This window comes from Panonychus citri, unplaced genomic scaffold (assembly GCF_014898815.1).
Source record: "Panonychus citri isolate SS breed McGregor unplaced genomic scaffold, ASM1489881v1 Contig00107, whole genome shotgun sequence".
Classification (NCBI taxonomy): Eukaryota; Metazoa; Arthropoda; class Arachnida; order Trombidiformes; family Tetranychidae; genus Panonychus; species Panonychus citri.
Genome location: NW_026515512.1, coordinates 38686 through 180334, shown reverse-complemented (window position 1 = coordinate 180334; position 141649 = coordinate 38686). Strand labels below are relative to the sequence as shown.

At 31.3% G+C, this 141649-nt stretch overlaps 22 protein-coding genes, 2 long non-coding RNA genes and 1 other non-coding gene across 29 annotated transcripts in view; 11 read left to right on the top strand and 14 right to left on the bottom strand.

Moving 5' to 3' along the window:
• The window catches only part of LOC128389272 (adenylate cyclase type 2-like), a 38420-nt gene extending 27570 nt beyond the window's left edge, over positions 1-10850 (top strand). For both annotated transcript variants that reach the window (XM_053348809.1, XM_053348808.1), the window contains 7 exons: positions 173-300; positions 1881-2039; positions 4325-4457; positions 6894-7070; positions 7312-7526; positions 8792-10121; positions 10191-10850. In XM_053348809.1, the coding sequence (XP_053204784.1) occupies positions 173-300; positions 1881-2039; positions 4325-4457; positions 6894-7070; positions 7312-7526; positions 8792-10121; positions 10191-10331 (2283 nt within the window). In that variant the 3' untranslated portion in view covers positions 10332-10850. The remainder of the gene's footprint in view (positions 1-172; positions 301-1880; positions 2040-4324; positions 4458-6893; positions 7071-7311; positions 7527-8791; positions 10122-10190) is intronic.
• Positions 10851-47680: 36830 nt separating this feature from the next.
• On the top strand, positions 47681-48373 carry LOC128389296 (uncharacterized). Its single transcript, XM_053348855.1, has 2 exons — positions 47681-47839; positions 47936-48373. The coding sequence occupies exons 1-2, from the start codon at positions 47681-47683 to the stop codon at positions 48248-48250; spliced, it is 474 nt and encodes a 157-aa protein (XP_053204830.1). The 3' UTR covers positions 48251-48373.
• On the bottom strand, positions 48265-55740 carry LOC128389291 (protein MON2 homolog). 3 transcript variants are annotated; one of them, XM_053348848.1, is made up of 13 exons: positions 55585-55737; positions 55225-55393; positions 55090-55153; positions 54087-54979; positions 53894-54018; positions 52454-53809; positions 52137-52184; positions 49977-51969; positions 49758-49886; positions 49574-49691; positions 49228-49482; positions 48766-49116; positions 48265-48679 (listed from the first exon to the last, which is right to left on the bottom strand). In XM_053348848.1, the coding sequence occupies exons 2-13, from the start codon at positions 55351-55353 to the stop codon at positions 48495-48497; spliced, it is 5646 nt and encodes a 1881-aa protein (XP_053204823.1). In that variant the 5' UTR covers positions 55354-55393; positions 55585-55737; the 3' UTR covers positions 48265-48494. The 3 variants fall into 3 exon arrangements, with proteins under 3 accessions (XP_053204823.1, XP_053204822.1, XP_053204824.1); XM_053348847.1 differs by having other exon boundaries at positions 55225-55740; XM_053348849.1 differs by lacking the exon at positions 52137-52184 and having other exon boundaries at positions 55225-55739.
• A 274-nt stretch (positions 55741-56014) lies between these two features.
• On the bottom strand, positions 56015-65014 carry LOC128389292 (disintegrin and metalloproteinase domain-containing protein 10-like). The gene is made up of 14 exons (XM_053348850.1): positions 64602-65014; positions 64191-64286; positions 62712-62812; positions 62110-62448; positions 60859-61584; positions 60526-60791; positions 60316-60444; positions 60067-60244; positions 59495-59654; positions 59268-59363; positions 58973-59054; positions 58563-58690; positions 56510-56759; positions 56015-56416 (listed from the first exon to the last, which is right to left on the bottom strand). The coding sequence occupies exons 1-14, from the start codon at positions 64706-64708 to the stop codon at positions 56123-56125; spliced, it is 2952 nt and encodes a 983-aa protein (XP_053204825.1). The 5' UTR covers positions 64709-65014; the 3' UTR covers positions 56015-56122.
• Positions 65015-65341: 327 nt separating this feature from the next.
• Positions 65342-67565, bottom strand: LOC128389287 (serine/threonine-protein kinase pakD-like). Its single transcript, XM_053348843.1, has 4 exons — positions 67342-67565; positions 66284-67261; positions 66046-66190; positions 65342-65922 (listed from the first exon to the last, which is right to left on the bottom strand). Exons 1-4 carry the CDS (start codon positions 67563-67565, stop codon positions 65656-65658), a joined length of 1614 nt encoding a protein of 537 aa, XP_053204818.1. The 3' UTR covers positions 65342-65655.
• A 98-nt stretch (positions 67566-67663) lies between these two features.
• LOC128389293 (BTB/POZ domain-containing protein 1-like) lies at positions 67664-71721 on the bottom strand. The gene is made up of 7 exons (XM_053348852.1): positions 71566-71721; positions 71055-71224; positions 70639-70830; positions 70073-70465; positions 69555-69896; positions 69082-69468; positions 67664-68898 (listed from the first exon to the last, which is right to left on the bottom strand). Coding segments are annotated over exons 1-7 (1644 nt in total). The 5' UTR covers positions 71567-71721; the 3' UTR covers positions 67664-68739.
• Positions 71722-71886: 165 nt separating this feature from the next.
• Positions 71887-73756, top strand: LOC128389294 (uncharacterized). Its single transcript, XM_053348853.1, is given in 2 exon segments — positions 71887-72642; positions 72644-73756. Coding segments are annotated over 2 exon segments (1071 nt in total). The 5' UTR covers positions 71887-72028; the 3' UTR covers positions 73101-73756.
• A 2741-nt stretch (positions 73757-76497) lies between these two features.
• LOC128389295 (arginine kinase-like) lies at positions 76498-80944 on the top strand. Its single transcript, XM_053348854.1, is given in 6 exon segments — positions 76498-76573; positions 76576-76665; positions 78366-78625; positions 79088-79236; positions 79331-79496; positions 79721-80944. Coding segments are annotated over 6 exon segments (1068 nt in total). The 3' UTR covers positions 80048-80944.
• Positions 76507-78369, bottom strand: LOC128389297 (uncharacterized). The gene is made up of 2 exons (XR_008325441.1): positions 77960-78369; positions 76507-77079 (listed from the first exon to the last, which is right to left on the bottom strand). It is a non-coding gene; the product is annotated as an uncharacterized LOC128389297 (long non-coding RNA).
• A 1012-nt stretch (positions 80945-81956) lies between the features above and the next one.
• LOC128389298 (probable cyclin-dependent serine/threonine-protein kinase DDB_G0292550) lies at positions 81957-87288 on the bottom strand. Its single transcript, XM_053348856.1, has 2 exons — positions 87058-87288; positions 81957-86962 (listed from the first exon to the last, which is right to left on the bottom strand). Exon 2 carries the CDS (start codon positions 85889-85891, stop codon positions 82232-82234), a length of 3660 nt encoding a protein of 1219 aa, XP_053204831.1. The 5' UTR covers positions 85892-86962; positions 87058-87288; the 3' UTR covers positions 81957-82231.
• Positions 87289-88459: 1171 nt separating this feature from the next.
• On the bottom strand, positions 88460-90863 carry LOC128389299 (triokinase/FMN cyclase-like). The gene is given in 2 exon segments (XM_053348857.1): positions 88460-89367; positions 89370-90863. Coding segments are annotated over 2 exon segments (1791 nt in total). The 5' UTR covers positions 90472-90863; the 3' UTR covers positions 88460-88678.
• A 139-nt stretch (positions 90864-91002) lies between these two features.
• Positions 91003-93744, bottom strand: LOC128389300 (pyruvate dehydrogenase [acetyl-transferring]-phosphatase 1, mitochondrial-like). The gene is given in 6 exon segments (XM_053348859.1): positions 91003-91991; positions 92097-92455; positions 92457-92749; positions 92838-93119; positions 93341-93469; positions 93605-93744. Coding segments are annotated over 4 exon segments (1710 nt in total). The 5' UTR covers positions 93081-93119; positions 93341-93469; positions 93605-93744; the 3' UTR covers positions 91003-91176.
• Positions 93745-93846: 102 nt separating this feature from the next.
• Positions 93847-95080, top strand: LOC128389306 (glycine cleavage system H protein-like). Its single transcript, XM_053348865.1, has 4 exons — positions 93847-94173; positions 94360-94503; positions 94636-94737; positions 94834-95080. The coding sequence occupies exons 1-4, from the start codon at positions 93999-94001 to the stop codon at positions 94974-94976; spliced, it is 564 nt and encodes a 187-aa protein (XP_053204840.1). The 5' UTR covers positions 93847-93998; the 3' UTR covers positions 94977-95080.
• On the bottom strand, positions 95008-96045 carry LOC128389308 (dynein light chain roadblock-type 1-like). The gene is made up of 3 exons (XM_053348866.1): positions 95886-96045; positions 95517-95772; positions 95008-95194 (listed from the first exon to the last, which is right to left on the bottom strand). Exons 1-3 carry the CDS (start codon positions 95889-95891, stop codon positions 95139-95141), a joined length of 318 nt encoding a protein of 105 aa, XP_053204841.1. The 5' UTR covers positions 95892-96045; the 3' UTR covers positions 95008-95138.
• Positions 96046-96390: 345 nt separating this feature from the next.
• On the top strand, positions 96391-98158 carry LOC128389303 (succinate--hydroxymethylglutarate CoA-transferase-like). The gene is given in 5 exon segments (XM_053348862.1): positions 96391-96755; positions 96910-97096; positions 97168-97431; positions 97434-97920; positions 97922-98158. Coding segments are annotated over 5 exon segments (1299 nt in total). The 5' UTR covers positions 96391-96467; the 3' UTR covers positions 97995-98158.
• LOC128389302 (integrin-linked protein kinase homolog pat-4-like) lies at positions 98034-99963 on the bottom strand. The gene is made up of 3 exons (XM_053348861.1): positions 99826-99963; positions 98748-99645; positions 98034-98673 (listed from the first exon to the last, which is right to left on the bottom strand). Exons 1-3 carry the CDS (start codon positions 99912-99914, stop codon positions 98293-98295), a joined length of 1368 nt encoding a protein of 455 aa, XP_053204836.1. The 5' UTR covers positions 99915-99963; the 3' UTR covers positions 98034-98292.
• Positions 99964-100430: 467 nt separating this feature from the next.
• LOC128389304 (cyclin-Q-like) lies at positions 100431-102054 on the bottom strand. Its single transcript, XM_053348863.1, has 2 exons — positions 101696-102054; positions 100431-101484 (listed from the first exon to the last, which is right to left on the bottom strand). The coding sequence occupies exon 2, from the start codon at positions 101439-101441 to the stop codon at positions 100590-100592; it is 852 nt and encodes a 283-aa protein (XP_053204838.1). The 5' UTR covers positions 101442-101484; positions 101696-102054; the 3' UTR covers positions 100431-100589.
• A 152-nt stretch (positions 102055-102206) lies between these two features.
• Positions 102207-104282, top strand: LOC128389301 (presenilin-1-like). Its single transcript, XM_053348860.1, has 2 exons — positions 102207-102433; positions 102628-104282. Exons 1-2 carry the CDS (start codon positions 102389-102391, stop codon positions 104035-104037), a joined length of 1455 nt encoding a protein of 484 aa, XP_053204835.1. The 5' UTR covers positions 102207-102388; the 3' UTR covers positions 104038-104282.
• LOC128389310 (uncharacterized) lies at positions 104027-104758 on the bottom strand. The gene is made up of 2 exons (XR_008325442.1): positions 104623-104758; positions 104027-104463 (listed from the first exon to the last, which is right to left on the bottom strand). It is a non-coding gene; the product is annotated as an uncharacterized LOC128389310 (long non-coding RNA).
• Positions 104759-105217: 459 nt separating this feature from the next.
• Positions 105218-106633, top strand: LOC128389305 (protein ILRUN-like). Its single transcript, XM_053348864.1, has 4 exons — positions 105218-105426; positions 105742-105908; positions 106041-106238; positions 106446-106633. Exons 1-4 carry the CDS (start codon positions 105251-105253, stop codon positions 106589-106591), a joined length of 687 nt encoding a protein of 228 aa, XP_053204839.1. The 5' UTR covers positions 105218-105250; the 3' UTR covers positions 106592-106633.
• Positions 106634-107137: 504 nt separating this feature from the next.
• Positions 107138-108481, top strand: LOC128389309 (dynein light chain roadblock-type 1-like). Its single transcript, XM_053348867.1, has 3 exons — positions 107138-107308; positions 107429-107684; positions 107988-108481. The coding sequence occupies exons 1-3, from the start codon at positions 107303-107305 to the stop codon at positions 108041-108043; spliced, it is 318 nt and encodes a 105-aa protein (XP_053204842.1). The 5' UTR covers positions 107138-107302; the 3' UTR covers positions 108044-108481.
• An 845-nt stretch (positions 108482-109326) lies between these two features.
• Positions 109327-109398, bottom strand: Trnae-uuc (transfer RNA glutamic acid (anticodon UUC)). The gene has a single exon. It is a non-coding gene; the product is annotated as a tRNA-Glu (tRNA).
• A 1361-nt stretch (positions 109399-110759) lies between these two features.
• LOC128389276 (rhoGEF domain-containing protein gxcI-like) lies at positions 110760-114435 on the top strand. Its single transcript, XM_053348834.1, is given in 4 exon segments — positions 110760-111571; positions 111573-112526; positions 112616-112760; positions 112903-114435. Coding segments are annotated over 4 exon segments (1725 nt in total). The 5' UTR covers positions 110760-111233; the 3' UTR covers positions 113191-114435.
• Positions 114436-114888: 453 nt separating this feature from the next.
• LOC128389285 (choline/ethanolamine kinase-like) lies at positions 114889-118327 on the top strand. The gene is made up of 4 exons (XM_053348841.1): positions 114889-116942; positions 117015-117270; positions 117329-118006; positions 118082-118327. Exons 1-4 carry the CDS (start codon positions 116773-116775, stop codon positions 118181-118183), a joined length of 1206 nt encoding a protein of 401 aa, XP_053204816.1. The 5' UTR covers positions 114889-116772; the 3' UTR covers positions 118184-118327.
• Positions 118328-120137: 1810 nt separating this feature from the next.
• On the bottom strand, positions 120138-122286 carry LOC128389282 (26S proteasome regulatory subunit 10B-like). 2 transcript variants are annotated; one of them, XR_008325440.1, is made up of 4 exons: positions 122050-122286; positions 121831-121950; positions 120663-121698; positions 120138-120443 (listed from the first exon to the last, which is right to left on the bottom strand). XR_008325440.1 is itself a non-coding variant. In XM_053348840.1 (3 exons), the coding sequence occupies exons 1-3, from the start codon at positions 122171-122173 to the stop codon at positions 120734-120736; spliced, it is 1209 nt and encodes a 402-aa protein (XP_053204815.1). In that variant the 5' UTR covers positions 122174-122285; the 3' UTR covers positions 120653-120733. The 2 variants fall into 2 exon arrangements, 1 of the variants encoding a protein (XP_053204815.1); XM_053348840.1 differs by lacking the exon at positions 120138-120443 and having other exon boundaries at positions 120653-121698; positions 122050-122285.
• Positions 122287-141649: the final 19363 nt, after the last annotated feature.

Here is a 141649-nt window from a genome sequence, read left to right as displayed (position 1 = left end):
AACAAATAATTCTGAGAGCTGAGGAAAAATGTTCAATTATTTAGCGATTCAATGTAATGATTATTGTAACGCTTTTTATTTCACTAATGAGTTTCATCATTTTTTAATGTTAATCACCTAATAATCATGTTTAATTATCATTCTTTCTTGTATCTTTACCTTTTTACAATAGGAATGTCAATGTATGAGAATTAAAATTCTTGGTGATTGTTATTATTGTGTCTCTGGTCTTCCGGTTTCACGTCCAAGTCATGCAATCAATTGTACCCAAATGGGACTCGAAATGATTGAAGCAATAAAGTAAGATTATCGATTTAATTTTGATAAACAATCTTATCAACATTTCTAATCAATTATCAATTCACTGGTCATGCTAAAAACAAAAGTCAATTTCTGACCAGATTCAAATAGCCTCAGGTAGTAGTGTTTTCAATATACGGTAAATCAATACCATCGACAAACAATCAGTTCAATTCAAACTTTACACTCAGAATAATCTAGTAGATCAGAAATAAAGAAAATCAATCAATTAATTGCTGTATAAATATTGAGAAAATCAGAAATTAATTCATAACAGATACGAAAAAGTTGATTAATTTTTGTTCTGATACTTTTATTCAATTGATTTTCAATAAAACAATAATATTAATTTTCAAATATTACTAATAGTTAACTAATTGCATATCATTAATCGTCTCATTTATAAGAATTGTTATATTCTAATCAACTATACAAACTTTTAATTGTATCTATTCAATATTAACAACTAATTATGGTAAATATTTGAATACTGGTGAAAGTTTATAACAAAATTTTCGCTAAGTTAAATGTTATTATTAATATTTAAATGGTAACAACAAGAATTTAGAACCTTTTGAAATTAAATCTTTGGAGTAATAATCATTAACTGTCGGTGATTATACAGCAATTAAATGGTCAACATAATGCAACAGGTGAATTGTACCTGAGAAATTTACTATTCCCAAAGAAAATTGACTGAAAAAGTTATACAATTATATCAAGAAGTAAAGAGAATGATAGATTTTTATTCATCACCTCCACTCTTTTCATCAAATAGTAACTCGAAACTTTGCATTTCGAGTTGTAGTTACCGTTAATAGATTAATTCATAATTAGGTCATTTATTATGAGGTCTCTTTTCATCTTGATTCCTTTGTTGCCAAAAAAAAGGATAAGGAGATTAACTTTCTTCAATATTATTGTATATGTGAATACCAAGAGTAAATTTCATATATAAACACCTTAATCTATCTCCTGTCATCAATCTTGATAGAAAACCTTTTTTCACCTCAGTTAAGATTACTCACAACTCTCAGAACTTTTGATGTTTATCATGAATACTATGAGTTACTTTTGGATTCATCTCATCATGAGAAACAGTTTTTCCTACAAAGGTAACAACAATCAAATCTAATAACTCAGCGGAGAATAAAAAAAAATGATAAACTATCATTGAGTTACCATGAATTCATATTTTCTGCATATCTTGCTATTTCTTGGTGATTCTTTCATCTTTCATTAGGAACTTTTTTTCCTCATTTCGTTTCAATACCTTATAGTTTTTCATTGATTCGTTTTACATCACTGGTAATGTACTTTTGAATTTTCGTTGTAGACTATTTCTTTTACATTCTGTTGATCTTATTGTTGAATTTTCCTTCTCTCTCTCTCTCGATAATATCAAAAATACTGATCCAGTTTCTTTTTGATTGCATTTTAACCACTTTCATTCATCTTATTTTGGTGATTTACTTTTATCAATCAAAATGATACAATTTGAATGTTTGACTTACAGACTATTATCATAATCCATTGTAAATGATTTTTTTTCTGCCTCTTTTTCATGATCATTTATTCAGATCTGTTCGTGAAGTGACCAAGGTAATGGTTGATATGAGAATAGGAATTCACTCAGGTAACGTTTTATGTGGTGTTATTGGTCTAATCAAATGGCAATATGATGTATGGTCAGATGATGTGACCCTGGCGATGCACATGGAGTCTGGAGGTGTCCCAGGGTAAGTTTATCAATTCCAAGAAATATTCAGTTCAAAATATTATCATCGATTTGTTCAAGAATAAAGTTTATTGATTATTAATAGAAATGGAGAAAAAATTTTCCACCAAAGCTCAAGTATATTTACATTATTAGCAATAAGTTATTAATGAATGCTATTGATTTAATTGTGTCTGAAATTTTGTCAGTTTTCTGATTGTCAAGATTAAAGTTAAATCTCAATCTCTAATTAGATTAAAACAAATTAGTTTAAACTTAAATGTAAGAATTTCTAGAATCCTTAATTATCTTAATTGATTGTAATCACTTTGATTTGTTTTACCTTTAGTCAACTGACTTTTAGGATAATGTGATTAGGATTTTAATTGTTACAACTATTTATTAGATAATCCAATCTACCTTCAACATCAAAAATGAATTTAATCACCTTAAATTAATCTGAATTTGATTATTAATCATTTACTGTTGTTTTGTTTGCTCCTTTGGTCAATTGAGATTGAATTGTTAATCTCATCGATAAAGTGAACAATTTAATGATTAGATAAAGATTTAAGGCTCAGGAAATTTAATCTCATTTTCAGTGAGTGTAAACTTTTTTTTTCATGAGATTATTTCATGATAATAGGTAATCGGGAAATCAGCAATCAAGGTCAATATCAATGGAAGAGGGGACAAAACTGTATAGCGATTTGTTAAGAAAATAACAGCGACGAGATTGTTTTATTAACGATTTCAAGTTATCTGCAATTAATTGAATGATATACTTGATGTTAATCACGATGTTTCTGGGTGAGTTTTATAGCTGATTAACTTTCAATTATTCTCATGGAGACAGAATTTACTTGCAGAATCTTTTCCATTAAAGATCATCTTCCTTTCAGTTACAGAGGCAAATTTCAAGGTTAGTTGGGTTGTTCAGTGTTGACACTCAATCTAACCTACAAAGTGGATTATATCTGTCGACTTGATAATCTACTAGAAAAGAAAAACTAACAATAGAATTTATTTATTAACTTTTATCCTTCCGTTTGTGTGAGATGATAGAAATTCTTAGACATTGAAATGAAAATTTAATCCAGAATTTAGGATTAAGAATGAAAAACAAAATCTCTTAGTAACTAATACACTTTACCTAGGAAAATGATATCAGATAAAATATTCCAAACATGAGTATCTCTCGTTTTATCCACTCTTTGGAAATTGTAACGGTAAAAAAGTACAACGAAAAAGTCCAAAAGCTCTTAGTTCGAGTTCATATGCTACATGTAATTATAGATGAAAAAACTGACCTCAAACATCAATCATGAGAAGGAAATTTAATTGAAACAATCATGATAACTTGGAGACTCTGAGTGTCACACTGACCTTCAATTATTTCATTTTCATGTCAGAATACTGAGTTTGAATTACCAGACAAGAGATTGTGATAACAAAACCAAATGATGACGATGAAGATGATGAGAATGGGATGAGGATGATGATAGTGATGATATAGATGGACAAAGCATTTGACAAAAGATTAAAGGTTGACTCAAGTAGCCACTAAACCATTGAAACCTGTGAAGATGAAAACATGAGTTGAGAAAAAAAGTCTTAAAATGAAACTGACCAACTGAATTCTATTGGATATTTTATATTCTATTGAACCATGAAATTGGATTTGCTTCTCATGATAAATATTACCGAGAAAGAAAGAAGCTAAAATAATGCACAAGTATAATATCATTTCATTATTATCTCTCATCTAATAATAATAATGAGTAGGAAAAAAGTTCTTAAAGCTCAATTTTCCGATTCCATGATAACTGATAGCCATTAAAAATCATCATCATCACAACTAATTTTATTATTTCAACTTTTCCTTATTATCGGATACAATATTTTCACAATAGTTTTAACCTCATGTTCTATTGGAATTATTAATAAACTTGAATCAGAATTTTCAATCGAGTTCAAGTTTTATTCTTTCATCTTTAAGTTATCATTAGATTCTGAAAGTTTCATTTAGTATCTTCTAAGTTTCAATAATCTCCTTTCAACTGTAAGATTCAATGTAAAGAAAACACTATTATAGTTGTTATTAGATTTTCATGATTATTTTTCAATCTGATTAGTAAACTGTTGCTTGAATTACATTCACTTAAATTAATAGCATTTCATTTGAATCAACTGATATCAATTTATAGCGGTTATTATGATAATTGCATGATGATATTATCTCAATAGGAAAAATTTAAATTCCAAATTTTCAATTCAACTATTTTCTTTTTCCTGATTTATCAAAAGACGAGTTCATGTTACCAAGGCAACTTTACAGTTACTCGAAGGTCGATACAAAACGGAACCCGGAAATGGTCATCTTCGAAGTACTTATTTGGCTCAGCATCAGATTGAAACTTTTCTAATTGTTCCTGAAAAGGTAAGTTAATTACAATTGATTTTTGCATTCGGTCAATTTTGTATATTGGACCATAAGTATGATTGATTCTTTCATGGTCATTAGTTTATCATGAATTTCCAGGTTTAACTTTTTTAATAGTTCTTCTTCCCAATATAACAAGACTCATCTAATTGTGCTTAGAATGACAATTAGATTTTTATGACAACAATTTACTTGTTGTTTAGTTTTCTAATTGTCTTGAGTATTTATTCAAATCAAGAGCCAGCAATTAGTTTGCCAACTTTTTCTCATAATAGGAACTACAAATGGTCAGTAAACTCGGTAAAACAATTAGCAGAATGATTTGAATGATTAACTAATTTCCAGAGTCGCAATTAAAATCTTAGAACCTGAAGAGATGAAAAATTGTCACCAAATCTTTTTTTACCCTAATAACCATTGAGAATCCCAATGAACAATCAACTAATGATGACAAATGAATCTATTGGTACCTTGACTTTTTCACTCGATCCAAGTGTAATATTGGTAAATGATACATGAACAATTAAATGTTGATTAGGTGGAAGTCATGTTCACTGAAATTTCAAGAAATAATTAATTGTAACAATTCATTTCAATTAGTTGTCGAGATAAATTATCATCATCATTACCATTCATTGATTACTATAATTATTATACAATAATCAAAAGAATTAATATTTGTAATAATTAGCTGATTTCTGTTAGTTTTAATTGGAAACCTTAATAATGAGAAGCAATTTCTTAATTGCAATTAGCTGAATTTTAACGACATTGATCTTTTACTTTCTTATATATAATATTTTCATTTCATTCTGATTGAGTAGTTGATAAATTTTCTTGTTTATCTTATGGTGATGAGAGACTATAATCATTCAGCTCTGATTAAATTGATACAATTTATTTTTGGTCAGTGTTTATAATCAGCTACTATTAGTTAATTGCTCTTTCAATCAAGTTAAGTAATCAAAGAATCAAGAGAGAGAGAGAGAAATAAAAAAAATCAATAGAAAATCAGTCAACTCTAAATCAGAATGCTCATCTATCTGTTGATTTCAGGGTAAACTGAACATAATGTTTTTGACTTTAACCATAATGTATATTGAATCTTCATGTTTTCCTTCAATCCAATGGTCAACTATTGGTCAGGTTGGGGTATCATTTTTACTGGACAAAAGAAGGATAAAAGTTTCAGCTGATTGCAGAGTAAAAATATTAAGTTTGCTTGATAAATTTCTCGATAAACTCAGGAAACTGTTGAATAGTAAATTGAACTTCCTTTTCTGTTTGCAATTAAGTTTAAGTAAAAGTTTTAAGAACAACTTGAACGAATTGTTGAGAAATCTTGAAATAATCATAGTATTATATTGTTCATTGTTCATTAGACTATTCAGTAATTCAATTGATAGTCTCAATAATCCTTATTCAGTGGGTGGGAATTCATGTAAGTCAAAAAGGTTATAACCATTAAATTGAATAGTCTACTAATATTATTGTTATTATATATCGTCTGTGGTAAAGGTAAACAGAATTCAGTGAATCAGGGTGGTTAATTAATGAATAGGAATCATGTTAGCACCGAGAATGGGAGATTAAGAATACTCTGGATTATTGAAAATAATTGGACCATAATTTGAGACTAAATGGTTAATGATATTAAGAGGATTTAATAGTAGATTCAATTCCAAGTGACCAACAGTTATCATATTAAAGTCAATGATTCAAAGACCATTAAAGTTATCGTCATGATGATAATTATATTATCATGGTGAATGAACGGAAAAAAAACTAATAAATGTGTAAATAAGTTGTAATAAATTGGCTCAAGATATGTTATCTTGGTATAACTAGTCAGCCAATTCTTACATGAACTTAACGATGATGATGATTTCCATCAGTAAATTTGATTCATTAAGTTTACTATCAACGTAGACATGGATTATTAAGGTTATTAAATATCATTCGATTATCAATTATTGTTTAATATAAGCCAAAGGGGATAAAGAAAATGTTTTAGTGAGCATAACATTGTAACAATCAAATTGAATTGCAATTTTATCACAATTAAGGATAGCAAACAAATATGAGAAACCAAACTCATTCAAACAATTTCCTTCTATTCATTCAATGTACCGTTAACTTTTACTCTTTAAATTCAATTCCTGTTTCCATGGTGAATGGAAGTTCCCATCATATGGAATGTCATCTTCATCATCATCATGACTCTGAATATTGTAAAAATCGTAAAGTGATCAACAATGAAATTCACACCTCGACATCTCTCTCTCTCTCTCTCTCTCTCTCATACCTATTAATATATTAATATTATTACAATGTGAATGAACGTGAACTTTTCATGATCAGTTCAGCATTTTTCTCATCTCATTTTTGAAATTTTCATTCTATTTTTTTATTTCCTTCTCTATATTTTTCAAGGATTCTCATGATTCAAATAGTCTTTCAGAGCATTACCATGATGGTCAATGTTTGAAAAGGAATCCAATGAATTCAAGTTTTGTAAAACGCAAAGGTAAATACATGGAATGCTGGGGAAGTGACAAACCCTTTTCAAATACTTCAGAGACAATATTAGCAAAGAATATAAGATTAACGGTAAGTGATAATACTACCAATGGATTAAAAATTTACCAATGATCCAAATCAATCAACAATAAATTCTAATTCAATGTAACATTATTTTTTTACTCTTCCTTCACTTAATCATCTGATTCCATTTCTTACAATTTAATTCATTTTAATTAACATCCTTATATACCTTGGGAATGTCAACTTACTCATCTAAATGACAAATAAACATGACCCAAAATCTTTTTCTCATCTTGATGACAACCAGAGTGTCGCTTTGATTGAAACTAATCTACTTCCTAATTCACATTTATGCTGTGATACCGATACCCATGAGATGAATTCAATTCTGTTAATATTTCGCAAGCGAACATTGGAACGAGAATATATTATTCATGATGATAGTCTATTCTGTTATCATGTTATCTGTTCGTCCATTTCATTTGCCTTTCTCATCGCTGTTCAATTGCTTCTCCTTCCAGAGTAAGTTTAACCAAAAAATCGTAACATTTTCCATGGTAAACAACCTCAATCCTCTCAATACACCAAAGAAAAACTTTCTCCAAAATGTCTCAGAGAAATTTTTACAACCTTCGATTGGAACATCTAACCAATAAATTAGATTAATTGATTCACCATAATAATCAGCATACTTATTTCCATGTTGAACCTAATAACCTTTCAATCAAACGTCATAATTAGTGATCAATACGAAATCGATTGATTTTCATCGTAAATATCATTTGAATCATGATTAATTTGAATCAATCAATCGTCTTAATTATCTTTCAATTTATTGTATAATATTTTCATCTAATACTATCAATACATTGTTCTGTTTTACACTTTGATATTAGTAACTTGAATTTTTCTCATTCTTTTTTTTTCTTATCGCTTATTTCAACTACATGATATTCAACTAGAATTCTGATCAGTTATCGATCATGCCTGAATCCATCAGCGGTGATGATATCTTTCATTTTGTATTCTTTTTGAATCTTTTTTCTTCATCTTTAACAACTGTCATAATGTCGTTTACAGGTTATTTTTGGGACCAGAATTTAGTCTAGTAAACAAAAGAGTTCTAGAATTTCCAAGTTCTGATCATGGAGCTTATCAAATTCACTATTACTCTTATGCGAATAGGTTTAAGGTTAACCACAGTTTCTCACTCATATCAAGTTCACCTGAATAACTTTCGCCAGGTGAATAATAAGATGGTAATCTATTTTAAGAAATTTTATTCATTTTTTCTCAAATAATTTCATGATTAATTCAAATTACTATTCAGATTATCTGTTGAAAAAGAAATACTATTTTTCGCCTAATGATCACATACTAATATTTGTGCTTCTCACCATTTATCAAACAACATCATTCACCTGAGCAGCTTAATAATTTTATCTGATAAGAATATCATAGAGAATGATGAATTTCATCACCATTATCATGAGGTAAAAATCAGATAAATAATCCAAAGGAAAGAGATTGAAAGTTCTGAGTAGCATGAAAAATGAATAAAATCCCGTTTCCCCTGTTAGATTTTCATCAACTATGATTAAGCTCTGATGTAATTTTGTGTAATTTTCATTCATGAAAATTATTTTTATCATGATGAATAAGCATAGATCATCGATATCATTGAATAGTCATGATAAGTTCCACTTTCATCGCGAATCAATCAATCAGATTTAATTTTTTTTTCTACAATTTTCTTTTTCTCTCTCTGTCTCAATTTTTCCTTCTAGTACCTGGATTTCATTTACATTACTTGGATCAACAAGCACCGTACTAATGACGATTGTTGCTTACAGTGTTTGGTCACACATTCATGGCGAATACAGTTCAATTCAACCCTCCCCTGTTTCTCATCATTCATCATCAGCATCTTCCTCATCAGCTGAAGATTCATCATCTCCCGTTGAATCGTTTATCGGTGTCCTTAATTCACCTCGTTGTATCAAGGTGACTCTCTCTGTGATTGGAATTATTTTTGTCGCAACTTGTAATATACTCTCAGTAACCTTTCTTACTTGTCCATCTTCCGGTTCATTATCTTCTCCACTACAATCACCAATACAATCATCTTCCTGGACCAATCAATCAAACGAAATTACCTCAATTCATATCGATTCTGATGATTATATTGAATCGCTATCAGAATGTCAGATTATGAGGAAACACTATTATCAAATATCACCTTTTCTCACTCTCTTGACAATTTCTATTTTAATTCATTTTAATTTCCTCCTTAAGCTGTTGATTATGCTTCTTTATCTTGCCGGTTTCATCACTTCTCTTGTCCTAACGGAAACGGAAAGTGTAACTCTTGACGCCAAATTATCAAGTGAAGTTCATTTTGTTGCTCTACTTTTTGTTATATCTTTACTTTTGGACGTTCTTGATCGTCAAGTTGAATATACATCACGAAGTGATTTCCTTTGGAGAGCAAAATTAAAAGTTGAACAAGAGGAGATAGAAACCATGGGAGGAATTAACAAATTACTTCTTGAGAATATACTTCCGGCTCATGTAGCTCATCATTTTCTCAACTATTCAATAGCTTCCAATGGTTCATCAATTAAAGAGCTTTATGCAGAAAAATATGACTCGGTGACAGTTATGTTTGCCTCCATTCCTAATTATATGGAGTTTTATGATGAAAATGATATAAATAAACAGGGATTAGAGTGTCTTAGGCTTCTCAATGAGATAATCTGTGATTTTGATAAAATGCTGTTGAAACCTAAATACAGTTGCATCGAGAAGATTAAAACAATTGGATCAACATACATGGCAGCTTCTGGTCTTCAACCTGGACAAGAGCATTCAAAGGGTCCAGCTAATCGCGAAGCTCACAATGTAACCATAATGGTTGAATTTTCGATAACTCTTATGGCAATTTTAGAACAGATTAACAAGGAATCATTTCAACGATTCAAGTTAAGAGTTGGAATAAACCATGGGCCGGTTATCGCTGGTGTTGTTGGCGCTCAAAAGCCTCAGTACGATATTTGGGGTAATACAGTTAATGTTGCTTCTAGAATGGATTCTTGTGGTGTAATTGGTAAAATTCAGGTAGGTTTCTAAAAGATTTTCAAACAATAAATGATCTTCTAATGCTTTGCACCGATATCTCGTCTACAGGTAACTGGTGAGACCGCTCGAGTCCTTCAGGAAAGTGGCTACGATGTTGAATGTCGTGGACAAATAAAAGTAAAAGGAAAAGGAAACCTAACCACGTATTTTGTTAAGATAACCAATCAACATAATAGATTGAATAATTGAATAAAGAAAATCTTGAAATCGAACCGAGTGGAATGTTAAGCAATAGATGTCACTCTATCCTGTTATTTCAATCAGATTTATGATTCACTATTAGATCAGCTGAACTCGAGTAACAGGAGATGGAGCCATCAGCAAATTAAGGACAAAATAAAATTCAACGATCGGAATATTCATATTGTTGGTTCCATTGTAACCTGAAAATCTGTAAAATACTAACAGCTAATAATATTGATTAATATTGATTTCGATGTAAATTTTATCGAGTTTTCGCTTTCTATAAGCCGTAATTTGAAATTCTAACTATGCTTCTTCATTGAGATGCTGATCATGGTTATGAAACATCACCAGGGTCACATTGAGAAAAGACATATAAAGTTTGCCGACTTTCTTTCAAAAATTGAACAATTTTTTCTCTCATTGCAAAAAAAAATCATTTCTTCTACCAGGAAGAGTTTCTCCTTGAAGCAAGAGCTTTTGTTATAATCACAAGAATAAAGTTCATTCCATTGTGTTGTATGTGTCATCTTTTAATATTAGAGTGTTGAAAATTTGGTAGAAAACTTAGTAAGAGAAACTCTATGTTAGTGTCTAACAACAGTTTTTGCGAAACAAGAAGGATAAAATTTTATGAATGTAACTCACGTTACAAATAGACAAGGGAAACGTTCATCCGTGCTTAATGAAAAAATTGGCAGTAATTTACCATAAGAAACTAGATATCAACAATGAATGAAATGTCAGCATCAATTTCTGTATCAGAAAAAGGCTTGAAAGACTTTTCTTTATATTAGAATAGCCATGAACTTGACATGATGGTGAAATACTAACCTAATAAGATTCACTATAATTTGGTCAAGTTTTCGATAGAAATTGGATTATTGAGACATGTAAATTAAATATTAACTCAAACCAATGGTCAATATCATGATGACCTCATATTACCTCTATAATCGAGATGTAATCAATATCAAAAACTGTTAGTGATCAAAGAAGGAAATTATTGAAAAAGAATATGTATCATGATAATCAAATCAGAACTTTGAATTGCAAAATTGTAATTTTTACGTAATCAACAAATAGTATCTTACTTACTGATATGAAACTTACTGAATTCTAAAACTACCAATGATAAATTCACTCAATATTTCTAATACATCGACTCATTGATTAAGAATTCAAGTCAAAAGTTAAGTAAACTTTTCCATATATTGCATACATGTTTAATTGTCTGAGCGAAGCGAAGACCTTACGTTCAAAAATCAGTTTTTTCTTAAACGATAGCGAGCGTAATTTTAGTCCGATTTTCACCAAATTTTCAGGATTGGGCCAAATCATGGTGCTAATCACCTGTATAGTTTTTGGTAGAGATTGGCCCACTCCCGAAAATTAGTAATTTCTCTTCACGCTAGATAGCGAAAGCATCTATCACCTTGGTAACGCGCTACCGCGAATTACAAATTTTTTCTTTCTTTTTTCTTTCTTCCCTTTCTTTTTTATTTCATTCTCTTTCTTTCAGTCTCTTTCTCTCAGTCTTTTTCTCGCAGTCTCTTTCTCTCAGTCTCTTTCTTTCAGTCTCTTTCTCTTCAGTCCTCTCTCAGTCCTCTCTCATCTCTCTCCAGTCCTCTCTTCAGTCCTCTTCTCATCTCTCTCTCAGTCTCTCTTCTCCAGTCCTCTTCATCTCTCTCCTCAGTCCTCTCCAGTCCTCTCTCAGTCCTCTTCCAGTCCTCTCCAGTCCCTTCTTCATCCTCTCTCAGTCCTCTTCAGTCTCTTTCTTTCATCTCTCTCCAGTCCTCTCTCTCTCAGTCCTCTTCCAGTCCTCTTCAGTCCTCTCTCAGTCCCTCTTCCAGTCCTCTCTCAGTCCTCTTCAGTCCTCTTCTTCCCTCTCCAGTCTCTTCTTCAGTCCTTCTTCATCCTCCTCCAGTCCTCTTCAGTCCTCTCCTTCCTCTTCCTCAGTCCTCTTCAGTCCTCTTCATCTCTCTCTCTCAGTCCTCTCCTCAGTCCTCTCTTCAGTCTCTTCTTCAGTCCTCTCAGTCCTCTTTCATTCTCTTCCTCAGTCTCTTCAGTCCTTCTTTCATTCCTCTTCCAGTCCTCTCTCAGTCTCTTCTTCAGTCCTTTCATTCTCTTCTCTCAGTCCTTTCTCTCAGTCCTTTCTCTCAGTCCTTCTTTCATTCTCTTCTCTCAGTCCTTTCTCAGTCTCTTTCATTCCTTCTCCTCAGTCTCTTCTCCTCAGTCCTTCTTCAGTCTCTTCTCCAGTCCTTTCTCTCAGTCTCTTCCAGTCTCTTCTCTCAGTCCTTCTTCAGTCCTCTTCATCCTCTCTCAGTCCTTCTTCATCTCTCTTCTCAGTCCTTTCTCTCAGTCCTCTTCAGTCCTCTCATCTCCTCTCTCCTGTCCTCCAGTCCTCTTCATCCTCTCATCCTCTCTCTCAGTCCTCTCTCAGTCCTCTTCATCTCTCCCAGTCCTCTCCCAGTCCTCCTCTCAGTCCTCTTCATCTCTCCCAGTCCTCTTCAGTCCTCTTCATCCTCTCTTCTCTCTTCCTCCTCAGTCCTCCAGTCCTCTCTCAGTCCTCTTCAGTCCCTCCTCAGTCCTTCTTCAGTCTCTTTCTCTCAGTCTCTTTCTTTCAGTCTCTTTCATTCTCTTTCTCCAGTCCCTTTCTTTCAGTCTCTTCTTTCATTCTCTTCTTCATCTCTTCTCCAGTCCTCTTTTCAGTCCTTCTTCATTCTCTTCAGTCTTTTTCTTGCTTTCTTCCCATCATATACGCGCTCAGACGTTACTGTTGCTGCAGTATGCCTAGTAAATGTAACTTTTGGGTTAATCATGAATTTTCATGTTTCTATCTGATATCATCAGCTTTTCTTTTGTATCATAACAAGAAATACTTTTTCTTTCATCGCATTCATGTTCCAGGTACTGTAAGATTACTCCCTCAAGAACATTTCACCTTAACCTTTTTCTATTCATTGGTCAGTTTCATTTCTTACTCCTTATTTCAAAAGCCCTGATCCCATGATCATCATGAAAGTTATTTCATTTCACATGAATTGAACAACATAGTTGATGATAAGAGATTTCATAAAATTGATGATCTATAATTGGGCTTAGTGTTTTCTCATGAGAGCATCAAATGTTGGTGATATCAAGAAGAAGAAGAGAGGGCAAAAATATAAAGAAAATGATGATGATGATGAGGATGTAGATTGAGAAGTGCAAACTGATGAACATACAAGTAGAGAGAAAAAAATATTCTCCTTTCCATCTAGAAAAAAATACTTATTCCAAGTCGGAGAAACGAGATGAAGATGATTGGGAAAAAAATGTCATTGAAAAAAAGGATAAACAGGCTACTCCTTATGTTGATAGAGTTGGACATTATTATACAATGGACGATGGTCATCATAATAATAATGGGCCAACTCTCATAGGACAAATGCAATGATGCTGACTATTGATGATATTGACATAATTAGATCCTAATTGTGATGATTTCTCCTCCAAATTCAAGTTATAATATCGATTAATAATCAACATAATTGATTCACCGTTTTATTCATGAAGTTTTTTTTTTCCTTTTATTTTCAATGAAAATTTTTTGTTCCAATTAATGGAAATACTTGTTGGCTTCAGGTTGTTTCGTTCAATTGAGTTCATATAATTCCAGGTACTGGTTCATACATGTAAATGTATATATAGAATTTGAAATTACCTTCTTTCAAATATTTATCTCAATCAGAACCATTTAAATAAATCCTTGGAAATCCAATTAATAGTTCCAACTAGAACTCTTTTTTATTGAGACTGATTTTTTTTCCCTTCATCATAATGTTATCCAATTTGATGTTTACAAGATTTAAAAGTTCAATCTCATCATCATTGTGATTATCATTAAATGAATAACTTCGTAATAGCCTGAAAATTGATAATTAATTCAATTAGGTTTATTAATTATCTTTATTGAAAGTTTAAACAGACTTGAAACTAATCAAGTTTTCATGATATTAAAAACATTATACAAACTTTTACATTCCATTAGAGGCGATGAAAATTTCCTGTTAAATTATTAGATTATGAATCAATTAGCTGTCTAGTTAGGATTACAAATCAATTTAAATACTAATCACTTAGGCTATAAATCAAAATTCTCTAATGGTTACGAACTTTTTTTTTCTTTAAATTGGAAAATTTTGTTACATTCAATGTATTGATCTTAAATTGAGCAGAAATCAAGTATTGATCAATAAAATATTGGGTGAGAAAGTTAATCTTGCTCAATATCGTAATGTTTATCTGAGTGTGGTTTGGATCGTAGGTTAACAATTGACTGTAAAATCAAACGTTAATGAGACATTGAACAGGAAGAGAAAATTTCTTTTCTTCAACAATGGAAAGTTTCAGATATTTTTTTGTAAACTCTTCAGGGAGAGATAAATTTCAAAGCCTTTGAAACTTGCAGTCTAAGTTCATGTTCATTTATCTGATTTTTTTTGCAATTACAATCTACTTTTCTGATTGTCTACTAATAGTCCCCATTAATCCAAAGTTTTGTGAAACTTTTCCTCTCTCTCTCTCTCCTCAAGAAAAACTTATTGACAATGAATCAGATTTTAGCGATGACCAGTTCAGTTCTTATGTGACAAATCAACAAACTCATCCCATTCATATTATAATAGATTATAGACTTCATTAGCTTCCTTATTACCTCAATCGGGGATGACGATGATCAGAAAGTCTTACCCATCTACTCACAATCTAATCCCCACTTTTGAATCAATTATCTTTTCTGAAGTAAAAGTTTAAGTAGCCCGTACAAAATTTGCTACTAATAATATTAATCGCTGATCGTTAATCTCAAGGATTAACAATCAAAATTAGGAATTGCGCCTTTGTGAACCAGCTTTTTGTGTATTAATTTTAGATCTCTTTAATCTCTCTCTCTCTCTCTCTCTCTCTCTCTTATTTTCCTTTTCCTCTCCGCCATTTTAAGTAGAAGAGTTGGCACCTTTAAGGTGCTCGCTTCTTTTCAGTTTGAGTTAATCCATTGGTGATTCGTTAATAATACATGTACGTTGTTAATAAAAATAATTAAATCTTGTCCTAGTGAATTAATCAAATAATAAATAATATCGTTTATAAGTGTTGAAATTAAAGAAATAAGTTCTGCTTTGATTCGTAGGAATCGGTGATTATTAGTGATACAATTCACTCTCTCTCTCTCTTTCTCTCTCTCTTGTAATAACAACTTTGACCAAGTACTAAACCAGTTTTAGTTCAGCCAAATCACCTTGTCTTCCTTTTTAATTTTTCCCCTCACTCTCTCTTCCTTTTTCCTTTTGATCCGCCATTTTGGCCAATCGAGTTGGCACCTTTACGAAGTTCGGTTTCTTTAAGTTCCCTTTTATCTAAGTGATTGTATCCCTTTTAACAAATATAAATTAAATCATCTTTTCAATTAATATGAATTTTAATAATGAAGTCGATATCTAAATTACCAACATTTAATTCGGCCTTTCTAAAGTAGTATGTTTAATTTGTTTCGATATTAAGTTTTATCCTATTGGTGTTACACTCTCTCTCTTTCTCTCTCTCTCTTATCTCAGAAACAAAGTTCGACGATAAAATGATAATCAAATTAACGCGTTCGAGAAGATTTATTATTTCAAAAACATTGAGATTTGGAACACCACTTATTTCATCATATTGTAGTGGTGTAGTTATTGTGAAGCTGGAAATAATTATTTGGTGGTCTCAAAAGGGACATCTCAAGATCTCTTAAGCAAGCTGTTGAAGAAGCAATGATCAACATTGGTCGTCTACGATCAGAGAGCTTTTGGCTCAGGAGTTACTGAAGACCCAAATCAACATCCATCAGTATGTTGGAGCTGTCAACAGCCTAGGCATAGAATAACAAATTTTCCTTATCGACGAAAACAACATCGTTATCAAGATCCGTCTCAAAGACGCCTTGAAAACAACTATTCCCAGAGAACAACAATGTAAGGGGAAAATAGGGACGATCTCTACTAACTTACCCAGGTTACCAAAACTATTATCATCAAAACCCATATTGCGGCTATCCCACCCCTTACTGACAGTATCGCAGTCATCCATCATTCCCATCTTATCAGCCTCAGTTGACCAGCCTTCTCCCATGAAGGCAGAGCAAGCCGATTAGTAACTTCATAAGCTAAACCCATTCCATAATTATCCAAGACGTATTATAACGATTAAACTACGAATCATTTGATCTGGATAGATAATCCGGAAAATGGACGTCTAATTTTTACAATGAATGAGCTGAATCGTTCATTATAATAACAGGGTAGTTTCAAACCATTTGTATCTGAGGACGCCGTCTAACTCCAGTATAAGCATCAGGACCACCAGGACCATAATCAGTGTCGGTTGGATCACCAGACTGATGGATGGACTTGAAGAGAGCTCCATTACGTTGTTATAGATGTTGACATGACCAACGTTTATCATGCAATTTATTTTTATCGAAACTTCCACTAAAATACGAAAACAAAAAAGAAACATTTAATAAAGCTACTAATCACTCTTCAAAAAATACTGTAAATCATGACTGCATGTCACTGACATGTCGTCATGACTGCAGAATTTCATTCGGACCTTTCAAGGGTAAATTTTTCTCCTTCTTTCTTTTTTTTGATACTTTGTTTTGATTCATTTTTTTTCTTTGATTTCTGCTCTTGGTGTATTGATGAGGTCGATCAACAAATGGCTCTCTCCTCAATCAATCACTGACTCGAATGAATATCTACGAGCAGTTATCACCATGAATCGGCTTTCACCTTGTGCTAAGGAGATAGCAGAGTTCTGTATGAACATGATTGTACTGGATGAAGATGCTGACAATAATAAGGCTAAGGATGAGGATGGAGACAAAGAGGATGAAGGAAGAAGACATGATAGAGGATGTAAATGATGATGATGACGATGATAATTTTCCTCATCCGGAAATTTCATTAAACAAGGCCGAACCCTAAGGATCTGTTATCTTTTTTGCATCCACAGTTGGAATTTATTTATAAAAAGTTTCGGGATAGTCCCAATCCTTTGATAAACCGATTACTCCCAATACTGGTAAACAATCCCGGGTTAGAGTTTTGGACGGAATTTTCCGTCTATAATGATTTCCGCAAATGTAAATTTTGTCTTTACAGCTTCCGACTGAAGGAAGTCAAGAGATGGAAAAACTTAATTTCTCACTTAGCGCATTGTCACGCTAAGAAGATCAAAAACTGTAACGGGATGATTCCTTCTCTCCAAAAGGTTTGGATTAATTTCCAATGATCAACAAATAAAATTTCGCTTTGAACTGGAATTTATCTGCTTTTGACTCTCTTTTCTTTTCTTGATGATGAAATTTGAAATCGATTTATTTTCACTTAATACAAACTTTGCTTTCTTCACAATTTCGATATACAAAAACATGTAAAACAAATTACAACTTTCTGTTCACTTGTATGAGGATAATCAAACAAAACCAATTTAAGACTATGTTTTCGATCACAATTCTAGACCAACCCAACTGGTTATTCAACCTGAGTTTTTATATCGAAAGTTTCTCTCTTTCTAGTTTCTCTGTCTACAATTTATGGTACTTTGACTTTTCTTCTTATTATCACCTTGATCTTTGTTTGTTTTTCTCGTAACAATTTCTTTATCATTAATAAAAACGACTTTGGACTAACTAATTAAGTGAACACCTAAATCAACATTAGATAATTTTCTCGATAACCTTTTAAATTGCGGATCATTACAATACTAACCAGTAGGACAATCAAAATCTGAGTCTGACTCACAAGCTGGAACCATGGATCAGTTAGAAGTTCTTATTAGAAGTTTCGAACCTAACCGCGATTAAGCTTATAAAAAACTTGGATGAATAATGAAAGTGTGATCGAATTAATTTAACAATTGAAAAACCAATTGTTTTAATCATAATTAATAATCAGCAATAAATTGCTGGTTGCTGATTGAGATAATGGAACGATGGCGAAAACATTCAGATCGAAACTCGAAAAGAATCTGAAAAGACCCATTGGTCAATTATTTATGTTCACTCATAACGAAATTACAAACAAAAAGTCCCTTAGACAATGTAATGTTAAACATCGACCAACATACATAATCGCTCTTCCTTTTGCCGCTCAGATTGTCTCAGGTCAATCGATTAAGGTCAATATTGTTGGTCCAAGTGAAATTCTTTAATTGATTGTTAATTTCTTGTATTTTCGAAGGGGGATATGTTTGAGATTTAATGACAACCCCTTGGTTTCCCTCTTTCTCCTCCCTTCTTCACCTTTGTTTATCATTGATGATCAATGTATAAACACGTTTATCTAATTGTTGTTAATTGTAGTCCATCAATATACTTAATTGTGACCTCTTCCTTTTCTTATCCACAAATCTCAACCACCTCAGTTATTATTTTTGATAATAAACCTTACCTGTTACTTTCGTAATAGTTGAATAAAAATATCACAATCTTACCTAAAAACAAAACAGTGGAAATCATTAATATTAATAACTAATTAATTATTTATTGAATATATTAAATATTTTAAATAAATATTGTGCGCAAAAACATGATCGGACTTTTCAAGTTGAGGGTTAGAGTTTTTTGACTAAGTTTGCTGGCGGATTTCACTAGGTTAAATACTCAAGGTAAGTTTTAGGTTAAGATTTTTGAGCTTTCATTTCTCTGGTCAAGGTATTGTAATGGTCAATTTCAAAAAGTTAATGACCTTGAATTGCTAAATTGTCCTAGATGTTTAGATCGAGATGAGATACACATTATACTTACCATGAAAAACAATTAGCGAATGTTATTTACATATAATCTCCCACATGATAGAATAACAGCAAAGTATACTGAATTTCTGGTCGATAAAATAATTTTCGGGTTAGACTATTTCTCTCAATTCGAATCACAATGGTAATTGATGAGGTGGAATTTAGTTCTATTCTGAGCTTTCTATTATTTGGTTGGCAGAGATGGTGAGGATGATTTCCAAGTGATTAATAATCTTCAGATCAATTGGAAAGGCGATTAAAGGTGAAAAGGTGATAAATATCCACATGAATGTTAATCCAAGTGTAAATTAACCAACTTAATCTCTCTGAATTAACTATTCATCTCTCTTGATATGACAAACAACTTAACCCACTTTTTTACCTCTTTCATATAAGAATCCAAATATTATTCTTCGCCTTTATACATTTCCATTCAATTTAGATTCAACATTCGAATTGAAACGAGTTTCTTAAAGACAATAGGAAAATTCCTGAATATTTATCATGATGATCTTGATTTCTTCTACTTTCATGAACAATAGTAATCAGAGAAAATAAAAGACAAGAATCAATGTTAACAAGATAAATACCTATGAACAGAAATTCATATCAAAATTTATTCATTCATAATGAAATTCAGGGAAAAAGTTCATTGTGAATACAAATCAATCAACATCAATCATGATGATCAAACCAATTTTCTTAACTCTACAATTTTCACAAGCTAATTCTTGTCAATTCCCTGAATGATATTTCAACAATTCAAATGATAACATAATCAGAAGCATCTTTACAACTGTTGGAACTTGAGGAAATTGTTCCAATAACAAAGTTATTAGGTTGATTCATTTGGTTCTGGCCGATTTTGTTTTTGAATAACTTTTTTATTTGACCTTCAAATGAGCTGAAATTTTGTCTATTACTAATAAAGACCTTGAGAATTCACTATACGAAACCCCCCTTCTGTAAGCTTTTGGACTTTGGTCATGTGACCTTCGCAATTCAGGCCATTAACACTAGTCAGGTGCCATGCAAAGAGTCACCCATGGCTAATCGATAGTAAGGGTCATTTTATCAGGTTTTTGTCTTCGGAATATCTTTCTAGGTTACCTCTAAATCCTAAAACTCAATTTTCCTGTTGATGATAAGTTAATTCGAGAGTGACCAACTTTCCCATTTTCTTCTTCATCTTGAGTTTATGGACTACAATCCTTTGTATTGAACTGTATAATGTCGCTTACATATTGGAAATTACAAGAAGCCTCCAATGTCTCGATTTATCGAAACAAAATCGAATTTCATCATCGAGTTCAGTTCTGGTAGCACTATCAGCAAATCTTCCTCTATGTCGAGATTCTACAGCAAGGTCACCTTGTTTGATTTACATCGTCCAATTTTTCACTGAGGATAGTGAAGCGGCTTTGTCTTCTAATATTTTCTTCAGTTGGTTATACTTAAAACCCTCTGATCAGTCCAAAAGACCCGAAAACTTACGAAAAACTTGTTGTTTTTGACGATTTTTTGAATTAATCAAAAGTTCTTCAGTATTTATTGTGAGAAAAACTTAAAATTTGCTACACTTAATGTCCATAACTTAAGCTTCAAAATGAACTTAAAATGGTTTTTCTACATCATCTTAAGCCGAAGTTATAAGGCGACAAAATCGGCCAGAACCAAATGAATCAACCTAATATGTCAATCAAAAGTACTAATACTTATGTAAACATCAAGTTCGAAACTTAAACTAAAAACACGAAAGTTTTTCAAGCCTCGAACTTACATAATCCAATAATAATCTTAAGTATTAATGTTACAGTACAAAATTAATCGTTCCAATTGAAATAAATGATCAACAGATTGATTCGTGTTAACAGAAAAACAGAACTTTGTAATTCTTTTTTTCTTCTTGAAAATTGATCATCAAGTATATTTTCGAAATAAAACAAACACTAAATCTAAAACTTTTCGACAAAAATTAATTAATAACCTTAAGTTCATTTGTTGATTCCCTTTTTCCATCATGTTAACATTAGAAATTGATCGTAGTTCTGGAAGTGAAGAGAAAAAAAAGTTAATACACTTAACACTCTGAATTGAAACCTCCTATTCATTTCTACTTTGCTACTCTTCATCATGAAGACTCCCCACTACCCACCATCATTCAGCTCTACCTGAATATCTTTAAGAAATTCAAACAAACAAAAACCATGAGAATTCATTTCATTCATTTTTCATCTTTTCTCAATACAAAAGTTTACTTAAAGTCTGTTTGTTATCTTTTGATTAACCCAACAACAAGAAGAAAAAGTAACATGTTCAATCTCATTATTATCGAAGTGAATTATTTTTTCATTCTAATCCCTTTTTCCAGGACATTTTCGGTTTTCGAAGTTTACTTTCTCTTCTGTTATTATATACGAAAAGTTCAGTGATATTTAAAGTTCTTGAAAGCTCTGAGAATTATTTTCTATCTCTTTCTCTTTCCATGTTTATGCTTTGATTTTTAATAGAATTGAAAAATATAATAGTAAATAGAAAAAGTATCGTAAAATTTACTCTGATTTATAAAGATTATTATTAAAGATATAATTCTCAATATTAAGTTATTATCATGATGAGAAAATGATTAACTATCTTCAATTTAATTACTTTCAATATCAAATTACATTCACTGAATATTAATTGAATCGAAACAGATTTTCAATTAGTTTTAAATCAAACTTTTCTTGGTAACAACAAGAGTAAATATTTAACCTTCTAAATTGTTGAATACTTTTTTTGGCTATTCGATGATCGCTATTGAACAGAATCGATAATCTCGATTGGTGACATTTTCGATTGATCTGTTAATCTTTAAAATCAGTCGATGACATTTTATGTATTGTAAATGTCGTAAATTTATCCCATCTAATACATGAAGATAATCATATTGCTCATCTTACCCTGGAAACTTGTTCAACAATAATTTGATAAGTTTTTTTTTGTCTCTATATTATAAGTATTATCTTGAATATTATCACGAAATTGATTCATACACCATAAGATTGATTAATAATAAAGAAAAGAAAATTGAACCTGAAACTTTACATGTAAATGAAGTCACAATTAATTTAAATACCTCAGGTTTCATGTTATCTTTCAATCGGGAATACAAACTAAGTTTTACTTGGGTGTAAACTTGATATTCAGTGTCAGAACTTTTTTCTGGTGTTACCTTTTACCCCAAAGGCAAATTGTTACACTTGATTAGCTTTTGGTGGTGTATCGAGAATATTAACGTTCCATGGAAGAGGGAGAGAGAGAAAAATCAACATTCTCATTGAAACTTTACCCCAATTCTGAAATTCCAATTCATCTCCATCCTCATCATTATCATTAGCCAGTAACTATTATGTAAGTTGAACATAATCAGAAAACCTTATCATTACTATCGTAATGATAACAGCCAATACCTTCAGGTTATAAGGTAAACTTTAACATATTTAATTGAAATTAATCGTAATGATAAATGTTAATAGAATATTTTTTTTCCACATAGACACAGTTAAGGCTCAATTAACTTTCAGAACTTTTTCCCACCACTCATCGAAATGTAGTAAATTACGTTAATATATATTAGATAAATTATCGGTCATCATTTACTGTTTATCTAACCAGTTAAATTCCAGGTAGACTGGAGATTATAATGATTCTTCATGCAGTTCGAACTGAATAAAATTCTGTATAAACTTCTTATTATGAATATTTTACTTTTTCCTTTTGACTTGCAATTGAAAGATTAATTAACTTGTTCAAAATCATTAGATTGATACTGTTGTATGGGGATATTCAATTTCCATGTTATTGTTTGGTATCAATTAACGAACCATTTCAACCTCATTAATTTACCACCCACACAATATAATAAGTTCTAGGCTCTATATAAGTATTATCATTCTAATAATGGGAGATCAAATTTGAGGAGTGATAATAAAAAGGTCAATTATTGACTATACTCAAAATATTGGATACGAAATTTGATATATTTGTGATTGAGTGTAACCTAAATATCATAATTATGATGATGATAATGAAATGCTAGAGAGTGAGAGAGAGAGAGAGAGAGAGAGAAAGGTAATCAATTAAATCTATGGTAAGATGATTGATGAATCTATTAGCTGATTGATTAAGCAAAAATCTAGTCACTATTTATATATTACAATTTACCTGGAATGATATTAATATATAATATTGATAATATGTTTGAGATAAATGATATTAAATGTCCAGTTAACATTTTTATATTGTTTCTTGATAGTCTTGACATTTATTTCATAATAATGATAATAATAAGATCAATTATAAATTAATCACATGATTGTAAGATGATCATTTATATATATATTATATTGATTAAAGTAATTACAACTTTTATATTCTGATAATTGTTACCATTGTCATGAACTTTTATCATGTTAAAGGAAATTGGCCTTTTCGATTTAGAAGAGAAACCAAAAAGGAAAATTGTTTATATCAATTATTTTATCGTATTTCTGATAATTAGGTTGTTCATCGTGATAAAGTTGTTGATTGTGATTTAATTTAATGATAACTGAATTCTTATCGTTGAAGCTTTGATTAGCTTCATGTGATTGAGAAAAAGGTAAATCTACATGTGACACTGATTGGAAAACTTTTGGGAACTGTTGAGAATATCATGTTATCAATGGAATTGTATTATTATATCAGTAGAGTATTAAATGGAAAGGAAAAGAATGAAATATTTTCATCAACCTGTGTGAACTCATAAATCGATTGGTTTTGAAAGGAGCCAGGAAAAAGGAGAAAGGTAAAAATTCAGGTAGACAGAGAGAAAAGAAAGAGAAGAAGATGATGACGATGAAGATGAAGATAAGAGGTAAATATAAGAGTGAATGGAAAAATGAAGACAGAAAATTGAGAGTGCAAAGGTAAACAGTACAAGGGGGTATTCGAATACGTGTCTATAGGTGGCTATGTGTATTCACAGTCTCCAGAGTTGATTTGACATGAACCATGGAAAAGTATATGTATGTGTATATGCCTTATACCAGGTTCATTTTTTTTCCTCTCATCTTCATCCTTTTTCATCTTCCTTTTTGCTCCATCATGATTATCATCATCCACATGATCATCAGGATGAGCAAAAACTAGTCACACTCTGGTTGAACATAACAGTATAGTTACAGATAACTAACTGTGTAAAACTCAAAACAAGAGTATTAGTTTATATTGAAAAGATAGTGAGAGTGAGAGAGAGAGAGAGTGTGTGTGTGTGTGTATGAGAGAGAGAGAAAGTAAAAGATAAAAGGTTTCTCTGTGTGTGTGTGTGTTGTTTTCATGATAATCATGAGGATGAGGATGGAAGAGATGATGATGGAGAGATGGAGATAAAAGTTGGAGTTAATATGATGAAAAGAAGAAAAATATTTCAAATAATCATAATGATAATAATACAATAATAATATGTCCCTGTAATCATGATAATAGAACAAATAATTTAGGTAAATATCATCACAGTTTTGATTATCTTTTTTTAATGTGTGTATCCACTTGCATATATTTAATATTTTAAATGTAACAATTTAATTCCAATTCAAGTTTCAACTCTGGTTCCAGTTTCATCTCTCATTCAACTTTATCTCATGGAAAAGAGTTTTCAATTTTTTTTCTTCTTCTTTTTCTCAGTTTCAACTTATATACTAAACTGCCCAGTGTCCACTCTTCAATTATTACATGTGCATTGTGTGTGAATATAATTTGTGAACAAAGAGAAGAGGAAGAAAAAAAGTTTTGGTGTAGCATCTTCATCACTTTATTGTGTTTTAATCTTCATCGTTTCTACTCTTCCGTCTTCATCTCGATACTCTAATCTACCTTTTAATAATTGTCATCGAATGGAAAACAATCAAATAGTTTTATCTTCATCTTTATCATCATTATCAGCAACAACAACAACAAAACCTTGTTGATCAATTGTTAACCTTAAATTGATGTCACATGTTTCCGTTTCCCTTAATGATTTATATGTTTCTCAATCATTGATGAGACAAACTTGATAATACATTTTCACTTTAAATATTACTGATTATCATCATTATCTAATCATCACCAAAGTTAATCACCAATATGATTAAACTTTCAAGGTTCTTCTACCTGTGTACCTTAAGATGTGCCTTATTTATTAATCAAATTGAAAAGGTAACTTGTAAAGGTATCGCCGTAATCGGTGCTTCCGGAGGTGGTAATGAAGGTAAGTCTTCATGATATTCAATGAAAAGTATTTCAGTAAAATGAATCAACTATATTGTTATGAGAAAATGAAAATCCATGTGTGTATATTGGTTAACCTGGAACAATTAACTTTCCTTGTGATGAAGTTATATTGTTGTTGATTGTTCTAAATTGAATAAGATGAGGCTAATTTGATCGTACTAGCAATTAGGAGGATGTATTGTTTGTATTAAATAGTAAGTCTATTAGTTTTAACTTGTTATCATTATTGTTACAATTTAATTCAAATTGGTTTTGTCAATTTAATGAAAATAATTTGATTAGAGATGATGATTGAAACCAAAAGGTAAAAACTATCATTGAGTTTGTATCATGTTATTGTCATGAAAATAAAGAGAGAGAAGTAAATTGTTTCAAGTCATCGTGAGTTCCATTCATATCATGACAATGATCAATTGTGATAGAAAACAAGTAAATCTATTAACAATTAACTTATTGTTCCAGTTATATTATGAAGAAATATTTGATGATGGATAAGTTGAGAGGAAGAATAAGAAAAAAAACTATGGATAATATGGTTAGAATATAAAAATAAACTAACTTACTGAACTTCACCATGAATTGCGGTGAAATTTTCTCATAATTTTCATCTCTCTAACGTTTCTATCCAATAATTTGATGTGAATTTACAAATAAAGGAAATTTTTTGAATATTGATTATGATTAGAATGATGTATGAGCAAGATTTTTGAAGATTCAGTTTCTACTCTTGTTGATTAAATATTTCTTTTTCAGAATCAACAGAATTTTCAGCATTAAGATAATGCAAAAATATTCGTAAGGGAAACAAATCAGCTACATGGTTCAATAATTTTTTCTGTGTTCATATTATATTGAATTATCGCCATTATTATTAATAGAAAGGCTCATTTGAGATTTGAGATTTTTTTTTCTATTCTTTCTACTTTTTTGATTCTTCAATTTTTTCACCTTTTTCTCCTTCATGAAAAATGAACTTTTTTCTCCTGTTTTACTTTATATTTAGATAAATCTCTCTCTCTCTCTCTCTCTCTCTCTCTCTCTCTCTCTCTCTCTCTCTCTCTTTCTTTCCCTAAATATACATAAATTCACATTGGAAATGATTGAATACAAAGTAAAGACAAAAGAGGTGAACAAAATTCCTGAATGTTGATGATTATCTGAATTTCTATCAGAATTTTTTTATCCAGTTCATTGTTCTTTCTCTTTTAATTTCAATGTTCGTTATTATAAATTTTCACCACAACAATCAAGTGTCATTTTGGTTAATGAATTTGTCTCCTTCTTTTAATCTTTTTGTCCTTTCTACTCCGATCGTTTTTGCCTAAATTTCTGGTCAATTTAATTAGTTGATTATTCATTCAGTCCACCTAAACTCTTTCACAACTTTGATTATCATATTCTGCTGGTTATATTCCCTTTATCATGTTTCCATCTTCTAAACTGAATGAATTCTCTGAACAATCTTGTTTATACCTTCAATTAACCACCTCGATTCTGAGTAAACACTTGATATAACCACTTGACTGTTTCTAGCTTTTTGTAATATATTCTGTCCACTGTCAATAAGGTTATATCATTTACTATTTGAAGTTGAGCTTAATTTATTACGATTTAAAAGCTAATCAACAATTCCAGTTCATTCGCGATCAATTAAATGAGATTCTGAACTTTACCATCAAAGTATAATAATAACAAAGGTAAGAAACAGTAATTCAATTCCTAAGTACATTGAGTCAACCCAAAAAAAAAAGTTCTGATCAGATTAACTTTTTTGTTTATCGCCATGAAATTTTGAAATTCTCACAAATCTAATATCATGCTGATTCAACTTAAAATTGTAATAGTAAAAAAAAACGTAGATATTATAACTCAAACTGGATTAAAGTGAAGATTAATTCATGTTGACTGAATGAACAACAATATCAACACCCATATGAAAACCTGAACTGTTCCCAGAACTTGAAATTTAAAATTCACCTACACCCAGTTAACCAACCTCCCTGTTTACTAACAAGATTAAATATCCTCCCACTGAGGTCTTGAATTATCATGTTATCATGTAACTTTTTTTTTCTTGTAGATATTGTTGATAATCAACCAAGTTGATACATAAACTTATCATATCTCCACCTCAAGTATTATTATTATTATTGAATTGTATTGATTGCATGGTTGTAATTTTAATTTATCCAAAGTAAACAATGGGTACGATAGTTGTCATGATATTTACATGGAGTAACAATAATATCAACAGTGTATAAATAAAAGAGAGATAAAAATCAGTGTTCAAATTATCTGATGATTATTGTTAATATCATCAACATGATGATATTTCCTGTAATTGTTTACATTTTTTTTTTCGCTTTCATAACAAATATTTGATTTAACTCGAGGATAATGATAAAAGTTTCAGTTTTGTGATGAGGAAGAGAAAAAAACAATTTTATTAAGATTGATTTTCCTATCTGATTATTATATCGTTTTCTGATTTGACAAAATTTCACCATCAATTATTATCATGGTTAACCAATCTCTCTGAAAAGTCATGATATATTTATTTTCACTATACAAAGTAATCGTTACAATTTAGTTCTACATGCAATTGAATAAGTGAATTGTTGATGATATAATAAAATGAGAGAGAGAGAAGGTAAAAAGTTTCAAGTGAATCGTTGATTATCTTGTACTATATCCAAAGGAAACAATTGATTGTTTTTTAATAATGCAATGGGATGAGTTCCTAAGCTCTTGATTAAGAAAATGCTATTACCATTTAAAGTACATGGGGAGATGGAAAGTTTAATGTTTGTATCAAGACTTTTAGCATGATGAAAGTTTCAAATGTTATTCTCAATGATAGAGAAATGAAAATAATACAAAATTAACAGGGTTACTCTGATCAAATTACATGTTCCATTCGGAATCTTCCAAGTTCTAAATCTTATTTTCTTAGTTAAATGTTACCATGTTAACCTTTTCTCTTGTTTTTTTTTTGAGTAGCACAAAAAAAATAAGATCTTGACTTTAACTGCAACACTTGATTAGATTGGAACAATTTCCTCTTCTATCATTATCATCATCTCGTATCATCTTTATTTTCATCATTTTTGCCTCAACCTTTGATTCTTGGCTTCAATTCCTGCTGAGCTGGAATTCATATTACACCTTAAACAGAGTAAATCGTCATCATGATCGTTAGAAAACATTATTCATCCATTTATCTATTATTTTTATGATAATTTCATCATGAAATTTCATTTCTCAACAGAATTAACTTTTCCTTTTCACCTTTAACATTATAAATTCATCGTATTTCCAACCAATCATACAGAGCATCAATTCAATTGAATACATATTCAATTTTAAGGTAAAAATTTCCATTCCCAAAGATGACAACCTTTCTGTCCACTCATGTCCACTTTAATAATCACCTAATCAATAATAAGTTACTTTATTTCATTCCCATGGTTCTAGTTTATCTGAGTTTTAATGAGTAGTCTGAATTTTTCATTGAAATGAATGAATTAATACCAAACAGGAAAAAAACAAGAAAGTTCATCGGATATTTAATAACTTGAATTAAACATTAATCTCATTTGAATAAGATTTCAACTTAATTAAACAAAACTGAGCCAAAAATTAATTGCGCTCTTTGTGTTGATCAACATAATACAAATGGGAATTAATTTTAATCATAAAAGTTGAGCTGTTATTTTTTCTCACTCTAATTCAATAACCGTGAATTTATTTGATATAAATAAAGAAATGCTGAGAAAAGTTCAGTGTCAAGTTAGTGAAAAGCTAAAGGTAGAGAAACTCAAAGCTGAATGAGCTTGAATATACACAGAACAAGTTTAATTACTTTACTTTAATTCAATGTGATTAGTTTGTTAATCAGTGAAGCTAATCTTGTTGATAAGAAAGGATGAAGAGGAAGAGGAAGATAAGTTCATCCTCTTATCGCTAACTTTTCGTCATCCTCATCCATCCAGTTTGACATTAAGTTATCACAAAGTTTTTTTTCTCTCTCTCAATTCTCTATAAAATGTTTACTAACCATTGAAATTAACGTACATTAAGATACAATCATTTGAGTTCTGTATCGTTACGATGATACAAAACATGATATTATCATGATGATGATGATGATTTTCATTAGATAAATAAGAATAAGATAAATGAATTTTATCTCAATCTTATCATCATTATTATCATGATATTAACAGGGAAATAAACACAAATCAGAGGGAAAAAAGATGAGAAAAAAATATATAAGATTATAGCATCCTCATCTTTAACCTTCTTCCTTGGTTTCATCATCATCATCAACAAAAACAAAGGAAAATTGCTGTAAATATATCAAGCTCATTGATTACTGTTTTCACTCAACATATGAAAGTAATCATTGAATGAGCTCAAAGGTTGAGTATTTCATCCTGCAACCGCCACCACCCTCATCCTCATCATCATTACCATTATCATGACTTTTCTTGAATCTCTCACCCTGTTCTCGGATCGTTAGTTGTACCATTTTTGTTTTATGTGAACTTTCTCTCTCTCTCTCTCTCTCTCTCTCTCTCTCTCTCGTTCTTTTCCCCTGAACATTAATAATATATGATATAAGATTTTCCTTAGATTCTCATTACATAAACCAATAGTTTTTTGATGAAAATATCATCACCCAGGATGCTTTACCTACTAGTATCATCATTTTGTTACCTGAAAATGATAGTTATGGTAATTTGATTAATATGTTGATAATATTATATTTTTAGATTACAATTTTTGTTTATCGTAAAGATATATTATAATAATGATATTCATTCATAAAGTTTTTCTTTCGCCTTTTTTTATTACAAGTGATTCAACATTAAACAACCATATGAGATTGGAATTTATTCTCAGCATTTGCATCATTTTGTCACCTCATTTCATGGGGAAATTATAAACCATTTTTGGTGATGAAATTCCTGAAAAATACTTCCTTGATAATCATTTATCTCATGATAAAAACTCTGAGCATTCAGTTGATCAGATTGAATATATTATCAATAATGTTGGAGTTTATCTTTGAATATCATTTGTTGCATTGTTTTTTTTTCCTTTACTTTCAATCAATAAGATTCATTATCATATATATAAGTAAATCAGTCACCAGAATTTTGAGATGGAAAAAAATACCAATATTTCATCTGAACTTAAGATGGATTTACAATCTCATGGATTCAATTGGCTCCATGAAATCCCCTTTTTCCACCATGCATATGTTCAATTCTGTAATACACTGTATTCATCATTCATCATCATCATTCCCTCTTTTTTGCATCCTCATGATAACATAAATTCTGATAAGGTTACTATTCAAAAGATATTATCAACACATGATATCAATAACAATGTATTCAGAATTTATCATGAATAAACAAATCTTATCATGATTGCTGTTGATTTGTTATCATTTTCGTATTGCTTATTATTATTAATATCACTGATGATGATGATGATGATGATAAGATATTAATATTATCATGAGCTCTTATCATTTGAGTATCTTTATCAATATTTGATAACATTATTCAGATTATGTTGAGGTAACAAATTAAGATTGAGGTAAAACCAGGTAATGGAAATTTATACAATCTAAATTAATGAGTAGTTCTGGTCATATACAACAGAGTATATAATGACCAGTGGCGATATTTTCGTTATATAATATCAACATGCTCTCATGGATATCATATTGATTCCACTTTTCATGGAAATATCATTGTTCTTGATTATTCAGATTCTTGTCTCATCTTTTACCATGATTTTCATTAATATGATCAATTTCAATCCCAATCAACAGAATTGACGCCCAATGGACTCATGAAAAGAGTCATATGAGTCATTTTGACGCCATGGTGATTCAAAGCTTTTTTGAATCGTTTTGAGTCAAAATTGATGTTTTTTGGATTCAAAATTGAACGAATTTTGAATCAGAAATAATTTAATATTTGATGTCAAAAGGACTCATTTACTTGCAAAATTTGAAAGAACACGAGAAAAAAATTCAAAGAAGATCAAGTATAAAAAATCGATTATGGAAAAGTTATTTTAATCAAGTTCAAAAAAGTCATTTTTTATATTTTAGAGTATTTATCTTAGAAATTATAACTATATGTTTTCGTCAAAACCGTAATTTGAATCATCATCTTCGTTTTCATCATTATCATCTTGGATTGGAGACCTTTGATCATCATCTTGGCTTGATAATTGATCGTTTTCATCATCTTGTATTCTTGATTTTCGATCAGAATTCATCGCACAAAGTACCTTGACAATTCGTGAACGAACTTTATAGTGCAATTGCTCAGAGAATCTTTCGATTTCTGTTTTTCTAAATATATGATCTAGTTTCATAGAGAGAAAATTTAAATTTAGTATCAAAATTAATGGATTTTACAATTCTCTATATATTTACTTACTAATGAACCCTTGCACTCTTCTCTGACCAAGATTATAATCAAATGATCCTATTAATCGAGATGCATATGGCTCTTTGAAACCCCAAATATAAGACAATGGATATTTTATTTCCGGTTTCTTTTTCTTTAAATCGATTAACCTTTCAATATCTTTTTTAGTCATTGTTTTTTTACCAAGAGTAACATCATTGAAATATGAATCCGGAAAGCAGAATCTAACCAACTGATAAGCGAAAGAACCAGGATCTCCAACGGTAGACTTTTTTAAAGCAAATTCGTATTGATCTAGATCAAATCGAATCAAACCTTCGACATAAATAGCATTCTGAAAATTTATAAAAAAATAACTTTTTGTTTCAATGTTCAAAGATTTAAGGTTAAAAAATATTAAATATTACCATTGAACTGATTCTGTAAGTTTCATCTTCCTCTGGAACAAAATTAGCAGCTTCAGACTCTTTCCTCTCATTTTCTTTCAGGTAGATATTTATACTTTTCAACGCTTTGATTATCATCAATATAGTCGAACCGGTTGTATCAAAATCAGAGAGAAGAGTTTTTCTTCTTTCTAATTCTCGAACACATTCGTTAAACTCCTTAAATTGAATTTCTGAATTAGGAATATCAACAGATCTTGTATCTGATGTATCGATGATCTTAGAAGCAATGATATTTGGACTGGTCGTGTTGTGTTTGTGAGAAGATTTTACTAAATCTTTTTGACGATTAGATTCATCCAATTGCTCATGACTTATTGGCTCTTGATTGTTTGTCTTGCTTGTTGGCTTTTTTGTTCCAGTTTTTTCTTTGATAATAGAATCAACAATAATATTTGCGGAGAAAATTTGTTCTAATGATTTTGGTCCAAGAACTCGCTTATCTGGTACATCATCTTCAATCGTTAAAGGTCTATGTTCAAGGTTAACCACAAAATCACCTAATTTAATAACTTTTTTACTGAAGAGCCAATCAGGATTATCTTTGATGTTTTTTCGGAAACACAATTTAACCTGTATGTATGTACCTGAAAAAAGAAAAAGGAAATTATTTTCGAATCTTGATATTGAATTTTACTTCTTACCTCCAGTGGCAATAATTTGACAAATTAGATCTTCTCCATTTAATTTTAGCTTGAAGTAGTTTCTTTTTTTATCCGTGAAGTCACTGAATGGTAAAGTAAATCCGAACCTTTCAAGCTGCGATTCCAAGATCTTAACAAGTACAGGTTGTTTATTTCCATATGGAAATAAACAAAAACATTCCCATTCTCGTTCATTTATCATAATAATAATGATAATAGATTCACATCATCTTATAATTGATTAATATCATAACCTCTCCATGGTGTTGATAATGTATAATATATATGATGGAATTGTTCATGGTCATGAAATGTATAATTCTCAGGTGAAATACTCACAAGAGTTGGGAGATGAAAAATTCGTTGAATCCAAATTCATCTCATAAGGATATGAAAATCTCTCTTCAGCTCTTTTGAGTTCTAATTGATGGAGATACTTTTCAATTCATCATTTTTCAAGCGAAAAAAAATCCAAAATCATGCAGCTATTTACTTTGATTTTCTTTCGACACCTCAAATATTCAAACTCGATTTACGAATAGAATTGGACATATTTTAGAAAAGTTTCAATATATACTAAACTTTTATCGAATAGCAGGAAAAGGATCATCTCTATAAATATTAATATATTTATGCTTTTGTAATGTTCTCAAGGTGAATAATATTTATAAAGAAAATGAAAGTTTAGTAGAAATGATAATGCTAAGGTCACTTTTTCATCATCCATCATCACCTTAATATCTTGGATTGATAATCATCTTTAGATTCACCCTGAATCTCAGTGAAAGTATATTTTGCATCAGTTTCTTTTCCTCGTTGTTGTTTTTTTTGTTGTTGTTTTTTGCTTCTATTTCGCCAATAATAACATGGTGTTCGTTGAAAATATCATCTCCTTTCTTTACACTTTCTTTTTTTTTCTACACTTCATTTTGTCATCTTCATCTCTTTTTCACTTCTTTTAGCTATTCACCTTCCCACTTTCACTCCCATTCCCAAGCTCTCCTTGTTTTCCTTTATTTTTTTTTCTTCAACTTTAACTTTCTCTTTCTGTATCTTCATCTTGGATTTTGATAAAATTGATTTTGACATTTTCTCTGGCAGAATCATACTCACCCTTAGCCCATCTTTAAATTACCTTTCAACATCACCCACCATTCATAGAAAAACCCGGAGTGGGAGTGAATTTCACTCAATGAAACTGTTTTCTTTTCAAAACTTTTTTTTTCTAAAAAAAACTTTTTTTTCGCTCCTCATCTATTCACTTTTCATGAGCTTTTCATTTCACTCAACTTTTTTATCTCTGACTTTTCCCTCTATTAATTTGATGCTCTCCTTTCCAGTGATACTATAATACTTGGCCATTTTTTATCATTTCTCACATATTCAGGCTTACAACTCATCAACAACTTCACTCACCGAAATCCAGGCAGTTACCAAACTATATTTTGAATTGTAGAATGGCAGTTAAAAAGTTTCAAGATCATCAGGTACTTTTGAACAAACTCGATGCATGAATGAGAAAATCACTCCGCATAATTAGTTTCCCTTTCCTCGTCTTCAAAAAGAGACCAAAACTCAAAAAAAAATTCATTTGTATCAACTATTAACGAGTAAATATCCTAAATTTACATAATTTTTCACTGAGAAAATGCAAATTCCATCGTTTATTAAATGTATCAATTCATTCATTACTTTAGAATCTAATAATTAGCATCTTTAATAATCATAGTAATTTAATTCTGGTGAATGAGTGTTTCTAATACAGGTACTAATAGTTTTATCAATAACATTTAATGCAACAATCAATTGATTTATGACCGTTACTCCAAACCAAGTTCCCAAAATACTTCCGACAAAAATGATATACTCAATGAAAGTTTGCTCTGGATAAGCGTTAAATATAAGGTCAGGTATTAATGGATCCAAAAGCAGAAAGACGAACTGAAAATTTGTATTTTCAACTGTTTCCTCGATAGTAAGTCGATAATCAATCGACCTACACACGTTGTAATGTGACCTGTGTAAACAATCAAGATAATTGCGTTTACTTAGTAACGTTTCATACTCAAATTTAAATTTTCCAGGATAACGGCCAAAGGGTTGAACCGAATAGCCATATAATTTGTTATTCGTTTGGTTGATAATTTTATCGTTGAAACATTTCTCCATGAAGACTTCTTGATCATAATTCTTACAGTGTGACTCAAATGGTGAGGGTAGCAAATGGGTAATCGTTTTAGTGAATTCGATTTTCGCAATGGTGGTCATTCCAGGCTTGAAATTAATAAAACTGTATCGAAGATATCGACTTTCTATTCCTTTACTATGATCACTAAATCGAATACCAAACGACCCGAATTTTGGACTTATAACAATTGAAGAAAAAGCGTTAACTTTCAGCAGAATTTCAATATACTTCACCGAGAGCGGTTTCGTTCCGTTTAAACATGAAATTCTGATAAAGATACTTCGAGAATTAAAATATCGATTAACATTACAATATTTCATTAGAAGATTTTCTTTTACTGTTGTAACATTTAAGAATCTAATGGATTGAATTGGGTTAAAGAAAAGTTTCTCAATGTCGTCAACGGTTAAATATTGTCCAATCAGGTTACTTATGATTCTCGAATCAGCAAAAGTGCTTGAGTTACATTTTTGGCTCAAATTGACCAATGTAACATTAGCTTTAGGTCCAAGTTGCTGTTGACACATATCAAGGGTCAACTTGGGATATTTAAATTTGAAGGCATCGAAATTGATCAAATTTGTCAGCGGAATAACAAAATCGATTGCAGGAAGTTCAATCTCTTCGGGTGAGCTAAAGGCCGATTCAGTTCTGATTTTAAATTTCAGATACAAATTGGTAATGTAATACAATTGAGAGAAACAACCAAAGAAACATAATCCATGAAAAAGTATCGATAGCATTTTAATGAAACGCATTAGTGACTGGTAATTGTACACGAACTTAATCAGAATCTAGGACAATTTAATGAACTTTTAAATGGTTACAATGAACTGACCATTATTTTGGAATGAACAATTTTCGATTGAGAAACTAGAAAACTAAGAAACAAAATGAAGAATCAGATGAAGTAAAATGTCATTAATTTTAATCAATTGTCATGAAAAGTTCATTTATAACGATTAACCAAAATGTTTGGACATTAATTTGCTATTATTACAAGTTGATAATCAATTATTATACTCAATAGAAATGAATACAAAAAAGTAGATCCAACAATTAGTTATTAACTCTGAAAGTAAACCAAATGATTTAATGGTGATTTAATGAACCATTAATAACAATTTATTTTGTATTAAAATTTTTAGTTTCTATTATCACAATCACAATTATTATCGTAATAATATTTTTACCCTAATTAGTTAAGGTTTAATGGTTGCACAATTTAGATTGTATTGTTAAATGATTAGTTTACATGAATAGTTTTTCATGTTTTTGTTTATTATTATTATATAAATAATTTATTACAACAACAACAATTGTCATGATATTAACATGATACATAAAATTTTAAATTGTTCAGTTTCAAGTAAGTAAATAATTAACCATTTAACTGTAATAGGAAAAAGATTATGAGGAGAAACAAAATTTACATAATGAGAGGGATGAGGATGAAGATGAAGATGAAGATGAAGATGAGGATGAATGAAAAAAAAGTAAAGGGTTAAGAATTGTAATGATGCAAATATTAGATGTAACTGCCAAACGTGATAAATGAAACATGATAATGATGCTTTAGTGTCATCTTAAATGAACAGGATTCATGCTCAATTGAGTAATTACATGTAATTTGTTTTATTATCATTACAATTTATCGTAATTCTTGAATATATATCATTCAACTATTTTCATTGAGAAAGATCTGAAAAAAGGATGAGCCTGGGAGGTGAAAGGAAAGGGAAAAATGAATCTTCTTCTTTTTCCATGATGATTCTTATTCTCCTTTCAGCCTAGAATTGGATAGATTAGCAGATGAGAGAGAGAGAGAGAGAGAGAGAGAGAGAGAGAGAGAGAGAGAGAGAGAGAGCAAAGAAATATAATCTTGATAACTAATGAATATAATGAAAATCATCCTTGAATATAATAGTAATTTAAGTCATGCAATTCAAAATACATTCACATTATTAAATTTATCCTCATGAGGAGGATGCTTAGGATGAGGATGATTATGATTATGATGATCGGATAAAGGATGAGGATAAATGAAGAGTAAATAATATAATAAGAAGGAGAGCAAAAAAAATCTTGAGAAAAATGGGAAAGATGAGGATAACGATAATATTAATTTTCTGCTAATTGTGATAATCAAAAGAAATTGTAACAAATTTATATTGTTATTTAATTATATTATTGTAACTTCTAAGTGTCATCAACTTTTTATTAGACATTATCGTCAATATAATATAATATTAAAGCTCTTTACTTTAGTCGAGTAGAGGAAATAATTTATTACGAGTCGATTAATGTGCAAATTGATTAACGGGTAAAACCTTAATTGTGACAATTATAATCAAGAGATCATTTGTATTTAGTGTACAACTATTAATTTATTCATAAGTTTTTGCTATATTCGTACAATTTAATGTGTGTATAAGTGTTTGTTGTTTTAATTATTATCGTTTCGTTACATAAATTGTTGATTATTTGAACAATCATCGAGCACAAGTTTCTAATGTCCTTTGGTAATTGTTAATCAATGATAACTTAATTATAATTGTTGATGATTTGGTAGGTTACAAGTTACATGGAAATAAATGTATAAACGCAATTACAAATACACTAATTGTGATCATAGTCTTTGTATCCATATTATGTGATGGTAATTGTATAGCTCGACACAAATTATTTGATCGTAATGAAAGGGAATAAGGATAAATCATCTCTTAGAACTTGGGGTTAGAACTTTTTTCTTCTTCTTCTTCTATTCCTTTGCCTTGGAGTCGATGATCAAAATGATTCGATGACATTGATTGTTGACCAGAATTATGTATGGGTATGATTATCAATCAGAGATGATACATAATGATTATCTCATTAGTAGTTAGTATTTGGTCAGTTTGATTTTCATTGGAATCAGAAATGTTATTCATTCAGTGAATGATTGAAAAAAAAGATGAAGGACCTTTGCCCCCCAATTCGTTTCCACTTTGATCAATCAGATTATAACAATTCAATTGCTATCATTAGAATCATAATCATGATGGAACTAAGTTAATCACGAAACAATGATGATGATGATGATAATGATTATCGGTGAGATGGAAAAAGTAAACCAAGTTTATCAATAAATCGTATATATATTGTTCGTGTTACCTTTGAATTACCTTGGACATCATTTATTTACTGATCACTTCCTTGTTCTCATCTTCATTGTTTGAGTTTTTCATCATTAGCAGGAGATAATCTCTGAATTTTCATGTTTACTCAGGAAAGTTACAACTTTTTCTCTCACCATCATGTTGGATAAAATCTAAATGATAATAATGATTTAAGTCCATCCAATTGGATTTTTCTGTTCATCACGTAATTAATAATAACCATTTACAGTTATGGTGAACATGGTGAACAATAAGATTTTCATGGAGTTTATCTTATGGTATTTATATTATCATCAATTCAGCAACAGACTGACAATCATTTCATGAATTTAATACTTTTCCTGTTTGAATATAACTGAATAAAAAGAAATGATCAACTTTATGATCACGTAAAAATATATTTACATCAATTGTTGATAATATTTTACAACCGGAATTAGCTTCATGTGTCACCATATTATAACTAATTCACCAGAATTTGTATCAAAGTTTTCAGAGTAAAAGTAAAGGTAATATTTTTCCATGAATCGTATGAAACAATCTCAGAATAAGATATAATAAAATTTCAGACCAAAAAATGCTCATTAATCATCAGGATGAAGTTTACATGGTTTCATGGGAGAGGAAAATTTCTAGATCATCTTCTCCTTCTTTAGAGATAGAATTTCAATATGAGATAATTTTGAAAGAAAATTCAATTTTCTCATGATAAATAATTTCCATGTGACTAAAAAGTTCTTGTGTGTCAATTTTTCAACTATTTATTAGAATATATGAACGATTATCATGGAATTTTTTTCTTCACTTTCCTCTCTCTCTCTCTCTCTCTCTCTTTCTCTCGACTTATCTCATTTTCCTCATTCTGTTCATGCCATCTTCATGATATTGACAGATTTTCGTTCCCTTCCAATTTTCATATTGAGCCCAAGGTGAATATATTCAGTTTGTTTGGATGGGTTTCTTGTCAAAAAGATACTTCCAATCAGATCATCTTTTTCATTCTGAATCAAATGATAACTTTACTCTATGTAAATGTAAATAAATAAGGTAAATTTACATGAGAAAAAAGTGAAACTTTTATATGGTATCATGAAAATGTTCTGGGAGTTTATTTTGTCGACTTTGCAAAGAAAAAGTTGATTAAACCAATGACTTTTTACGATCAACAGGAGAAATTTTCTTATCGATCATCATTAAGAGAGAGAGAGAGAGAGAGAGAGAGAGAGAGAGAGAGACTTCGAATCTCATATATTAACAGAACTTATTGATACTCGATATTCATAAGGTCTAGATATAGAATTGTGATTGATTCATTGTTAGAACTTATTGATAAACAAGCGAGAAAAAATTGTGAGACAATTCGTAGGAAATTTCGTCTCCCATGAGACTGTATCTTTTTCCCTGTTAGTCCTCTACTGACAAGTCTAATAAATCTAAGAAATTGTTGTGATTAGATGAAGTGAGCATGATGATTATGAATCCAACGAATCACAGGAAATTGAAAGATTCTATTGACTTTGGGTGAGAATGATAAGTTTACAGGGAAATAATAATATTCTAAAGGGAGCTTGATTAAGACAAGATAATAAGAGGTCAACTGTTTGGAATCAATGGTCATCATCATTGGGTAGATGAATTAGCCTGGATTCCAATTGTTATTCCAATTGAATTTTCAGTTGATCACCGATAAATATCCCAACGGGAATGATTTAGTAGATCAGATGAACGAAATAATAATATTGATTTTTTCCACAAACTCGATACATAATAGTCAGTTAACCATTTAACAATCAATTGGTCAATAATTCATCATTAACCTGGTCAAGATTAAACTGGACTTTCAAACTTGACCTTTAAAAGCTAAATCAAAGAGTTTGTCTTTCTTTCCAAAAGCCTAGTGGCAGTTGATGAGCTAGAAAGGAACTCGGATGAATTACCGGAAGTGAATATCAGTATCATGGATGCTCAGGAAATGAAGTAAAATGTGATTACAAATAAAGTTGATGAAAAAATTGAATGAATTTTGTTTTGTTTGGTGAAAAACTTTTCCATCTTTCATAAATAATCTTGATTAGCTTCATGTAATCTAATTGTCTCCATGGACATTGAATTGATTTATCGGATAGCAGAAACAATGAATCTTTAGGTCAAGCCTTAAAATGATCATGAAAAAATCATGAGCATTTCATTTTATCCGATTCCATTTTCTTGTTCTTACTTTTCAAGTGACTATTTTATTTCAAATAAATGATTAGATTTCAACTTTTAACATGAAAATTTCATGATAAACCTGAAAAACTTCAATTGTATTAACAATTGAGAGCAAAGCTTTCAAATATCATCTTATATCTATCTGATAATGATTTGAAAGCCAACAAGTACTAAGGTGATGAAATGATTAATCAGGATTAAGATTAATGATATTGTATCATGAGGATGATGATGAAAATCCATGCGGTTATTTGTATAAGAAGAAGTTGAGATTTCTACTCAACAAGAATAATATTATTCACAATCTAAACTAGTTGATTTGATTGATAATCCTAATTCCAAAAATCAACAGAGTCCATGATAAACAGGGGGAATTCCTTTAATCTCATCATGAGTTGAGTTCTGTAAAAAAAAAGTTATCCCAACAAAATTTGAACGAAACTTGAGTTGAGTTGATAACTAAAGTCAACAATCAAATCTGAAGGAATAAAAAAAATAATTCATAATTCATGAAAAGAGGTGATGACAAGGATATTCCCAATGGTGGAAAGTTTCACAAAAGTTCAGTAAATTAACAAGTCAAAATGCTGATACAAAATCTCATGGAAATAAAATGAAATTGGAGAAAAACTTTTCACTAATTAATATAGTAATTAAGTTACCAATGTTATCTAATAATATCAAGGAAACTTTTCTCTTAAATAATAATAATAACAAACTAACGAAAGTATTTTCATATATGATTAATATACTAAATAAATTCTATATATATTATATCGATAATCATTAGAGTAATTATTTCTTTATTAGTGTCCAGTCAAATTCTGTATAAAATTGAGGTAAAACTGTAAAAGGAAAAATGGTTCAACTTGTATTAAGGATAATCCATGTAAAGAATAAAATCTCAATTGAGATATTTTTACCTCAACGATTATTTCTTAAGATAATCCCAGTGAAAGGATAACAAAATTTCATCATGATCTTAATCTTCTTCTTTATGGTTGATTAGAAAAGGAGAAAAAGATTTTCTCTTAAGATTTCATTGAAAATCCTCTTGAAGATTATACCTATTTCCTCCTCTTCCTCTCTCAATCTCTCTTACAATAAATATCTTCCACCTCCACCATGGTCTAGCTCCGCTCTTTTCCTGACTTTTTATCCACTCGATACAATGGAGAGAGAGAGAGAGAGAGAGAGAGAGAGACAATAATGATAAGTGAAATTAAATTCAATGGAAAAGCTCACCTCATGAATCAGGTGAGATCAGTTTGAGCAGTGGGTCATTTAAGATACACCTAATAACACCCAATGAATTTCAACCTGGATAAAAAAAGGTAACATTACCTGAGAATCTGTTTTGTATCATCAAAGAAGAAAAGAGAAAATTTTGCTTTTTTGTTGCGATTTTTTTCTCTCTCTCCTCAGGTAGAAAATGACAGCGAAAATCATCAGCATTCTCCCATCTCTCTCATTCCATAAAAATCCTCATAAAAATGCCCTGAGGCAACATAATAGAGTTTTATTAGTAATGTTTCATTTTCTGTTGTTGTTATATTATCATGATTATCATTGGATTTTTATATATTATAAGGAAAAGTATATCTATTATTATTACTATAAATCACTAGAAAATCATTGTATCATTTATTTTATCAAATAGTTTTCACTAGTTACCAGCGGATGAAAACATTGATGTTGCTGTTGTTGTTGTTGAAGATAATGATGAGGATAAAAGTGTGAAGATGAGCATCAGTCATCAAGATTCTGGGTCAAATGAATCAACAAAATTACCGGTACAAAACTTATATTTCTGCGACTGTACACAAGGTAGAATCATCTTTATTATCTCTATCATCAACATCTTCATCTCAATCATCAAAGATGGGAAAGGATGAAGATAGAGAGAGAGATGATGATGAAGATTTCATTGAGAAACAAAAGAAAAGTAAAAGTATACGAAGAAAACATCATTACCTATCATTAGTCTTTTCTTTTCTAATAATATATTATCTTGTCAAAAATTTTCTTCTCTTTTTCTACTGGACATTAAGTAGCAATGGTCAGTTATTTATCATAGACTTTTACTCTTGATAAGATTGTTGAAAGTTCATAACTATCAATTTATCATCTACTCAATCATTTACCTTCTAATTATTTGCATGGTAAGATTTTTTTTTTCATTCGATTATTTCCAATTGATACTGATTTCCCTTCATTTGCTGATAGAAAACTTTACTCAGAAAATTATATTCACTAGAAGCTTTTATCAACAAAAGCTCAGGTGATGGGGAAAATTATCTGCTTCATTGTGGTTCAAGTTTCATGATATTTTCATTGGCATTTTCATCATGAAAAGAAAAGAGATAATCTTGACTTCTATTGTCTTCCTTTTTCTCAGCATTTGATAAAACTTTTTACTATTAATAGAAAACTGGACACAAAATGACCAGATTACATTAGGATAAAGTTAAGCCTTTTCCAGATTTCGTTTGAAAAGTTGTTTACCCGATTAAAGGACGATTTATAAACTGTTCGTAGACTTAATTGTTATCATTTCAATTAGTCGAATCAAGTAAATTGTGATAACTTTACTGTTATATAATAATATCAAGGCAACATTGATATTTTTGCCTGATTAGCAACAATCAGTATGATAAAAATTACCAAATTGTCAGGGTGAACAAAAAAACAAGTCAAAATGAGACTAATTATCTTAATTACTTGTTTAATTAAAGTTTAATGCACAAAATTGACTATTTAATTGTTAATCAATTAGTTCTTTCAGCTTGACACTTACATAGTTTTTTTTCTCGTATTTTGTTATCGAGAACAACAAAAAACCCAAGACAATGATTAAGATGAAGATGAAGATGAAGATGAAGATGAAGATGTTGGTGATGATCAAGATATTTAATGAGCTTTAAATGATTAAAAAGGATTAAGAGCAATTAGATTGGTTGACAATAATAGAGAGAGAAAGATTTTCAAAATGAGCAAGAAATAAGAATAAGAATAAAAAAAATAAAGTTCTAATATTTACTTTTGGAACTTTCATTTTGTCAGAATCTCAATTCTGATTCACAGAGTTTACATGAAAAAATATTTCCACCATGTGAAAAGATAATTGCAATTACTGAGTAAAATTATTGTGAATCAGGTACAACAATTAAGGATAAGTGCATCTTACCTTGTTAATATACTTTGTCTTAAGCTCATCAATCAATTTATTATAATAAATTGTATGTTAATTAAATGCTTTTCTTGGTTATATAATTTATGAATTATTATTAATATTATGGAATTAGATTATCATGTAGTCTAACATGTAACAAATATTATATATTATAAAAGGAGAAGAAGAAAGAAAAATGAAAAACAAAAGACTGATGATTAAATTGCTACAAAGAATCAACTAAATCATATTAACAATACAATGTTCCCATCCCTTAATCATAATTATATCTTAACTATAGTTGAGATTATTATTAAGGTTAAAATTAATAATAATCAAAAGAAAAGGTAAACAATTAAAACGATAATGAAAGTCAAAGTCACAACACACAATCAATTCAATCTCTTGGTATAATCAAAGATTTACAGCTAATCAATAACAATTTAATCTTAATCAAGTATATTATATACTACATGTAAATCCGAAATAACAATTAATTTTCAGCTCGTTAATTAAACACAAGAGATAATATTGAACTTTTCGAGTTTAGTTCAATCAAATGGAAAAACTTTTTTCTCTAATAATAATAATAAGTTGATTCAGTTCTGATCTATTAAATTGTTTTCTCATTAATATGAGAAATCAATTGACATTTACATCATTTGAAAAAGGTTAATTATTAATTGTATCAACTTTTATTTCTTTGATTTCTTTCAAATTGTTAAAATGGAAAAAGCAGTTTGCGCTGATTGTGGTGGTAATTATACTGATGAGGAATTGGAACTTTCCCTGATCATTCTCATGGGAATTATGTGTCTATTCTTTATAATTCTTTGTTGCCAATGTATTTCTCGTATTCTTCACCATTGTCGACATGATGATTCAGTTAATTATCCGTATCCAGAAAAATATAAAAGCCTTCCACCTCCACCCTATGTAAGAAGCGTCAACGGAGTATGACATGAACCTGAATCCAGAAATGTAAAGATAATAATAATCCAATGATTTATATATTAACCATAATACTCATTAATCTTAATCTTCACAATTATCATCAACATCAACATCAACATCACCTTTTCAACAGTTACACATGTATTTATATATATAATAATATTATATACATTATCTTCATCTTTATCATTGTGAACAATTTAAAATAAAACTTCAATTAACTTGAACCATCAACACAATTAACAAAATAATATTTATGTACATTGGAAAATGAAGAGAATCATCAAAATCACCATGATCTGAATGGATAAGTGAAAAGGTAAAATTTAGTTATGAAAAAAGTTATCATGAAAAATTCAACTATCAACTTTTGATACAATTTTTACCTGTAATCATCTCATCAATTATGTAAACTAAACTTTTAATTGTAAATATTTGATGGGCATATAAATATTTAACCGATATTATAATTTAAACGAGCCACCCAGAAAAGAGAGTAGAAAAAGTTTTCAATGATTCATGAGGATTCTGAAGATACATCTGAATTTACAGGAATTTTCTGTTTCTGTTTATATTAATTCACTTTTCTCTTCTTCCCCTGAAAATATATTACACTTTAAATTCATTCATTTTCCATATGGAACCTTTTTTTTTTCTCATACATATATACATGTATATCTTAACCATGTTATTCATTAATTAACGTGAAACTTGAATTTAAATTAAAAAAAAAAGAGGTAAGAAAAAAAGTTCAGGGAAAATTCATCAATCATTGTAAGTTGACAGCAATCAAAAAGTAAAGAAAATGGTGAAACTCAAGGAATCCATTAATTAGGTTGAAATTTCACTACAACTACAATTTACTTTTTCTAATCAACTATTAGTAGAACTCAAGTTTCTATTCTGATTATCATGAATGATAAATTTACCGTTAGTTTCACCAACGTGAATATATTATAATATTACAAGGATGTAGTAAGTCAAGAGATTCACTTAATCCCTGATGAATTAGTTTGATTAGAGTGATTAAAGTTAACCAATTGTTTTGACCACAATGAGAACCTTTTTTTTTTATTTATATTATCAACATTTTCTATTGTTATCATTCAAATACAGAGAAATTTATTTTATTGATGATGAACCAAAATTTGAAATTAAATCTTAAATCATGGCGAAAAAAAGTTCTGAAAGTAGGTTAAACTTGAAGGAATTCATATGATATTATTTGATTAAATTGAAAGAGATTCGATAACGAGGAAACATGAGATGAACATTGTTGTTTAATACAACTAAATGGTCAATATGTGGTCAGTTAATCTGCTATCAATAATAATAGACCGATGATTTTATTATAAACATATAAGAAAACGATAATAAAAAGTTGATTTTCTAGAGGTTTTTGTTTTACAATCTAAATAATTTGTTGGAAAACAAATTTATTATCTTATCCTACCAATGAGATTATCAACTAAATCATGAAGGAAAAAGGATTAAAGTAACAGTTTGTATCAGAATTTAATATTATATTGTTCAGGAGAATTGGATAGAAAACCAAAATTCTGATACGTGACCATGAAGAATTGATTTTGTTTTTCTCATTTCAATCTATCCATATAATAGAATATGTATTATTGAAATTGAACATTCTTCTTATCCTATTCTCACTTTTTCTCCCTCTCCATGTTATCAATATTGTACCAAGAGGTTAGAACAAAAAAAATAGATACAATTTTGAAGATATGATAACAGAAATTATCTATCTATGTTCTGTATATTGGCCCCATGAACTTGTATTGTTATTTTCACTCAATTTAATCTCAATGGTTCAATGGTTCATGGTAATAGTAATATCATGTTTACATTACAGAGATGAAATATTTTTCCATCCAGAGATATTATTATCTAACCATGTAAATAACTGTTCCCATGAAGGATAACTAACCCTGGATTGTTGAAACAATATATTTATTATTATATGAGTTTAGAATTTATTGTTCAATATAAATATTATTATTTTTTTTTCTTCTCTTTTTAATCTACTAATTTATTAACTATTATTCAATAAGTTTTCTGATTTTCGAATGTTTTTCTTTCCCTCTCTTCGATAGATTTCAACATTGCTCAGTTTCCATGGGTTCATCTGAGATAAATCTGACACTCTTGATATTCAGAGTATTACCATGTTATTATCGTCATTATTTTCTGGCTCATTATCGTTGATGGACAATTTTGAATATCGTTTTCATCGTCATCATTTAATATCTTGTACTTTGGCTCATTCCTTTCTGGTTAAATGCTCAAAGAACGTTGCCTTGGCAACCAATCCAAAATTAAACCACAATTTAATCCATAAAATAATAATAATCATCTAATATTATCTCTGGTTGAGTTTGATATAAACTTTGATTACAACTTGAATCCAAAACTTTACGTTAATTGTTGATTGGAATGGGATCAATTACAAATGGATTGGAATTACAATTTGCAATTACTTTTTTTTTCCTTGATTCTTTCTGCTTCTAATCGAAATGTTCAAATGATCACTCGAAAACTTGTACATTCAGTTAAACACAATTAACTTGATCATTAATGATAAGCTGTGATGAATTAAATACAATTAAATCGATACACAAAATTTGTTATTAAAATTAAAAATTCCATTCCATTTAAATTGGTGAATGAAATTGATATATAATGCAAACAAAGAAAACAAAAACTAAACCATCATCAGCATTATCCTGATTCTGTGTTAATTTTTAAGAAACAATATTCTATTTGTTTCCATAACAATTAATAAAAAAAAGGAAAGAAAAACAAATTTTAATCGAAAATCAAATTCAAATTAAAACTTTTTCGTTAGTTTAAATTACGCGCCTTCTTTTCTAAGCTCCTCCTTTGGCGCGTAAACGATTGTGTTTACAATTGAATTGTTTTTATTGTTACTTTTTATTTTTGTGTCTCCTTTTTGTTTACTCAAATTAATTTAATCTACTTATTGTTAATTGTGATTATGGAAGAATTTGATTCCCAATTTAATCAAATCTTCAATGAGTTGACCAAAACTCTAGTTGAAGATTATCGTTTCAACAATAAACTGGTAACCAAACGGGTTGATCGTTTTAAACGGTTTGCCATTAAAGCGGATAAAGTTTATTTTAATTTCATTAAGGTGATTTAATTGTTTTATGCAAATAATTCAAATTAATTTAATTTATTCTCTTTGTTTTGTTTTGTTTTGTTTCAATCTTTTTCTTCTGTTACACAGAGCTGTTTTGATGATTTTCTCAATGAGGAGGAAAAAATTCATAATGAAATTAGCAGTAATCTTAATGAAGATGAAGAGCTAACAGAATCTATTTTGGAAATAGTTTCTGACATTGAAGAAACCATTGAAGATACAAAAAAGATTATCATTAAAAGCCGTGAACTTAGTCAAGGAATTGATACAATCAATAAAAGGATACAATCGTTTGAAAAAATACAAGTCACTATGAAGAACCTCAATGAAACCATGGTAAAGTGTCAGAAAATTATTCCAATGGATGTTCAACAAAATGCTATGGTTGTTGAAGAAATGTGACAAAACAAATTGACTTATTGACTTGAAGGTGTTTTACTTTGTTTACAAACACACATACACTTTTTTTTGTCAACTTTAAATGGTAATAAAAAGAAAGATCAGTTTTCTCTTTAGTAATAATTATACTTGAGTTATCAAATCAGCATAGAATCTGTCCTTACCAAAGAGTAGAGAGAGAGAGAGTTTGTTACTCTTTGGTCCTTACGTTATAAATAAGCAGCTGATTAAAAACAAATCACAAACGTCAACTACCATTCATAAAAATCTTTTGGCTATTTGTCGGTTTAACGTGTGATGGAGGATGAAGTAGATCCTTATATTCGTGTAGTACCTCTCTTAAAGCTCGATTAACTTGGGCACAATTAGACATTGTACAATCAACTAGATGTGGATAAAGAGAAATCATTTGTTCCCAAACTCCGTGTTCAACTGTTAAAGGAAAATAATAAGGAAAATTAGAAAACATGATCCATATCAATATCATGGAAAATATGAGATGACAAATCAATTGATACCTGTGTCTGGTGGTGCTTTCTTCATGGAAGAAGTCAATGTAGCCAAAGCTTGTAAAACGAATGATATTTCAGCCATTCGGTGTCTTGGTAAAGGACATTTACCACTAAGCTTTTCATCTTCCACATATTTGATAACAACCTCATGGAATCGTTGTAATAATGAAGTTACCACTAGTTTATTCACCAAACCGATATCAGTTACAGGAGTTGCTAGAGTGGTTGATCCTTGGGCTGATAGACTTGGTGTTTGTATGAAAAGATTGGGATTACCTTTAGGACCAAGAAAAGAGAATTGAAGAAGAGTATCGAAACAACATCTAGCAAATTCTTCTCGCAATTTCCTAGTCGATTCTGTAAATGTAAACCAAGAAATATAATGAAGAAAGAAAAGAGAAAATCAAATTAATAACAAAGAAAAAAATTACTTATAATCGATTGATCATAATCAACGAAAAATCTAACCGATTGGTGATCCATTGGTCGCAGAATGAATTGATCCTTTGTTTAGTATTGATACTATTTGTAAAACAAATTCTTTGGGCATTTGTCCAGCATAAGGAAGAATATTATCTCTAATCAATTCGACGACTTTAACATCAAGAATTTCATCACATTGTTGCTCTTCCAAACTCTGATTTAAAGGTTGTTTACTAATCGAGAACAGGAAAGTTTCCAAAGTCGATGCCAAATCGGCCCATAAACTAACAAAATCTCCACCTAATAACAATAATTGATAGTTAATTTAATCATCATTCCAAACAAATTTGCCAATAAAAAAAAGAGAGAGAACAGAATTTGAGTAACATACTAAATTGTCGAGCTATTGGTAATCCAATCGATAAACAATTCAACAAAATTTGATGAGCCAATTTCCATGTCGATTGTGAGGGACAAGCATATTTTATAGAAAGCGGGATCTTAAGAGCCTGAAGAATCAATAAGAATCATTAGTATAATCGATCATAGAATCAAATTAATTAACCATTAATTACCTTAATAAAGGAATGAAGTATTCCACCTTTAATTACAGATCTCCAAGAGGCTGTATGTTGATATAAAATTAAAGCAGATCTTAAACATCTTTCACCAAAGGGTACAAGACTAGCCATGGTCCAATCAGCCTGAAATAGTATTAAGATTGATTAGTTAATCATTGAATCAATTGATTAGTGTTTTGATTAAATTTTGTATCAAAACTAGGAAACACTTACACTTGCTGTGAATTTGTTGGTTGAGTTAATAAGGTACTGGGTAACTTTAGAGGTACTTGGTGAATGACAAGCAAATAATGAAAAATTGAGATACTGATTAATTAATAAAGGTAATAATGGTTCCCATGAATCAGGTGAGTCTCCTTTTGTTGCTTTACCGATAATATCATTTTGAAATGTTTCCATGACAAATAAAATTGATTCTTGAAGAGGTGTCACTGGAATTTGTGTAGCAGATCCTGATTGAATTTCCTGTAGGGTTGCAGCCGTGGACGACATCATGTAAGCCTGAGTGGCAACATCGACTGGGACAGCTAATGCTTTCTCAAGGACGGAAAATAAATTGCTAAAATCGTTGGCTGTAAATGAATCTTTGATCAATTGTAATAGAAAAGGGAAAATTTGAATCAAAGAGGCAAGGAAAGATTGAGAAGGAAGATAAGATGAATTTTGTTCATTTGATGATTTTATCTGCTTATTATTTGAAGTATTAGATGATGAAGATGAGGTTAAAGAGGAAGTAGAAAATGAATGAGATGAACGACCAATGCCACTATCACATGAAGAATCCTCGTAATAATATTTTAAACATTGGGTTCCAATGTTAAGCCACACTTTCCATGCTGTTAACCATAGACTTTTGTGTGATTTGTTCAACGAAATGGTCGGTGGTTTATTTATTGAACTGTTACTTGTAGAATCGCCATCTCCGGTTTTATTAGCAGAGGAAAATGGACCAGAGAGATTATAAGATGATGAAAGAACATCTTGGAAACATTTTAAAGCTGAAATTGAAACTTCAGTGTTTTTTGATTGAGCAGAAGTCTCAATATGGTCCAGTAAAAGAGTCCATGATCTCTCAAAATCGCCTAAAGTTGATATAAATTGGTCTCTTTTAAGGCTGAAAATTCGAGAAACACCAGAAAGGGTTAGAACTTGTGTTTCTGACCATTGCTTTTGAGCGGTGTTACGAGAATGGTGAAGTAAAATTGATCCTGTGTTACCGTTTACACCTATTCCAGAAATACCCATTGACTTAGGAACCTCGGTAATTTTATCGCTACTCGCTGAGTTGGACGCAATTCTAACACGATCCAAGAGAGGGAAGAGAACTTTCCAAAGAACTGATGACCATAAATTGGAATCTAATATTTCACCATGAGTACTCAATGTGGCGAAAAGAGTTTGACTTGCGGATTTTCTTAGAGAGGGTCGTGAATCTGTACATAAATCTCCAAGTTTGGTAAAAAGGCTCATCCATAGGCAACCATATGCTGGAATTTGTGAATTTGGATCAGCATTCACTTCATCTTCAAGATTCTCTTCAATTACTTTACGATTGGAAAATAAATAATCAGCAGTGTCCCATAAGGAACTAACAGCCGTCAAGGAAACATTTAATTCTTGGGTTTGAGAGCCAAACTTTGCAATTGTATCGACAACCAAGACTAAACAAATAGCTGGAATGGATGAAAGAAAATCACGAATAATTAACTGTAAACATTGGAAAGCGATACGAATAAGATTTTCACTTTGATTCTCATTGATGGAGCCAATTATTTCCAATATTTGAGGCCATCCTTCAGAAATTGTGTCTCCAGATGATTGTAATATTTGTATTACACAGTCTAATTGCTTTTGACGGATATCGACATGATTTATAAATGACATGGCTTGAAGTTGATCGAGAAATTTAAATTTCTCACCAATTTCTAAATCTTTTAAGGTTAACGCGTTTTTCACTAAACAGGTAAGCGCCTCTGCTCCCCATTCCCTCATTTTTGATTGTGGATGTTGACAAACTTGCAGAAGATGATCAGTCATTGGTTTCCAGAATATTTTATATCGTTTTAAATTTACAAGACCAGTTTCCAGCATTTTGGCAACAGCAAATAATGAAGGTTCGCGATTATTGTAGGCCATTTCCATGGCTTCGTTTGAGAGTTTACAAAGGGCTTCCACAAGATGAAGTAAAGCTGAATCATCTAATTCCCTGGTTAAAAGTGATAAACAGAAAGCAAAATAGATTAGAAATAATATTGAAATCGAATGTAAAACAATTAAGAAAACATAAAAACAAATAAAATTCTATTAACCAAGGGATAAGGAAAATGAAATACTTGAATAATAGTTAATTAATTAATATCATTTCACACTTACTGCGAACAGTAAAAAACACGGGACAACAAGTTTGCCAAAGGCGCATAACTTGATTGTGACAGCATTTAAAGAGGATAAAAGTAATTGACAAGTTAGTGATTAATATATTTAGTTGTGAGTGATTAACGTTAGTGTTGATTTAAGGATCAATAGCAATTGATTTTTATGACAATTAGAAATGGGAATAAAAGGGAATTGTGATAAGGAAAGGATTTGAGGACTAGGTGGTGAGACGGAACAATTTGTCATTTTGTTGATTGAGAGTAGAGATTGAAAATAGAATTGTAAATCAACTTTGGATGATTAAAAATACTCACTGGCTTGATTCAAATAATCTGGAAAGCATTGCGGAGAGAACAGGAAGATCTGACATTGCAGCGGTGGTAATTAGTGAGCTGGTTGATGCTCCAGCTTCGGTTCCTGGTTTACCCACTTTCAGGGAACCACCAGTGGTGGGTTTTAGGTCCAAAATCCAGGCTAAATGTTGTAAAGTTGTTAGGATAAGATGCCAAGAAGATCCTAAGACAAATCCATAAGAATGAGCCACAGCCAGAATGGCTTTCATACATTGCAAATTCTTGGCGGTTAACATAACTGGTCCCTGTGTACTTGTGCCTGCAGGTACAGAGGAGGGTAACGGAGTTCCAACAGCGACAACTTGTTGACGAAAGTCTGATGATTCTGATTGTGGGGTACCTCGAAGATAGAGGTTAGAGGATAATGAAGTGGGTGGTGGTTGAGTTTGTTGAAGTAAAGTTGAATTATTTGATAAAAGATTGATATTGCTTGTTGCCCAATGATTGGATAGATCAAAACTAGATGATCGACTGTGACACCCAGTTGTACTTGAGATGAGAGTCCCGGTAGAGGCTGAAGGAGTAAGAGAGATGGGTGATGAATTTTCAGAAGCTGTAGGAATTTTAAAAGATAAAATTGGTAAATTATATCCAATTGGCAATGAAGTTTTACACATTGCGGTTATGACGGAATCACGAGGAGTGTTCAACCCATAAAGACCATAGAGTGCAGTTAATTTTTCCATAGATTTCAAAATTGTTTCGGTAATTGTTTCGTCAGTTGAGGCATCAAGTAAAAGGGCGAAAGCAGCAACAAGTCCACTCCAACTAGAGTTCAGTATTGATTCATGTAGCGCTTTAGTTTCAGAATCTAATTCATTTATACGAGTTAATCTCAATTTTGAAGTAATTGATTCTATTGCAATTTCCTTAGATTCTTTTGAATCAGTTTTGTTTGGACCATCGATTATGGTTGATATGCTTTCAACCACTTCGAAAAGACAATGTAAAGCAGTAGTTAAACCATAGCCATCGGGTACCGTTGGAGCTTCCAATTTGTCCAATTGGTCAAGAAAATAACTCTTACTTTGTCCGATATTTAATGTAAATATTACAGGAACCCATGTACCTCGAAGGAGGAAAGCGGGTTGAGGAGTGACAACTCCACTTGAAGAGTTAATTTGATTAGCATTCGGAGTATTTGGTGGTGTACCTGATGAAGATGCAACTGTCGCAGCATTTATCAATGAAGAAAGTAAACTGGGTGTAATTGGAGGGGAGATGAAAATAGATTGACAATAAACTCCAAGCGCTACTATTATGTCTCGGAAAATTTTCGAGCTGTTAAGTTTCATATCATAGAATTGGCAGAATGATCTGAGAAGATAAAAAAAAGAGAAACAAAAAGTGTGATTGATTAACAAAATTGACATCAATTAATGGCAATTAAACGCAACTTACTGTAAAAGCTTCGGTTGTTGGCTCATTTTATGGATCACTTCTAATGCTAGTGCTCTTTGCCAGTTAGGTTTATCTGCTTCAAGAAATTTGATCAACAGTGAAAGGAAAATTTCACATTCGGTAATCTGAAATGAAAGAGAAAAACAATGATTATCAATAAATAAATTAATTCGATTGATTTGATTCAAATTACCAGAAGAGAATAAAAATTTTGCACCAAAACAGTTACTATTCGTAAAAGTCTAGTAGATATTGGAAACATTGGTTTATCGGAAGAGGTCAAGCTACTTTGCTGTCCATCCGATTGATGTTGTTGAGATTGTTGTATTTGTTGTTGTTGTTGCTGTTGTTGTTGTAATTGGTGTAACATTGAGTGGTGAGGTTTATATTTGATATTAGGTGAGAACAACTTGATAACAAGAGGACAAACTTTTTCTTTCAATAAGAAACTGAACTCTTCATGGCGTAAGAATATATCTGAAAAATTGGTAAATATGGATTCCAGTAACTCTAAACCGAAAGTTCGAGTCATCTCAATTAACCCTTGTAACCAAAAGGGTTGATCACCATTAACTAATTGTACCAAATCTTGGAACAACAGGAAAGCATCTCGAGCAGCAGAACGAAGAGATTGAGGTGGATTTTTAGATCCATTTTTCAGCTCCTCGTAATTAACCACAATCTTGGCAACATTGGGATCATCTATTTTATCCTCAGCTTGGACTCTCTCAAAGACAAACGATACCAATTGTCTAATGGTGGCCGAGGCTGTATTATTAACAGTTTGATTTTTGGTAAAATGTAAACGGAAACATAGAGCCAATCCTTTGGCAAGAGCTTCTCCTTGGACAATTTCATTGGTAGAAATGAGAAGCGTCATTGTTTGTAATAATTTCAATTCTTCAATTTCATTTTCCATCAGATTCCATAGACAATGAATTAAATGGACGGTTGCAGTGGTCGAAACAGCTTCATGACTGATTAACCTTTGAATGGCATTTAAAGATATAAGAACCAACTTAGGGATCTTTGAATCACATGCCATGAAAAAAGGTTCCAACAATTCTGGACTTTCTGATAGGAGAGCTGATTAAATATGAAAGAAAAGCAAATGAGACGATTAAAATTTAGAAAATTATGGAAACAAAGGATCATTAAATTGATTCAATGAAAGAATAGATTAAATTGAAACTCACCTAATCTCAGATCTGTGTGTTTACTTGATGCACTTCGCAGCTTAACAATACCAGCCTCAGCAGCCTAGGAAATGGACACGATAGAAAGGGAGAAATTAATTTCCTTTTAATGATTAGAAATGATTGACAACTTACCTCTTTCAGGGCTGGAAGTTTCCTTTTAGATTCACTTGAAATATTCCTCAGATCAACTTGTAATGAATCAAGAAGCCTTTTACCCGATGCATTGTTTGCAGTTAAAGGAGCTTGAGTCCGTTGAGACATATTGCTTGGGTTAATATTTTTCTCTTCTCTCTTTTATAAACTAAATGACAATTTCAACCAAAATAAAAACAAATTTATAGAATCTATTGAAACCGGAAAGAGTAATAAAGAAATATAAATTTCTTTCCTTTCCCAAATTAATAAATTAATAAATAAAGGAGAAGAAAAAAACAGGAAAACAAAACCGATGGAAAAGGTTGAAAGGGTAAAAAGATTGGCCAATTTTCTCACATTCTGACAGTTAAATGATCAATTCACGATAACACTCATGTTAATAGAAAGTTTATCACTTAAATTACAAATAATAAATAAGGTGTAACACTTGAGTAATTAATAAATTGTAAGAAAAATCATCAACTAATAGACAACAACGTCATCTGTAACAGTGTAAAAGCCAAGCCTGATTAGGGGTTTTCTTCATATAAAAAGTGGTAAATTTCATTTCCATGAAAACAATTTGAGATTTTGATCACAATTAGACGATCAGATTGTCTCATGTTGGATCTTAATTAGAATAATCTGATTTGGGTGGTTTGTTTTAATGATCGAAAGGAAATCTGATCACTCAGATTGAAATTTAATTTCTTTCTGGGAAAAAATTTATGTTTTGATTGTTGTTGTTGTTGTTTGGTTTAAATGAGTGATTCGGAAAATTATCAAGTTGATTGATAAATATTATTTTCGTTTATTTTTAATTAACTGAAATGATTAAACATTTTTGTTGTTTTTTTTTGATTCTGTAAATTTGGATCATCAACAGAATAGTGATTTAAACCCATCCATTGCCTGTTAATCCAAGTGGATGACAGTGGAATTCGTGATTATCATGTTGATGATAATTTAATTGATGGCCAAAGGCTAAACTTGTTCGTACAAGATTACCATGGTTACGAACCATTGCTGGTCTGGAAGACGATGTTGATGAAGATGAATTGTGCCGATGACGAGCAAAAACTGAGGCGGTTGATGAGGATGAAGATGTTACATCCAAACAATTAGATTCAAATAGTTCACTTTTAGGTATCTCGTAATTACGTTTCTCAAATACTTTCACCAAGAGAAACTGTAAAAGGAAAGAGAAAATTAAAGTTTAAAAAATGTAAATCAATTAATCCACTAAATAGACATTGAGAATTGAAGATTACAATTAACTTACAACAATTAAAAGAGCCATAACACATAAGATAATTACACAGATCCATTGCTCGTTCAACCAGCGTTTAATTGAGGCCATCGATTCATTTGATAATAGAAAACGTCTCAAAGTGGCCAAAGGACCGGAAGGATCGACTTCTCGACATTGTTGGAATATGTCACAATATCCGTTATAGTTGTTACATGGTGTTCCTGGTTTGGAATAAAGATCAGGCACATCTAAAGGGGCAGTGTTCCACTCGAATGATGATCTTCAAAAGAAAATTAGTCTTTTTATAAGAAACGGGTTAATTGATAAGAGATGAAAACTTCATTCTGATCGATCATCAGACAAGACTTTGGGTTAAATCACTAATCAAGGAGTTCAAGGGGATATCAAAATTGAGAAGAATATAAATAAGGAAATTCTTAAAAGCACCAAAGTGTCTAAATATTAGAACACAAAAAAAAGAAAAAAAAGAAGAATTGGATTGGATTGGCTGTCGAAATCATTTATAGAACTTATTAAATTAGCATTCTTCACATTAGAATGACCAATGGAGGCTTAAGTCTATTGTAATAGATGAGTTTATTGGTCGTGGTCAGAATTTAATAAGATCCATGAGGCGAAGTTGTTTAGGTTAATCGACAACTGACTTCGGTGATGAGATATGGGTGAGCGTTGACAATAGCTCGAGCGCGTTCACGGCGAAGCTCTTCTCGAATAATCATCAATATTTTACCAGTAATATTGACTCGATCATTAGTCGTCGGAGAGGTGGTGCCCCAAGGTCTTGGTTTGCGACTTTCAATCACATGAAAACCTGTAGCCAATAGATGCTCAGCAAGATCACTATTCTGGGTGAATTTCAGCCAATTTGCCATGAAAGCAGAATGAATTTTTTTATCTTCCCATGAAGCAGCATGCTCATAATAAACTTCCTTTGGAATGAGAGCATCTTCATATGGATTAAGTGAACGACGGGTTTTTGGGACCAAATCAACTGATTTACAAATAACAGCTTTGTATCGATAGAAATAGGCCTTTGCTGATGGATATCCACCATATCCAAGGGTCGAATCATCGTTCTTTATCATGTTATCACGAAAATATTCGGGATCCAAAGGACTAAGGGGTTTGATTAAAAAAGGCCTTGTAGATCTTGACAAATTGGTTAACTGCTCCATTTTACTTTGAATCAGATCATAATCAAAACGATCAAATTCAACGTCAAACAAACGGACAATAGATGAAGGCATAGTTGACGAAGACATAATAATAATGTAGAAACGCACTTGACAGAAGCAAAAGACGAACTGTTGAAACAGGTGAACAAATGACCTATTTAAAGGTTCTCACTAAGGGAGACAAACAAGACTCCCACACTCTCTCTCTCTCTAATTTGATGATTGACTAATTGGAGTCACAGGCGCTTCCTTTGGATGCTGTTCAGTGTATTAATAATTTTCGGGTTGAAATTGATGAGAATTCAAAAAATTCATGAAATGGAACAATTGGAAAAATATGAACAACTATTATCACTTTCACTCTTTAAATGATTTAAATTTTCTTAAAGCGCAAATGCTGAAGGTGGAGCTCACTAACTAGTGGTAACCTGATACATCGATCATTAAACCAGAAAGATGATCGATTTTTAAATTAGTCTCGTGATTTTTAAATTTGCTAATTAAAGAGAATAGTTAACAAGATTTAGATATTGACTATAATCAATTAAATATTTACTCTACACAATTAATATTATAGCATAAGAGTTTCATAAGATTAGTCGATGTATTGACCTCGGGCACTCAATCAATTTTCAACATTTATAAATAAACAAAACAATTTAAAGTCTTTCTTTACAATTATTTTATGAGTTCACAAGGTCACATGAAAATCTATACAAAATAACAAAATAAAGTGATTGTTTATTTTGTATCGATATTTTTAAAAGTGATATTGTGTGAAACAAATGCTATCGAATTACAAATTACAATAGTAATAAACAGTATAAAAAGCCTTTGATATATCAGAAATGAAGTTTTCGATAAATTAATTGAATTTTATCACTCACTTGCAAGTTGAATCATCGCCAGGGAATCGACAGCAAAGTTCACATAATTTGGTATCGGGCTCATCGAATTTCTTTTTACATTGACATGATTCCAATCCATAGGCGATACAAATAGATCCAGTGCATTCCTAAGTGAAAGAACAAAAAAAAACAATTAAGACACAATACGAATGTAATAATTTAAGGTCGTTCTGTTTAATTGTTTTTCCTTGAAAACAAACTCTCTCTCTCTCTCTTCTCAATTAAGACTTATTGAGAAGGACCCGCTGGGTATAAAGCAATTGACCCGCTAAGGCCGCGCTCTAAGGCGTAAAGTTAATTTTGATGATTAGGATAAAATAATAATTCACAGTTTAGACTAAACTGGCTAAATAGAAAAATAGAAAATAATTAAAGGTATTAATACTTACTCCCATGAAACAGACTGATTCTTGATTACAAACTGTTTTGTTGGGGACGAATGTAGATGGTGGACAACCAGGACCTTGACCAGTGTTTCTCAGTTAAGGAATTATGATTGTAATTGGAAAAGCGATCAATTCGAACCATGCAAAGGTGCAATACTCACCGAGTAATCTCAAGGAATCAACAAAAAGGAAAGGTTGATCTTCATGCAAAAAAATTCCAAATTTTAAATACATGCGGGAAGAGAAAAATAATCTAATAATATTAGATAAACAATTATTCGATGTATGAAAAGGATATTTGCAATAGCTTGCAGTTCGGCAGCCATTATCATCTCGGCATTTATTTCCAACGGTAAGGCGACAATCATGGGCACAACATGGACCTTGGCTTGGACTGAACAATGGAATCAAGTTTTTTCATGAAAGTAAACAAAAAAATATCCTCATATGAGATTTCAGTTCATTCATGTGAAATGTCATCGTAGTGGAAATTCAATCGAAAGGGTGAATCGGGTGTTACTTTACCTGCAGATAACATTGGGTCTAAGGCGACAGGGAATCTCATTTTTGGGTGGATTCGATTGCATTGGAAAACAACAACTTTCCGTACAGTCTTCAGCCCAACCACAATCGCATTCCTCCCCTGGTTCAACGACCTCATTACCACAGATAGATTCTTGAGGTTCTATAGGGAATAGGTTAGAAAATCGAGAGTAATAAAAGATAATAAATGAAAGATAATAAATATAAATAAATATCTAAGTATTAACAAGAATCAAAGAATAACAATGAGAATGGAAATAAGAAAAGTAATAATCTTCATGAAGAAAATGCATCAATTGGACAAATGGAAATTCTCTTGATTCTGATTTATAAGTTGCTCTTATTATCTAATGTTATTATTTTTTTCTTGCTTCGTTAAGACTTATGACAATTTGTAGTAAATTTATCAGGATAAAATTGAGATACATTGATGTACTTTCAGGGTAGACTTGGTAAAAGGTGATCTAGATACATAAATCATTTGATTGAACTCTCGTCATTATTGGAAGAGGATACAGAATTCATCATGAATTAGCCAAAAGTTAATCAATTACCTTGAAAACAGCCCTTTGAACTTCTTGCTTTGGTATTGAGAACAGCGTTGATACTTTTTAGGCTACAAAGTGAAAAGTGATTGTTGTTGCGCTTATCACCGGAGGTCGCACGAGCAAACATTATGTAATTTCCGTCTTCTCCTCCTGGAGCACAACTTCCCTCATTTTCGGGGTCATGCTAGTGAATAAGACAAAGAATAATTTATATGATATAATGACAACGAATTAGATAATGATGATTAATATTACCGGTGATCCAAAATTATGACCAATCTCATGAGCCAATGTAACATGACTAACTATGGGCGGAACGTGTTTACCATAATTAAGAAGAGTAACTATTCCAGTATTGAGACTTTTCAAGCTACCACGATAATGCTGAATGAACGAAAGAAACGAAATTTAGAGACAGAAGAAAATCAATCGAAAAGATCAATAGATGATTCAACTAATACAAACCCCATTCTTTTCACAAACTCCACCAGCGTTTTTTAAATCGCCAGTCCAAGCAAGACCTAATGTTCCACCTTCAAAATCTCTGTACGTGAACATATAAGCTAAACAGAAAGCGTCATAATCTTCCTCTGAAAATAGTTCTAAATATTTTTCCACTCCATAAGACCCTTTGTATCGATATACAGGATCTTTGAGAGCTTCCGTTGTGTGAACTTTAATCCGTTTGATTAGAAATGAAATATTATCCGATCGACCATCTTGATTAAAGTCTAAGAATAACAAAAGAAAACGATTATTATCATGGATCATTTCAATTGGAATCTTTATCCTTATTACCTGTTGATCGATAGATATTGTTAACCTTTTGTACATGGCGTGTCATCGTTTCAATACAAGCCTCTTCACTTCCCATTTTCTCGTAAAATAAATGATCGGCTTGCAGGTAAAGCATACAGGTTGTCTTTTTTGGATCAATTACAAAGTGCCTTTCATGTCGCTCTTCAGGCCAATGAGCTCTTTGAACGGCTCGTATTCCATAAGCCTCTGAGTCTCCCTCATAATTGAGTGAATCAAAATCACGCCAATAGGTTTGCTTGAGCTTTAAAGTTGATGTTGACGATGAAGATGAAGATGATGGCGAAACAATTGATGATTGTTGATGAGTATTTTCATTGTCACGCTTCTCTCGATTATGATTGTTACCAGAGATTTGATTCGTTGTTTCATTTGGTAAGCTGGTTACATTTAAAGAATCATTTACTTGAGTACCATTAACAACATCCAGAGTAACCGTTTTAACGATTGAAGATAGACAATAATTTCCAAACAGAATTGATGAAGATAAAGGGGCTAAATTTTCAATTGAATTGTTACATTTAGAAATGTTCAATGTTAATAGTAGAGCATCGGAGACTCGGTAGATTATAGTGTGGAAAGAAGTTGAATTTAAATTAGTGTAACGAGAAGAAGGTTCAATGTAAAATTCTTCTAGTTTAGAACGAATCAGTCCATCGAATAGTCCATCACTAGTGAGAACTCCTTCAACGTGAGAATCATTTTCATCTAATTAGAAAAAAAAAGAAAAAGAAATTAATTAATAAGAAAACATTAAAAATTAATTCAATTCTTCAACTTTAATTGTTGTTTAATTTTCTAATGGAAAGTGTCATCTGGTGTATCCCTTTGGAGACTATGGCTAATTAACACACTAAATTCTGAGAATTGACCAATCAAAAGTGGAGAAAATTTTGATTTAGTAAACAAAGAAAATGAAAAATCTAAATTGTCTTGATTCAGTTAATTGGGAGATTTAATTACATGATGTAGTTAATTTCTAATATTTTTAACAATTAACTTTCTTCTTGTGAAAATGTAGAAAGTTGTAGGTTTTATTTGAGATTAACTGGTGATGTTTTCATTTTCTTTCTATTGGAAGGAGATTAATTTCTGATTGATATTTGGTGAGTAAGAATTGATTGATTGAATTTTAATCAATATTAATTTTGTTTTTCTCTTTGTTTGTGTTATTTTTCATTGTTTATTTAGGATCAAGGTGTTATAATTTGGATTGAGATGGTTTTGGCTTACCACTGAGAGCTCCTGTTAAGGCATTTGTGGTGTCATAATGAAATTTTCCTCTTCTTGTTGATTCAAATATTGTCTCAGATGAGAAAAGGCTGTTGTCCAAAGTTAATTTAAGGTCAAATAGACGATTATAAGCAGTAAAATTTATTAAAATAAAATTCTCTTTGGGTTGGTTATGTGCTTGGTTCCAAAAATTGTTAAAAAAACTATCCATCGATCCAGGATTGTCCTTGAATGTTGATGTTGACCTTTTTGATCGATGGACTCGCCGTTGGTCAAGTAAATAATCTCGATCATAGGAGACTGGTTCATATGGAAGGATAAATTCATTTGATTCAGCAGCTATTTCCAGGAAAAGCAAAAAAAAAACGAAAATAAATTCACCAGAAATAATTGTAATGGAACATGAAGAACAAAAAAGAAACTAAATTGATACAATTGATGGAATGAGCAAAATCAAGAACGAGAAAGGAAACAAAAGGATCAACATCATTTACCATGTAAACAATGTGATCATTTGATTGATTTTCAAGATTAACAACATTATGATGTATTAATGAAAATACAATTGATCAAGTGTTGGTGAAAATCTAATTGATACTTACGATAACAATAATCACCAATCTCCTGGAATCCATCACAACAAATATCAATGGTTATCTTTTTGGTTTCCCAAACAGTTTTGGTAACTTCTTGATATGAAGTGCTAACAATCAGATGAAAAGACAAAGAAATTGATGAAAAAATTTGATCAAATCATTGAACCTGAATTTTGGTAACAATTATCTTCAATCGCAATATAAAACAAGCAACTTTCACCATGATTACAATTGTCAATTACAAATCAACAAAGTAATTAACATGCAAACATTTGGTCTTTGATTGCATACAAAACATTTACCTTAAGTGGTAAAAGTAAAGCAAAGATAATAAGTTATTATAAACTAAATTAAATTGCAAATTTATTTGCATTTAATACTAAACAAACTGAGAACTTTTTCAGAGAAAAGTTGATTAACTAATTGTGAATTAAACTGTTCTCTTAAATTACTTCCAACCTATTAACATGAAGCTCCAGTAAACAAAAAAGGTAAACTAATATTAAATCCTAGTTGATTCTTGTCATTTACAATTTCCAGTTGTCTTACAATTTTAATCATGATTAACATGATTAAACTTGATTCTAATAGTAAAACTAATTGGAAATTGTAATATACAACAAAACGATAACTTTTAATATCATTGACACAAAAAAATGAAATTATATTAAAAAAAATCGTTTCAATTGAACATTTGATATTTACGATTATGTTTACAATTGAATTTAAATTGAACTAAATCAATGATATGAAATATATATGAAAATATTGATAATATTTACAAAAGTTTTATTTGTCTATCATGATAAATATCAAATGATGATCATTGAAATGTCAAAGATGATTGAGAAACAATTAAATGGTGATAATATAACGATGACCAGTGGTCAGAATTGATCCTGATCAAAATATCAACCTTCATATTATCACGATAATAATAATAATAATAAATGTACAATCAAATTAACGAGCAATGAATATGTTTGCATATTAATTTCGTTAGTTGATTATATGTTTATTTACGAATCGATTGGATTAATTGTTTACAAACGAATTATAATAATCAAGATGAAGGGAGAACTTTTTAAATGATATTAAGCAAATTGTGAGAATTATTTTATTCTATTGAATAGAACAAAAGAAAAGGAAAATATTAAGATGAAAGATGAAATTGTTCGTAGTAATAAAAGAGAATCGAAGCAATCGAATAGAGTTTACTCATTCTCGAACATTGTGTATACATTTTATCGATAAAATGGAGTCTATCATGTATATTCCTAGAATTGTATCATCTCAGGAATTCTCAGAGAGAAGTGACAATAATATGACAACAATGGAACATCATAAGAATAGAAATGATTCGTTTTCCTTGTTACTCTTTTTCTTTCAGAATAATTTCCCTTTCATTTCATCAATGTTTCGATATTTTCGATATCAAAGTTGAGGTAGAAATTGATAATAAGTAAATATGATCAAGTAACTTACCGATTTTCGAGACAAATTGGAGGAAATTGTAAACACCAAGTGTAAGATTGTTGATCGATTTCAATTGTACTTGATATGTTAACAGGTTGGTTAATTCTGAGCGAAAAGTAATTGTCCAAAATAATGATGATTCGAGGGAAAGAAAAATAAAACAACATCAATAATCATCAAGAAATAAGTGATTAGTAAATTGGATTAGACGTCGAAGGAAAAAAATCTCAATCAACTGATGAAGTTACGAATTGATAATATTCATTGTACTTGGATTTTTTTTCGAGTTTCATTAAACTGAATCAGCTGATCGATTTTACTTGATTCAGAGTTTGGGTTCGTTTTTTTTTGGAATTTCAATTTAGTTATCTTCGTTAATTGTGAACAATTAAGGGATAGAAATTAATAAGGTAAACATACTCTTTGGTCTTTGGACAAACATTAGGACCTTGGAGACAAACGACCAGAAAATTTCGTACAAATAGTAAAATGAATTGATTTGTACAAAACCATTTAAAATAATCCATTTAATTGTATCACTTAGCAATTAATTAGTATTTAGAGTAACAATTAAGACGTCAATTGGTAACATATAGAAACATTTAGAGTGAATAATATTCAAGGAATGGAGTTGATACTTAGATTGAATTTTGGTTTACTTTGGATGAAAGGGATTTATGATTAATATTATTTTAGACTTTCGTTTATCTGATTAGTTAATTGTTCATAATTGTTGAGAATATTTCTGGATCAATGTATATTTATTCATTTGAATGGATGAGATTGAGAGGAAAGAGAGAAAAATTCTGGTGAAGAATGAGAATCAAATGTTATGTTATTCTCTTTTTCTTTCTTTTTCTCTCTCTCTCTTTCGAATATTTTTTTTCTTTTATCATCATATAGAGAGAAAGAGAGAATTGAAATATTCATATATCATCTTCTTCTGTTCATCATTTCCAATCGATATAAGAATTCTGAGAATTTCCACCAGGGAGGGAAACTGATTTAATTCAAATTCGATCATATTTTGTTTCATTCATCTTCTATCATTCTAACCTGAATAATAATTCATTTGTTTATTTCTTGTGAATGATTTAATTTATAACAGAATAACAATCAGTAAATATGCTTAAAGATGATTTATTAAAACATAGAGTCGATTAGAATTAGGATTCGTTTAATTGTTAAGATTTTTCGTGTCAATTAGCTCAATTGTTTCCATTGAAATAATGAAAATAGTGAATAAAATATATTTTCTTTGGTGATCAGTAAATATGATTAATTACTAATCATGGACAAGGAACATTCTTAGAATCATTTGAATGCTCAATGTTCAAGAGGAATCCGTTTCTCCTATGAGGTTGTGGTCACTTCGTCGACAGTTATAAATTTAATAGGTTTGCAAAACAACATGTAAATAGTTAATTAATTAATGGTGATTTCTTTTCTTCGTTGATAATTTATGAATGAAAATCTATTTTTTTCCAATAAAACGATGTGAACTTATTCGCAATTGATGGAAAGCATGAGTGGCTACAAAATCGATACTTTTGTAAACTGTTGACTGGGAATCGCTTGAATTGCAGTTTTCATTAAGATCCTTTGGTTGATTCGATAATGGTTTGTTTGGATCAGAACAATTAGGAGAATCTTTATCAGTTTTTTTATCTTTCAAATCGAGATCCAGGTAAGTTACATCAGAGCATTCACCTGGAGATTTTCCTGGAGATCCTTTGAGAGACTGAAAAGTATCAATGAAAAGAAGAGAAAATAAATTAATAAGTTGAATGGTAGAGTAAAAGAAAGTTGTAATTTTTTTAACGGTAAATTTTAGGAAATTAGATGAGATGAGATGAGAACAAACCTGATTGTCTAAAGATGAATTTTGTTTATTCAAAGTGGAATAGTGACTAATTGTATCTTCTTCTGAATTTGATTCATCTCGAGGAAAATGATGTTGAAATTGTCTCCCTTGTGAAGAAGCTCCTAGTGTCCCATCATTCAATAGTCTTCATGATAAACATTCAAAGATAAGAATAAATTAATTTACCATTAATCAAACAAATTTGAATCACTAGTTTAATTAGACATAAATTAATTACCTTGTTGGTTTAATATAAGATTTCGAGTGAGCTGGTGGAGGTGCGAGAGTAAATGTTGGACTTGTCGGAGAAACATTTGTATCAGAATCAGAGTCTCGTCGTTTTGGCTTTAAATCTCGATTAACTGCCGGAGGTGTGAGACTTTTGGACAGAGAGCCGCTTGAAGAAAGCGAATCAAATGCAGAGTTTGGTGTAGATGGAGATCGATCACAATTATCCAAATCAAAAGCAATCGTATTATCGTCTAGATAAACAGGTAAAGTTCCCTTGTAATCGTAAGTGAAAACTGGAGGTTTACTTAAATGACCTGGAGGCGCATTAGTGTAAGAATGACTGTTCCCTTTGGTAGTTCGGTTACCAGGAGCGGGAATTGCAGTTCTCATGCTATTAAATACTGGTTCTGATTTTGGGAAATCATAAACATCATCAAGAGTTAATGGTTGAGAGGTTGGGGTGTTTACTATGTTGTTGTTATGTTGATTATTATGTTGATTGTTATTGTTGATAATGTTGTTGATGTTGATGTTAATGTTGTTGTTTGAACTTGAATTAATGGTGGGATTAAATTGGCCTGATGGTGACGATGGTGAATCTAAATGACTATTGAATGGAGTTGAAGGTGATAAATGATCGTTGCTATTAAAATGGTTTGTTCCATAAGCAGGAGAGCAACTTTCGGATTTGCTTCGATTGTTCAACTTCTTAGGCTTGGGTGGCCTTGGCGGTGGTTCATTCCTGTAGCTTGAATGGCCAAATTCACCATTGGGCTTACTGACTCGACTACGAAGGGAAAGAGTTGAATTGTTGGAATCGGAGAGACGCTCATGCCGATTGAGTGTATGACTCAATGGACCAACAGTCAGATTGTGAGGTTTGCTTTTACGAGCATTGAGTGTGTGGGACGATGAGAGAGAGAGACCAGTGGATGGAGAGTTGATCGAAGCGCTACTTTGGTGAAGACACTTGAACGAGGAACATCATAGTTGGTCACCTGATGATGATTGTGATTCAGGTTATGGTTATGATGGACCCCAGGGCTGGGGGTCAGTTGCTTGTACCCCAGTCCATGAGACTGATGAATTGGATGGTGAACACTGGAAGATGAACAAGATGGCAGAGGAGGAGGGGGAAGGTGATGGTTACTGTTAGGATAACCTTTGAAAGAAACTGGTTTCCCAGTATAACATTCAGATATAGGGATGTAAGGCCCAGAAGGTTCGTCGTCAAAATCAATTGGTACTTTAGTTGCTTGGGATGAAGATGCTTCTTTTGACTGGATCATTTGTATTAAGATCAATTGGATTGTGAGGACGATGGAAACAACAACAACAACAATGGCGGAAAAGGCACAACATTAAATTGAGAGAGAGAGAAAGAGAGAGACAGACACTTGTTGCAGTTCTCGGAAAAGCAGGAGAATAGAATTGAATTGAAATGAATTAAAGAGACTCAAAGGAAGAGCAGAAGATGAAGAAAAGTGAAGATGAAGATGATTTGGTTGGAAGAGAAAACATTTAAACGTCAATTAATGCGAAGAGATGGTTGATTGTGATGGAGAGAAGAAAACGAAACTGTAATTGCTGCGAAAAGAAAGTGTTGCATTAATGTGAACAATTATGGAGAAGCAAAAGTGAGGGAAATTTAATAAAATGGTCGAAATTGAATTGGAATAAAAAAGAAAAGAAAAAAAATGTTCTTTTCTTTTGACCTACTACTTTTCGCTGTTTAGGACGTTATGAGAATGTGAGAAAATGAATCAACAAGATGAAGATGAGAAGATGAAAAGTCCAGGATTCTCTTTAAATCTTCTCTTCTCTCTCTTTCATCTTCATCTTCTTCTCTCTTTTTCTTCTCATCGTTTTCGCTTTTTCATCCCAAGAAAAAATTCTCATCTTTCATCTCTCCATCTTCACCTCTCACTCTCTCTCTCTCTCTCTCTCTCTCTTCTTTTTCTCCCTAATCTTTATCGTGCATTTTATCAACTTTTCACATTCTGAAAGTAAATAGTTAATAGAAAGTAATCATTTTTACTTGATTATCAATCGAAAACTTTCACTCTAATCATATGTGATTAGAGAAGTTTTTAAATGCATTTACAATTTATTAATTTAAAACAATAACAATTATTAACAAACGAAATCATAATTGATTTGAGATTCCCGTCCAGTGTTTTCTCCGTGTCTCTGGCTTGTTATCCATTATTATATTGGATACATTTATGATTCGTCAACTTGGTTAACTTACAAAATATAATTGATTTATAATAGTTATAAACATAAAAGGTTAAATTGCTTCTCAATAGTTGATAATAATGATAATAATAACATTATCATTATTAATAATAGATCACAATATTATGAGGATAATACACAAAGATTTTGTGCAATAGAAAACAATTTACAGTTAGAAGGTGTTTATGTCGCTTGATGAAAGATGTAATTTATAAATCTCTAGATTTAAGTGTAAAAAATTAATTCGGGTATCTGTCCATCTTCAATTGAGGTTCCATTGTTACATCCTGCGGCATAAGAGAAGTGGAAAGTTACTTTTCCACCACATATAAGATCAACGACAACCTTTCGACTGCCTCCAGCTCCGTAATGAGAATCAGATCCCTGGATGAGAAAAAGATATTACATTTAAATTGTTGTAAAATAATTTGCTTTTTTTTCTTCTCAAGATTAATTGAAAGTAACGAAACCTTAATTGCTTGAATAAACAATTTTCAGTTTTACTTTTCAGACTTTTCCACAATCTTAATCATAATAAATTATTAATTATTGTTGTGTACAATTTACCTTTAGAGTTGCACATGCAGTATAATTGACGTCAGGCTCAATTTCAACCGGTTTTTTAAACATGACTCGAAATGTTCGTGATGAACCATCACATGTAAATCCGGTATCGTTAGAAGCTAAAACTTTACTGGTACCAGTATGGATAATTTGAATTGTACACTGATAATCGGAGACACCGTGAATTGATCCATACAGACCAAAACCTACAATATAGATTCGTCTGTCAACAACGAAACGTATTCGATCACTGGTTCCACTATAACCCCACCTAAGATCAGTTCTTGCAAAACGACAAACAACTTCTTCTTTTTTAACACATGATCGAGGTTCTTCAGGAAATTCTATGGTTGGCTTTGGATTACGAACAAAATGTAGAAATAGATTAACCTGTAAAGAGGAAAATTTACAATTTAGATAGATAGAACTTGCAATTTTTTAGATTGAGAATTTAAAAGAGTCATAGATAAACTTACACATTCTCTGTCAGTTAGAATACCAGATTCAACAACGTCGGAGGCAAACTCTTCAATGGTCATAAGCGGAAATCTGATGGCGTAAAGAGCTTTACCAAGAACTTTTCGTTGATTTTCAAGGTTGGCTGGAAGATTTTGCCGAGTACATTCAGCTTTGGCCCATTTTATAACAGATTTAAATAGATTAATTTCTTTAATACGAAGAGTATTCCTTTCCAATACGGAGATTAACGTTGCATGATCTATGTCCACAAATCCTTCAGCTTCCAAAGCTTCTTCGGCACTTTTATCAATAGTATCTAAACACATTTGAGCTAAAGCATTTTCATCAAACAAACGAGACTGAAAAATGAGAGAAGAGTAAAAATTACATTTGTATATTAATCATCATGTTGGAAAGATGGAAAGTAAATTAGAAGAAAGATTAATTTATTGCATGTCATGTAAAATGAGATAGTGGAAAAGAAAAGATAATTAGAACAAGAGAAAAGAAGAAAGGAAAGTGTCACAATTCTTACCTGCATAAGAAGCATAAAGGCATTATCAGGACTTAAATTCTGCTTGAGAAATTCAACACATGAATTCTCAAGAATAGGTACAGCGTATTTTTTAGCAGCATAAAGAGTTGTCATAACTGTTTCAGGTCCAATTACAACTTCGTCGGTATAAAGGAAACGAAGAAGAGACATAAAAGCTGCAATATCGGTTATATCGGGTATTTCTATATCTTCCTCTGAGGTTAATTGTCCATTGAACATAACATCAAATACTGGACTTCCAATGGATAAAACAAATTTATGAGCAGGTATCCGATTTGGTGGATTATCATGACCAACAATGAAATGTACATCAGCCAATGTTTCACAATTAAACAATGAAGCTAATCTTTCTTGGACTGTTGTTTTCGATGACTATGGAAAAAGTTAATAAAGGGAAAAATAGAGATTAAGATTAGATATAATGATGAGAGTAAATATTGTTTGTTTATAATCAACTACTAAATAAAATGAAATGAAAACAAAATGTTTGTGACTTGTGATCACAATCTTCAATTCAAATTTAGGTTATTGTGTCTTTCAATTACCTGCCAATTAAAAGCTCTTGTGGCTGTTTCATTATTCTCAATTGAAGTTATGGATAATGATGAATCATTAATTGACTGACAATCTTGAGTGAATGAACCTCCACTTGTTGAATTAAAAGGAGTCTCAGTATCTCTACGGTTATCATTAGTTGGTTCAGTTTCGTTGGTGATACAAACTCGGTTAACAGGTATCTGTAGTAAGAAGTCAATGAAACGGGAAAAAGGTAAAAGGAAACAAATGAAAAGGTCAAATTAGAAGAGAAAAAAAAAAAACTTAACATCAGATAATCGTTCAACCAGAAAGTAAATCAAAATAAGTAATTAGATCAGATTAAACTGTAACTAATTAAAGTTGATTTTCAGTCAGTGATGAAGAAAGAAAACAAACATGAACAATTGAAACATTTACCACTTACACTAGAGTATTTAGATGGTTGACTGGGTGGAGATGAATTAGAAGATGTTGCTGAATCTAAATTATTAGAATCACCATTAGATGTGGGAGATGAGTTCAATTCTAATGGATTCTTTTTACTAATGCCAGTTCCTTTATCTTTATCAGATTCGCTCATACTAACTGGAGACACTATTATGGAGAAGAAAAAAAAACAAAAATAGAAAAAGAAAAAGAAAATTAATCAATCACATTTTGAGTAGCCAAAGCTAATCAATTAAACCAAAGGAGTAAACTCTACTCTTTGGATAAAATCGAGATTTAACCAACTAATAAATTACACAATATTTGATGAAATGAATAAGAATTAAAGATGAAAAATTAACTCATAATTAAAAAGATTAGCAAAAAACAATAAAATAATAGGCAGGGCACTAAATATATGTTACATTTGTTTCCATGATAAAAATTGACTTTTTTCATTATGGAAGAGAATAACATAATCATTTCATTCACTTAGAACCAATACTTACTTGTTCTTCTCTATCGTAGTAAAATATCACTTGCAATTAACGAAATTTCATTAAAATTAACAAATTTAAAAGAATAGAAATAATAATAAATTAAACAGAGAGAAAGACCAATAGAATCACATTTGAGCTTTAAGTTGACCATCACTTTGGGGAAGAAAAAGAATTTACAAAGTTTTTCTATTCTCCTCCAGGTGGCGCAGGCGAAGAAAGAACAACATTTCTGTTCTTTGAAAAAAATTCTACTCGATGGCGACACAATCGTTATATGTTCCATTCTTTTACAGGCCTTGTGATATTTAAACAACTCGACTCGCCGTTGACCAATGTGACTAAGAGTTTAAATTTATTTCTCCATTGTTTTTTCACCTCGACCATTGACTTTTTTTTATTATTTTCTATAATTATTTAGAGTTTTTCTATCGTTTTCCTTTTATTCTGAGTCGTCATTTTTCTCTTTTCCACCATGTTCATCACAAATAAGAATATTGCTGAAAGCCTTGTCCGGTCTCTTCAGAATAGTTTCAACAGTCAAACAAATTGTGAGATTACATTGATGTGTGATGGTAAAAACATCAAGTGTCACCGTCATGTTCTGGTTTTACACTCAATACACTTCAGTAATTTATTTAAAGAACAGAAAGATTTTCCCAACACCATTGCCGTAGTGAATATGAAATTTAATCATCTCAAGGCCATATTAGATTATATGTATTTTGGACGTATTAAACTTCAAGAGGATTCTGATGAAATGAATCAAATAATTAAATGTGCTGAGGATCTTGGACTGTCTGCATTAGTTACTTTCATTACTGATTTTCTTAAAAGCTCATCAAAGCATAAACTCAATGGTTCCAGTGGTAATCTTTCAAATAGTGTTTTAAATGGAGATGAAGTACTTGTAAAAAGAAAGCGTACTTCGGATATTGACAATACTCCACGGGTCCATGATAAAAAGAGAAAGCCTGAAGTCGATAATGTTAAACTTAAAGGAGAAGAAGCTGATAGAATTCAAGAAGAAGCTGTAAGAAAAGCCGAAGAAAAGAAAAAACAACTGGAAGAAGAAGAAGCTATAAGAAAAGCCGAAGAAAAAGAAGCTACAAGAAGAAGAAGCTGCTAGAAAAGCAGCAGAAAAGAAGAAGGAGGAACAAGAAGCTGCAAGAAAAGCCGAAGAAAAGAGAAGACAACAAGAAGAAGAAGAAGCTGCCAGAAGAGCCGAAGAGAAAAAGAAACAAGAAGAAGAAGCCGCACGAAAGGTCGCAGAAAAGAAAAGGCAACAGGAAGAAGAGGAAGCTGCTAGAAAAGCCGAAGAGGAGAAAAATAAGAAAACCACCAAATGTGACGAATCAGCTTCAACAAAAAGCTGCGCTGTTTGTAATAAACAGTATAAAGACAACATTGACCACAAGAAATTACCTGAGGGTTATACATTTGACAAGAAATGTGTAGTACCCGGATGTGGAAAATCATTACCCTTCCGTCGAGCACTTAATGATCATCTACTAAGAGCTCATAAATTGGATGTTTGTGATGGTTAAACTTACCTCGTCTCTCATTTTGAATTTAACACTTTTTTTTCACCTCAAATTAATTCCACGTGAAAAAAACCAACAACTCCACTAAACTCGAACCAAAATGAAAACAAAAAGTATCATGTAAATAGATGAAAATTTTTTAATTAACATGGACAATTAAATCATCACCAAATGAGCTGAATTGATTGATCTCCAATTTTCACCAATCAACAAAATGTACAAAATCAATCACACAGGAATCAATCGTAACCTTGCAGTTAACAGTTTAAACAAAGATTTTTGAAACATTTGAAGGTGAGTCCAATTAGACTATAATAATAATAGTCTAATTGACTCTCGAATTAGGTTAATTAACCATTCACATAAACTGAATCAATAAAATTCAGTCGAAACAATCAACTTGCAGCCCAACGGATATATAATTGTTTTCCTCCTCTTCCTTTGTTGTTATGGAAATGCCTTGAACCCTTTAATAAGATAATACTAATGTTCATGTTGTAACAATTGATTGAAAAGTTAACCATCAAGTTAATCATGATGATAAGCTTCAATTAAGAATCATATTTCCCTGATTACACACGAGAAATTGATTGATTATCATTGAAGCTGATCAATAATGTGAATTCATAAGACAAAGTAAATTGATTGTAATACGAAAACCATTTAAATAACTTATCTCATTTTCTGTTCATCCTAATCATCCTCATCCTCTGATTGTTTATATTTAGGAATCACCTTGTTCCCCTGTCTTCATCAACCACTTGCTCACAATTATAATTCAGTAACAATTAAGAAATTAGTTTGTTGCCAAAAAAACAAAATCGCATCACTATATCGCCTCCTAAAAGCAACAAACTTAATTTGGTTGTAACTGTTAAATGTTTTCATCTGTAATTCGTTACTTAAAGATAATCTAAATCATCTTAATTGTTATCAACTTAATCTTGTTTTAAGATGAGAAAAAGTGTCCCAAACTTTTACTCAGATAATTTAGTTTATTATTATAATCACGAGAACACAACAATTTACCAGTTGGTTGGTTAATCAAAATGATCAATCAGTTAATCAAAATATCTATGAGAGAAAAAAATTAATTTTAATTAATCATTTAAAGAGTAATTTAAATGATTGATTTTCTATTTGATTACATATTAAAATCTACAATTAGATAAATGAAATCTTTTTAAAATCAATTGTATTGATTAACGGTGAATCTTATTCAGACTATTAAATTATTCATCATATTGATTGTTAATTGTTAGACTGATTCTAAAATGTCAATACAAAGATACTAATCAAATTTGATTTTACACTAATTTAAGAGGAAAGATTAAAACTCCTCTTTGATTAAGTGGATAATTTAATTAATTTTAACGAGAAAACAATAGTTTCCTTGATATAATATTCTGATTGTTGAGATAAATTTTTAATTAGTGATATTAATCTGTGTCAATATTTAATTTTGTCTTAAATTGTTGATAAACAAATCATGGGCTGTGTTAAAACTAAGGTCAAAAAAGTCCAATTGTCACCAATTAAGCAGTGAGTAAATTGTGAATCTTAATCAAATTGTAAATCATTTCGAGAGATTAATTCAATTGGACCCAAGAAACATCATGTTAAACAATTAAGTTCAACATGATTGTTTACAAAAAAGAACGAGAAAATTAAACTAATTGTATTTTTCTCAATTCTAATTCATTCCTATGACAATAGTCATGTAATAACATGGATATTGAATTGATAGAGTTTGAAATTGTCAAAGTGAATTTAATTTGATTCAATGAAACTAAATGAATGGATAACAATCTGAATTAACACCTTGACAGGTATTCTGATGAATCTCTTGACTTGGAGATGAAATCAGACATTTTCAGGTGACAAGATGAACTTCAGGGAAAAGATTCAGTTAGGTGATGAGAGAGAGAGAGAGAGATGATGATGATGATGAAGATAAAGAAGACAAAATGATCAATCGTCCTTCAAGTAAAGGACATGAAACTCATTACTTTTATCGGAGTAGAAGCCAAAAAAAGGAACCATGTAAAAGGGTTTCCACATCCTCTATTTTTGTTCAATGTTCTGACAATCATTTCTGATGATTACGATCATGATGATGATGAAAATGAACCAAACATAGAGTCATGATAGAGAAAAAGTTACAAAAAAATAACCTTGAGCTTTTTCATTGACAACAAATGATAACAATGAATAATCATCGATAGTCAAAAGTTAACCATCAACAAGAATATATATAAAACAATCATGACAATAATGATGACGATTGAATATTGATAAAGATTATCCGAGATGGAGATAATCTAAATTATGAAGATAATTTCGCAAACATAACAATTAACTGTTGTCAAGACTAAAAAAGTATCTTGGCAAAGACATTGTTGTCTCTGGGAGGTTATTTGAATAACGAAATGATGGTAACATGTAACTCACAGGGAGGTGATGGTAATTCAAATTACTCTTCATTGTAAATTGATGAAGGGTTTCAAATACGAATTCAATTCTATCCTTACTTAATTTTACTCTCTCTCTCTCTTTCTCTCTCTCTCTGTCTTCATCTTTTATCTTCATCATCCAAATCATCTTCATAAACAACAATCTCACTCGATGTGATGATTTTGTTGCCAGAAATTGTTACCTTATCGTCGTAGGTTGGGCCTCTCCTTTATTTCCTCTTTCTTTTCTTTCTTTTTTTTCAATCATCTTCTTTCGTCTTCATCATCATCATCATCATCTTCTCCTTCTTCTTCGAATCTCTTGACGAATTAAATCTAAGATAACATGCGCAACATTCGATAATTTCGAAGTAAATTCTCAGGTCGAACTTGTCTCTGACCTATTAGTTATAATCATTTCAAACAAGTAACTTGAACTAAAAACTCAACCAACCAAGTTGATTATCTAATCTACATTTATCTCCTCTTGTTAATTTACAATTTAATTTGTTTATCATCGATATTCACCAGCAATCCATTAATCAGGTTCGATATTCATGTAATTTATTTCAATAATGTTCTAATCATCAACGAATCATAAAACTATACCTACAAACGAAATAACAATAGATTCGAGGAAGAAGAAGAGAAAAAAAACATTCGAAATACAGAGAAATCTAAATCTCTTTGTTTCTATCATCTTTTTTATCCAAAAAAGAAAATCAATATTTCGAGTTCTAATAATAATGTTGTGCTATATTGTGATTTCTGACTTTTTTGTCATCTCATTCTCTTTATTCTAGTTAATCAATGATGATATTAGAATATGAAAACCACGAATGAAAATACGATTATCTAATTTATTCTATTCTCTCTCTCTCTTTTCAACATCTTCTTCATATTCAATTCTACCTGAACTTTTCCACCATCATCATCATAATAGCAACATGGTTGACGCAGCTACTCTTGAGAAACTTGAAGCTGGATTCAAGAAACTTCAGGATGCTAAGGATTGTAAATCCTTACTGAAAAATACCTTACTCAGGAAGTTTTCGATACTCTAAAGACCAGGAAAACTGCCATGGGTGCAACTTTACTCGATATCATCCAATCAGGTAACGAAAATGACACATATTCAATAACCTTGATTTGACCCTTGATAAGCATTTCCTTTAGCATACACACACACACATACACATTCTCAGTCTCAGTCTTACAGAATCATCTTTCATATATTGAGTAAAATAATTCGAGAGAGAGAGAGACAAGTGAGCTTTTCATCATCATTCTCATTTACCACAGACTAATCATTAGATTGTTTTATGATTTAGATCCTTGATTATCCAATAACATCCGTTTATGTTTAAAAGTTTCATGTTCCTTGATTGTTTTTGCATTCGAAATCCATTAGTCTTTACAGTTTATTTTCCAAGGTAAATTGATATCTTTGTTTAGTTTCCATGATAACTATTTACAATTAACTACAATCCGATTTACAATTGTAATTGAACACTCGTATGGACGAAATGCTGAACGAAAAAAAAAACAAAATGAATGAGAAAAAGCAAATATTAGAAATTAATGAATAAGATAATCAATTGAGAGAGAGAGAGAACGAAAAATGGTAAGTGATTAAAGGATGTACGAAAATCAATTCTATTGATTATCGGTTATTATTCAATGATTGATTGCCTACTGTTAATCATGATTAACTTTTATGATGATGGGTTGTCTTTCATTGGTTAATTTAATTTGGTTACTTTCTTATTTCAAGTTAGATGAAATTAGTTTCAAAATAATTATGGTTAACTGTTTTCTGTTTTGAAATTGATATCAAATCAATGTAATTGTTGTTCTGGTGTTTGGATTAACTGTTAAATTAATAGAAAACAATAATGTTAATCAGTTAATTGGTTAACGGTTGGAAAAGTAATTAAACAGACAAACTAATGATGTTGATCATTTTCTTTGTAAAAGTAATTGGGGATAAAATAATTAGATAAATAGTTTTGATAGGGTTAATTGCTGTTAGCTGGATGGATAAAAGTTAAATGTTTGATGAGAATCATTTTAACAGTGATTATTATCATGGATTCACTGAAGGAGAAAAGTTAATTCAGTTTAAATTGTTGAGTGTAAATGTTACAAGAATAATTTATATCCCAAGATAATATAAACACACACCAAAGTATTAATAATAATACCTTGTTTGTACTTTGGGTTTGATGATGATTCTCAAATCAAACCTACAAATTGTTGAATGAAAACAATAAGAATATATTATCAAGGTGATTTAATTGAGTTAAGCTAAATTGTCAGGCGCAAATTGTAACTCATCAAGATTAACTAAACTAATTATCTCCCTTGAAACAGAGTTACATTTTGAGGTTGATAGATTTTCATACTTACATAACTTGGCACAAGTAAAACAAAATGGTGATGATGATGATGAACAAAAAAAACTGTTTGCAGAAAGGATTACAAGTTAATTGTTGATTCCATGAGTATATAATCAATGAAGACTTTGTCAACATGCAGAATTGTGAATAATTAGGATGAGTTGATTGTTTGGTAGACTAATTTTCGTTGTAAATGATCCATGTAAATATTGGTAAACATGTAACTTGATATCAATTGTCTTCGATTTGATTTGATTTGATTCAAATCAATTCTTCTTCCTGAAATGCTGAAATAGTAAAATAAATTGGAGCTCATGAGCTATTCCATCATTCATTGAATTATCTAATTTGTTTCATTGATTTTATATGATAACAATTCTTTTGGTTTGGTTTGGTTTGTTTTATTATTCGTTCAGGGGTTGAGAACTTGGATTCTGGAATTGGTATCTATGCTCCTGATGCTGAATCTTATACTCTTTTCAAGGAATTATTTGATCCAATCATTGAGGATTATCATGCAGGATTCAAGCCAACTGATCAACATCCCAAATCCGATTGGGGTGATATCAACACTTTGGTTGATTTAGATCCCGCTGGTAAATACGTTGTTTCCACCCGAGTCCGATGTGGTCGAAGTCTCCAAGGTTATCCCTTCAATCCATGTCTCACCGAAGCTGTAAGTTACATAAGAGATTAAATTAATCACTAATCTCAGAATATTAATCCATCAGTTGATTAATATTCTTGAACATCAACACTTACTCATATAATTAGAAACAAACACAATTACCTGCGTCCGAGGAAAATAATAAAATGGACAGAGGAGAGAAAAGTGAATAAAATTATTTTTCGAATCATTTTAAATTCTGCAAAAAGAACAGTAATTAAATTTAATTAGTCAATTGGTAATGATGGAAAGGAAATGAGATGTTAGTTAATCTCTCAATATGAGATCACATATCCAAGGAAAGGGGTTGAGAGCTCCAATTACATCAAGTGAAAGTGTAAAGATCAATTGGTTGTAGACTTGGTTTTCTCTTAGTGATTATTGATTTGATTTAAAACGATTGATTGTTAATTGATTGTTAAAGTTAATTTTGTTTTCTTCTTTTTCTGTCATTATGTTTACTTTCATTAGCAATACAAAGAGATGGAGGACAAAGTTAGCGCAATCTTTAAGGGAATGGAAGGTGATCTTAAGGGAACTTATTTTCCATTAACTGGAATGAGCAAAGAGGTTCAACAACAATTAATCGATGATCATTTCCTTTTCAAGGAAGGCGATAGGTAAGTAGAAATTTAATTGTTTGGCCTTTTGTTTACAATTGTTGGAGAATAACAATTTAATTAAACTGTTGTTTCTATTACGCGCTAACTTCAGGTTCTTACAAGCAGCTAATGCCTGCCGATTTTGGCCTACAGGTCGAGGTATTTACCACAATGACGCTAAATCGTTCTTGGTCTGGGTCAATGAGGAAGATCATCTTCGAATCATTAGTATGCAGAAAGGAGCTGATCTTAAGAATATCTTTGATAGACTCATCAGGGTAAGTTCATTTTCTATTCCCAACGAATTAACAATCAACAGAATGGATAATGTATCGAATTGAATCTCTAATCGACTCAATTTGAACATAGAATTGAACTTCAATTCCAAACATCGTATTAGCTTAAAGTCTTATCGTCAGAGAGTTTCACTCAATCGTAATTGAATAATTTCCATGACAATATAATTGAACTGATTCTATCTCTTTTTCTGTTCTTCTTCTAGGCTGTTAGTACTATTGAATCTAAGATGCCCTTCAGCAGAGACGATCGAGTTGGATATTTGACCTTCTGTCCAACCAATCTTGGTACCACAATCAGAGCCAGTGTTCACATCGCTTTACCCAAACTTGCCGCTGATAAGAAAAAGCTTGACGAAGTCGCTGCTAAATACAGTTTACAAGTTCGAGGTACTCGAGGTGAACACACCGAATCTGAAGGTGGTGTTTACGATATCTCCAACAAGAGACGATTAGGACTTACCGAGTACCAGGCCGTCAAGGAAATGCAAGATGGTATTCTTGAGTTGATCAAGATTGAGGAATCAATGTAATCCAGTTATTAATCAACAATTAACACCACCGAAAACCACCACCACCACCACAACAACAACAACAACAAACACCAACATCATCCACTAGATAATTGTAATTAATTGTCTCAATGGATTGATATTAATATTATAACATCTACTTCCGCTTATTTCGTTCAAGGCAAATCTAAACCTGAAAAAAAAGTTAATTATGTGCAGTTATGTTTAGATGATTACAATTAACTAGTCAGTATATTTATTGGAAATTAATAGCCAATGATACAAAGATGATCACAGCTCATGACATTTTCTCTCTCACTCTAATTACTCTTCTCTCTCTCTAATTGTAATTACTCAAATTATATAATTAAGAGAAAATGGGAGTTATTAATTGCCTTCTTAATCATCAAGCTAATTATTTTGCTTCTTAAATCACTTTCTCAATAACAATACATCAACCATAATAATAATCACACAGAATCGTCTAAATCACTACAACAACAACAACAACAATCTAATCAACTCAGTGGTTTCAACAATTAAAAAGCTTCAAAATGATTTCACTCTTACCTTGATTTCTGGTTAAATTATCAACTAATTGTTTGTCAGCTCATTTGTTAATTGTCCACAATCAAAGGGATAAAATCAATCATCATGTATACATAATTTACCAAAGATTATTGTTCCTTGTTAATCACCATAATTGTTAGAAAACAAAATTTTCGTTCTTAATTGTTGATGTTATTTAATTTGTTTGTTTTTCCTTCTTTACTTTTTCGTTGACTTTAAATTAACAATTAACTATTATTTTAAGACCACTTTGGATGTTGCCTGTTGATTATGAGAAACAAAATAAATTCAATTCAATACAATTAAATTAAATCAACCAAATCAAATAAAATAAAATCTTACCTTTAATTTTGTTTTCATTTGACAATTTCAGTTAATCACTAGACTTAAATTTTAATGATGAGATTAAAGTAAAAAAAAAGATGAAAGTAATTCATCAAGTATCGATTTAAATTTGATTAATCACATCGATACCTGAAGAAATACTCTACTTTTAATCACTAGAATGAAACAATTAACTAATCAGGGAAGAAAGTTCACCAACAACAACACAATCTCACTCGAAAAATCGAGTTAATTGGTTAATTAAAAAGACACTCGATTAAATCGGGTGAGATTAGTAGTTAATGATGAGGAATTGATTAGCCTGATTGTTGATCACAAATCACATTGAAAATCACTGAACACTTTTAATTGTAAAAAAAAACTAGAGAACCAGTTTAACTTTAATCAATTTTAACTGATCAACATGAGAATTGAAAGTGAAGTTAATTGTTGTTTCCATCAACAGTTAAATTGTGTCTTCGGATGTCTATGTAATTATAACCATCGCCATCTAACGATTGGTTGATTAGTTTAATAATTAACTGTTGTTAATTAGTTTCACACGATTGTTAAACAACAATTAACTTGGTAATGATTTTGTATTGTGTTTCAATTAAGAAAAATAAACTTTTTCTCTCAGGAAAGTTTTCATCGCCTCTTTCCAATTACAATTAACCAATTAATAGTTAATTGTTAACAACCATAACAATTTAAATCCGAGATGATCTTTTTGTTTTTCCAATACTAATTGTTGATTGTACATTTAAATTAAATTAGATTAACAAATCGATTAAATTGTTTCAACATTAAGCCAACTAAAAGTAAAACTTTGTTTTCAACCAAAATCAAATGAAACAAAATCATCAACGGAACAATTTAAATTGTTACAATGTAATCTGATAGATTTAGTTATACATAAATTAAATGAACCAATTATTGAATTAAAATGATTTATGGTTAATTATTTTCATCTCTTTCCTATTGGTAACTTTTTTTTTTTAAATTGTCGTAATAATTAAATACTCTCACAAATCAGTTGAATGACAATTATTTTATTTACATGATTTATTTTCAATTGAAACAATTGATTGACAATAAGTAAAGTGTTACAATTAAGGGAATTGTTGATAAGCAGTTAATTGTTTACGATTGAAGTAAAAATAAATATACACTTTTCATATGTGTGTTTGTGTGTGAGTTTGAGTTTGAGTTTTGAACAGTTAATTGTTAAAGGAAATTAAAGATTAACTTGATAATAATAATCAAATAGTTAATTGATTTTCACTTGTTATCATAACAATTAAATTTTTCTCATGAAGTTGATTGAGATGGTAAAATGTATTCTAATATCGGATGATATGAGAAATTAACTTTTCCATCGGAAACTGAATTAGCTAATGTTTTATCCGAATTGGTATTAGTATCATTACTTTTATTGTTGATTGTAGTAATTAAATGATTGTTGTTTGTTGAATCATTTTTATCATTTGATTTAATTGTTTCCTGAGGATGAGTAACATGGGAATTTGATTCACCGGTGACTGCGACTTTGGGTGTACTTGTTAATACCACTGAATCGTAAGTGCTAATTGTCTCATTTAATTTAGTTGATTGTTGATTAGAATCATGGTCATTATCGTTATCATGTTGATTAGAATCGAAATTATTTTGATTGTTATTAGAATTTGAATTGGAATTGGAATCTGAAGCTCGATTAACGTTCATTTTGTTTCTTTCTTGTTCCGTTGAAAAATAATCGGGAGGTTTTCGTTCCGATTTAAGTGCATCCGCTGACGATTTACTGGCCGAAGCATAAGCGGTCAAAGTGTGAAGGTCAGTATTTGTCGGGTTTATCGGTTGTTTGTACACAGGGAATTGTATATTACTTGTGGTGGAACCATGGTGATGGTGCCGTTGGAGTTGTGGGGATAAAGGATGAGATGAAACTGGAACATGAATAACTTGGACCAATGGTGTACCTCCGTTGGACATTTCGCTGCCAGGAATTGAGGATGATGAAGATGACGAAGAAGATGATAAAGGTGATGATGAGCCTCGAGTAAATGTTCCACTTGGATGTGAGCTACTTAATCGTCCACCCAAATTATCTGAATGCTCTTGGAATGATAAAGGTTCCTCAGCATAAATCATTCCAGGTAAAAGATATTCATTGTTTGATAAATCATTTGGATTATTTGATGAAGGTGATTTACCAGTAATTGAAGAGAAACCAGTGGTTGGATTAAATGATCCAGTTAATCCTTGAATATTTTGAATTGCATCTGATTGAGATGTTAATTGTTGCAAGACACTCTCAGGTGATATTGATCCAGTTAAAGAAGGATAGTTTTTCAGACTTGATAACACGGAAAGTTGAGCCTTTAATAGGTCACTATTTACAGCGTTAATGTTATCCAATACCGAGAAAGGATTACCTGACATTGTTGTCGGTCCTTGATTACCTGGACCAGAGCCAAGAATTGACCAAAGTGCGTTACTCAACTGTATCGGTGTTGGACTTTTACCTATTGAAACGTGTCCATTGTTATTGGAACCTACTGTTCCGCCGTTGGCACCATTTAAATTTGATCCGCTCGATGATCCTGACCCGGTTCCAGGTGATTCATTTAATCCTAATAAGTCGGACATTGGTGATGGTCCAGTTGGACCTCCGGTTCGTCTAATGTGACATGAACATGCTGTCGGTATACGGAAGGTGTCGATGTAAAATCCTTTACCTTTTTCGAACACCATTAGTCGATGGAAAGAGTGAACTTGAGCACAACGGGAAGCGATTCCAATGTTGGTCACATAATTACAACGTTGATTGGGTCGAAGACACTTTTCCATACGAACCGTTTGAGTGAATTCAGCGGCGTTTACAATCACCTTCCAATCGCCTTTCATGTTACGAGCAAGTTTAGGTTTTCCATAGAGAACTTCAGAAGGACAAACATAACCACTACTCGCAGTATCTTTAGATGAACTTCCACCGCCGTTATTATTAGAAGCACCATTTGTGCCCGAAGATCCGTCGTTTCCTCCTGATGATCTGATTCCCTGTCTTCCACCGGATTTTATAAATGAATCTGAATTTGCTGCTGAATACATTGGATCGACAACTCTTTCATCACCCAACACATCATTTCTATCTCCTGGTGAATCATTGTCTTCATCAGAATCATCGCTCGAATCGTCGATATCATAGCTATACGATTCCTCGACATCTCTTGGAATCCCGTCAACCAATGATGGATTACCTTTCACCTCTGAATACATCAATTCAAAAATGTCTCTTCTTTTATAAATTTCATCGACAATCGCTTGTTCTGGATACTCGAAATCGTCAACACAAATATGAGCAGTGAATTTGTCACAACGAGGTGACATTTCATTCTTATGACGATCCGAATCGTAGTTGTTATTATTATTATTACCAATTCTATCAGTACCATCATGAGAATCACTTGTTTCACCGTAACTGTGTTTCTGATTATCACCTTGATTTCCATTATTTCCATTGCCACTATTTGAGCCTCCATTTGATGGTCGATTTTGATTTGGTCTGTATCTTGTACCATGTCGATTACCATCAGGTTTGGCCTGGATTGGAGGTCGTTTGAATTGCCTTTTAACAGCATTATTGAAATCGACCTCATCGTGATCTGAACCCGCTGTTTCAAAAATTGTCTGTGGTGATAAAGGTGATGGAGGATGAGGGGAATGCGGATGATGGGACGATGAAAAATGAGGGGGAAGAGGAGCTGGTGAACCGTTATAATGTGACGGGGGAATATCATCAGTCGTTCCTCCCTTTTCAATGAAATCGAGCCAATATTTGATACCAGAATTTTCCATGATATCAGGAGGAAGTAAAACTGAATTCTCAGGATTATAAGGACCTGGAAAACCTTCTGGTTGAGGTAATAGACCAGGAAGAATCATTTGATCTGACGATGAACCAGGTCGACCAATCGATGCCAATGAAGGTCCATGAAGTGATGCCAATGAAATCGGAGCGGTTTCATAATGAATAGGAATTGTACCTCGACCAGGGCCAACGGTATGGTCTCTTCTGTGTGGATGTTTAGGTCGCTTTAATCGACGAGTAAGACCACCAAACCAGGAAGCAATGGTTCGTGATTCAGTCTCGTTATCGTTTAAATTGTGATCTGAAGATTCGTAAAATGAATTATTTATCACGGAGGGTAAAGGATGCGTCGGATATGAGGGTAAATATTTTAATCCATGGGTATTACGATCAGCTGGAAGTGAATTTATCTTGCGATTTGCAAGGTAAGACATAAGCAGTAAAGTTAACGGTTGAAGTAAAGAAGTGCCCGACTTATTATCTTGTTGATTGATTGGATGAGCGATCGTTAAATTGTTGACTGATGAAGATGTGCTCATATCAAGTTCACTTCGTCCTTTGGTTGGTTTTGGTGGTTTATGAGTAGTCGAAGGTTGAACAACAAGATTAGCCTGTGTTGACGATAAAGGTAACGAACTCGGAGTTGTGGTTGTAGTTGAGGATGAAATTAACACCCTTGGTGCTGGTGTTGTTGTGGTCGACGTTGTAGTCGTAGTTGTGGTTGTAGTTGATGTTGAACTTGTGGTTGGCCCTTTAACAATAATGGGTCGTGATTTCAATGGTAAAACTGAGACATTAACCTTTAGGTGAGTTTTAAATGGATTAAATTGATTATCAAAATCAGTGGTCATCACAGTTGACCGGTGTAAAAAGGGTTGTCTAGTTGTGGTAGTTGTTGTTGGTAACCTTTTAGATTGAAATTGATCATTGTGATATAATTGATGATGAGCAGATGAGATCACAATTGGATGATCATCTTCATCACTAAAATTTTTAATTCGATGATGATATTTATTTCTAGGTGAACTAATTACATTATTAACGTTAATCAATACACTGATCACAATAAAATTACACAGGTGAACGTTTAATTGTAACATTGTGTCAACAAGGGATAAACAGGCGAAAACCAGAACAATCGTAATTCAGGAATTAAATTAATCACCATGAATGGAAAATTTAAATTTCTTGTAAAGAAGCAAAAAAATTCACATAATATGTAAAAGGAAGAAGCAAAAAACTAACCTCAAGAAAAGTAAATCAAACAATCTTCATCAACTACCTGTTCTTGAATCATCTTCATCTTTCTCCCATTCAACTTACATGCTCACTCACCTTTCTCTCTCCCTCTCTCAGCCCTTAGAAGAAGAAGATGATGATGATGATGATGATAAAGAAAAGATAAGTCTGAAGATGACACGGTTGGAATGAGGATGAAAAAGGCGCAATTGAATATGAACAATATGAACACGAGTCGATCAGAATTCATATTGTCACCAATATTGAATATTTTTTATCAATCGAGTTTTTTTTTCTCTTCATCTTCTCATTTTGCTTTTTAACAATCAACAAATTGACTTTTGATAAACAATTAGAGGGAAAAACGGATAATGATGATGATGATGAAGATAACGAGCTGTTTAATTTGATTAAGGCCTAAACACGTTACAGTTAAGTGAATAATAAACTTGTAACTATTACAAATATGAAATTAAATTTTCACCTTGAAATTGATATTAGTATATGATAATTGTCAGTTCTTCAAGACTAATGATGTGCAAAAAGTAAAGTAAAAACGATGAGGATGAGGAAAGAAAAAAAAATGTTCTCTCAAGATTATAAACAATAATGATGATAATCTTAATGATGATGATGATGATGATAATGGTACGAGTTCTATTATATTATCAAATAATAACTTAGAAGGAAAGTTTCATGGATGAGAGATGGAAGAAGATAGAGTAGAGATGAACAGGGGATGAATTGGGTGTAATTTTGTGGAAATTGAAAAAAAAAGAGTTGATGATAATGATGATCAGTTGATGACGAAATTAAATTTCAAGTTTATTCTGAGAGTGTAACAGTTACATTACAATTCCGGTGTCGATGTGTTTGGATGAGCACGAGAAACAACATTAACCACCATCAACTGATCATCAGCACCTTTACACCTTCCATGTCGGGAGGAAGACAAAAACGGGATGAGGATGATAAATAAGATGAAAGAAATTAGGTTTCATCCATTGATTTTCATCTTAATTGTTACCTTTAAAATCCTTTGATTGTGAAACATGAAAGGAAAGTCAATTATCATTATTATGGTTCTGAGACCATTTTGATAGGGATGATGAGGATAACATTGATTACGAGATGATTAACAAAATAGACTGAAAATTAAGGTCAATTAACGTTGAGAATTTGACTAATTTGATGCTAATTAAACTCGATTAATCCTGTTACATAATCGGAATTGGTCGTTGTTATTTTTGATTAATCAATCAACTAACTGGTTAATTGTTTACTTCATCTCTTTTTAAACATTCATCTAATTGTTGAGGTTACCATTTAGATTTTGAATTATCTTTATTGGTAAACTAATTGTATTTGATTATGAAAATCGTGATTTGAAATTTTAATCATGTTAACAAGTAAATGATTGTTGAGAATTACAATTAAACTTAACAATGATTAACTATGTTCACATGATGGGTAACCAAATCAAATTTACTGTAATAATCATTTTTTTAAGATTGACAATCAATTGTGTTGACAATGAGTGACAATTAACAAGAGAAATGGTTAATTTGATTCATTGTTAATTCTGTAATTGTAACAATACACAAATAATTGGTTGAAAAAAGGCAATTGACCTTAAGGGGCTTTGACTGGTTGACCATTGGGAAAAAAGATTGATTTTATTTCCGATAATTTAACTAACTATTTAGTTAAATTGTTTGGGATGGAAAATTTTTCCACATCAATGTAAGGTAAACTAAATGGTTCCATAATTAAACTTTGAACTGAGAAAAGTTAACTAACTAGTTATTCAAGAATTGATTGTGATCAGTTAAAGTAATTGCAATTAAGGGTTAAAAATCTTTGGGACATTTGTATAGTTGATTTAATAGGAAGAATCTGTAAACTTGATTAACTTTAGACTAAACAAATTTAAGATCAGAATTGATTAGTTAATCTGATCATTTGTTGATTGGTTAAAGTTTTTTTTTGTTGTTCGTTAACAAGTTAATATTGTTGCTTCAATGATTCCAATAGTTAGTTAATCAATCAGAAATTAAGGTAACAAGAAACAATCAAGACAATTGGGAGAGAGAGATTTTTTTTTATAATCATTAAGAGAAATGATTAAGCTAAATGATTATCGTTGATTGGAAATTGAAAACAATCAGTGAAAGGTTGAAGATTAACAGAATGATCGTAATTGCGATTAGTAATCATCATTTCACCGGTAACGTTAATGTGAAGCAATTAAGTTTATCGTTAATTTGATTCCTTGAAATCCAGTTAACCATTTATATACAGTCAACAATTAACATTGTATTCAACTGATTAGAAAAATTAATTCATTTGTAATTTGGTAACAATCAAGTTAAAGATGATACATTTCGTGAGGAAAGTAAAGATTGTTGATCAATTATTAGAATCATTGATTTTTAACAATTACTGAAATTAATAACCCGATTAATTTAATTTCATTGTTATCGATAAGCTTTTTTTTCACAAGCAATTAACTTGTTAGACAATTTTGATCATGTTAAAACAATTAAAATGTATCATTTTCATTTTTTGATTGACCTCAATATCCATTGTCATAATTATTAATAAATTGTTTGTTATTTTTACTGATTGTTGTTGTTGTTGTTTCAAAGTTAATTTGATTGAATATAAGTGCAAATAACTTTTTCAACAATTAAGTAAATTGCCCAAGCTCCAGGATCGGGTCCTTGATATGGTTGTATTGGCGTGTACGAAGCTCGGCCAATCTTAGCGACCATTGAGGCCGTAGATTCAGCTGATAATTTAACTTCGTCAATTATAGCGGTCAAAACACTCGCCGTGGGCTCAGTTGAGGCCAGGAAATTTTCTAGCGCTTTAATCAAAGCGGTCAACGGGTCAACCAAGGTTCGATCTCCTGGCTCTGCGTAACTGTACAGGGTCATTTTGCTACACGATCTTTTGATGATTGGTAACCAGCTTTGCATGGATAATCCTAGAACTGGATTAACCGACCTCATAGATTCAACAACATTCGAGGCTTCGTTGAAAAATAAACTGAAAAGTGCTCCACTCGTTCCGCCCATACAGCTCTCGATAATGTGGGCTAATTGAAGGAAAGAAGCTACAAATTTTCCCGATTCTATGGTTGATAAAATTTTTCGAGCTCCAACAGCTAAAGTTGATCCACAATCCGAATCACCTGATTCTGAATCAAGTCTATTAAGATCACTTTCGTTATCGATTAAAACTTTACAAGCCGCGGAAACACATTTGATGAATATTGTTTCGTCCTCAGTTAATCTATCGGCTACACTTTCGTAACAACTAAGTGAACTTTCATATCTTCATGATCTTCGATGATCAGTCTACTTGGGTCATTTAATTGTCGAGATAAAGAAGATCCTTGGGTTATGATAGCACTGTAACATGGTGCATCCAGATGAGCCAAGATTTCATCATTTACGACCATCATACTAATACAGATACCGACCATATCGAAAGATGTTACATATCGACCTGAATAAGTACGTTCAATGGTAAATCCTTGCGAAGTCAACTGAGAGACAGTCTCTCTGATAATAATATTCATTTCCATAGTTGTTAATCCACCATTGTCATTGAATAAAAGGACAATTCGAGTTGATCGATCAGGTAAAAAGTATTCACTTAGACCAGCATCTTCGCTGGTCAACCGTCCAATTAACAAAGCAACGGCTTCATTAGCTGGAATATATGATACACGATCAGAACCTCTTTCTCCGTGAATTCCTAGACCAACTTCGAGTTGCCCTGAAGGCATAACAAAAGACGGACCAACTCCAGGAACATTACAAGGACCAAGAGAAATCGAGATGGAAGCGATTCGATCTGAAATAGACTGTAGATATGTTTTGATGGACCTAAGATCTGATTTCGATTCAGCTAAGGCACCAGCGATTTTATGGATAAAAAATACACCCGCTAATCCTCTTGATCCTCCAGCCTTTCCGCCCGCCGATCTGAAAACACAATCATCACCAAACACGAAAATGTCCACTTTAAACCCAAGCGCAATAGCTTTTTCCTTTGCTAATCCAAAGTGAATTCTATCACCAGTGTAATTAGGAACGATTAACAAGGTTTCACTGTTTTGACCAATAGGATTGACGATTTTAATTGTTCTCAGAACCTCATCAGTAGTGGGCGAAGCAAATATATTACCGGAAACGGAAGCAGTTAACAAACCTCGACCAACGAAACCAGCATGTGATGGCTCATGTCCCGAACCACCACCAGAAATTAAGGCAACTTTACGTTTCGACAGAACTGATTCTCCGAAATCTTTTCTCAACACAATGTTGGACGTTTTGTGGATAATCAGGTGACTATTAACGGTGACAAGACCTTCAAGGTTATCACGAACAGCACTTGGAATATCATTTACGAAATACAATCGAGAAGACATGATTAACTCTAACGATCAGTTAATTCATCAGAAAAGAAAAATCCAGTTTAATCAACACAGAGAGAGAGAGATTGAAAGTACTTAAGATAAGAACTTGTATCAAGTAAAGAAAAGATGGCGCTAGAATAACAATGAAAGAGAAATTTCGTCGGTTCGATCGTCCTACTTAATTTTGGGCGAAATTTTCTCAATCTTAATCTCAATTGAAACCTTTTCTCTCTCAGTCTTACTCGAAGCTTAGAAAGAAAAATCTTTCAAACTGGTTTATCGTCTTTCGCCTCTGTGTAAGGAAAAATAGTTAATATTCAGGACTGAAGATGATTACAATTAGTTTGATAATTAACCTTGAACTTGATTCTTTTTGTTGTCAAGTTACAATTGGTAAATACTCTTAACTTTCAGATAACTTTCACAATTAAACATGTTAACAATTACTATTACATAAGATATTGATTGTTTTTGATGAGAGGGGAATATTGAAAATGACTAGATTAATTGTCGAGGCAAATTTGATGTATTACAATTGAGCAATTAAAATTAAAACGTTTATCCTAAATAATGTTGTCATTTACAGATTTGTTTTGTTTTTTCACAATGATAATAATGATGATTAAATTACTTGTATAATCAGAATCACATTTGGATACCAGATGATCGGGTTAACCAAGATTGTTAATTGTTTTTGCCACAAATATTTACTCTTATTTAATCTAATTGCAGAACGATAACAGTTATATCATCTCTAAAATTACGGACAAGGTGAGATGGTAAAGTCAAGAAAGTAGATAATCTTTTATGTTGTGATTTAAAATCAGTTGGATTATCATCTTGGATCAGATTGGATAAAGGTGGAGGTGTTCCTAAGGCAACTCGGATTAAGTGTGTAGATCTGTTATCATCAATGAACTTATTGTAATCGATTGTTGAATCACCATGAACAGGAATCTTTGATTCAATTGAATTATCTGTAACCTTATTGGAAACTTGTTTACTGGGACAACTTTGATTAGAGTTCTTTGGCACTGGGATATTTTCACTTGATGAGACATTTGAATTTAATATAAATTGATGTCGGAATAATTGTTTAATCAAACAACGACTAGTTCCATACTGTTCCCAGAGACCATCGGTTGCAATTACAATGAATCTACTTCCAATGGTTGTTTCTGATTTTTGAGATAATGAGATCTTGGAGACTTCAGGTTGAGCTGTAAGGTAAGGAGGGGTCAGGTAATTTGGAGGTATAATATGAGGACCAAAAGCTTGAGTTAGGCCAACTTTTTTGATTTTTTCGATCTCCCATTTGTAACAGAAATCACCGAAAGCTCGGAAAGGCATAAGATGGGATAAAAGTCTATCATTTTTGATAATTGTTTTCTTTTCTTTAGCTGGATGGGCAGAAAGTAATCTCTTGGTTTCGGAGGCATTATCACTGTTATGCTCATTGGTTAAATCAACTGATTTAGTTACATGATTAGATGGACCATCTTCACGGAATCCCAAGACTGCTTTACAATCACCTGAATAATAATATAAATAAATTGGATTGTTAATCATTTGATAATAGTGTTGAAATTATAGATGAGAGAGAGAGAGATTTATATTTAAGATTAGATTAGATTTACCTGTAGACGCAATATAACAATCATCATCATGGATCATGATCAAAGAGACGCAACAACCACTAACGGCAAGCGAAAGATAATAATGGATGAGAACATTTGAAACAGGATTTGATAAACCATGTTCGATTTCATCTGAAATATCTTGATCACATTGTAAGAAAGCATCAGATATTTTCTCTTCAATTGTTTCATATGAAGTTTCAGTAAGTTTATGAGCAAATCTTTCCAGGTAAAATTTGGTTCTTTCTGATGAGACAGACTTGATTCGTTCACAGGCAATAGGTCCATACGATAAACTTAAACTTTGAGATATATTTGGAGCTATTTGTAAATCTTCAACAATTTTATCCAATTTTTTCATCAGAAACAATATTAACTGGATCCGTGCATAAAGATAAAGCGATATAACTAAATAAACGTTTTGTAACAACATCGGCACATAATCTACCACCATGGCCATCGAAAACGGCGAAAATCATGGCTTCTTTTGAAGAATTTGAATTTAAAGATGTATTGATATCGGTTAAATTTAATTTAGATACTCGAAGACGATCTTCAATCGGTTGATTAGAAGAAAGTTGATTACATTCGATTGTCTTTATTCGACCGTTTCCAGAAAATTTCACTTCATTCATAGTGAGAATACTTGTGACCTAAGAAAGAAAATATTATTTTATAAAAAAGAAATGATATTCGAATGTCGAAAATATCGAGTAAAGAGTCGAGGAGAAAAACACTAACCTGTTCTGGTGTCAGTTCGGGCGGTGGTTCATCGGATTCTCCACCGATTGCTGAGAAATAAGATTCTTGTTTAGAAGAAAAATCTCTTTTCTGATTGAATTTGGTGAATCCGAAATTGGGTAAGAATAAAAGGTTGATGTTCCCTCCACTCCATGTACGAAAATTTCTCGTATTAATGGACGGTGATGATGAGGTTGAAATCCTTCGAGGTTTAAATAATCTAAGTAGCATTGAGACTCTCATGATGATTGAATAAACAAGAACACCAGATTACAAGAATCACTAGTAAAAGGAAAAGGAGTAAGAAGAAAAAAATAGAAAAGGTTATAAAAAAATCAGCTGATCATTGTTTAAGTAAGTGAACAATGTAAAGCTAAATAAATCTAGTTGATTATTGTTGACAATTAACAGGATACTGGAAAAGAGTAAAACATTTGACTAGATTTGTTGTGATTACGAGAAACAAATTCAATAATAGAAATGGAAAACTAAATTGTAATTACAAATTTTAAATGTGATCAAGATGAAAAACTCAGGTTGCTAATCAACTTGTTCCTTTGATTCCTGGCGCAAGTTTGAAAAGGTTTCAGATAATCCAAAGAAACCATCACTTTCCACAGAGAAATAATAATCTGTCTATTTAGAACAATTAAATTTAGATGAAACAAGAAGAGTAATGACAATAAACAGAAGAAGAAGAAGATTAATTTAATTAGAAAAAAAGAAGAAGTAAAATAGAAAAGAGAGAAAAAGAAAATTGTACTTACAGCTGGAAAAGAATAGAATTTAATTCAAGCCTTGAATTCCAAGGTTACCTTGAGAATGGGTCATAAGGTTGTGATGGAAATTGAATTAATTTTTTTTCACAATCAATTCGTCGATAGTTTTTAAAGAGTAACAGTTAATTGTATTTAATTTAGTGAAATAAACACCATAATTAGAGAGGAAAGAGACAAAACAACCAAATTGGAATCACTTGATTCTGAATGTAGTCAATTGCTGGAAGCACCAGACATTTGATTCTCTCTATACATTATCTTGGTTCCAACTGAGCATAACCATTGAGAGAAAATTAATTTTCTTTATTTTTTTTTCTATTTGTGTTTAATTAATTGTTTCTTTTTTTTTGTTATTAATTAGATTGTTGGTGATCGTTTGAAAATGTATTTCTCTAAATTAACCAAGAGTTTGATTTCTTTTTCTAATGTAAATTGTTTCAATTTAATGTCAACAACAAAATGGATCAATGTTTTGTCCAATCAACCGGCATTTTCTAATTGTTTGGCTTCTTCAAATCAATTGAGAAAATTAAGTCTTTCTGTTAATCGATTTTCAGGTAATTATGGTTAATCTGTTTATTCTTTCATGTGAATATGGAATTTATGGAATATTGTTTCATTTTATTCCATTGAAATTGTAATTCCATTACTTTGGAATCATTTTCTTGTTGTTGTTTACCTTTTTTTGCTTTTGCTTTATTTTGGTTTATTTTTTGTTTCTTCTTGTTTTTCTTTTCAATTAGACCGAAGGTATCATGATAAACATGAATGGGTAACAATTAGTGACAATGTTGCGACTGTTGGTATATCTGATTATGCTCAAAAAGCTTTAGGTGATATTGTTTTTGCTGAATTACCTGAAATTGGTCGAGAGGTTGAAAAAGATGGTGAGTAATTGTTTCAGCTTATGAATTATCATTAGTCTCTCACTCTGATGTTCATTAAGTGATTCATTTGAAAATCAAATATTTTGTAAATTCGTTCATTGGATTAATTAGTAAATTGTTCTTTATCGTTAGATGAGGTTGGTTGTGTTGAGAGCACGAAATCAGCCAATGACATTTATTCACCACTTCGAGGTGAAGTTGTTGCCGTTAACGAGAAACTTGAATCGGAACCACGTAAGTTAAATGACCGATTTTTGTTTTTTCTTCTCGTTTTATTGGCCTTTTGTTTTTATTAATAGAATTTTTTTTTTCTATTTCTATTGCTCTCAGATTTACTAAACACATCTCCATATGACCAAGGTTGGATTTATAAGATGAAAGTTCCAAATGAAGAAGAGTTTTCAAGATTAATGGATGAGAAACAATACGAAAATTTTATAAAGATACAACAAGCGGGTGGATCTGAGAATTGACGAGCCAACGATGAATTTTGGAAACATCTCCTTTTTTTGGAATTTATAATAGATGGAAATTTATTAGTGAATTTGATTGATTAAAAATCATTCGAAAAATTCAATATCTTTGGACTGATTTCAGTATTTTTCCTTTCTTTAACTTTTTAGATCTGTTGATAATTATGCTGTTGATTCCAAAGTTGGATTCAGTAATGTGATCAATATGAAATCTTTGTCTAAAGTAAGAGAGAAAAAAAAGAGAAATCAATTAAGAGTTAGAACAGGAATAATGATTGAAATGTAAGCGAAATGATTAGATAAACTTTTATATCTGAATAAAATGATAGGAAAGTTGTTGAGAAAATCAATTCTATCTAAAATAAAACACTGATCAAACTCATGACAATAATATCAAGATGAGATAATCTTTGATTATCAAGAAACTCAAGATATTATTAATATTTACTAGATTCTTGAAGATATTTCTTTTATCAATTGATTAATGACAGGGAAAAGATTATCTGAAGAAGAGGAATAAAGTGATATCAATCTACTCACCGGGAACAACAATAAATTCAATTCTTTTAGTTCGTATCTTTAGAAAGGTAAGTTCATCATTCATATACTCTTTGTCTTTAAGAGCCATTCGAGCCTTTTCAACGATGTCACAAATTATGTTGGCATAACTTTCTGATGATTCCTTGTTCTCGGATAGAGTTGATTTAATTATGTTCCCTTCATCATCGGTAACAATAACTCCCATCACCGATTTGTGAGTACTTTCAATACGTTTAAGGGTTTCTTCAATTTCTGCCTTCAAACCATACAAATCAAAACAGAAAACAGAAAATAGAAAAACAAAAATTAGTGATCATACAAATGACAATTTTCATTTCATTCTATTCATTTCTCAACATTACAACTTACATTCATTGTTTCCTCAATAACCGGAGAGATGGACTATAAAAATACAAGTAAAATTATTGTGAATCTAAAGTTGAATCAATTAGATGATTAAAAAGACAATTAAATGTTGATAGAAATTGATAGAAATGAAATGAAAACAAAAATTAAATTTCTGTTTCCATTGACAACTAACATTGTAAACAGAGACAAAAACGTTAACCGAATTGATCAGAAATTTGTGCTGCCATCTCTTGACCCTGAAACTCACTAAGGAATAATGAAAATCATTGATCAAAATCAACTCGAAATGAATTGGTTATTAGAATAGATTTCAAAAAAAGCAATTTGGACCGAAAAGTATGAAAGTAACAACAATGAAGTGTCTTACCAGAGATTAAGTGAAAATTAAGGTGCAATCGCAAATTCGGTCCGATTGTAAGTCTCAATTTGAAGTTGGCACTCAGGTGAATTGCTTTGAGGTAGAGCTGCAATCGCAAGGGATTCACTTGGATCGTTGCACCAGTGGATCGTTTGTTTAACCATAACAATCGTAATTTTTTATGTGTAATTTGAATTATTTTCAAGTTTATTCTTCTCTCAATCATGAATTGTTTGCGAAGTAAAGTCTTTCTAAATATTGGCCTTATGATCAAGCCTACTAGATTTTCAACAAGTGTCAATGAGAAACTCGAAGGCTGTTTAAGTGATGTCACCGTCCTCGACTTGACCAGAATTCTGGCCGGACCTTTTTGTACAATGTTACTTTCGGATTTAGGTGCTAAAGTAATTAAAGTTGAAAAACCAGGTAAAGGTGACGAAACCCGAGGTTGGGGTCCACCTTTTGTTAATGGAGATTCTACTTATTATTTGTCCATCAATCGCAATAAAAAGGTAATTGAAAAGCTAATTGATTAGAATCGTTTTTGTTTGTACTCATTTATCGTGAAGATATTACAAAGTGTCACCTTTGATGAAGAAATTGTTGATTTCTTTTCTCGACTTTGAGCCTTAAAGTAAATTCCCTTTGTGTGTTTGATATTATCAGAGTATCGCGATTGACTTTAAAAGATCAGAGGGTTTGAAGATATTGGAAAAGTTGGTCGCCTCAAGTGACATTTTCATCGAGAATTATATTCCTGGTAAATTGAATTCCATGGGACTTGGTTACGATGATTTGAATAAAATTAATCCGAAAATAATTTACTGTTCAATCAGTGGTTTTGGTCCTACAGGTAAATTTGTAATCTCTTTCCAATTAAATCCAAGAAAATGAGTTTCTAATTATTTTCATTGCAATGTTAAGGTCCATATGCTAAACGAGCTGGTTTCGATGTGATCGCCGCTTCAATGGGTGGACTTTTAGCCATAACGGGACCCGAAGGTGGTGAACCTTGTAAAGTTGGTGTCGCCATGTCCGATCTAAGCACTGGCCTTTATGCTCATGGTGCTATTCTTGCCGCTCTTCACCAAAGATCAATCACTGGTCTTGGAATGAAAATCGATTGTAATTTACTGTCAACCACAGTCTCAATTCTTGCCAATCTCGGAGTGGGCTACCTTAATTCGGGTATAATTCTCGAAGAGGAACTGCCCATGAAACTGTTGTACCTTACCAATCTTACGAATGTGCCGATGGTAAACATATCACTCTTTGCGCTGGTTCCGATAAAATGTTTCATTCCATTTGCCGTGTGATCTTTTCTCCCGCTGAAGCTGAAAAAATTATCAATGATCCAAAGTACACTGATAATGCAAATCGTAATGCTAATCGTTTGGAGCTTAACAAACTAATCACAAAAGGTTTAAGTGCTAAACCAATGCAAGAATGGTTGAAACACTTTGAAGGTTCAGGAATCTCTTATGGGCCAGTTAATGAACTAGACGATGTCTTCGAGGATCCTCAAGTGATCCACAATCAATCAGTAATTTCAGTGGACCACAACAAAGGAGGAAAGATCAAATTACTTGGTCCAGCGGTCAAATATCAACCATTAGCGTCCAATTTGTCAGCCTTTCGAAGCGAAATGAAATCGCCACCCGATGTTGGTGAGCACGATTGAAGTGCTACAACAATTGGGCTACAACAATGAGACCATTGAACAATTAAAGGAGAAAATTATCCAATGTTAATCTTAAACGTGATGAACATGAAAATTGAACGCAAAGTAATTTTAAATTGTAAATTTTATTTCAAATGTAAACTAGAAAACTAATATGACCAATCCAGAAAAAGTGATTCTGTTATTTTTTAATTTAATTCTAATGATATTTTTATTATCAATTGCGAATTATTTGATTGTTTTTGTTAAAATGTTTCATAATTGTTAATCATATTGATACATTGATATTTATATTGTTATATTAATTGTTTCCAATTGTTTCATGATTAGTGGTATTATTAACACTGAAATTTGACTGTTTAGCACAATTAAGCATGAATCATTTTCTCAAGGATTGGAAGGACTTGATCAAAGGTTGGTCTTTTTCCTGGTTCCTCATTCATACAGATTTTAGTCAATTTTCCCATGTGAGAAGAGATTCCTGGTGGAATTGAAATTCTTAAATCTTCCAGGGCAATTTTCATTCCACATTCCATAGGAGATAATTCAGAGAAAGGCACTTGTCGAGTGGCCAATTCCCATAAAAGAATAGCAAATGACCACATATCGGCGGCTTTTATATTGATCTCTGTAAGTTTTTTCTGTAAGACCTCTGGTGACATCCAAGCGGGATGATAATATTTATTTCGTTCTTGGAATGAAAATTTGGTGTCCGCCATGTTAATTCTGGCAGTTAGATCTTCATCAATCTGTAGTAAATGGAAAGAGAGAAATGTGATTAGATTTACAAATGAAACACATTCGAGCAGAAATTAATTCTTACGTAAACATGTTTAGAATTGAGGAAATATCGCATTATCGGTGGTTCCAGAGAATGTAGGAAGGCCATTCCTTTAGCGATATCGACGGCAAATTTTAAGGCACGATTTTGATCGACAACAAGATTTGTCGGTTGATGGAGGACTTGGTAAAGGCTTCCGTAGGGCATGAATTGATTGATAACAACCAAATTGGGCGGTGAATTGGTACAACCGATAACTGGTAATACATTTGGATGAGAAAATATTCTGAGTCTAGGAAATTCTTCAGAAAAATTTCTTGACGCTCGACGAATCACATCAACTGAAGGTTTAACACCAAGAGATAAAAATTTAGCCGAAATTTCATTATTCTGCCAAATTCCTCGCCAAGTTTCACCTGATTTGGTGATTGATAATTTATCCTGTAAATGAAGATCTTCCAATTTGATTCCCATATGACGAGAAAGTGTCGCATCTCGAGATCGACTTTTAGTACCAAGCCAACTTTGCTCTTTGTATGGAACTTTCTTTGAAACATCTTGTCCCATTTTCTCAGCAAGTTCAAGTAAACTTGAGGCCATTTGTCCTTTACTCTTATCTAACGGAGTTTCACCATACTTGTTGATAACGTTAACTCGAGCACCAGCGTTAATCAAATCTTCGGCAACTTGTTGATAGCCCCAGAAACAAGCATAATGTAAAGGTGTATTTCCATGTTCGTTGATTGAATTTATGTCAGCCTTATGACGAAGAAGATAATTAACTATCTCTCTGTGTCCATGAGCGGCAGCTAAATGAAGGCCAGTATCATCGCCCATATTGGTGGCATTGATTCGAGCTCCTCTGTTGATTAACATCTCAACGATGTGTCCACGTCCAGATTTACACGCCCAATGAAGTGGACTGAATCCATGATCATCACTATTATGAGAAAATCAAACAATGTAAACAAACAGAGTTATTCATATGGTAAACAAATAAACAGAAAGACATAACATAAAAGTCAAAAGAAAATGAAAGGTCAACAATTAACAATCAATCGATTCGACCCAATTTCAATCAACAAATTTTCACAATGGACAATTTAAATTAAATTCTTACCCTTGATTCAGATCATGAGTTGTATCATCGAGCCAAACCCTAACGAGAAAACCATTACCTTCACGACACCAATGAAAAATGTCTTCCATTGTTTACTTATTGAAGATGATAAATATGAGAGAGAGAGAGAGAGAGAGAAATTGTTTAGATCTGTTGAATCACAATTAGAACTGATTGTTGGTTAAAATTGTACAATGATAACGGTGAAAGGTTATTTAAGATGATTAAGAGAAAATGAATGAACTAAAAAATTAACAGGAAAGAAAAGTAATAAGAAGATGAGGGAAAAAATATCTTCTTTTACCATAAATAGTATCGGTTGAGGGATGAGGATGCTTAGTGTTTAGAAAGTTTCTTTTCACTGTAGAGTGGGTGGGGAACAAGTTGCGCGAGTTTAACCTGACAATCTTATTCATTTTGTGATCATTTGGTTAAAATATAAGTGAGTGAGTGTTTATCTTCACAACCTACGCGAATGTTTATATTTGATTAAACAAAAAGCTTAATTAGACCGATTGATTATCTAAATACACTTGTTGTTGTATGATTACGATGAGATTTCAACACTCGAGGGTCAAGGGAAATGATGTTCAACTTGATCAAAATTTTCAGGTTTACACGTTGATTGGATTCGTCTGGACATGTAATTTTCTGGTACATTATGTTATTAGATGTTTACGAAAATAGGAACCATAAGGTTGTGCTTTTCTTGTAGGTGTTGGAATTAGGGTCGGAAATTGTTTCATTAATCAACTTCGTCCTGTTCATTTAGGCGTATATTCAATTATTTTGGAAGGTGTATATTTCCTAAATGCGGCCAGTAGATCTTCCGAATTAGATTTTGCTACATTCGATGAATTTTCCATGGATGTTAATGCTCTTGTTGAATATTCTTTATCGTCGTTTTCGTAAAGAGTTAAAATATCGCTTATTATTTGATTTGTTTTTTCCAAAGTTCCTTGTTCGTAAAGTGCTAATTTCCAGCCGACAAGAGATTCTTTTTCATATGGAATTTGAATTGAATGAGTTTCCAGGGCAATTTGAATGACTGCAATTGCGATTTGTTGACCGCTATAGTTGATACATTTTGGATCCATGTAGTAATCATTTAAAAGTGACCAACATGTTTGAGCCAATGAAATGGTTGTAGTATAATCTTTACCAATCCATTCGGTGAGCGATCGTAAATAATGAACAAGATATTGATGAGCAAGTTGATTGTTAACATCAAATTTAAGAACTCGAAGTAATAAAAGTTCCAATTGAACCAATGATTCTCGCAAGTTCCAATAGTAGTTGTCAAATTTCAATGGAATCATTTTATGAGCTCGATTTAGAGTTGAATGGAAAACATTAATTAGATCACGAAGGTGAATATGATCTTCTTCAACTTTTCCAGCCAAATAAATACAAGTTGCACCAATAAGAACGGGATCAAAAAGCTCAGGTGATGATACGGAAAAGAATCTGTGGAAATAAATTGCTGCAGAAGAGATTGTTTCTAATTTGGCTTCCAATTTGACACCACATTCATAAATTGTTCTCAATGCTTGATTAAGCTTTTTATCATAGAAAGACAACCCAATTTCATGGGCTAATTGATTACAATTGCTCATATTTTGCTATTTAAATCGCAATATTAGTCGTCCAGTTGAAAGACTGAAAAGAGAAAAAAAATCAAATTAGAAATTTAGAATTGAATAAATTAACAATCACTCATTCAGAGACATTTATTCGAATCATTTATGAGCACTTCTTAAGAACATGGTTAATCTTGGAAACAATTAATCATATCCAAGAAAGCTAAATGAAATTAAGATGAAGACAATCAACATAAGACAATCAAGATAACCCAATCAACTGCACTTACTTAAGGTTATAACATAGGTTAAGACTAGAACACAAAGAGATAAATGTTCAATAAATAGTCAATTAGCTCTTAATATTTTCAGAGAAATAACAATCAATCAGTTATCTTGATCAATCCCTGGAAACAATTAGATGAAAAAACTGATTAATTAAGTCACAGAAAATATGCAATTAGAGAATTAAAATTATTTTCTGTAGAGAAAAAAAAAGTCAACCAAATCAAAACAAAGTAGAAACAATAATGTCTCTCTCACTGGTCAAATAAAAGATGAGATGAAGGTTTGTATAAGCGAATGACAATTGTTCCAAAAAAAGAATATGCAATTAAAAGAAAATTTAAAAAGCACAAATTAATTAACAACAAATTGATGAAGAAGAAAAAAATTAAAGAATCAGAATTAATCTGGTAAATAGAAAATCAAATTTAGAAAAAAAATTCTAAGAAAAAACGAAATTGGCGCTTCGATCTGAAGAGAGAAAAAAAATTCTCTTCTCCTGAACAGATGATTTAAATTCTGTCAACAAGATAAACGCCTTTCAAATCTTTTTACTTTTTATTTATCCGAACAATTAATTAGTGAGGTGATTTTGTTTTATTCTTAATTATTAATATTCTCAATTAATCGAATGCTTATTTCGGTTGGTGTGTGATCATTGACTTAATTTATCCTTCAGTTTCTTACTGAGCATCAATATGGTCAATGCTAATCAAGTTGACTCGGATTACTCCTTTCTCCCGGTAAGTTAATTGTTTCCAACAATTTATTGGTCTGATTTTGTTTATTATTCATCAGATTATGATGATGTTAATCGGTTCCATATGTATTAGTGTTAAATTGACATTGTTTTTTGTTGGTTTATTGTTGGATAATATTTTCTTTATTAATATGATTTGGTTTTATTTTGATTTTTTTCATGTTCTCTTTTTTCTAGGAGTTTGCCTTGATGATGATTACAGCAAATTTTGTATTATATCTTCTTGTATTAATGTCTGACCCAGCTGGTGGTAGTGGTCAACCTAAACGTGAAAGAAATAGAGGAAATAATCGTAATGTTAATCAAGTTGCTGATGAAGGTATTTCAGGAGTTAGTCCTCAACGTTTGGTGAACAATGAAGCTCCAGTCGGTGATGGTTATGATGCTGATGGTTCGTCTTCACCTGGTTCCCTTGCTTCTGCTCAAAGATCTATTGAAGAAGAGGAATTAAAATATGGAGCTAAACATGTAATCAAATTATTTATTCCAGTCTCAATTTGTATGCTCATTGTTATCGCATCAATTGGATCTCTTCAATTCTACACCAAGACCAATCAATACTTATTATACACTCCGTTCACTGATCAAAAAGCCGATGTTCCAACAAAAGTTTGGCACTCATTTGCTAATGCATTCATTTTTTTGGTAGTAATTGTGGTGATGACTTTTGTTTTAATTCTTCTGTACACTTACAGATTCTACAAAGTCATTTATGGTTGGCTGGTACTTTCCTCTTCTCTACTACTCTTTCTCTTTATGTTTATCTACCTTTCCGTGGTTCTTCAAAAATATAATCTCCCTGCAGATTATATTTCCGTTTCCCTCTTTATCTGGAACTTTGGTATACTGGGAATGATTTGTATCCACTGGAAAGGACCTCTTGTAGTCCAACAAGCCTACCTACTTGTGGTCTCCGCTCTCATGGCTTTGGTTCTAATCAAATACATTCCCGAATGGACAGTATGGGTTATACTTGCAGTAATTTCTGTTTGGGATCTCGTCGCTGTTTTATGTCCAAAAGGACCTTTAAGAATCTTGGTGGAAACTGCTCAAAGTCGAAATGAATCTATTTTCCCTTCTCTAATTTATTCTTCAGCAGTTGCCTATTTACCTGGAATGGCAGATAACAGTGAAAGAGAAAAATTGCCTCGAGATGATATCGATTCTAATAAAAACCAATCAACAGCATCAACATCTCATCAATCAGAACCATCACAACCTCAACAAGTAGAATCTACAGTTCCACCGATCACATTTCGCGGACAAAACAATCAACCCTCCGAATATAATGTAGATCCCGATGAATATGATGACGAACGTGGAGTAAAATTAGGTTTAGGTGATTTTATTTTCTACAGTGTTTTGGTTGGAAAAGCTTCATCATATGGAGATTGGAATACAACATTAGCTTGTTTCGTTTCTATTTTGATTGGACTTTGTTTAACTTTACTGTTACTCGCTTTCTTTAAGAAAGCTTTACCTGCTCTTCCAATTTCAATATTTTTCGGTTTAACATTCTATTTTACAACATCACTATTAGTGGCACCATTTTGTGATCGATTAGCCGAACAGCAAATTTATATTTAACAAATATTGAAGATGGAAAAAGAAACCACAAAATGATTTAATATACAATCGACACAAACTCTCTTGACTTCGTCCTCTATTTTAAACCTCCTCTTGGTATATCCCAATCATCATCAAATCACAACCAAAATCATCTTCGATGTTGTTTGACTCCCCATGCATCGTAATCTGCTTTTTTGATTTTCTCTTCTTTGTCACTCACTGTTTTGATAAATTGATAATAAACATCAAGTACAGTTGTGAAATTTTCATGAAAATAGTATCGAAAAGATTGACTTTTATGTAAACCCATAAATGTCAAGAAAGATGAGAATGATGAAATAGCCAAATATTTGAAGATATAATTAATATTCCCTCTCGGATTTGTCCAAAGTAGACTTTTCTGTTTACGATGCAACATATTAACCAAAAAGCAACACCAATTACCTGAGAGACAAAAAAAAGAAACAAAAACAATTAGATTGACTCATATTCAACCAAATAATATCAATTAATGTTTCTCATTAAGCTTCAAACTCACTTACATGTGTGTTTATCAGCAATTCATAAAAACAGAAAACTCTGAATACAAAACAATATACTCACTATGAATTAAACTGCAATTAACGTTAAAACAATCAAATGAAAAAAATGGACGAACAATTAACCAAACTAAATTAATTATGGAAAAAAAAATAAACCAAAATGTGAAAAATTAGTTACTCATGTTGAAGAAGAAAATATCCACAAGATGGCGGAACAGTTGGTTTAGAAAAAGAATCAACCGAATGGGTGGGGCTTAGGAAAAGTTCTTATTCTCCCCTGTAGGTTTTTCTTTGTTTGTTCTCATTACTCAATTTCGCCAAATGGTTTCTTCATGTGATTTTATCTTAATTAGAATACAAATTGTTCATCGAAATTTAATTTGGTGATGTTTCTTTCATTTTTTTAACCATTTTTATGTTAATTTGTTTACACCTTGTTGATTATTTTCTCTCTTCATCTTCTTTTCATTGTCTGTTTCATTTTCTCCTCTTACTTTTTGCTCTCTTTTCTGTCTCCCTTTTCTGTTTTCCACCAGTTAAATATATCCACTTGAAGATATTATTGTGAAGTGATCAAGCCTTCTTGTAATAGAATAGATTTGTTACTATAGCTGTTTTTTTGTATTATTATTATTACTCTATACTGTGAGAAGAGAAACAAAAGTACATTTATATATTTATAAACCAAAATGACTGCTCAAGGTGCCAATGGTGATATTGTCGATTTGGAATCTTCACTTCTTCAACAATTCTCGTGTATGGGTACACAAGATAAAGATGTTCTTATTAATGAATTCCAAAAATTACTCTCACCTAACCAACTGTCACCAGAAGGATGTGCTTTCTTCCTGGACATGAATAATTGGTACTTTTTTCATTTTTTTTCTCTCTCTCTCTTCTAACTGCTCTTACCTTTTTCCTTGTTTCCTTTTCTCTTTCTTTCTCTTTGTTCTGCTTGCAATTTCTCATAAAAATGTCACAGTAAACAAAAAAGTCATTGACTTACTATGACGGAGTAATAATAATTTGGCAAGAAAAGTCAATTCTTGATGTTTATCTGCCTTTTCCATGGTAGATTCTCTTTCAATGATTTTTGCTTCGCATTTTCTTTTAAATCTCATCTTATTGCTAATCCTCTTTTTTTGTCTCTTGTTCCTCTTTTTCTCTTAATTTTTCTTAGGAATCTTCAACAGGCCATCTGTTCATACTTCGACCTAGATGCACCCAAAGAACTTGGAATGGAATCATTACCAGTCATGAGTTTTATCAAAGATGTAACCATAGGAGAAGGTGAAGAGGTTCCACCAAATACCCGATTTGTTAAAACTTGGAGAATTTTAAATTCAGGTAGGTTTCATACTTTTTTTCTTCTTTATTTTTGTTCCTATAAAACTGAAAAACAAGCTGTTCTCTTCCCATTCTTACTCAATGATTCTATTTTCTCTTATTTTTGTTTTGTTTCATCTTCTCTTTTTTCAGGGACGGAAAGGTGGCCTCAAGGATGTTCTTTACGATTTATAAATGGCCATTTAATGGGAAATTGTGAACGAGTTGTTGTAGATCCTTTAGAGCCTGGACAGATGGCCGATGTGTCTTTAGAAATGATAAGTCCAGCCATGTCTGGCATATTTCAAGGCCAATGGAGGATGAGTACAGCCATTGGTCAATTTTTTGGAGGTCAGTTGTTGAATTTATGTATACAATTATATTTACTATCCTATTAACTTATTGATATTTCAATTTTCCCTAAGATATTGATTGAGTTAATCTTACTCTATCTTTTTGTTTCACCTAATTTTAAATTATGTCATCTAATTGATGTTTTATTTTCTTCACCTGATTTTAACTTTTTTTTTATGGATTTGGACTCATTTTAATGTTTAGAAATAATTTGGGTGATAATCACAGTCGCTGAAGGAGGACTTTTAAGCTTAACTCAACAAATGGACTCATTCCACCAATTAGGGTCGCCTGTTGAAAGTTATCCTACCAAAATGGATACTAGTGTTAATCCTTTCGAAAAATATTAATACCGATTAATAATAAATGTATACATTTTGTTTTTTTTTCGACTGATTGATTGTTGTAAAAAGTTACGAAGAAAATGTCAGGATTAATCCTACTTATACTTGTACATAAAATACGATATATTATACACATACCAGACAAAACAAATATTAAGCTTACAACAACAAAATGGAACATCTTTGGTAATCACTACAAGCAAATGTAATGGAGGAAATTTAATCAATTCAAATTAAATTGATCAAAATTTACAATTTCCAGTTTCTCACCAAAGATGAGGGAAAAATAGAAACAACAAGTAATCAAAAAGTTTTGATATTCTATGAAATCAGTTGAATCAATTAGAAATAGAAAGCAAAATCGAAAGAGAGAAACTTGACTCGAGCCTGTCGGTCCAAATTGCTTTTTTTAATCAATCAGTTTAATCACCAATTCATTTCCAGATGATTTCGATCAATTTATTCAATTTATTCCTTAGTGAGTTTCAGGGTCAAGAGATGGCAGCACAAATTTCTGATCAATTCGGTTAACGTTTTTGTCTCTGTTTACAATGTTAGTTGTCAATGGAAACAGAAATTTAATTTTTGTTTTCATTTCATCTCTCAATTTCTATCAACATTTAATTGTCTTTTTAATCATCTAATTGATTCAACTTTAGATTCACAATAATTTTACTTGTATTTTTATAGTCCATCTCTCCGGTTATTGAGGAAACAATGAATGTAAGTTGTAATGTTGAGAAATGAATAGAATGAAATGAAAATTGTCATTTGTGTGATTACTAATTTTTGTTTTTCTATTTTCTATTTTCTGTTTTCTGTTTTGATTTGTATGGTTTGAAGGCAGAAATTGAAGAAACCCTTAAACGTATTGAAAGTACTCACAAATCGGTGATGGGAGTTATTGTTACCGATGATGAAGGGAACATAATTAAATCAACTCTATCCGAGAACAAGGAATCATCAGAAAGTTATGCCAACATAATTTGTGACATCGTTGAAAAGGCTCGAATGGCTCTTAAAGACAAAGAGTATATGAATGATGAACTTACCTTTCTAAAGATACGAACTAAAAGAATTGAATTTATTGTTGTTCCTGGTGAGTAGATTGTCAATTGATTTTTCTTTTTTATCTTCAATTTCATTCTTTATTCTCAAGGTAATTTAATAAATTACTTTCATCTAAATTCTATTAATCAGTTCTATACTTTGATCGTGACCAATTTGTAATTGTCATTGATGAAATGATCACCGATCATTTTTGTCAACTATTGTCTTCTGACTTTCCCTCAATGACAAATGGAAAATCAATCACAATTTGAAAAGCAAATGGTTCAACAATCTATCTTACACATTTGATGTCATTTGTAATTATTTGTTTTTCATTTCTTTTCCTTTCCAGACAAAGATTACATATTGATCACATTACTGAATCCAACTCTCGAATCAACTGCATAATCATCTTTAAATCTAATCCAGTGATCAAAGGAAACAAACACTTGACTAAAATTAAAGATCTTCAAATCGAGCTAAATTTCCACCAGTTTGATCACCACGAGAAGGCTAATCAACTATGGAAAAAAGTTAATACAAATTTACTAATTCGCATCAATCGAGAGCTTACAATTTACTCAACACTCTTGATACATGAGCCAAAAGCAAAGGAAAAACTAACAGAATATAAAGTCGATCCACAATATAAACTAACAATTAAATTCTGTTTTTTTTCTTTTAATCATTGCAATCAGAAACTCTGAGAGAATCAATAATCATGATTTCCACCAAGAAATACTGAAAATCAATTAATCAAAACTTTTTACCAAACCAATTACACTATATAATAACTCACAACAATCCAATCAAATTGTACTATTAAAATCAAAAGAAGAAACTAAATTGATTGTCACAAATTAATGATTCCAAATCATAATTGCATTTCTAATAACTTCATCTTCATATTATCAGATTCTGCAAAAATTTCCAAAACGATTCCTTTCAAACTAAATCAACTAAATTGGTCTCCAATTAGACGATAAACTTAAATTCGTTGCAATAATCTAGGCCTGAATTCTGATTCTCATTTCGTTAGTTCAATTGTTGGAATAGTTTTAGCAATTAAAACTTGTGATAGAAAAAAACTAAACTAAATGAATCTCGAAAATTGACCATTTGCTGGACACAATTAATTGACCACAACAAGTAACTAAATTTCAATTCGATGTTGATTTAGATTGTTGAATCTCGCCTCTCATTTTCTCATCATTATCATTTCTCTCTCATTCTATTCCAGGTCAACTGAATAGCCCAACGATCTTCAATATCCTCAAGGATGAAGGATGATGAAGCTTTATTGGACTAAACTCTCCATTGGTAAACCATTTAAACCCGGATTCTGATGAGAAGATGATGATGAAGAAGAAAAGAGGCCCGCAACAAAGTCGATCTTCTCTTTATCCTCCTCTTGCCGCCCTCTCTCTCCCCATGTTATTCTTTACTCTCTCACTTATTCTCACTCTTCATCTTCTTCTTTCCAACCACATCCTCATCATCATCTCTAACATCTGATCCCAGATAAACTTTAAATTTTCTTTTATTCTAAAAAAAAATAACATTCAATTTCCATTCAATGTTTTTCCATCATTTTTATTATCAAAAGTTCATTGAACACCAATTTCCAAGACTTGCAATTAGTTAATTCAATTGAAATTCTCTCTCTTCTCATGAGAATGAACAAAAAATTACTCCGATGCCGGGAATCGAACCCGGGCCTTCTGGGTGAAAGCCAGATATCCTAGCCACTAGACCACATCGGACTAGATGAAAATAAGTGTAATAATTTACATTAAATATCATCTAATTGTGATTGTGCTTCGTTAAAGGAAATTTATTAACGATATTGCAAAAATTGATCCATTTTGAGCTCCATTGCATTTTGAAAATTGAGATGCACATTTGTCTAAAAAAACAGGATAACTGGTGAGTTTTGCAATTCGCATTCATTGTGATTGTGATAAGTGCAAAGTAAATTATTGATTAAATGAGGATAAGTAGAAAGAGAGAGATGATGATGATGATGAAGATGAAGAAGGAGCGATAAAGGCTTATGCTTTTTTCAGCTTTTCGGTGGTTTACCTTGTTTATGCAAAAATGTTGATAAATTGCAGGGTAAAGAGGCTGAAACGATGATGATGAAGGATTGAGTTGCTATAAGGAATGTTTCTCACTGCGTGTTGCAATTATAGTTGAGAGAGAGAGAGAGAGAGAGAGAGAAAGTTAAGTTGGCCCCGGAATTGAACAAGTAACAAGCTCACTCTGAGAGTGTGAGAGAGCCCGAAGAAAGAGAAGATGAAGATGAAGACCACCCTGGTGATAGATTATCCCTGCTGCAAGAATTTTACCTTCCCCTTCTCATCATCTTCTTCTTCTTCTTTTCCATCTTTCGCCAGTTTCTTCTTCTTCTTCTTCTCCTTCTTCTTTACTGTAACAATGGTTAAGGTGATCGAAAGATGAGAGAAGAAGAAAAAGAAAGAAGAAGATGAAAACTGCGAAAGGCTGAGAAAACCTTGATGTCTTAAAAGAAAGAGAAGAAAATTAGAAGATGATAAAAGGAATGTTATCCATCAGCTAAACCTGGATAACAAGGAATAACCAGGAACCTGTTGTCCAACATGATTCTCATTCTTTCTCTTCTCTCTCTCTCTCTTTTCGTCTCTCGATAACGTAAATAATCAAATTCTATAAACTTGACATGAAGAAAATTCTGCAATTCGAACAGAAATTAAGTGTACAAAAGTTTTTCTGCAGAAAACGAAGAAGAAAAAAAAGAATCGGTGAAAATGGAGAAATTATTTCGTTGTAACAAATACTAAAAAGAGAATATTAGTTAACGATGAATAGAATGATGATAATCTTCAGACAGGTAGAAAAAGAAAAGTGAGACTGGATTCCAGCGAATGAGAGAGAGAAGAACGAAGAGACTAAAGGAAGATTGAGATGAGAAAAAAGAGACAGGAAGAGAAGAGAAAAGGAGAATAGAAATAGAAAGAGAGAGAGAAGATAAAGTCTTTCAGTTAATTTCGATTAAAGAGAAAGAGAGAAAGAAAGAGAAGAGAAGGAGAGAGAAAAGAGAGAGAGAGAGGCCTGGTCTTCATCTTCTCATCTTCATCTTGTTGATTCATTTTCTCACATTCTCATAACGTCCTAAACAGCGAAAAGTAGTAGGTCAAAAGAAAAGAACATTTTTTTTCTTTTCTTTTTTATTCCAATTCAATTTCGACCATTTTATTAAATTTCCCTCACTTTTGCTTCTCCATAATTGTTCACATTAATGCAACACTTTCTTTTCGCAGCAATTACAGTTTCGTTTTCTTCTCTCCATCACAATCAACCATCTCTTCGCATTAATTGACGTTTAAATGTTTTCTCTTCCAACCAAATCATCTTCATCTTCACTTTTCTTCATCTTCTGCTCTTCCTTTGAGTCTCTTTAATTCATTTCAATTCAATTCTATTCTCCTGCTTTTCCGAGAACTGCAACAAGTGTCTCTCTCTCTCTCTCTTTCTCTCTCTCTCAATTTAATGTTGTGCCTTTTCCGCCATTGTTGTTGTTGTTTCCATCGTCCTCACAATCCAATTGATCTTAATACAAATGATCCAGTCAAAAGAAGCATCTTCATCCCAAGCAACTAAAGTACCAATTGATTTTGACGACGAACCTTCTGGGCCTTACATCCCTATATCTGAATGTTATACTGGGAAACCAGTTTCTTTCAAAGGTTATCCTAACAGTAACCATCACCTTCCCCCTCCTCCTCTGCCATCTTGTTCATCTTCCAGTGTTCACCATCCAATTCATCAGTCTCATGGACTGGGGTACAAGCAACTGACCCCCAGCCCTGGGGTCCATCATAACCATAACCTGAATCACAATCATCATCAGGTGACCAACTATGATGTTCCTCGTTCAAGTGTCTTCACCAAAGTAGCGCCTGATCAACTCTCCATCCACTGGTCTCTCTCTCTCATCGTCCCACACACTCAATGCTCGTAAAAGCAAACCTCACAATCTGACTGTTGGTCCATTGAGTCATACACTCAATCGGCATGAGCGTCTCTCCGATTCCAACAATTCAACTCTTTCCCTTCGTAGTCGAGTCAGTAAGCCCAATGGTGAATTTGGCCATTCAAGCTACAGGAATGAACCACCGCCAAGGCCACCCAAGCCTAAGAAGTTGAACAATCGAAGCAAATCCGAAAGTTGCTCTCCTGCTTATGGAACAAACCATTTTAATAGCAACGATCATTTATCACCTTCAACTCCATTCAATAGTCATTTAGATTCACCATCGTCACCATCAGGCCAATTTAATCCCACCATTAATTCAAGTTCAAACAACAACATTAACATCAACATCAACAACATTATCAACAATAACAATCAACATAATAATCAACATAACAACAACAATAACAACAACATAGTAAACACCCCAACCTCTCAACCATTAACTCTTGATGATGTTTATGATTTCCCAAAATCAGAACCAGTATTTAATAGCATGAGAACTGCAATTCCCGCTCCTGGTAACCGAACTACCAAAGGGAACAGTCATTCTTACACTAATGCGCCTCCAGGTCATTTAAGTAAACCTCCAGTTTTCACTTACGATTACAAGGGAACTTTACCTGTTTATCTAGACGATAATACGATTGCTTTTGATTTGGATAATTGTGATCGATCTCCATCTACACCAAACTCTGCATTTGATTCGCTTTCTTCAAGCGGCTCTCTGTCCAAAAGTCTCACACCTCCGGCAGTTAATCGAGATTTAAAGCCAAAACGACGAGACTCTGATTCTGATACAAATGTTTCTCCGACAAGTCCAACATTTACTCTCGCACCTCCACCAGCTCACTCGAAATCTTATATTAAACCAACAAGGTAATTACTCTTTTTAAACTATTGATTCACATTTGTTTGATTAAAGGGATAAATTAATTTATTCTAATCTTTAAATGTTTACCATAAAGACACTTGGCTGATGGGCCACCTCGAGTTCCTTCAAGAGGAAGACAATTTCAACATCATGTTACTCGAGATGAATCAAATTCAGATGAAGATATAATCAGTCACTCTTCCATTTTCCATAAACGAAATTCATCTTTAGACGATCAGGTTTGTCCTTGAATCATTTTATTTCTCTTGCAATATTTAACTAAACATGATAATTATCTTCACAATTTGTCCTTCAACTCGATTCTCATTTCTATTTTTCCATCTTCTTCTTCTTCTTCTTCTTCTTTTCTCTCTATTTTAGTCTCGTCGCGCTTATACTATTCCTAGAAAATCACCAATCGACTCTCCAAATGTAACTTACCTGGATCTTGATCTAATGGGAAACAGTAAAGGCAAAGATTCACCTCGTTCACGTTCATCTAATTCATCTGATCCATTCAAGTCATCGTTGAATCATTCAAAGGATCTCATTGGAACATCCAGTTTAAGTGGTTCTCAGTCAACAGTATATAAAAGTATCGATTTTGTTGCAACTGATGCTTTCCGTCAACTTAGAATAAGTTCACAACGATTAGTGGAGAGAGATTGAGTTTGCTAGTGTTAAACAAAAGTTATCAAATTTTAATTATCCATGTTAAAGACTTTTATTATTTCAACTCTAAACTGTATCAAATCTTCATCATCATCCTCTTAACACGTCCAAATTTCTATCCTGACTATTGTGCATTTCATGGTGCAAAATGATTCGATTCATCCTCTTATTTTATCTTCATCTTGGCTCAAATACACAACAATCAGAGAGAGAGAGAGAAATTCAAAGATAATATCAAATTTTACATGTTATCTTCTTTCGCCAATCAATATCAATTTACTATTACAATTGATGTTAATCTCTTAATTTTTCGTAAGTTTAATCTTATTGAACTAAGTTGATTTGGAAGATATTGGTTAATCATATCATTCTAAATGAAGGGTGAGAATTGAACATCAATGGAAGATTATAAACAGACTGGATTACTCTGGGAAATGTCAATCGATCACAAAGTCAACATGAAAACTTAATTTCTCTCTGTGATTGTGCATCCAATTCATCAAATCAACTTGTGATTAATATGCACTCTCATCTTTACTTGAAATGTGACTAATGCAACTCTCAAGAGTCTCCATTGTCACCATCATCATCATCATCATCATCCTTGTGAAAGTAATAACTACAAACACTAAATGAAATTGAATATCCATTTCTAGAGTCGATGCCAATACCAGAAATTGATGATTATTTTGCTAAACATCTGAATTCTGAACGAGCAAGAAAAGGTTCAAGTGCCTTAATCAAATTCTGTCATTGACTCAAACACCCAAAGCAAAAAACTTTGAAGCAACGAAAAGCCAATGACTTAAAAGCTTAGCTATTTCATTTTCTTCCAATCTTGATATTCATCTGTTTCATTTTGATTATCATTCTAATTGCAAATGAAAATTGCAATCACCAGCGGAACTCTGATACTCTGATCCAATTTCCTGTTCGCACAAAATTAACCTTTTATACCTGAATTATGATTGTTTACAATAATATCCTCTCTCTTTCTTTCTCTCTCTCTATCTCTCTGATTCGAGCCCCTGTTAAAACAATCATTAACTTGTATGAATCTTTAAAAAAAGCAAACGATAAATTACCAAAAAGTGTCATACAAAAGTCCAATCACCCAAACCTGCGATAAATCAATCAAATTGATACACAACAACAACAACAACATTTACCGTCCCAGATAATTTGACAATGATGACAATAAATGTCTCATTTCTTAAGCCAATAAAGTACATGAACTTTTTAGCTTCTGTTGATTTTCCTGTTAACATCACTTCTCAACGAGATAATGATATTGTTGGTTTATAACAAAGGCGAAGGACAAACACAAAAGGAGAGACAATTATCGTTTCTAATCATGTTTAACCAGAAAGCCTTTTTCTTATGTACATGTAATTATTTACGAGGCATAAACAGTGCAAAGCGACCAATCATTTCATCATTGCTCATCTCTCCTTCTCCCTTGCTCTTTCCTCCCTCCCTCTTCCTCTATCATCTTTCGCTCTTTCGTTTCCACCTCTAGAGAAAGTGAGAGAGAGAGAGAGCATGAAAATAAGCAAAAAATTAAAGGGAAACCTCGATGAGCTGTAGGCTTAGCTGCAGGTCAAACACAAGAAGCTATTGATCAGGAATCTCTCTGTGCCAAATATTTACTTTCTCTTGCTCTCTTTGCTTCAATTCATTTCGTTTTCATCTCTCTCTCTCTCTCTCTCTCTCTCTCTCTCTTTATAAACGAAAATGAAATTCTGTTCCTTTCTTTCCTCATCATCTCTCTTTCTCTTTCCACCTTCAAGTTTTCATTTACAATCAGATGATATTTAACTGTTTCTACTGATTTATTCATCTCAACTTTCGTTTTCTTCTCTTTTTATTCTCCTTATTCTTTTCATCATCTCCCTTTTCTCATTATCATCATCATCATCATCCTCTGCACTCTCTCAACAACCATTTACACATATTCTATTCGTATAAACAACTCTACATTTCTTGGAAAAGGATTAATCATCATTATATCAACACGAGGATATTATGAGATTCACAGATATTAACATCGCACTTTTTATAATTAACTGTTGGTCAAAAAACTCAATTAATTCAATGTTACAGAAAATAGGAAACACATAATTGCAAACTTATTATTCACAATACATTGCAATACATTGATTGCTATTGAATCTTTTGACAACAATTGATTATCATCTACAATTTCATCAACTATCAAGTTTATTAACAAGAGTTTTTATATTCTACTATTATTACTCATCAAATCATCTCATTGGAATCATCATAATCATAATCATCGATGACAATGAAACAACAATTACTCACCTTGTTCATAGTTTTTCCCCGATAAACAGGAAATGAAATGAACATTGAAAAGGATGTGTAATCATCATCAGATTATCAGATTAACAGTTTTCCCGTTTTCGAATCAATATCTTTGCAAAGATATTCAATTCGTTACGAAAATAACAATCAATAAGATGTTTTTCTTTCTTTGTATATCATCACAATCATGACGATAATTAATATCAGATGGAAAAACAATCAAAAGATTCACAATCTCTTAATCAACTGTAAATGATGTTGATTGTTCAATTGATTGTCTGTTAAAGTAAAAACTGGAAAACCAACACTTCTTTATACATATTATATAATATTTATGTAAACAATTAATGCTTATATATCTTTGCCTTATATGTTAACTGTGCAATAATTGTGCTTTCATTTTGATGGATTAATCATGAAAAACAACAATCAACAAACAATTTAATCATTCATTTCACTTTATTTCATCTTCTTCTTCCTGTTCCAATAAATTGTGGATAACAACAATTGATAATAAAACAAAAATCAACGTTGAAAATACAATTACAATCTATCAATTTGTTAATATTTCACATTTAATCACAATCAACGATTAAATAGTTGAGAAAATAATTCAGCTTAATTGTTTCATATTAACCTAATTGTTTTGAGGTTCAACGAAAACATTGCACCGTAATTATAATCCAATGTATACACATAATATAATACTAATTAATACACTGGATTGAAGGTTGATTGTTGTATTTGGGTAAATTGTTTATCGCTAATTGAACAAGAAACGGGAAAATTTGACCTGTTGAACTGCGACCTCAAAGCCCCATCGGTCATAGTCTCAGTTTGGTCTCTTTTTTTTCCCCAGTATAATTTAATTGCAGATTAATTAGTGGGATATTAATGCCCTTCAAGTGGGGAACAATTAGTAAACAATTTAATCTCTGGCGCAAAGATTATTTACCTTTGATTAGTTTAGTTGAAAAGCACTTGTTGGTTAACCATTGTCAACCGATTGTGATTAAAATCGTGATTATAATTGAGTCGGTTTAACAATTGAACAATTGAAAATCTTAATGATTATAAGCCCAAGGACTTTTTATCAATTTCTTTTGATTATTTTCAATTTTCTCTTTTCATAAACAATTAACGTTCCCATGGTTCTAGCAATTAAATTGTTGAGAGCAATTTAATCGAGTTGACTAACTACTTTCAAGTTTCCATTTTCACTGGATCAGATTCATCTAACGTGTAACAATCAACATGGACAATCAACAAGAGCCCAATGAATTACCTGATGTGTCTCAATTAAAATTGGTTGATTTTACAATTAACGATGAGATTCGTGATCGTTGTAGACAAATTTGTGGTGAATATCTTGGTGGCCCTTGGAGTGATTTAAAAGCGGAAGAAACAATCATCGAACCAGTGGAGTAAGTGTTTACATCATCATCATAACAATTAACTAATCAGTTTCAATTGTTTCCAATCAATTTGTATAACAGAGATGGACTCAGTAATCGTATTTACGTTTGTATCAATCTAAAGTTATCACAATCAAAAGAATCAACCTTAAAATCTGATGTTCCAAGTAAAGTTCTGGTTCGATTACATGGAAGTGAATTCGTCGGTGATCAAGGTGACATGATTGTCGTCTCGAAAGATGCTCTTCCATTAATTGGTGAGATTTTACACCAAAAAGGATTAGCAGCCAAAATCTATGGAGTATTTGATGAAGGACGAATTGAACATTTCATCGAGGTAAGTTTCTAATAATATTCCGTTAGTGATCAATGGCTAATTATCTTTATCCTCATAGAGTAATAAATTTCCCCAGGAATCATGGGCTAATCAGCAATTACTTGATTGTCTCACACGAAAGTTGGTTCAAATTCATCAACTCGAAATGCCGATCTCTAAAGACCCCTGGTCTCTGGTGAAATTGGCCGAAAGACTTTACAAATCGGGCAAGGAAACTAATCAATTTTTGAATGTTGACTTATATGAACCTCATTTGAGACCCATGATTCAGGACATGATTGATTTTGATCATGCTGGTTACGCTCAATGGCTTCGGGATATGGAGCCTTTCATCAAATCTCCGTGTGTCTATTGTCATAATGACCTACACTTTGGAAATGTACTTGATAGAACCAACGGTCAGTCGTTTGACGATCGAGCCTTCATTATCGATTATGATAACAGTAGTTATGGATTTCGAGCCTATGATTTAGCTTTGTTTCTCTACTTGAAAAGTTTTATTCCAGGACGAGTTGAAACTTGGTCTTTTCAAACGATCACCACACCGGAAGAAAAACTCCACACCCTCAAGGTCTATTTAGAACATTTGATTAAAGTTCGTAAAGGAGAAATCGATCCTCAAGTTGACACAATTGAACATCTAAAGAGAGAACTCGATTATGGTGAAGTTCTAATTCATTTTATTTGGACTTCGGTTTCGTGTGCGAAGATCAATCCAATGATGGCTTCTGTTTTCGTAAGTTAATTGGAGAAAAGTTAAAGTTTATTGTATCAACAATTAATTCTCAAAATCATCTAATCACTTTTTCAGGCAATTATGATGGACAATGCAAAGGAAATCAAGATACAAGTAAAATTAGCAAAGGAACGATGCGAAAAATATAAACAAAGTTTAACCAACGGAGATCACTAATCTACTATTAATAATTAACTGATTATCCAACTGTCACCTGATTGTAAAAGATATTATTCCAATATTATCATAATAAACAATCAAATTTATCATCTTCTATTGTTAACCAACCAATCTGAACAATCAATTGATACACTTACACGATCGTAACTGTATCAATACAATTTATTATTAATAGCAAAAAATTAAGGTTCAAATTTGATTTGGAAACAAAATGCAAAATATAAACATAATCAATCAGCTTCTGTAGATACAATTAAATGTTAATCATTTTGACAGTCTAAATTATTAGCAAGTGATCAAATCTCTCCAGGGTTTATAATAGTAAATATATTAAATCGGAAAGGTTAACACTGTTAAAGCAAATGACAGGTAAACAATTTAACTGTAATAATAAGCAATCAAGACAATCAACAATTTATAAAACAAGGGGCAAACATATTGAATATGATTTGTTGCAAAGTAACTAAATAAGTAAATGTTATTATCATTTTGAGTTGCAAAAGTCACACAGGTAAAAAGTGTAAACGGTCAAGTAAAAAATAATTACAGGTTATGTCCAGTGTTAAGGCCGATCAAGAATAAAGGTAAGAAGAGAAAGAAGAGAAACATCATCATCATCATCAGTATTTTCATCAACAATCAACTAAACAGGCAAATAAACAACAACAATCAATAATCATCATCATAATACAAGAATTAAAGTCGGCAAAAAAAAAATAGCGAAACCATGAAAGTAAAGTGAATCTAAGAAACATAAATATCCATCAAAATGTATTTAGATTGTTGTTAACCTTTGATAGATTATATTTTTAACGTAACGTTTAGTTGTGTGTTCATTGTTATTAAATTGTTGCAATCATGTTAATCAGGTTTGTCTCACAGTATGAGGTAGACAATTGATAATAACAATTATCATGATGAAAAGGCTTGAATAACATTGGTAACAATTGAGTTATTCATTAACTAATCTGTTGTAAAGTATTTATCTTTTATTATTATTACAATTTAACAATAATCAAGGTGAAAAAAAAAGTTCGTAACTTTTTGAAAAAAGTTTTTTTTTTCTTCCACTTTTGTAATCATTTATTTTCTTGCTTCTTTCTGTAATAACAATTAACAAATACAATCAATTTCTGTTGATCATTTGACATTGATTAATAATAATAATTGTAATTTGATTTGGACAAAATTTAGATGGTAATGTTTTTAATTATCATCATTAACAACATCATCATCATCATCATCATTATCGGTTGCATTAATTGAATTATCAATTTACAGGTAAATTGATTATGTATTAGTTGATTTTGTTTTTGCCTCTTCAATTAACTGATTGTGTTATTATGTGACTATTATTATTATTATTTGTTGAGGAATTTAAATTATCATAAAAATTTTCTCACAAAAATTGGAAAATGAAACCAGAATCTTGAAAATCACCAAGAATTAGCAATTGATTGAATAATTTGAAGTACAGGTAAATGAAAAATGTTAACAATTTAGTGTTAATATCAACAAAACTAGCGGGCTGATGGTCAAAATTTGAGGGTAACCTTTTTGGACCTCACAGTATCTTTTTACCTGTAATATTATCTATGATACTCTCTCATCATTATCTCAATAACACACCTTGAGCCCTGCGGCAATGACCAGTGACCTCTTGTTACTTTGCTTTTCATCCTTTTCTCCATCATCATCACTCTCATCTTCTCATCTTCATCATCATCTACTTAACTTGTTATCTTAACTGAGCCTGGCGACCTTTTCTTAACCTTACCTGTCAACCTTTTGTTTACCTCATTAATATAACGGGGTTTCCCTTTTTCAATTTACCTTTTATTGTCCCTTTTGTTTATTTTCCTCCTTCCACCAGTATAATGGCTCACATTTTGTTTACAGGTAAATCGTTTCATCAGATAAAACAAATAAACAAACATTTTGAAACAGTAAATAATTGACATGATTATGTTGATAATCAATATTGTTAATCATAATAATGTAGATATGACAAAGTTTATCTGAAAAGTGTCCAGTGGACACTGTCCAGCGATCGCTAAGTAAACACAAACATTTGTCTGGTTATTTTTTACAGACTCAAAAACTTTTCCTTTTTCTTTTTCTTTTTATTATTATTATATTTTTTGCTCGATCCTGGACAAACCGAGAAACAAAAACGACTTTTCCTCATCACATTTTATCTCTTCTTCTTCTTCTTCTTCTTCTTCTTGTGTTGACCTTTTGTTTGACCAGAGGTCAGCTGTAGATACACAGATATAAACACATATTACAAACTGTCCACTTGTTCATACAAAACAGTTAATCTTTTCTACTTGACCATGGAAAAGAAAGAGAAAATTCAAAACAAAACTGTAACAATTTCAACTTTCAACGATTGGATTTTAGAAAATTATTTGCTTCGAGTCGATTTGTTAGTTGAAAATTGTCCTAATTATTAAAGGACGATAATTAATCTTACCAAAAATTTTTATTTTCATATTGTTTTAGTATTATATCCTTGGTTGGTACATAAAAAAAGTGTTAATATCTTTAGACCGGCTTATAGTCCAATTTTGTTTCGAGTTTCTTATTATCGGATATTTTACGAACGGCTTTCATAAAGTCTTCTTCAATTACGTATTCTCTTTCAGCTCGAATAGCGAAAAGACCTGCTTCAGTACAAATATTTCTCAGATCAGCACCATTGAATCCATCGGACAATTTAACTATAGCTTCCCAATCAATATCACCATGTTTGGCTATTGGACGAGCATGAATTTTCATAATCTCTAATCGACCTTGTTCATTTGGAAGAGGTATTTCAATTTTACGATCCAATCTTCCGGGACGAAGTAAAGCTGGATCCAAGGTATCAGGTCGATTTGTGGCCATAATGATTTTAACTTGGCCTAAGGCATCGAAACCATCCATTTGATTCAATAATTCCATCAATGTTCTTTGAATTTCTCGATCAGCTGAAGTACCTTCACTGAATCTTCTACCACCAATGGCATCAATTTCATCCATGAAAATAACGCAAGGTTGATGATCCCGAGAATAGTTGAACATTTCTCGAATCAACCTAGCACTTTCTCCAATATATTTATCAACAATTGCAGAAGATACAACTTTGAGGAAATTGGCCTCAATTTGTGAAGCTACAGCTCGAGCCAAAAGAGTTTTACCAGTACCAGGAGGTCCATAAAGAAGGCAACCTTTAGGTGGTGTTATACCAACTCTTTCAAAAAGTTCAGGATTTAAAAGAGGCAATTCAATGACTTCTCTCAATTCTCTAATCTGTTCACCCAAACCACCAATACTTGAGTAATTAACATCACCTGGACTTTCATGTGACATATTGTAAACCAAAGGATCAACTTCCCGAGGAAGATATCTCATGATTGTCAAAGTAGTCATATCAAGAGCAACTCTAGTACCAGATTTAAGTTTACTTTTATCAAGCTGTCGACGACAACCAACAACATACCGAGGTCCATTAGTAGCTTTGACAATGACTAAAGCAAAAGAAAAAAAAAGAAAAAGATCCAATCAGACAAAATCATCTTATAACAACCATTTTTAACCATTAAGATCATTAAATTGGTTAATCACAAAATTTATATAAGACAATCATTTCAGATACTAACAATTATCATCAGTCAGCTGCTTCAAGACTTCACCGACAATTTGTCCAACACTTTGAAGGGCTTTCAAATCAGCTTCACTTTTTTGGAATTGCTTGTTGCTCTCTTTTAACTCTTCCCTAACTGTTAAGGACAAAAGAGAATAGAAAAAAACAGTCATTAGTTAACATAATTACAATGACAATGGTAAAAAATGTAAAAAGAAATAGTTAAAACTCTTACCTTGTTTAAGCCTCGCTTCATAATCTTGGTGTTCTTGCACTTTCTTCCTATACTCAGCAATAATCCTCTCTCTTTGGTCAGGAACCGACACAGGATTCGTTGATGAAGCAACAGCAGCAGCCATGACAGTAGAAAATCTAATTAACAATCAATAAGATTTACAGCAATTAATAAATTCACAATTAGAAAAAAATCAAAATAAATGCTGATCAAATCTTGATTGTTAAACAAAAATTGCATTTCATTGAGTTGAACCGGTTGGAGACCCATAGAAACCAGAAAAGGCGCGCGATTTGAATATTATACCAAAAGAAAAAATTAACAAAAAAATTAACGATCCAAATTTAATTATCGAAATATTTTTGTTCACAATGATTGATCGTTATAATTAAACATTGAAAGTTAAATTTCGGGTTGAAATTGTTACAGTTTTGTTTTGAATTTTCTATTTCTTTTCTATGGTCAAGTAGAAAAGATTAACTGTTTTGTATGAACAAGTGGACAGTTTGTAATATGTGTTTATATCTGTGTATCTACAGCTGACCTCTGGTCAAACAAAAGGTCAACACAAGAAGAAGAAGAGATAAAATGTGATGAGGAAAAGTCGTTTTTGTTTCTCGGTTTGTCCAGGATCGAGCAAAAAATATAATAATAATAAAAAGAAAAAGAAAAAGGAAAAGTTTTTGAGTCTGTAAAAAATAACCAGACAAATGTTTGTGTTTACTTAGCGATCGCTGGACAGTGTCCACTGGACACTTTTCAGATAAACTTTATCATATCAAAACGAATGTTTGAAACTTTCAAATTCACCTTTGGTTAATTTAGTGAAAAATCTATGAATTAGAAATAGAGATTAACTCAACTTGAAACTTGATGATCTTAAAAATAATGCTCTTTAAATCCTATTGATTTGTTATTTCTCAAATTCTGGTATAACAACTGAATTAGCTACCTGTCGGATTTTGATTACCTGAAATATAAAAAGTTTACATTTGCTGAATTGATGATCTGATAGGAAATGTAATGAACTTTATAAATGGGTCAATTGTCAATTTGATCTGATTAAATGCTCGATAAGTTATCATTTTACTAGAGAAAATATCATTACAATCAAATTGAATAAATTGATTGTGACAGTTAGAAGATTCTCTGATTTCAGTTGATTGGAGATTATTTGTTGAACAATTTAATCTTCTTATTGTTAATTTCACAGAGATTAACACCAAGGAAGTGAAAGATAAGATTTTCACGAATTCATTTCCATCGTTTTCAACGTGATCTTAGAACTCAGAAGATTATTATTCACCTTGAAATCGATAAAAAAAATATTATCCTGAGAGTTATTGTTATTATATTGATAACAATTCCAGAGAGATGATCATTCAATTTCCATGCTTATTCAATCAGATCATCAGCAATTATCATGAAAAATTGTTTCAGGTTTAAAGAAATGATTACAAAATCAATAAGAAAATCATCAATTTAATTATTTTTCAGATAATCAAAAGTAAAACAAATGATAAAAATTGAATCAATCTCACAATCGGTTATGGCTTTTTTTTTCATAAAAAAAGTTATCCGAAAGTTTCAAGTTATTGTTGATTAGTTATTATCATGACTAAGAATCTATTATAATGAGGATATCATGTAACATGAAGGAATCAATTATCTGAAGCTGAACAAGTTGAATGGACAACTGAAAGGTATCATGAAAACATAAAACGATAAAAATGTCATTTAACATGAGATTTATCGGAATGAATTCTTATTGTGAAAAAAAAGTTCATATCAATCAGAATCTCTTGAATTTTTTAGTAATTCAATTCAATCCGAAACTGGTCAGTTCGATATTTATTATTCTTGATAATATAATATTAAATATTAATGTATTCACATTAGATTTGAAATGAAATCAGCTGAATAAGAATGGAAATAGACTGAGAAATAAAAAGTTGTTGTCATTTGATGTAATAAGAAGATGAATAAAATATTCAGACAACAGGTTGAATCAGGTGAACTAACAGATTCATCTGATTCTGAATTCTCTGATTTATCTCCGGTGTTTCATCATCTCAGCTTGAAATTGGAATTAGTTCCATCCAGTAGTTCGGTAAGATTATCGGTTTTATTTTTTACACTTTTTTGTTTGTTCAATGTTTCTCCATGTTCAATGGGTGTTGAATATGTTTTTTCTTTACCATGATGAACAATATTCTGTAACTATCATGTTTACAGATCGAGGAAACAGTTCTGATCGTGAATAGTGTTGATAATTAAGGGGGAAAATATCATAATTAATGTACAAGATAATAGAAAAATGTGTCAATGGAAACAAAGTTTTTCATTTTTATCCTTCCCTTTGATTGGAATATATTAGCCATTGGTCATTTGTAGATGTAAATATCACATATCTACTCATTTCTTTGTTTTTTATATGGTCCAAGGTGTATCATCGTCATTATCATCCAGTTGATTATCGATTATAATCATGGAGAAAGAGAGAGAGAGTGAAAGAGATTGAAAGAGAGAGAAAATTTTCTTTCATGAGTATTGATTTTAACCTTTTGTTGTTCAGTTGAATGAATCATTTGTATGTAAACTCGAGGCATCGCGTTTCCTTATTAGAAGTGCGTATCCAAAGGTAAACACTGTTAACATCGCCATCGGCAAATTAAGCTCGTTTGTTGATTTAAGGCCCATGTATGAGTAGATTATTGAAAGAACCAGGGCAACTCCACCCAATATTAGGAACATGTAATTCTGTTTCCAGGCTCCGATAACTGGAATCATGAAAACAATATAAGTAAATCCAATGAACATTAACTGATGCCAATTCAGTGGAGTTGTTGTTGTACTTGTTATCGATTGAATTATGTCCACAGATAATACTATTGTATTGACCAGTGAAAGTATGATGATTGACCACTTGATGAATTGATGGAGTGTCGTTTGTGTGGCCATACCTGGCGTCAATTGATGACGATTCAATAATGTTGATGAATGATCCAGTATGATTACTTATTGTGATCTCAAATCAATATAACCAGAAAAAAAATCAATCGTAAATGTGATATATATATAAGAAAAACAAACAATACTAATAAACAATCAACAACTTTTTCGGTAATAATAGTTGGGAGTAACTTTTTTATCGGATATTAATGGTTCTTGTTGCTGATTTTTCAACATTGTAACTGATTATTGATTAATCGCTAATAGAAGATACAAAAACAATGGATACGATCAATTAGTAGCTGAATTTTAAACGCACACATACACATCCAAAGTTAATCATGAGACAGGAGTTAATTATTATTAGGATATTAATAGTAAATCGGTTGAATTAAATGATGAAACTTTAAGAAATTGGTTGACAAATGATAATCTCCTTAAGGTTGAAATTAAAGTTGAACCTCTGGATTCAAGTTAACTGATGGTAACCATGCAGAAAATGATGAGGAAACAAAAAATTGTTATTTCGTTGCTATAACAATTAATATATTTTGATATATATATATATAAAAGTTGTGTCAATCTTTTTGATTCTGGTGATCACGAATACACGATTCAGTTAACCACAATAATAATAATCATCATGATAATGATTGTTGTGTGTGAGTTTCAGTATTCACCATGCGCACACATTGAAACTCAAATAATGTTTAAAAAACATTGACAAAAATTTAGATCCAAGTGAGTACATATGAAAGAGATGATGATGATTATGATGATGAAGATGATGAAGACTATGATGATAGAGTGAGTTCTTGAAAAAAAATGTTCAAAAAACTCAGGTTACGATCGATACATGGGGTTCATGTGTGTGTGTGTGTTATTGATTTAAGTTGAATTGTCAGCAGGGAGTGAGTAAGGTAAATGAAAATGTCATCTATTGAATTAAGATGATAATATAATTAAGATACATGTACTCTACTTGTTGATTATCATCCATCAAGATTATTGCATTTGATTACTTAAGTTAATTGTTGTTTATCATTGATGATTCGTATAATTATTATAATCGTTGTTTGCTTTGGGATTTTTTTTTTCTTCCTCTTCCTAATATATATTACAATTGCTATCGATTCTGAATTATATTAATTACACTGGTAATCAATGGTTATTGCTTTTGTATTGTTGTTGAATTGTATTGATGGAGTAAAAAAAAAACTGAATCAAAATACTTAATTTAATTGTTGGTTTAACTGTTGCACTTTGAGTGATTCGAAAAAAGTTTTGAAAAGTTTTTCACTTCGAGAAACTTTTTTCTGTATTATCATTTGTTTCACTTTCCATTGAAACTTATATTATATTACTGGTTTTCATGGATAATTATTAATCAATTACCATGAACACTATTATATATTCAGAGTAATTAAAATTAATTATTTTGTTCAATCTTAAACCATTATATTGATTCTGATTATGTGAGAAGTGAAATTATCTCTGTAACTTGATAAACATGATAAACTTATGAGTTAATTGAAGGATAGATGATATTTATTTATTCATTAAAGTGGATTAATTAAAGTTGAATAAATTACAATCTTCTCAATGGTTAATTAATAAAATTTGTTTAGTATTAATAAATTGAGCTTCAACTTCATTTTATTGCAATCAAAATGAATTTTTCACTGAATTTCCCCTGATATTCATATAACATGTAACCATGGAATGTATCAAGTACTGAACATTTTCAGGTTATCCGGTTATTAGATTTTGATTAATATCAAGAATTCAGGGAGAGAGAGAAAATTCCACTGATTCCTGAACATTATGATCAAAACAACAATTAAAGAACAATTTATATTAATAATATACTTTCGAGTTTGAGTGATCTAATTATTCTCATTACCTATGACATTTTTCAGTTGATATTCCTAAAGGAAATTGAATTCTAATAATTAATACGATGATATGAATACGAATCCTGACATTTATCTCGTTAGATATACAATTTTTTATCTCTCTCTCTCTCTCTCTTCTTTAGATTAATTTAATTATCAACGATCGTGTTAATTATTACCTAATAAACACGATCAGTATCATAATCATATTTCTGTGTTAGTCTTTTAAATTTGGGTGAGATGAAGTTTCAATATCAATTCCTGAGATACTTTCAGGATATTAATAGATACTCATGAATTCATACATGTAATAGATGAAACTAATAATGTTCACTTACTGTCATCAGAAATGAAGTTTTCAATTGAAGTTTTTTTCTGCTTCTTTCATCAAACAAATACATGGAATTTTTTTAATCACCTGATCAGTTTAAAAGTAAATTCCATCAGCAATTTAATGGTTACAGTTAAGAAATTATCGATTAACACCCTGATAAGAAAAATATATATACTTTTTTACTTGGAGAATTAGATTATCAATAATCAGAACAATTATTTTCTCTCTCTCTTTCTCTCTTATTCACAAATTATCAATCTACTGGAAAAATATATTAATAGATTAAGTGATTAACTGTGAATTGAGGGCAAATTTTGATGACAAAACTATTGAAAATTAATCAATTACTAATCTCCATGAATGAATAGATTGGCTTGACCATCGTTAATGTAATTAACTTGATTAATGGAAACTTTTTATTACCATCAAGTGTCTAAAGGGATAAATTTTCATTGAAAACATTGTTGATAAAGAGACAAAGATATAAGATTGTAAATATTATCAATCAATTGTAAACTTTATTCAAGATATGAAATGAAGACACTAATACACTGAGATTAATCCAGATTAAGGGATTATGTAAGTTGAATATATGTGTAGAAAAGGGGATTAATTTAATTGATCCAATAAGATGAACAATGGTGATGACACTTATTGGATTAGATTAACGTCCTCGTTTGTTAACCAAATAGGCGAAGATGAATGAAAGTACAATTAGAACTGCATAAAGTAAGAGAGATCCTTTGTAAATTTCGGTTTGAAATAGACCAAGAATCGCATTTAGAATCAATATTATCGCAAATACGATAAGATAAGCACTTTTTTCAAGAGCAGCTCCATAAAGGCCAAGAGCGAAAATGATAACGCCAATTGTGGTCCAAATGATTAGGCGAAGTGATCGATCCTTGAAGAGTCACGAAGTAGATGAAGAAAATGTATAAGGTGTAGATTATGTTGATCACGGTGATTAAGATGATTGACCAACGAAGTGAAAGATATAATAGATCGTCGGAAGCCATAGTTTTTTTTTGGAGAATCGCTAATCAATATGGGCGAAGAAAACTTCAAAAACAAAAAGGAAACTAAAGTAACAGGTTGAGTTGTAAAAGCGAATACGAAACAATAAGATGAAAATTATTTCGCTAGTTTAGGTTTAGTATAATGGGAGAGCTTCATCATCATCATGTATCATCTCTTTCTTCCTATCATCATCATCATCATCATCGCCATAAGCCAACCTACCTCATCATCCGCCTCCAAAGTTTCTGCCATCTTAGTAATCACTATCTCCATCTTATCCGCCATTTTGTTTCTCCCTCTTCGTTCATGGCTCATTCTGGTTACTTGAGGAACCAAATTTCCCTGGAACCGCTAGGATAATTGCGTTTGATGGGCGTTTGATTTACTTTTCGCCTTCGTTTCCAGATAATAGAATCTCTCTCTCTCTCGAGCTAAGACACCGGATGAAAACCTACGAATAAATGTCCATATAAAGGAAGTAAATATTTCGTCAGTCAAATTGGTAAATAAAAACTTAAATCTGAATGATTATTAGGATCATCTGAGTTGGTGGACTATCCTTTCAGTAGGTTGTTGATATTATTGAAAAAAAGTAATCAAATTTGTACTTTATTATTGATTATCATGTTTGTCCAGTTGCGATTGAGATTTAAAAATAATAACAAACCATTACTAAGCCTCATGGTCAGTTAATGATTAGTGTAGGCGATAGTTAATACTATTAGATTATTAATTTTGTTTACTTTCGAACAACCTAAGATTAATTAAAGATTGAGAAAGACTTGAGGTTAATTTCAAGTTCGAACGCAAAAAAAAAAGTTCTAATAAGTTTCTAAGTTTACCTTTAATTAGTGTAAATCACGACCATTTAAACTTCCCACGTTCATATTGTTTCTCAGAACAATTTAAATTGTGATAACAATTAATGATTATGGAATCTAATGTTACGCTTATAATTAATATTCAAAGATTAATTTCTTTGATCTTAACAATAATATTAAGTTGATTCTTAATCTTAATCCGATAATGTGAATGACCGAGTAGATTTTGAGGAGATTGTGATGAAAAATGTTGAACAATTTTCGAGATGAAATCTTGGATTGAATCCAAAATAATCTCAATTTAAAGTGAAGTAACATGGAAGATGCTTAATTTAACTGGATTAGTTGATTATGATGCTTTTTAAACGCAGATTCCTAATTATATCAACCATGAATTGAGAGATGAAACTTTTCACAACCAAAAAAGGTTCATTTAAATCATTGATTAACCAAATTCAGGCTACTATTTGTATTAGCGTAACTTTTTTTTCCTCCACATAATTATCATGGGTTTAAACTTTCATGATGATTCTCAGAGTTGTATTAGTTAATCACTATGCTTGAGCAATTAGAAATGGAAACAATTAATCATCTTTATGATTATCCTTATACACATATTCATATAACTATAAATAGATCAATGAAAAGTGATTAATGAAATCGTTAAATTGTTAATCTAAAACAGATATTATTACTTTTCATTTCATTGAAATTAATTGCTTCCAATATTGTCATGTAAACAATTGAACGTAAATGTTGAACAGCTAATTGTTCGATTGATTCTTTAATTGTGTCCCATTTTCTATCGGACAAATAGTATAAATAAATTAATATACAACCAATTAAGGTTTAATCACAGTGATTATAATCGGGATAAATGATAGAAAAGGTAAAACGAGACAAAGATGAAGCAAGAAATTAAGGTTAATATTACAATTAAAAGGTAAATTGTTAACAGTAATTTGACTTTTTATATTGGATTACAAATAAAAGTTGAATAATGATTCCAAATGGAAGATGATTAACGTTAATTGTTGATAAATTGTTGATGGAAAACTCGTCATAATTAACTTTAAGCGGGTGATGTTGAGTCTCCGTGCTCCTTTTTAACCAGGTAAGCAAATGAAAAAACAGCAAGAATAACAATGAACATTATGATAATTGCTCCAAAGTATTTAGCAAATACACCCAAGAAAAATATAACAATTAAGGCAAATCCACTAACTAATATGAGATTAAGATGTTCATACCAAGTTGAATAAAATGTCAATCCAAATGCTGCCAATGAAAGGACAACATAAAGATGAAAAATGATTTGAGATGAAGTGATGTTCATGAACCATTGAACTAGAACAACAATTATATTTAATCCAATTGTAATCAGGATGGACCATTTTAATGAAGTGTATAATTGTTTACCTTGAATGGCTTCCATTGATATATATATATATAAATTGATTGTTAGTCGAGGATGATTTATATACTAATTGTTCACTAATTAACTAAACATGAAATAAAAACAACGATAACAAACAAACAGGTAAAACTTATAACAAATCACAAATAATGTAATACGTTTTTGGTACAGTTACAATGGTGTTGTGAGGATGAAGATGATGGGGAGAGTAAGGATGAAGATGAAGATGAGGATGAGGATGACAGAAATGAGAGGGAAGAAAGAAAGAAAGAAAGAAAGAGAAAGAGAGAGAGAGAGAGAGATTATTGTTTCAGTTTAAACTACCTAGATGAGTTTATATTTAAAGGAAGGGAAAATCGTTGAAGAAAGAGAGTAAAAAATAATCGTTGAAGAGGATGATAATGATGATGATGAGAAGATGAAGATAATGATGATGACTATATTTGGTAAATGAACATAGAAATGATGATGATGAGGAGATTCCGAGTGGGATAACAGGTTTCCTTTGTTATTCATCAACGATTCAGTGATAACGTTACATGTTGATTCTTGTTTTTGTCTATTGGTGATTTTTTGTTTTCTATTTCTCAGATTTAATTGTTATTTACACCTCGATTCAGGTGAGAAACAATTTCCCAAGGTGTGTATCCGCAGTTTCCTCCTCTTTCACTCTTCCTTTCATTGTTTCATTTTCATTTCTCTACCTGTTGACATAATATTCCATTAACATGGTAAACTTAAATCAAACAAGTTCTTAGATTATTTCTTTCCATAAATAGAAATGGAGGAAAACAAAATCTTGGAACTTTTTGTTTCTTTTTGTTATTTAGTTTCGAAATATAATAAAAAATAACATCAAGGAAATTGAGCTTATTGGCTTTATCACATTGATAGGACTTCACGATTGGCTTCCGTTTCGATCAAATGTCCTAATGAAACAGAAAAGTTCTAACCTGATGTTCAATCACAAATTCTGACTGAATTTCAATATTTTTCTTTGTTCTCTCACAGTTATGATGAAATCTTTTCTTTTCTTTATGATATAAATATCATTTTTTATTCTATGATTATTTCAACTGTTTCATTGGAAATTGTAGTTCATGGTAAAAGTGATTGCATCATCGAATTGATCAGTAGATATTAAAATCATTATTCTAAGTAGTGAAATATTACCACTTCTGGCACAAAAATTTACTCTTTCTTTTTTCTCTCTCTCTCATCATCATCATTTTACACGAATTATTACACGAAAATAAATTCGACGATTGAGTTTTTTCTTGATGAAATTTTGGTGATTATTTATTCATAAATGAATCAAATCATCAGTGATGATCGATTCAAAGTCATAAACTGGTTGAATATTATCCTTTAACACCGAGTTAATGAAATCTTCATCAAAGATTGATTCATCCAGGTTATCGTAATCACTAAGAAACTTGATGAAATCATCGGCTAACTCGTTTTTTTCAATTTCAGCCAACTCACTCAACTCTTTTTTGATTTTTTCAATTTCCTCAGTTGAGTGATCATGATGAAAAGGGTTGACAATTGATTCAGTTGGTGGATGTATATAACTTTTCACTATTTCTAAATCCAGTTTAGGTAAAACAATCGAAAATGGTTTACACTTATATTTTTTAAACAGTTCATTTTCTTTTTTGGTTAATGCATACGATTTTTTCAGTAATCGTTGTTTTTTTGATGATCTTTTCAACCACTTTGGCATATTAAACTTTTGGTAATTAAAAATATTAATTAAAAAAGTAATTAAAGTTTATTGATTGAAAACTGATCAATAAATGACCAATAATTAATTCTTTTTTGACAACTTTCTTTAAATCGTCACCGAATCGAATTGCTTATGTATTTATATCGTAGTTTATTTAAGAAAGTGAAACATGATGAATTAATTAAAATGTATCGAATCGTCAACATGACCGTTTCCGTCAAAATTGACCGAGTCATGGAACCAAACGAATTTCCTGAATATAATCCTTTTTCGTTTAGTGGATATATATTAAACCATGGAAAAGTAAAAATCTTAATTTATCGATCGGATAAAATTAATATTGTTGGTGTTAAATCAATCGATGAGGCTATAAATATACTACAATTAGTTTTACCGGAAGTGTCGATAATAGAAATGAGAATTGTTAATATTGTTGCTTCTGGAACAATAGATTTTGCAATTAATCTCAATAAAATAATTCAATATCCTGAGTTTACATGGGAACCTGAACTTTTCCTGGAATAATGTTTCGAGCGGGTAAACAAGTGGCGATTTTCTTCTCATCTCGAAAATTCAATATTGTTGGTTCAAAGTCAATGGAAACCCTCGAAAATTTCTATTACGAGTTTATTAATACCTTGAGAAGACGTGTCAACGGTGATTAAACCTATCCCATACACTCAATGTTAAAATTACATGTGATGCTTTTCGAAAGTTCGAAATTTGTTAACAATTCACCTACTTCTCTTGAGCTTCGCTCAAGACGAGTAGGTCAATGGAAATTTTTTTCGAAAAATGTCTCCTTCTATGAGAAAAATGACTTCGAAAATTTCGAATTTACGAACTTTCTGTATCTCAGAAACTATTCAACCGATTTTGTCGTGCAATATATCAATCGAAAGCTCTCCAAAAGTTATGTTGAATGCATATATTAAAAGTTGCACAAAACTTATAGGTTGAGCAGAATTCCTATAAAGTCATAAATGCGCACTGTACCGAGATAGCAATACATTACTTTAACTAAATCTATCCAAGTTTCCGTTATAATCTATTGTATATTGATCAAATATGAATAATTGTATGTAATACTCTTATTGTTTTATATTAAAAAAAACGTTTATTATTGAGATTATAATCAGAGTTTAACACATATTTCTAACATGTCTTTTTAAATCTTTAACAATGTTATATGAACATTTAAATTGTTTTGATTGATCATGGAATCGACAAGGACGACGTCCAGTGTCAATATCAACATGATTTACATTGAAATCATTCAAATTCAGATTGGGTAATGAATAAAAGTCCAATAAGTCGGCAGCTTCTTTTGATTTACAAGCAATATAAATCGATGGTTCAGCCAATACTCGATTGTAGATCTTTTAAGATCCCATCTGAGTCTTTTGAAATGAATTCCTTCCTCCGTAATTTCAATCCATGATGATACTTGGTTAAATAAGTTATATTTTTTGTTCTTGTTTAGTAGGGTTACAATTACAAGATTTTTAACTTTACATGATAAATATCTTTTTGGTTATCATACATACCTCTGCAGGATGAAAGAGACCATTAATATAAAATCCCTGAACATCAAAGTATGCACAAAATATATCCATGATTATATATTTGGATGGTGATCAGCTTTATATAATCTATCGGTTTACGTAGAACAAGTTTACCATAGACGTAAAAACTTCAGGTTTTTCGTCAGCAAATTTGTTGAGAGCTTCAAAATCAATAGGACGAATACCCGAATTATCTCGAAGACCCAAGATTTCCAATATATTTTCACAATCTTTTGGATTAGTAGATATAGCCCACTTTTTTTCCAATAAATCGTTTTTATCAGTACTTTTTGACACAATAAACAGGTCAAACAGTTGATCCTTCTCTTTTAAATCTCCACAGAGATATTTTGCAGCAGGAATAAAAGGAGAAACCTTTTTCCAAAACGATGAAGTTGTAAGGACTTGTGTCCCTTTCTTCAACCAAAAATTCGCTCCAGCAGCTTTTTCAACTGATAGATGATAAAATTCGGGGTTGTTCTTTACACCATTGATAAACTTAACACAATGATCAACTTCAGAAGGAGTGAGAGAAACACCGTATCTCGTGAACTTCCCTTGTCTTTTCAATCTTATATCAATACGTTTAACACTTTGATTGAAGCACAAACTAAAAGCAACTATATCATCAACGATAGTATAAGTTTTCCAATCTGAACTACTCATGATGAACACTGATGAAATTCCCAGAATCTGAACCCTTTTTATATAAAGAAAAAAGAGAGTCGAGTGAGCAAATATGTACACTTTTTACTTGAAACATCCATTTACCATGACGATAAGTGGTCCAACTGGTTCTGGAAAAACTTTTTGGGTACAAAAATTGATTAAAGAAGCACTTTTCGCTTCACACCCCTCGCCTAAACACATTTATTATTTATACGGTGAATATCAACCTTCATTTGCAAGTTTTGTTGGTGTCACTTTCATTAAAGGTTTGCCTAATGACCTTATAAACAATATTAACCCTGCAAACGATCCGATATGGATAATTATTGATGATCTCATGCATGAATCATCTAAAAGTCAGGTAATTAGCGAATTATTTACGAAAGGTTCTCATCATAGAAATATTTCAGTAATATTATTAGTTCAAAACTTCTTCGTTAAAGGTAATGAAATGCGTAACATCACATTAAACTCTCATTATCTCGTCCTATTTAAAAATCCACGTGATAAATCGATTATTAGTAATATCGCGAGGCAAATGTACCCTAACAAAGTAAAAGCATTGACACAGATATTTGAAGATGCGACCCAAAAACCTTTTTCTTATCTATTTATAGATCTAAAGCCTGATACGCCAGATCAATTAAGACTATTATCAAATATTTGGAAACCACCAATTCAAGTATACATTATATAAAGACCTTTGTTAGTAAAGATTAAAAACAAAATGAACGTTTACTTATCTAGTTATTCGAAATTAATTAATGATATTGAATATACATTGGTCTTGTTTGCCAAGATCGCAGCTGGACAGAAATGGCAATTCATGGTTGAAATTAAAACTTTGATGGCCGGAGAAACTCAAGCTTATGGTCCATTGACTTCAATGAAACTACCTTTAAAGATTTTCAAACAAGTTCAAGCTTATCTCTCTGATGGAAAACAATCTAAATTTCAAGAAAATATTGAACACGAATATAAACCTAATGGTTCATTGAGGTTTTCTTACAAAAACATTAAATTCAGTTTCTCATCTGATTTAATTTCCATTATCAAAAGTAAAGAGTTCGAAGAGACTTTTACTAAAGCTTTACGAAAATGTAATCATCCTTTTGCTGGTGTTCATCAAGAAAATATTATTGTTTGGACTGATCAAGCTTCTGCACCAGATAATCTCGAAACAGTTGATATCTTTGTTAAGAAATTGTCAACAATGTTGAATGATGAATTCACCATATCAGTTAATGCTTCAACAACAATTAATCTGGATCGATGGTTTATGAAGATTGAGTTATTCTTATCTACAAAAAGTCCCACACGACCAAGTGGTAGATTAAATTTATCTCCAATTGATTTTCTTGCTTTACGAGATTACTGTATTCAACTCAAAAAGAATGGACCTCTTTCATTATTCACAACACCCAGTGGGAAATCAGTGGTTATAGTTATTGATGCTGATAAAAAAATTCATCTGGAAATTGATGAACAAAAATTGATAATGAATAAAGAAATCATTGATTTTATTTGTGCAGGTGAATACATGGTTGATCTTGTTCATCTATTTAGTGAGTTTAATCACGAGTTGACCCCACAACCAATTTACAGATGGTGGTTTAACAATGGAACTTTCGTGATGGATAATATTGACAAACTCGGATTCAAAAATTTAATCATTGGTGATGGATCATTAATATAAAGAATGATAATGATTTATTATTCAAATTAAAATAATGTATCATGACAATCGAAGGTGTAATCAAATGCTTACCAGAACTCATTAAACTTATTGAAATTAAAGATCGAGTTAAACAAAGAAAAATAATATTAAATTGTCAAAGTTGTATCATTTACGCAATCAGTGAAATTATTAAAAACATTTTGAACGGGAATATCCCAATATCAACAACTGAAAAGAAAAAATTGATAAAATATAAAACAGCCCTAAGAAAATTAGCAACAACAAAAGTAAGTCTACCTGAACGAAGGAGAGTAGTAAATCAAGTTGGGGGCGTTACCTGCCCTCTTAATTCCAGCAATCAGTCTCTTAGGTTCTTTAATTGCTAATAAAATATGAACGCTTACACAAAAATGGTTCTAATTCCAGAGGATGAGTACTTGAAACTTCAATCAGCAACGAGAGATAAAATATCATACATTCTGGATAAACCATACCCTCCTCAGATGATTGAAAATCAAATAAACCGACATTTGGACAGCGGACAAACAAATATTCAACCAACTACACAAATCAATCAACCTTCCCAAGAAACTTATGACGAATTTGAGTCAGCTGAATATTCCTGGGATAAACCTTTTCCACTTACACCTTTACCTACAAAACCTCATCCAATAATTGAAAAACTTTTACATAAAATAACTCCGAGAGGAAGAGTAATCAATTCAAATAAAAAACCAATACCTGGTTCAAATGTTAATAGAGTCTTAGATTATTTAACAACATCAACACCTATTGATAGACCAGGTCCATCAGGATACAAAACAGTTACACGTGAATTACAGAGAATCGGCGAAGAAGATGTGATAACTAACCCTAAGGGTTTAGCTGTTTTAGAGGATATCGCCGACATAAACCGAACTTTGGACTTGGGTGAAGCATCTGAAATTCTATATAACAGTAGAAAAAAAGCATTACAATCAGGAAAAGGATGGAATTCGATAAAAAAGTTCTAAATTCAACTTATACTAATCCTAACAATGCTGGTAGTTTTGGTGGAGTTAATCAATTATATCGAGTGCTGAAGGAAAAATATCCAGATTTAACATTAAATCAAGTTGTAAAATGGTTAAATACTCAAGAATCATATACACTTTTCAAAAAAACAATAAGAAAATTCCCTAGATTGAAAACATTAACTCAAAGAGTTGATGAACAATGGCAAGCTGATTTGATGGATGTATCTTGGTTTTCTAAATACAATAATAATGTTAAATACCTACTTGTTGTTATTGATATATTCAGCAGATTTGCTTGGGCATTACCTTTGAAAGATAAATCAGCTCAATCAGTAACAAATGCAATGAAATTAATTCTAGAGAATGATAAGCCAGAAAAATTACAAACTGACCAAGGAAAAGAGTTTGTTAATTCAACATTTAAAAGTCTCATGAAAGAAAATAACATAAACTTCTTTACAACAACAGATGATGCTGTGAAATGTGCGATAGTTGAGCGTTTCAATCGTACTCTTCGTGAAAGAATCTATAGATATATGCACTTCAATTCAACAACAAATTATATCGACGCTTTACAAGATATAGTGAATGGATATAATCAGAACTATCACAGATCAATCAAAGAAGCACCAATTAACGTAAATTCAGACAATGAAGCTCAAATTAGTCTTAATCAAAAAGAAAGACATTTACCAAATGTTTACGATAGGTTGAAAGATGCAAATTATGTAAGAATCGCCAAGAAGAAAAATATATTTGAAAAAGGTTCAACAAAGAACTGGACAACAGAAATTTTCAAGATTATAAAACGAAAGAAAACTCCTCAAACATTTATTTATAAATTAGAAGACTTAAACGGTGAACAGTTAACATCAATCTTTTATCCTGATGAGCTACAAAAGGCAATGAAAAAACGAGGTAGACCTATTGTAAAAAAGAAACGAGGAAGGCCAAAAAAGACAATATAAAGACTTTTGAAGAATAATACTTATAAATGGACCCAGTAAATGAAATTCAGATTGATCTAGTTTCAAACGCTAGTTTAAATTCTTATCCATCAAATACATTATCATCATTTACAAATGATCTTCATACTCCAATAAAACTTGATGGGGAGTGGGAGGTTGCATTGATTGAGATATTCCATCCAACAACAATGGAAAATGATCATGAAAAAACTGTAAATATTTCACTTATAAGAGACTTTGGAGGTTTAGTTAAAACAAAACAATTTCCATTTAAATACAAATTGAACGAAGAGACCAGTGATATCATAACAAGATTAAATTCTGTATTTGAATCATTCCCAGCAGCTCATCTTGCTGATCCCACAGACCGTATTCAGGAAATGCCAAAAGACAATAAACCAATCTATAGACCAATCATTATAGATGGACAGTTAAGACAAACAAGAATATTCACAGGTATGATTGAGAAAAGTGGATTGTTAGGATTGAATAGAATTAAATTTTTACCCGTTTTTGATGATCCATCATTCTTGAGATGTTTGGGATACGATCAAACTACCTATGGAAAAGATATTCTCAAATTCAGTGAAACGATTAGAGCTACATATGAAAGACAAAATCCGACTAATACAAACTTATTATTTGTATACTCTGACATTGTACGTGAGCATCATGTAGGAGATTCAATGTCAAACTGTCTAAGAGCAATTCCTTTGAGAGGTGGACAAGATGGTATGATTTCGTCACATACATTTTCAATGCCTTATTACTTTCCAGTTAGATTTGGTGATGTTAAAAATATATCGATACTTTTAACAGATGAAACCGGAACACCAGTAAAGTTTAGTAATGGTCGAACATTTGTAACATTACACTTTAGAAAACGATTATATAAAGCGACATTCAACTAATTTGTAACTCAAAATATGAATAGAAAAAAATATTGTCCTGGTGATTGTAATTTTAAAAGCTATTATTCTGCACAAGCCGGTGGAGCTCTGAGAGATATAAATGTTTTTAGAGGGCTTCCATATCAAAGAGGTTATGGTATCGGATCATTATTCGCCAGATTTGGTATTCCAGTTCTAAAGTTCTTAGGAAAACATTTATTAAGTACTGGAGTTGCCGTAGGGTCAGACATTTTAGCTAAAAGAAACGCGAAAGAAGCACTGAAAGAGCGAGCAAAAGAAGGTTACAAAACAGCTGCAAAAGAGGCTCTTACTAAAATTTCTGAAAAAATTGATCAGTCCGGTAAAGGTCTATATAAAGGGGTTAGAAAGAAGAAAAGAACAAGAAAAGATATTTTTTCATAATGGATTATTTACATCACTCATCAGTTCCTGCAACAAAAAGTGAATTAGAGTTGTTCCATATACCACCAACTCAAACAGCTATTGAATCTTATTATGAAGTTGAATACAGACCATCTGCGACTTTGGATAACGCTAAAAATATTGATATTTCAATCCCAGCTTCTGACGATTTTACTGACTTGTCAGAGACAATGGTTTATGTTAAGCTTAGTTTAAAAACAAGTACTGATGCAGAAGTAGATATCACCAAGGTTAATATTTGTGATGGTTTCGCTTCTGCTCTATTTGAACAAATTGATTTTTATCTAGGTGCAGTCAACATAGGTCAATCAAATAATCTTTACCCTTATCAAGCATATTTGGAAGATTTGTTATTTGGTGTACCCAATAAAATTGATGTTGGTGCTGGTTGGGATACGGCAGAAAATAGGAAATTGCGAATTAAAAAGCCATTTGACCTGTATTTCCGGTTACATGTTCCAATGTGTACTCAAGATAATCTTTTATTGAATGGTGTTCCTATTCTTATTAAATTGAATAGAGCTAATGTTGATTTTGGTCTTCTCAAGACCCCACCGTCAGCAACTGATCCAGCAATTGATTATAAACTTGTCGTACAAGATTTATCTGTGACTATAAGGCGTGTTAAGTTGTTCTCGAATGTTAGTATTGGTATTCAAGAGGCTCTCGAAAAGAGTTCAGCTAAATACTTCGTTACTCGCAATGACATGAAAAGTTTCATCATTCCGAAAGCTAATTCATCAGTTAGTTTCGAGAGTATTTTTAATGGAATTCTACCAAGGAGAATGATTATTGGATTTGTTGGTGATGACTATGTTAATGGTAAAAGTGTTAATGGACCTTTCTTTTTCTCAAGTCAAGACATCAATTCAATATCTTGTTCGGTTAATGGAAATTTAATTCCTACAAATAACTACAACCCTGACTTTGAAAATAATCTGTACATGAAAGAGTTTATCGGATTGTATAGATATCTAAATCAACATGAAGGTGTGCCGATGTGTGTTATCTCGTTCAAGGAATATAAAGAAAAACATTGTTTATTTGCTTTCGATTTATCACCTGATGTTACAATTGGCGGAGAAACAGGAACATTGAGTCTATTGAAACGAGGTAATATAAAGATTGAAGTTAAGTTCAAATCAGCAACTACAAGTCCTGTTCATATGATTGTTTTTGCTCAATTTGATAATCTGATTGAAGTTGATAAGTATCGAAACGTATCAATCGATTGGTAATGGCTTTAACAACTTGGGATATTCATAAATACATGAAAAAAAATCTATACTTTGGTGGTGTTGGTCCTATTGATCGTTTACCGGTGACATTGATAGTTAAACCGAGATCATTCATAGTTAATTTAGATGAAAGTTGGAAACCTGGAAGTCATTGGGTTGCAATCTATTTTCCTGTTCATGGTCCGGCTTTTTATTTCGACTCATATGGTCGTTATCCTCCCGATACTATCATTAATTTCATGGATAGAAATTCCAAATTTGGTTGGAAATATAGCATTAGAAAACTTCAAGGTGATTTATCAACCTTGTGTGGTTATTATTGTATTGTTTTTCTCAAGTTTGCTCCCAGGTATAATGAGTTTTTTGAAACTTTTAGCGAATGTAATAACGATAAAATATTGAAAAAATTTATTTAAATGTAAAAAATAAAAAATGATAATAAAAATGATAAAAATGATAAAAAAAAAAAAAATTAATCAGTTTCCATTATATTGTGGTTTCCAAATGCATAAGTATCAACTGCATTTATTGACCAACGTTTATCGTCCAATGGTGATAATGTCACTTTACGTAATTCAATTCCATATATTTGATGATTTCTACTTTGCAATCGGTGCATTGTATGTTTGAATGTTTCTAAATTATATAAACATGTTAAATAATCTTCTTTGATTATTTGTTGTTGTAGTACATTTTTTTGTACTCCTTTTGCTGTTTTCTTTTCTCCTTCATCACTGATAATAATATACATTTTTGGTTTAATGGCAATAACTTCATGAATTGGTTTTCCGTTCATTTCATCCTTAAGATATCCCAACATTTTCTTGTGACGATTTGACTGGAGAGGATGATCTTTTGGGTAGTCACAAAAGTCCATTATATTTTTGAAATGATCAAGATCATTGTAAAAGTTTTCTGTTTTTATGTGGTATATAAATGAGTCAGTGTCAGTGTAAATAAGCTT

What these genes read in the sequence shown, in the direction of transcription:
- LOC128389296 (XM_053348855.1), top strand. Translation starts at nt 47,681, where the DNA reads ATGGAAGAATTTGATTCCCAATTTAATCAAATCTTCAATGAGTTGACC. An exon ending in TTTATTTTAATTTCATTAAG is followed by an intron (nt 47,840 to 47,935) that starts GTGATTTAATTG and finishes TCTGTTACACAG; the next exon opens with AGCTGTTTTGATGATTTTCT.
- LOC128389291 (XM_053348847.1), bottom strand. Translation starts at nt 55,353, where the DNA reads ATGTCTCAACGGACTCAAGCTCCTTTAACTGCAAACAATGCATCGGGT. An exon ending in CAACAACCGAAGCTTTTACA is followed by an intron (nt 53,810 to 53,893) that starts GTAAGTTGCGTT and finishes TTATCTTCTCAG; the next exon opens with ATCATTCTGCCAATTCTATG. An exon ending in GACCAATGGATCACCAATCG is followed by an intron (nt 49,117 to 49,227) that starts GTTAGATTTTTC and finishes TTACATTTACAG; the next exon opens with AATCGACTAGGAAATTGCGA.
- LOC128389292 (XM_053348850.1), bottom strand. Translation starts at nt 64,708, where the DNA reads ATGGATTATTTTAAATGGTTTTGTACAAATCAATTCATTTTACTATTT. An exon ending in CTTAACAGGAGCTCTCAGTG is followed by an intron (nt 61,585 to 62,109) that starts GTAAGCCAAAAC and finishes TTTTCTAATTAG; the next exon opens with ATGAAAATGATTCTCACGTT. An exon ending in CGAACTGCAAGCTATTGCAA is followed by an intron (nt 59,055 to 59,267) that starts ATATCCTTTTCA and finishes ACTGAGAAACAC; the next exon opens with TGGTCAAGGTCCTGGTTGTC.
- LOC128389287 (XM_053348843.1), bottom strand. Translation starts at nt 67,565, where the DNA reads ATGATCCAGTCAAAAGAAGCATCTTCATCCCAAGCAACTAAAGTACCA. An exon ending in CATCAGTCTCATGGACTGGG is followed by an intron (nt 67,262 to 67,341) that starts GTACAAGCAACT and finishes TGACCAACTATG; the next exon opens with ATGTTCCTCGTTCAAGTGTC. An exon ending in TCTTATATTAAACCAACAAG is followed by an intron (nt 66,191 to 66,283) that starts GTAATTAATTTA and finishes TTTATCATGAAG; the next exon opens with ACTATTGAATGATGGGACAC.
- LOC128389293 (XM_053348852.1), bottom strand. An exon ending in TTCTAACTGACAGAGAATGT is followed by an intron (nt 69,469 to 69,554) that starts GTAAGTTTATCT and finishes TCCTCTTTACAG; the next exon opens with GTTAATCTATTTCTACATTT. An exon ending in CTGCATGTGCAACTCTAAAG is followed by an intron (nt 68,899 to 69,081) that starts GTAAATTGTACA and finishes TTTCTCATCCAG; the next exon opens with GGATCTGATTCTCATTACGG.
- LOC128389298 (XM_053348856.1), bottom strand. Translation starts at nt 85,891, where the DNA reads ATGTTACAATTAAACGTTCACCTGTGTAATTTTATTGTGATCAGTGTA.
- LOC128389306 (XM_053348865.1), top strand. Translation starts at nt 93,999, where the DNA reads ATGTATTTCTCTAAATTAACCAAGAGTTTGATTTCTTTTTCTAATGTA. An exon ending in TTCTGTTAATCGATTTTCAG is followed by an intron (nt 94,174 to 94,359) that starts GTAATTATGGTT and finishes CTTTTCAATTAG; the next exon opens with ACCGAAGGTATCATGATAAA. An exon ending in GAAACTTGAATCGGAACCAC is followed by an intron (nt 94,738 to 94,833) that starts GTAAGTTAAATG and finishes TATTGCTCTCAG; the next exon opens with ATTTACTAAACACATCTCCA.
- LOC128389308 (XM_053348866.1), bottom strand. An exon ending in TGAATTTATTGTTGTTCCCG is followed by an intron (nt 95,195 to 95,516) that starts GTGAGTAGATTG and finishes CTCTTACTTTAG; the next exon opens with ACAAAGATTTCATATTGATC.
- LOC128389302 (XM_053348861.1), bottom strand. Translation starts at nt 99,914, where the DNA reads ATGGAAGACATTTTTCATTGGTGTCGTGAAGGTAATGGTTTTCTCGTT. An exon ending in ACTCATGATCTGAATCAAGG is followed by an intron (nt 99,646 to 99,825) that starts GTAAGAATTTAA and finishes TTCTCATAATAG; the next exon opens with TGATGATCATGGATTCAGTC. An exon ending in TCAATTCTAAACATGTTTAC is followed by an intron (nt 98,674 to 98,747) that starts GTAAGAATTAAT and finishes CATTTACTACAG; the next exon opens with ATTGATGAAGATCTAACTGC.
- LOC128389304 (XM_053348863.1), bottom strand. Translation starts at nt 101,441, where the DNA reads ATGAGCAATTGTAATCAATTAGCCCATGAAATTGGGTTGTCTTTCTAT.
- LOC128389301 (XM_053348860.1), top strand. Translation starts at nt 102,389, where the DNA reads ATGGTCAATGCTAATCAAGTTGACTCGGATTACTCCTTTCTCCCG. An exon ending in CGGATTACTCCTTTCTCCCG is followed by an intron (nt 102,434 to 102,627) that starts GTAAGTTAATTG and finishes TCTTTTTTCTAG; the next exon opens with GAGTTTGCCTTGATGATGAT.
- LOC128389305 (XM_053348864.1), top strand. Translation starts at nt 105,251, where the DNA reads ATGACTGCTCAAGGTGCCAATGGTGATATTGTCGATTTGGAATCTTCA. An exon ending in TTGGAGAATTTTAAATTCAG is followed by an intron (nt 105,909 to 106,040) that starts GTAGGTTTCATA and finishes CTCTTTTTTCAG; the next exon opens with GGACGGAAAGGTGGCCTCAA. An exon ending in CATTGGTCAATTTTTTGGAG is followed by an intron (nt 106,239 to 106,445) that starts GTCAGTTGTTGA and finishes TTTAATGTTTAG; the next exon opens with AAATAATTTGGGTGATAATC.
- LOC128389309 (XM_053348867.1), top strand. An exon ending in TGAATTTATTGTTGTTCCTG is followed by an intron (nt 107,685 to 107,987) that starts GTGAGTAGATTG and finishes TTTCCTTTCCAG; the next exon opens with ACAAAGATTACATATTGATC.
- LOC128389285 (XM_053348841.1), top strand. Translation starts at nt 116,773, where the DNA reads ATGGACAATCAACAAGAGCCCAATGAATTACCTGATGTGTCTCAATTA. An exon ending in ACAATCATCGAACCAGTGGA is followed by an intron (nt 116,943 to 117,014) that starts GTAAGTGTTTAC and finishes TTTGTATAACAG; the next exon opens with AGATGGACTCAGTAATCGTA. An exon ending in GAATTGAACATTTCATCGAG is followed by an intron (nt 117,271 to 117,328) that starts GTAAGTTTCTAA and finishes TTATCCTCATAG; the next exon opens with AGTAATAAATTTCCCCAGGA.
- LOC128389282 (XM_053348840.1), bottom strand. Translation starts at nt 122,173, where the DNA reads ATGGCTGCTGCTGTTGCTTCATCAACGAATCCTGTGTCGGTTCCTGAC. An exon ending in TGAAGCGAGGCTTAAACAAG is followed by an intron (nt 121,951 to 122,049) that starts GTAAGAGTTTTA and finishes TGTCCTTAACAG; the next exon opens with TTAGGGAAGAGTTAAAAGAG. An exon ending in GCAGCTGACTGATGATAATT is followed by an intron (nt 121,699 to 121,830) that starts GTTAGTATCTGA and finishes CTTTTGCTTTAG; the next exon opens with TCATTGTCAAAGCTACTAAT.